The sequence below is a fragment of the Vidua chalybeata genome, chromosome 2 (genome assembly GCF_026979565.1).
Source record: "Vidua chalybeata isolate OUT-0048 chromosome 2, bVidCha1 merged haplotype, whole genome shotgun sequence".
Taxonomy (NCBI): domain Eukaryota; kingdom Metazoa; phylum Chordata; class Aves; order Passeriformes; family Viduidae; genus Vidua; species Vidua chalybeata.
In genome coordinates this window covers 111428725-111568998 of record NC_071531.1, presented here as the reverse complement: position 1 = coordinate 111568998, position 140274 = coordinate 111428725, and the positions used below count along the sequence as shown (strand labels likewise).

At 49.0% G+C, this 140274-nt stretch overlaps 2 protein-coding genes and 1 long non-coding RNA gene across 6 annotated transcripts; 2 read left to right on the top strand and 1 right to left on the bottom strand.

Moving 5' to 3' along the window:
• Positions 1–18382: 18382 nt before the first annotated feature.
• LOC128784817 (uncharacterized) lies at positions 18383–21283 on the top strand. The gene is made up of 3 exons (XR_008429630.1): positions 18383–18451; positions 19253–19644; positions 21199–21283. It is a non-coding gene; the product is annotated as an uncharacterized LOC128784817 (long non-coding RNA).
• A 14845-nt stretch (positions 21284–36128) lies between these two features.
• IGSF3 (immunoglobulin superfamily member 3) lies at positions 36129–128104 on the top strand. Of its 3 annotated transcripts, none has more exons than XM_053934293.1 (10): positions 36129–36215; positions 63145–63522; positions 95781–96191; positions 96945–97334; positions 99033–99434; positions 102951–103355; positions 118291–118701; positions 120313–120720; positions 124423–124857; positions 125219–128104. In XM_053934293.1, exons 1-10 carry the CDS (start codon positions 36173–36175, stop codon positions 125467–125469), a joined length of 3534 nt encoding a protein of 1177 aa, XP_053790268.1. In that variant the 5' UTR covers positions 36129–36172; the 3' UTR covers positions 125470–128104. The 3 variants fall into 3 exon arrangements, with proteins under 3 accessions (XP_053790268.1, XP_053790270.1, XP_053790269.1); XM_053934294.1 differs by lacking the exon at positions 36129–36215 and adding an exon at positions 36907–36979; XM_053934295.1 differs by lacking the exon at positions 99033–99434.
• Positions 128105–128250: 146 nt separating this feature from the next.
• ADPRH (ADP-ribosylarginine hydrolase) lies at positions 128251–137335 on the bottom strand. 2 transcript variants are annotated; one of them, XM_053934296.1, is made up of 4 exons: positions 136791–137335; positions 135760–136106; positions 130290–130650; positions 128251–129600 (listed from the first exon to the last, which is right to left on the bottom strand). In XM_053934296.1, the coding sequence occupies exons 1-4, from the start codon at positions 137147–137149 to the stop codon at positions 129213–129215; spliced, it is 1455 nt and encodes a 484-aa protein (XP_053790271.1). In that variant the 5' UTR covers positions 137150–137335; the 3' UTR covers positions 128251–129212. The 2 variants fall into 2 exon arrangements, with proteins under 2 accessions (XP_053790271.1, XP_053790272.1); XM_053934297.1 differs by lacking the exon at positions 136791–137335 and adding an exon at positions 136264–136777.
• Between the last annotated feature and the right edge of the window lie 2939 nt (positions 137336–140274).

The window sequence follows — 140274 nt, the reverse complement described above, 5'->3', positions numbered from 1 at the left end:
TCTGGGAAGACAACTCAGAGGCTGAGGAGTTCGGGGTTCTCTGCCTGTGACTCAGGGTTTTGGAGTGCCCTGGTTATCCAGCACCTCTAAAAAACCCAACTGTGAGATGCAGAGCAGCAGGTACGTGAGTGAAAGGCTTCAGTAACTGAAGCAACATGAAAGGACCTTGAAAAGGTCCTTCCACCCTGGAAATGTGTCTCTTTTCACAGTTCCTTTGTTGCAAATAAGAGCCTGGACCCTTATGTTCTCTTAGGCAAAGGTACTGGGTAAGAGGACGTGTTTAAATAATTAAAAAGTGCTTTTCTCCACTCATGGCAATTGCGTCACGTCCTCGCTGAGCACAGCTCTGTGTGCAGTGCTAAACGGAGCCCTTTGCCAATTTCTCCCAATTGGTCAAGGCCTTGAAGAGTGAAATCAGCAGCATCCAAAATGAAGCAAAACTCTGCCAGCATTAGGTTTTGTTACAAAGTGAAATTTGCCCATGGTTAATTTTGAGGATTTGTTAAGGGGCGCAACCTGGACCCCAGTCCAAGCGGTGCTGGCAGGATAAAAATCCTCCCCACACCACCAAGGCAGACATTTCAGGGGCACCATTTGCAGTGTGGTGGTCCCTCTTTGCAAAGAAAATAGCTGTCCATTTCAACACAGGCTGACCTACAGCCTGCTCAGGGACTTGCATGGCCTGTCTGTATTTCTCCAGAAGTGCTGAGCATGTACAATTCCCACTGACTTCTTTGTGGGTAAGCCGTGGGTTTGACAGGTTAGATCCACAGTTTGGGGGATTTTTATCACATCTGGTGACATCTAAAAAATTAAAATATATTAAAATACAGTTCAATCTTAACCCTGCCTGCAGATTTTAACCAAGTTCCCACCGTGCTGGATGAAGTGCATCAGGGCGCCTTTCCTTATGAGAAACTACTGCTTGAGTGCAACTGTGATGCAAGAGCAGATCACTCTGCCCCCTTAGATTGCAGCTGCTCTGAAGTTTTGCACTTGTCCTGAATACAGAATTCAAAACAAAGCTTGAGAGCCTGCGTTGACTGAGGATAAAATTTGTGCAAACCCCTGCCAAGTGATAAGGCAGCTCCCCCTGGCTCTGAGAACGGAGCTTTCATCCCCAGCCATGCTCAGGTGTGAGGGGAAGCTGGAGCTCCTGTGAGAACACCCAATCCTGCAGCTCTGGAGTATGTGGAGGCTCTTGAAAAGTGCAGACTGGGCGTCTTTCACCTGTGGTTTACCAGGGAGGCAAATCAACAATTTGCTTAAGAAAATACCTTTACAATCCAGCACATCAATTATCAAATGTGTAACGAATAGGTGCTTGAAAGGTGCCTCGGTTTTGCATATCTCTGTTTGAATTTGTCTCCACAGAGACAGTATGGCTTTCCCAAAGCTGCTTCCTGCTGTGTGTTTGCCTCGGGCTTAGATTGGTCACTGGGGCTCCAGACTGCAAAAATCAGGTGGGATGCGCCTATCTTTGTTTTCAACCAAGGGACAAACTTTGCCCTTTGCAGTGCCTGCAGAGCAGTGAGCAATGAGTGCTTGTGGGTAGCTGGGCTAACAACCTGCCCGACCTTGCTGGGGAGAATCCCTGCTGCCCTTGCAAAACAGAAGTGAGTCTCCCTCTGCAGCTGGGAGTCACCTGCCTTCAGGGAGTTTCACAGCAGAGGGCATGGGGAGATGCTGTGGGAGGGGGAGGCTCTCCCTGCCTGCCTCTGTGCCCTCTGAAGCTGCAGAATTGCAGGCTCTGCTGTGAGTGTAGGCATGAACAGTCCACAGCCATGCAAAACTTTATCTTAAAACAGAGACATTTCCCGATACACCTGGAAAAAAAGCTGTGCTCTGTTCTGCTGCAACACTACCTGCTTTCAAACATCCCCTCTAGCTGGTGTCTGTTTTGGTGCTCCTTTTGCTCCTTTTTTTCTGCTGAATGCTGCCCCTCTCCTGGCTTTGGTGGTGTTGTCCCTTCTGCAGCAAAATGCCTCTTGTCCAAAGAGGACTCTCGAGGCCCTCAGTTTTTGGGGACAGGCTCTGCACTATGGGGTGAGCTTCTACAGCAGCCTTCTGTTTGCAGGGTGGGTACATCAGCGTATCTTCAGAGACTCTTGGGAGGTTTCTGTAGGAGGAGAGGGTTTGCACCTGGAGCCCGGGTTCTCATTTTGGACTGCTCAAGGCCTTCCTGCTGGCAGAGAAGGTAGGAACTGGTTTCAGAGACTAAACCTGGGATTTAACTTTAGGGTTCCCTTCAGGTGCCTGGCTTTGCCTGCCCATCTCCCCAGGAGAGTGTCACACTGCACCAGAGTAAGATCTGTGGCAACAGAGCTGGTGACCTCTCTTGCAGAGTCCCAGATACTGAGCTATCAAAAAGAAGTTAATGAGATAATCAGAGCTGACATGGAAACAAAATATTGCCCTCCAAAACTCTTCCTCTTGTCGTTTTCCTGCACATCTCAGTGCATTTTGTGGTTTTCTGCACTGCTTGTGCACAGCAGCCCTGGCAGCTGAGTACACACCTCCTGGTGTGGCTCGTCCTCTTGCTCAGCCCTCCCTCATCGAATCCGATTGACTCCGAGGCCATTGATTTTAAATAAGGTCTTGGGGGAAGGTCTGAGGGTTTTGCTCTGGTTGTGTGCAGCAGGCTTTGAGCTCTGGTTGGGAGCCACTGAGCACTGCTGCTATATTAAACGACGGTCAGCGATAGGAACGCAGTCATCGCTTAATACCCCAAATTGCCGCTTTTAAGCGGGCAGGGTTTGGCTTCTGGCCAGATCACTGTGCTCCTGGCAGAATGATTCATTACCTTGTTCTGGCAAATGTATTTTCATCTGCTAGTTTAAATCTGATTTCTAGTACTCTGTGTGGTTCTCACAGCTGAGGAATTTCCTGCCCTTTATCCGCCTGTTTTCTTCCAATCTAGGCTAAAATCAATACACTTAAATAAATAAAGCCATCGGGCTTGCGAGTACCTCCTGCTGTGTCAGCGGCAGAAGTAAAGCTGGGTGACCAAAGATTAGTTAAGCCATTTTCCTCTTCTTTAAGTAAATTTGCTGTTGTTGAGGCATGCTAGACCTCAGCAGGGTGTGTTTGCCAGCCAGCAGATCCAACAGCATGTCTTGGCATCCCATCAGTGGCAGCTGCCTCTGTGGGGAAGAGTCCCTGTGCTGGTTTGTGGCCACCCCTGCCCACCAGGGCTTGGGTTCAGCGTGGTTTTCTGGCATTTTTTAAAGATTTGTGATGGGAATGTTCTGCCACTGAGCTCAAGAGGATGGGGGCCACAGGGTGTAGCCCTGTCCTTTTACAGCACATCCCAGGTGTGGCTTTCACTTCTGCTCTTCCCTGGCAGACATGATTTTCAGGTCTGCTTCTTCTGAGAGGGTTATGCACTGCATGGCAGGGATTTGTTCCCTCAGCTCCTCTCTGCCCTGCAGAGGGGGATGCTGGCGGGAGCATCCCACACCAGGATTCACGCATCCATTTCTTCTGGGGCCAGGGAAAAAGGGAAGGGTGGCATGAAATGAGGTCTTCTCTTTCTTCCCTAATGCCAGAAATTACCCCCAAAGCACTGAGTTCAAGGAGCAAAAAAAAAAAAACCCACACTTAGGATTTCTAGACCAAGCATTAGGGTTTCTGCAGCCCTGCCCTTGTGTGTGGGGAGTGGACAAAACGGGGTTTTGTTGGTGAGCTATTAAGTGTGTTCCCTGCCCTGGGTTGAGTTCACTGCTGTATGCTGGGCAGAGAAAACATTAGTGCAGTGGAAAACAGATCCTCTCCTGCATTCCTGGGCAGTGCCCTCAGTTCCCCACAGAGCCCAGTAACTCAGCTTTGCATTCATGTGAAGAACAGAAATTGTGCTCCTGGGCCTCAGTCTGGTGCCAGCTTCCAAATTACAGTGTAAGCCCTGCTCCAAAGGTCTCCCCTTGACTCAGGGCAATCGTTCAGAGATGTCTCTGTGCAGCAGCTGCAAGGATGGAAGGAAACTGCCTTTTTAACATTCTCTGAATGTGCTGGGTTTTGGGTGTTTGTGCTTTTTTTTTTTTTTTTTTTTTTTGAAAGGAAAATTATTTTTTACTAAATTGAAAATAGTGACAAGCATAAAATTTTTTATTAATAGAATCATAGAGTGGTTTGGTTGGAAAGGACCTTTAAAGGTCATCTACTCCAATCTCCCTGCCATCTGCAGGGACAGCTTCAACTTGATCAGGTTGCACAGAGCCCTGTCCAACCTGACCATGAGTATTTCCAGGGATAAGGCATCTTATTCTCTGGGCAACCTGTTCTTATGTTTTACCACACTCATTGTAAAATTTTCTTCCTTCAATCTAATCTGAACTGGCACTCCTCAGTGTAAAACCCCTTGTTCTATCACTACAGGCCCTGCTAAAGTTTGTCCTCATCTTCCTTGGAGGTGCCCTGTAAGTACTGAAAGGCTGCAATAAGGTCTCTCCAGAGCCTTCTCTTCTCCAGGCTGAACCACCCCAGTTCTCTCAGCCTGTGCTCACAGGAGGTGTTTCGACCCTCTGATCATCTTTGTGACCTCCTCTGGACTCTCTCCCACAGGTCCCTGTCCTCCTTATGCTGGGGACCCCAGAGTTGGATGCAGGACTTCAGGTGGGATCTCAGGAGAGCAAAGGGGCAGAATCCCTTCCCTCAACCCCCTGCCACGTTGCTCTGGATGCAGCCCAGGATGTGTTTGGGTTTCTGGGCTGCCAGTGCACCTGGCTGGCTCATGTCCATCCTCTCAGCCACCAGTACCCCCAAGAGATCCTCGGTGGGGATGCTGATCCCCTCATGCCCCAGTGGATTCCAGGAGTCAGCACAACCCAGGTGCAGCACCAGCACCTGGCCTTGTTGAAGATCATGAGATTCCCATGGGACCACTTCTCAAGGTTGTCCAGGTCCCTCTGGGTGGCATATTTGACACACCCCTTCAGGTGTGTCAGCTGCACCACACAGCTTGGTGTCACCTGCAGACTTGCTGAGGGTGCACTCAATGCCTTTGTCTATGTCACTGACGAGACATTAAGCAGTACCTGTCCCAGTATGGCCCCCTTAGGGACACCACGGGTCACTGATGTCCATCAGGACTCTGAGCCACTGACCACCACCTTCTGGACGTGATCTGCCCTTGCTGTTTGTTGCATGATGAAGAACAGTTTCATAAAACGACTTCCCACTTTTTCTTCTGTTACCATCTACCCAGCTCTGGCTGCAGCTCACTCTTGGGAGCAACTAGGATGTGTTACAGCCCAGCACAGGCAGGGAATGAAAGTGCAGTGCCTTCCCTCCTTCCTCGCCCATAATTGCAGGGCCTGGAGATGAAAGCACCCGGGGGTTGCAGCATCAGGCTCGCGGCACAGAGGTAAGTGGGATTCCACATCATCACTGCAACCTTGCAATTCCTTGACAGTGGGTGGGATTTCCAGAGCCTGCCATCCCTTGGTCTCTCTGGGCTGAGCTGGGATGCCCTCAGATGCCCAAGCTGGTGAGGTCACCACGCAGCAAGTTGTGCTGTGTGTGACAGGGCTGCCCCAGGAGTTCCTCTGAAGGTGAGTACAGGTATCACAAGCTGTGCCCCGATCTGGAGAGATGCAATGGAGTGGAAAGGAGACAGGCTCTGTTTACACACAGATACCTGTGCAGCCAGCAGTGTCAGTGAGAGAAAACAGAAGAGGACATGACAGTTACACTGGGTTTTCATTAAATATTAAATGGAGTGAAGTTTCCTAGAGTGTGCCTGGGCTGTTTTCAGTTGTCTGTCTGATGGCATGAGAGAGAAGCCAAGTGAGTGAACCCTGGGCCTGGAGGTGCAGGGTTTCCTGCTCAGGAGCTGTGCTGACAGGAAGCATTTGTGTGCAGGCTGCCCCAGGAGCTCATTTCACCTGCAGCAGCAAACCTCCTCCAGCTGTCCCACGGCTGGCACGGCCCAGAGAGAGGAGTTAACTCTTGCAGGTGTCTCCAGCAGGAGGTCTGGGAAGGGAGGCAACTGGTGCACAGCTGGGCCAGGCTGGAGCAGCAATGGCAAGCAGCAAACATTTGCCTGGTTGCTGACTGGGAATTAACCACCCATGTAGCCCCTTTCCACCAGGTTTAACACAGAGCAAATTCCCCGTATGTAGGGAGTACTGAACAACTGCTATAGCTTCTTTGGGGTTTTTTGGGGGGTGTTTCTGTGCTTTCTTTTCCCCACTTTTCTCCTGCCCCAGGAGCTGTAACACAGCCTGGGCACAGCCCACCCATCCCACTCCATCTCCTCAACAGCCTCGCCTTTCCTTGTGCAGGAGCTTAGCAAGGCAGCAAGAAGGAATCTCCTAACTTGGATTGGGTTAATAAGTTAAAATGCAGAGCCTTAATCCCTGCTGCTAAATCAGAATGTAATTCAGCTTATAACCACAGCCCAATCCATGTGAATTACAATCACTTTAAATACAGCCAGGACTAGCTGGGATTTAACATCCTCCCAAGAGATCCTGAAAATGAAAACTGGGACACTGCACTGCTCTGGGTGAACCTGCCATCAGAGGGAGCCGAGGCAGTGGGGCAGAGGGATTTTGTTACCTCCCAGGCCCCTGAAGAGAGGGAACCTTGGGTGCAACCCTTGATCAGGGCACATGGCTGTAAGATGCATGTGAGCCTCCTGCAAGGGCTTATCCCTGGGGAGGGGGACAGAGGCTGCCAGCAAACCCACAGCACTTTTATCTTTAATTTAGAATGTTTATCTCAAGAGATTTTTCCAGCTTTAAAACAAACATAAGGAGATCTTCATTTGCCTGGCAGCATCTGGCCTCTGAAAGCAGGCACATACAGTACAGTCCCGGCAGCAGGGCTGATAGGGAGGGCTTGTTCTCTGCCTCCTTTCTCCCAACTTTAACCTCTGGCAGGATGAACCTTGCCCTCCCTCTTCCTTTTTCAGGAAACCACTAGAGAAAATGGGTCTTTCCAGAGCTTGAATCAACAGTGAGCACCTGGCAAGTGTTCCCATAAGTGCCTAGGAAGATCTTTCACTGCTTTCACTGTTACTTGATGAAGTCCCGGCTTTCACAGCTTTGGCAGGGAAAGAACAATTGGTCATCATCTTCCTGCACCACCTCAGCCTGGGAAACGGGAGCAGCCGAGTCCTTCTGCCACCACTGACCCACAAGCTTTCCCAGGGAGCCTCAGGCAGTGTCTGGGAGCATGCAAATTCAAGGGTTCCACAGAAATTGAGGTTCTTAATGGATGCTCTTCCAAGTATTGAACTGGAAATTCCCTGTGGGAACAAGGCATGACTCTTGTGGGCTGCCAGGCACAGATAAAGAGTTCAAGGCATCCAAGTTACTACTTAAATTAGTGGGTAGAGGTTAGAAAATAAGATCTTCTGCTCAGACTGGTGCCTATGTTTGAACCTTTTTAGGAAGAAACTGATGGTGTTTTTTTTTTCACATCATTCTTTTTTGTGTTTTCCTTATATTTCTCTTTTTCCATTGGTGAAAGGCTAGCACTGTTGTGCTATCACCTAGCCAAAATGAGAATGCATGGCAATTTCTCAAAGCCTGGCACGTAAAGTGCCTGGTGCACTGGGATGGAGAGCTTGTGAGTTTTCTGTGGGTGTGATGAGGGAATGGAAATTATCTGAGTTCTTGGGTGCTTTCCCAAACCCAAGCTAGCCAGTTTTCTATGTTTAGATATGGTTTACTTAGCAGCACTGCTAGAGTGGAGAGGAGAGCAGAGGATTTTCAGGCACCAACGATGCCTCCTGATGCAGCCTGAGACTGTTCCCTGCCCCAGCCTGTGCAGGGGCCTGGGCTAGAACAGGGGGGGCTTCCCAGCTCCTCACACAAACAGCACACAAAGCTCCCAGCCATACTGCTCTTGGCTCTTTACAGAAATACACAATCAGCTGATCAGTCTCCTCCCAGGCAGCTGGGCCAGCTCGGCCCCACCGTTGTTCTGACATCCTCCCTGTGTCCTCCAAGATGTGCCTCAGGGCCATGGTCCCTCTCAGCAGCTGCCTGGGCGTTTACCAGACTCAAGGGCAAGGGCTTTTTTTCTTTCCCACTGAAGTCATCAGAAGATTTTGAATTTTTGCAGGGCTTCACAATCACATGGTTAGTTTCCCCTGAGCTCTCAGAGAGAGCTGTGAGCAATGCTTCCCCTACTTTTGCTGGTCTAACTGCAAAAAGGAGAGAGATCCTCATCTGAGTGTGACCAGGATGGCTCAGCCTTTATTCCTGAGACAAGGGAACCACACCACTTCCCATCTATGTGCACTGCATGTTGCAAAGGGAGGTCTCATCTTTCTATGGATGACCCACAAAAGGTGCTTTGAAATGAGGGTGGTCCCAAGAACTTGTACTGCAGGAAGAGGCCAGGCTGACCCTGGAGCTGGATTCTTGGCTCTGCCCCACTGGTGCCACCAGCAAGGATCTGCTGTGTCAGGGTGGGAGGTATGACAGAGTCCCAGGTGGCAGGCTGGCTCAGGGCACGGGGATGTCACCTCTCTGCTGGTACCAGAGCTTGGACAGAGCAGGGGCACCTCCTGCAGGGGAGCTGGCAGCTGTGCTGGGTGCCCACCTTGGAGAGGAAAGCTGTCCTCCCCCAGACCCACCCCAGTGGGTGATGTCCCTGCAGCTGAGCTGGGAACTGTGGCTGTTTCCACCTTCCAGGCCTGGATGTGAGAGGTCTGGAGATGCTCGCTTCTCCCAGGGGATGGTGGTAGATTTGATCTCACTCAGCCAAATAATTTGCTTTAAATGGGCATGCTGTCCTGGCTGGAGGTTCACACTTCCTGGGGAACGTCTGTGTACAGGCTCTGGCCCTTCTTTGAGATTGCTGCTTCTATGCATGCCCAAGGGTGCCTGGCTAGAGAACAGCCTGCAGCTGCCAAAGGGCAGTTTGGGGGGAGTTTTGTTTTCTTGGTTTTGTGTGAGGGGTTATAGGCTGTTCTGCAAGGTTGCTTTTGAAGACTTGAAGTCTCTTCCTATTAAGCTTTTTCTCAGGGTGAATGTTAAAGGGCACTTCCATCAGGAGACTCCAGAGCTCTCAGACTGTCCCTGGCAGGCTGTCCCTGGAGGGGGCAAGGTGCTGTATCCCTGTAATGCATCATGAAGTTATCCCTTAGCCCATGTGCTGCCACACACAGGTGGGCATTGACAAAATAATGCTTGCAAGTGACTTGAACAGGGAATTACAACATCTGCTCCCTCCTTCATATGGGTTGCAATACTGGAAGGACTAAGCAATTTCATGTGAGTCTGGCCCCAGCTGCAGTTACTCCTGTGCTGGCAGAGATGTGAAGGCTTCAGGGAGACCATCCTAAAGGGAGAGGAGACTGGAGGTAGCAGGACCACTGTGTGCTGATCCCCGCTCCCTGCAGTGGAGTGAATGTACAGAGGATAATGCCAGGACAGGCTGACCCCTACTCTTGCCTTCTCCAAAGATGACCTCGGGACCAGAGCACTCTCATCAGCAATCAGACTGGTCCCTGCTGATGCTGAGACAGGGCAGGGTCCCAGACAGGCACAGGACTTGATTTCTCTCCTCTGTTCTGGACGTGCCTCTTGGCTCGGCCACTGCTCAGCACCGGGATGCCTCTTGTGAATAACAAATAACCAAAATGCTTTGTCAGCGTGGAAGCCCATCACACCAGCAGAGGCTGTGTCTGAAATACAGAAGGAGTGCAGTTTTTGCTGAGGAACTCCCCCAGAGACAGACAGCTCCTGCATTATTAACAAAGGTGCTGATGAATCCCGTTAATGAGACGTGCTCGCTTAGCCAGCCGGCCAAGAGGCCGTGGCCATGCTGTTCTCAGCTCCACACTGCAGCCTGTGCCTTGGGGAGCAAGAGATGTTTGCTCTGGGGAGCAGTTGGCAAGGCTGTGCTAAAAGATTTGGCTACTCTCCCTAAAACTTGCACATGTCCTGCCAGACTTGAGCTAGGTAGACACAGGAATCCAATGCTGGAGCAAGGTAAAATGCTGCCATCCCCATGGGCTTGTGACTAAAGAGAAAGATCTGTGTCTTGGTGTGTGCTCTCTGCTCTAGAGAGCAATGTAGGCCATATTCTCTGGTGTATTCTTAAATGGCTCAACCAGGGGAGCTTCCTTCTTCTCTCGCTCAACAGATTTCCATGTTAGGAAAAATCTTTATCCTTTTTTTTTTTTTTTTTTTTTTTTTTTTTAGAGTCAATTTCATCTTGCTCCATTTATCAATTCTCCTTTTGGCTTCTGGATGCAATTACTCTCCCACTGTGGTCATTATACCTCCTAGGATACTTGTAGAAGAGGATTTTATACAGCCTTAGCTGATGTTTGGCCAGGAAAGACAACTTAAACTCCTTCAGTTTTTGCTAAGTCAAGCCTCCTCTGAGCTTCCCTAGCTGCATAATACCTTTTTTGACAGTATAGCACTGGGGATGGTATTTAGGAGCCTCTGTGTATACAGAAAGTCTGGTCAACCTCCAGTGCATCACATAATGCCTCTACAGTCCAGCACGCTGTCGCCTGTTCTGATCAGACTGCAATCTGTGCTAATTCCCCAGCAGCACTGCCAAGACACTTCACTCTGCACTGCAGACACTCTGATGCCTTCCAGATGCCACAGATGATGTCACATTCCCGATGTCATTGTTGCCTTATGCAGAACAAATCTGATAACCCAATCTGTGCTACAGCCCTCTGTCTGTTGGTGGGTTTCTGTAATGTGGATGGTGTTGATCTCCAAAGTTTGTCTGTGCAAGTGGAGGGTAAAGCAAACCCTGCAGGAGCAAAGAGGGCTGGTTAAGATTGCCCAGGAATAATTTGAGTAGCACTTTTTCCATTGGTAGGGCTTTTTTATATTTTGAAGCAGAACTTCCTGCAAATCTTGTTAGGAGTCTGTGGAGTAAGGGCAATTTGGAGCCTGCAGAGTTGTGGCAATGAAATGAAAGGAGCAGTGCTGGAAGAGCACCAAATCTCCCAACAAGATTGTGCAACACCAAAATGACTGATAAATTAAAAATACTGAAGTTACCTCTTTTATACTTTCAGATTTTAGGTGTGTGACAAGAAGGGATGCTAAGGTAGCCTTGAGGCCCTGGTTTTGGCAACAGAGTTTTGCAATGTCCCTGTAAGCTCACGTGAAACACCAAGAAACCCTGACAAGATCTTGGAGAAGCCTGCAGCAAGTGACAACCAAACCCAGAGGTGCTTTGGACTGAACCAGAGGGAGGTGAGATGGTTTGTTTTGGCATCAAGGAAGGCAGAGCTGAACCTTTGGAAGGGATCACAAAAGGAGAGATGCTCTGAACGGGCTCTCTGCCACCTGAGAGGCAAAATCTTATCTGTATGCAAAGTGGTGCAGTCCTGGGTAAAACATTACTGGCGTAGGAGTTGAACAGATCAGACGTGTAACAATGCAGAAACAGCACTGCTAAGGCTCAGGCTGCAAGAGCAGCACTGCACAGACCCTCCTGTGCTCACCCCGTGTCTCCCAAGCAGAGGTGAGCTCTTCTGCAGAGCAGCCTTGGGCAGTGCAGGGGAAACAGAGCCTGAAAAGGAGCCAGGAGGGTGGGATGGGGAATGCGATTGAGGCAGTCTCCCCTGAGCAAGAGACCAGCTTTCCTTCTTGCCTGCAGAAGCTGTAACTGCACTGACAGTCTGTGCCACGTGTTGAGTCCTCTGCAGGACTGAAATATCTTGCTTAATTGGTGGCAGCAGGTTATGCTGTCTAAGTTTTGCAAGCCTATTGATCGCGCTCTAATCATCTTCAAAAAGGAAAAGGTTAAAACGAGGCCTGCCACTGATCCCAGAGGTGCCCCACCACCCACCTCCTCAGTGCCCTGCCTCTCCAGTTACCATCCCCTCGTGCTGCAGTCCTTTCTGTCACTGTGGCAGAGCACCTGGAAAAGCCCCACTGAATTCTCCTCGTGAAAGCACTGTTTCACCAGAGGGAACATGACAAGCCTACCCTCTCAGCCCCCGAATCACCAGGCCAGCCCAGATATACGGGGCCTTGAGGGAAGGCATGTCAGGAGATGGGCACAGGTACAAAAGAGGCTCCAATTCCCGATGTGGTTCTCCAAGCTTGTTTAATCCATGAGATGGAGGGGAAAAGAGAGCGAACAGGAAGGGTCATGGCCTCATCTAGGCTCTGGACAGGGAGGGCTTTCTGGCTCTCCGCTAACCCCAGGGGAGCAGGAAGGAAGGGACCCTGTTGATCTGATTCCAGTCACAGGTGTCCCTGAAAAGCAGAATAGCTTAGCACAGAGCCTGGCCTAGGAGAGCTGGGATGTACTCCCAGGGGGTGGTGGTCTGCAATTTGGATATTGCTACTTGTGCTTCCTGTGCAGCGGGGCCGCTGCCTGCCAAGGGTCACTGTCCCTCCATCATCCTCCCCACCTCTTGGCGCTCTTTCCCCGGCTTTGTGCTGGGAGGGCCCTCTCTGCAGGGCCAGGTGATGCTGTGGGCAAGCAAGCCTGGTCCCCAGCACATCAGCTGCGAGGATGCTGCGAGGCCGCCTGGGCTGTGGGGAGGTTTTGGGGCCCAGGAGGCCCAGTGGTGCTGGTCAGGGAGCTCCAGCTGTGCCTTGCCCCATGTGCCGTGAGCCTGCTGGAGCAAACCTGGAGGTGAGAGCGCGGAGCCCCTGTTTGCAATCAGCGCCGCTATTTCGGAAGGGAGTATCTACGTCGCCGATGTAACCCATGGCAACCATCTGTGGAACCGGCGTTGCTGCCGGCTGGGGAGAGGGAGCGGGGGTGAGATGGGGGCCAGGGCAGTGCCGGGGGAACCTCGCAAGATTTGGGAAGGCAGCATCCCCTCGCTCCGGGTGCCTCTCCTGCCCGCACTGGCGCAGGAGCGGCGGTCGGTGTCGGTGAGCCCGTTCGCATCCCACGCAGCTGGATAATTTATGGGCAGCGGCAGCTCACCGTCACTTTGTTTGCAATTTGCCTCTAAATATAGCTGTGCTTTAAGGGGGGGAAGGCGAGCTCCTGCCCGCCGCCTGCCCGCGGGGAGAAGGGGCCGTGCGGACGGGTCGCCCGTGTGGCATCTTTCCACCCCACACACCGCCCTGCCTCGCTGGAGAAGGGCAGCGAGGAGACACAAACCTCTCGGGCTGGTGGTTAAACCCTGGCGACAGTGTCCTGCCCGGCTGAGACTGGCAGCTTGCCTGGGTGCGCTGAGCCCGACCACTTCCCAGAGAACGAGCTCCCGTGGGAGGGTTCCTCGCCGTGCTTTTTTTTTTTTTCCTTTCAGCAAAAAGTGCAGTAATTGCATTAGTCCTGACAGAGGTATAACGCCAGGACTGGAGTAAAAGATTGCCTGTGGATATCACCTCAGCTAATTTCCACGCTAAAACCAAATCTGCTCTTGTTTATCCCCCTGCTGCAGGTGCCAGCCTTGCCAGTGAGCACAGCGTGCTCTTGCAGACATGGGGACAGCACCCCAGTGGTGACACACCCCAGTGGTGACACACCCCAGTGGTGACAGCACCCCAGTGGTGACACCTCCCAGCCTGGGACAGGGGCTCTGCAGCAGCCGTGGGGCCAGGTAAGGAGGCATTCCGTGGCGTTCCGTGGCCTGGCATTCCTCATCCACGCTCGTGCAGGTAAATGCAAGGCTCTCCTTTCCAGGTTGTGAGTTACCCCCAGGCCTGTGCTACAGGTGCTGGTGCTGCAAACCACAGTTCTGACCAGGGTGACACATCAGGAGTTGAACCCAGCTCTGAAGCTGATGGGAAAGGAGAGGCACTGAAGTGCTGACGAGGCATTATAATAAGTACCGAGCAGAAATAAGAACCTACTTATGTTTTAAACATAACATTAATTAATAAAGAAAAGGGTACACTGTAGATACTAAAAGCCCTCAGATACTGAGGAGAAAAAAAATCTGTTTTGCCCATAATTTAGAAACTGCCAGAGCATGGTTCTCTAGACCTGGATGACAGCATGGTTACATCTGGGGGGGGGATCCCTCTGCAGTGGCACACACTTGCTCTGCCCCACAGAAGAAAAGCTCTCAGAAAAGAGTGTGAGGATAAAGGAAAAGGTCATTTTCAGACCGCACCACTCTATCACATCAGCATTAATTCCTGTTGGTCCGTTACTTTGGATGTAACCGAGTGCAGTGAAAAATGACTCTGTCCCAGTCTGGCAGTACACTTCAGCAAACCTATCTAATAGGTTTATTATAGTTTATTGAGCAAGTGTTAGCCCAGAGTAGATCAGAGCAACCGCCGAAATGCTAAATGGTCTCAGGAATGATGGCATTCCAGGAAGAATTATTGTGGCACGATGGGTAACTCAGTGTCTAGGGCCCCATGCTACCTCCATCACTGTCAGAAGAAATAATGGCCAAATTTCCTTCCAAGCCTCATGGCCCATTGGACTAATCTGTAGGGGCCAGCCTGTCCAGCACTTACAGTACCTTCAGCTCCACCAGCCTGGAGGATCCTTTACAGTCCCTTTCTGTGAACAGATTATTCTCAGCATGAGAATCCATGATCCTGCCTCTCCTGCTACACACTGAGTGGAAATTCCCTTCTCATGGTGAAGCAGCGAGTTATTGGGCCACAACCCCTGTGGGGAAAATGTGAAACTTGTGTCCCAGCTCTTGGTAATGACACAATTAACTCTGGCTGGGAAAGACTTGAAAAACATTTTACTCTTTCTGAAAAAAAAAAATCTCTAAGCCTTGTAAAAAAAAATTGTCTTGAAAATCCTCTTTATAGAGAGACCATATTTTATTACCAGACAGAGTTAATGGCAAGGTTAGTTTACTACACCAACATAAAAGTTAAATGTCCAATTACTGTCTCTGGAAACAATGTTAGGGAGAGAGAAAACAGCAGAAGGCTCCATCAGCATCTGCCTGCAACCTTAACACCATCCTGCCCACCAGATCCAGATTTCTTTCATTCAGTGTCCAAACTGAGGGTTTATTCTAGGAACACTCTCCCTGCAGAGGGAAGTTGCAAGAAGCCACCCCTCCTTTCCTTACAGTCCATTATTTATGTCCCTATCTTTTCAGGAGAGTTGCAGAGTGAAAATAGAGTGCTGAATGGCATCCTGGGGATTTTGCAGCAGCTCGTGACGTTTCAGAGCAGGTCTCCAGAATCCCCTTATTTTATGCTAATATAGGGTCTTACAGAGGGCTGTGGCTCCAGCCACCCAGCATTTGTGAGACTCCTAATGATGCAGTGCTTGCAATCTTATCTGAGAACAGAGAGCTCTGCTGAGAAGAGGGACTCTGTAATCCTTATTCTCCAGCCTCTGCTTCCATCTCTTAGTTGATAAACTTTCATTGCACCAGTCTCCCAATTACTGAGTATATGAGTTCTCCAGCATCCCACATCAGTTTCTCTTTTGGATGCTTGTTTCTCAGCAGAATGACTTGCAACATGCTCTCTTAAGTGATTTCATAACAACCTGCAGAAAAATCCTGTACTTTTTTTTCTGATTACAACCCCCACCTCCCCATAACTAATGCACTATTTCTGACACCCACAACCTGAATTACCCTAGTGCACTCCCACAGAGACTGCATCAGATGTATTAATGATGCCTCCGACTGATTCAGCCCCTGGCATAGAATCATCTTCCCCACTGTCAGGTTATAAGGAACAGAGATTTCTCTCACAGTGGACCAGCTGTCAGCATCAGCCTGGTTTGAATTTTAAGCTCACAGCCCCTTTCTGGTGTGCATGTGCTACCCAGGAGTATCTGCCTTGAGAAGTTTCCACTTGAAATACGCCAGGATCAGGCATGGTTGTACAGAAGGAGTGCAGAGGGTGGCAGTACCATGTACATATTCATATGGATATAAAAATCCCAGATAATGAATTGACAGGACAAACTCAACTGAGTTTTGTGCTTAATGATGTTTCCAAGGAGTACTGCTTCTGCTGCCTGCAGAACTGGGGGTGCCAATGGCGCGTGTAATTGAGGTCTCTACTTGGTGTGCCTTGGTGAGTTATTCCAGGGAACTGAAGGAGAAGGAAGAAGGCCCGAAGAAATTAAACGTGACCACACTTTTTCCACATATGACCATAATTGTTAATGCAACTTGAGTGATAGCACAGGGCCTGATGGCTTCTGCTGCTACCCTGTATTAACAACCAAAGAGGAACTCTGAGGCAACTTAAGCCATGTCTTGTTATCCCTCATGTCAGCAGCTAAGGGTATCCTTACCCTCATCCCCCCCCCCTTTTTTTTTTTCCTTTGGGTAAGCAGAGAAATTGTCTTTTTCCACCCTGTTTTAATTACAGGAGCCATGTGACCCTTCCTGGAGCAGCTGCCAGAGACCTTACCTAGTGCAAGATCACCAGGCCAGCAGACTCACAGAAAATATGTAAGTAGGTTACAGGGGGGTGGGGGAGGCTGTTAAACACAGCAGGATCCACTTAACAGAGCACCTGCTAGGGGAGCAGGCAGACACAGCAATACCTGCACAGCTTTCCTCTTTCCAACAAAGCCTGGCTAGGCTCAAGCAGGACTGTGGGAGGCTGGCAGGGAAGGAGTTGAAGGTGTTTGGATGCTCTGGGCTGGGTTCACAGAGCTAACAAACACCTCTCTGCTGCTGGTGGAGAGCTTTTGCTGCAGGTGAGCAGGGAGCAGCTTGCCCTGACCCTGTTCCTTCTGTGGGCACAGGGGTGTTGTGACCTGTCCCCAGGGCAGGGGACAGTAGCAGTGAGGGCAGAGCCAACACCCTGGCTTTAGACCTGGACTCCTTTGTAAAGGCTTTTGGGGAGTTCAGGCAGATTTTCCTCATAAAATGTATTTAAATTCAAAGTTTTTAAGGGTGGTGTTTTGACATTGCCCTAAATAGCTTAAGGACTGCCTTGTCTTTTGGAGAGAGGTTCCTCTGGCCACCTGGAGAGCATCTCTGGCATTTGACTAGCTGGGTGATGTTTTCCTTCTCCTTACCAAGGTAAAACTGCTCTTAGTTACATGCAGCATGAGGAATTTTTTCCCTTCAAATCTTGTATTTATATAATCTGTCTGCTGACAGATAGAGCCAAATCAAACATCTAAATAGGATTAATGCAGGCAGCTTATTACTGGCTCTTGAGGAAGGCCAGAAATTATGGTTATCAACCATAACAGTGAAGTTAGGGTGTCTGACCTCAACAACTTATATGTGAAAAATACTATACAAATATCTTCTGAACTGGTGAAAAGTAATTTCATATTCACTGAATAACAAAGAGTGCAAACTAAAATAGCTAGATCTGAATATCAGAGTATATTTTGGTTTTTTTCTTGGTGACAGGAGGATGAACATAATTGTAAGTGAAATAAGTTTTGAGCCATATTTAACCCTCTCAACACCCCATCAAGACCAAACATAACTGTGTCAATCTTTCCAGACGTAAAAAATTGCCTGGCCACAGAAAACTACACGCTCTGTTTAGTTTTGGGTCCACTCTGCTATTGCAAGGGAAATATTCAGTGATGTCTCCTGCCCTTGGATGGGATTTAGCTGCAAAACCTGTGGAAAAGCTGCCTAGATGCCTCCTGGTTTACAGGGAGCCAGGTGGGGTGAGGTGTCCAGGACACTCCACATCAGGCTTATGGCTGGATGTGATGGTCCTGCAGAGTTTTGTGCTGGGGAATGTAGTGCACAAGGGCATGGTAACAAATGTACATTTTTTCCACTCCAGATGGCTCACTCAAATTAATCCTGCAGTCACTGGGACTGGAAGTACAGTTTTTACCTCCTGATGGTTACCAGCAGCCTGTTTGAACAGAGATGATGACTCCCAGTGGTGTTCTTGATGGGCAATGTCTCCATCTTTTAAAATCATCCTTACATACAGGTGATTAGTTCCCTTATTGGCATTTTCACCTGCAGAAATGAGAACTGAATGGGCTGAATGATCATTTTGCACAGTAATTTATGCATGTAGTCCAATATAGCTCATCCTGAGGATCTATTCCTCTGTTATAATTGGGACAAATTCCATCTCTAGAAGCTCTTCTTCCAAGAGAGGATGAAATATCTAAGCCATCACCTGTCTAACACCATTCAGCTGGTATTTATTTCTGACATGTTCGTGTCAGTAGAAGGCTTTCCAAGCTCACAGAGATATTGGAAGGTTTCATTTATACAATACTGTGAGATTGCCTGATCAAAGGCACACAAGTGGAAATCATTACTGTTATTTTCAGACACGTCTTTAATCACAGCCTCTCCCTATTCATCGCAATCATTGCGATTGTAAATCAGAAGTGAGTTCCCTCACCACCTGGCCACTTGGTGCTCTTTTAATTTCTGGCTGTTGCCTGTACAGTGAAATTTCTCCTGCATCCCCCTCCACCTCTCTGCGACACAAACTTGTGCACTAAAATTTGCTATGATAGCTCCACTTTATGTGGATTTGTTTCTGCAAAGAGAGGTGATATTGAACTTTCTGAATCTCTCCCACTAGGAAATGCGGATAATGCTTGGAGCTGTCAATGCAGGGACCATTCACCAGTGCCTGGAAACCTTGCTGAAGTGAGTGCATCATATTCCTATCAACAGAAAGTAGGAAATGAGTTACGGTGATTTAAACATGGGAATGTGACCTTCTTACTACAAAAATAATTAAGCATGTTAACACCCTGTTTTCTTGATGATGTATATACTTTTTGTCTGATCATGCACTGAGCCCCAGTGCTGTGGTATCTTCTGGCCAGGAGAACTGAACTTTCTCCTTTCTGTTATTTCTATGGGATTTGTGCACCTGATATTGTGCTAGAGCTGGTCTGTAGTCTCTCCCAAAACCAATGGGCCCCTCACTTCAAGAAAGGCACTGAAGTGTTGGCATGAGCCCAGAGAAAATCAGTGGAGCTGGGGGAGGGTCTGGAGCACAAGTCTGAAGAGCACCTGAGAGATCTGGAGGTGTTCAGCCTGGAGAGGAAGAGGCTCAGGAGAGACATTTTCACTCTCTACTACCTGAAAGAGGTTGTAGCCAGGTGGGGGTTGGCCTCTTTTTCCCAGGCTGCAAGTGACAGGACAAGAGGACATGGCCTTAAGCTGTACCAGAGGAGGTTCAGGAAGAATTTATTAATGGCAAGAGTGGTTAACCACTGGAATGGGCTGCCTGGGAAGATGGGAAGGTTACCATCCCTAGAAGTGTACAAGAAATGACTGGATGTGGCACTTGGTGCTATGGTGTAGTTGAGTTTAGGTGCTATAGGTGGTGATTGGTCAAAGATGGACTTTATGATCTTGGAGGTCTTTTCCAATGTTAATGGCTCTATCTTTCAATGCACAGCTACTTCTTTTTTTCTCTTTTTTTTCTGTCATCTGTAGAGACTTTGGGAAGTGTGGCAGGTGACGGTGGAGAACCTGCAGAAAGGCCTATGTGAAAGTGCCCATTAGAATAATCTGACAGCTGTGCTGGAGATCCACTAGGGCCAAAGAAGACCATCTACTGCACTCCTGAGGTTTTTTTCAGAAGCTGGATCTTTTATTTCCAAAAAGTTACAAGCACACAGAGTGGGGTATCTTTGCCCAGCAGCTCAGGCCAATCCAGCTTGACAATGACAGTGGAAATCTGTTTTGGTTTTGAGCCCGGCTTTGATTTGGGGCACTGGAAACCATGAAAGTGCCAAAAAAACATTGGTGTTGCTGTTGACTGCCTCGGATGACAGCAAATCTCATACATCCTGACCAGGGAAGTGCCTCCCTTCCATCAGCTGCAGGTACTGACTGTTTCCATGTGTTTGTCTCATTTGCCTGAAGTCCTCTGTGCCTCTTTTATAAAGGCTAAGGTGTTTCCCAGCTCCCATAAGCAGAGATCAGTGTCTCAGGAGGACGAGAATGGGAGGTGGAACATTCCCATCTGAAATCACAAATTCTAGTCTGGGCCTAGGTCATCTGAAAGTTGTCATCACTTAGAATTTCAGCCTACTTGTATTTGCCCTGCATGATTAAATATTCATGCTGGGATATTGTGCCATGCACGATGAGAATGTTCAATGTAACCTCACTGGAAAAGCTATTCTGCAGATGTAGTCAATGTCCTGCTGCTTTCTGAAATGAATTCTACATTTGTCCATTCTCTAGCTTCTCTCTGATGAATGTCAGACTAGTCCCAAAAGTCCACATGATCATCCCATTCCGAGAGACTGATTTTTTTACAGGCAAACACAAACACCCTCCTTTTCTCGCCTGATAAGACAAAGGGGGTAACATGCTAAATATCCTTCTCATTCCCAGAGGTGGGTGATCCATCTGAGAATGAAGAGACTGCTGGGGAGCAAACCCTTTGGTCAGGATCACAGCAGAACAGCTTCTAGTGCAACTAGCTGATGGCTAATTTGCTTGGGGCTGGCAGCCTGGTGCTTTCAACTGCCTGAACTTCGCTTAAAAAAATTATAGTGATTAAGTAAACACAGCTATAATGGAAATCTTTACTCTGCATATTACAAACCAAAATGGCCATGAAGGGAGCAATTATGAAATCTCAGGACTGTGGTGAGGGGAGGAATCGTTTGAGCTGTGCTGTTGTTTGTTTTTGTTCATCATTTATTTCCCCTGGGAAACTTGGCTCTGAAGCAGTCTCTGCTGCATTGAGAGATTCCTTACATTTTTGTAAACCCAATTTCCCATCCAGTCTTAAGCAAGATGGGAGGAAATATAAGGGTTTTACATGAAATCACAAGACATGATGAGCTACCTTGGGGAAGAATTCCTAGATCCAGCTTCCAATTCCTATCCTAAACTCCCAGCACAAGTTGCACACCAATTGCCCTCTCTCTTTTTCTGTTAGTCATCACAGTGACGTGACTGATTTTACAAAGACTTAAGGGAGTGGTGAAGATAATGCAGGAGTGGCAGTGTTAAAGCTGTACTAGTGGGAATTGCAGTGATGGTTCAGATGTGGTGGTCTCCTGCCCTTTCTGGGGATCTATGATTGGTCCTACTGGGTCTTTGTACTTGCCTGATTCAGGAAAATTATAGTGTAAAGCTGCACCAGGCTTTCAGCTTCAGCTGAGTTTTGCTGATATTTGTTCAAGACCAGAGAGAAATTAGCTGGTGGACTAGTCAGCTGTTAGTAGAAAATTGACTGAGAAATAGAGAACACAGCAGAGAAATAGCTGGCAAATGATGGGATGAGTGGTAATTCCTAGGTAGCAAAAAGATTGATGCAATCCAAAAGCCCAACATACTTCCCAAATGTGTATAATAATAGAAGTTAAAGAGCTGCTTCAAGGGCAGAAACCAACTTGGAGACCTTTTCCTTGACTCAACAGGCTTAAACAAAGAAAGAGGGTCTAGCATTTCCATTTGAGCCCTACTTAAAGCTGCAGATCTATCAGCACAGGCGCTCGGTGTGGTGTACAAATATGACAGCTAAGCAGAGCCACAGGCTACCACTGCTAATGGTCCAAGACCTCCATATGAGGGCAAACATTCCCAGGTAAGGACTGAGTGTGCTTCAGGAATGGAGAGCAACCCGCCCAGGCTTGAGAGAAGAGACCAGAAATGTCTGGCAATTCCCATCACGTGGCTGTGTGTTAGCTAAGGAAGAAAACTGCCCAGGTAACCATCCAGACTTTCCCCAGGCATCCTGGCGAGCACATCCCAGAGAGGTGGTGTGTGAAATAAGAGAACAAACTTTCTCCTTCCCAGGCAAAACACACTCACTTCAGGTACAAGGCTTCAGAGCTGTGCTAGCTGGTTGCCAAGGCAGTGTGGAGCAGCAGCAAAGTGGGTGGTGTCTAGGGAATAAGGGACTGAGTTTGGTGGGAGAGGGACTGAGGGATAAAAGAAAGGACTTGATTTTTAGGGATGGGAGTAAATACAGCAGGATTTTGACAGCAGGCTACGGCTCTTGCCTCAGCAAACCAAGCAAAGAAAGGTAATCACAGCACACACACACACAGTAAAGGACTTGTTGCTATTACTCCTATTCCAGTGCAATAATAAAACACATACCTGCAGGTTGGTCTGAAACATCTTCCCCTGCTCACCCTCACTTCTTATGGAAGCCAATTAAGTCCTTCCTGAAGAGATGCTACATGAAACAGAGGCTTTCTGAGATTGGTAATGTCTGTCACCGCAGCAATAATCATAATGAATCACACTTGGGCTCCTGTTGAGCTCATATTTTCAAAGAGATGCTGGTTCTCGATCCATTCATTAATATTCATTAGCACAAAGTCACGTTTCATTTCCCACTTATGTGCCCAACCTGCAGCATCCTTGTGTGTCCTGTGCTAAAGAACCAGATGCCATTTACGGCTGGCACAAAATAATTAGCTAATAGTTGAAGAATACGTATCTCAAGTTATTTAAATATTTATGCCAGACTTTTTACATTTTGGCTCCCAGCCCTCATCTGGGGGTTGCAATGCAATTTAGGGAGAATATGAGAAAGTTTTCACAGTTGTCTGCAGAAAGCTTTAATTATACATTCTCCATATGGATGCAAATGTTTGATGTTATACAGATGTTGGCACCAAGCTGACCACCAGGTACCAGAGTAGAAATAGCAAACTTCAGCAAGCAGATCAAAATCTAACTCCCTTGTTGGGACCAGATGCTGCATAATGCAACAGTCACTCTTTCACCTTCTGATCCACCCTCTTTTGCTCAGAGACCTCTTCTGCCAAACACTTCCAGCCAAGCCCTGCTCCTGGGGACCTCTGCAGGAGGCTGGGACCACAGAGATGTTATCGGTGAGAGCAAGGACATCCAGAACTCAGAGGAGATGATATTCCTGGTGTTTTGAGAAATTGAGGAGCATATCCCCCCTTCTGACTCACAGTGTCATGCAGGGATGTTTGTGTGTGTGATTCCTGGTGTGCCTCCCATTGAGGGAGCAGAGAAGGAGGCTGGCAGACAGGGATGACACAGGGCTGTTAGCTGGGTTTCTCCTTGAGGATATGCACAGAACATCTACTCTGTTTACTACTTTATATGTGAATGACGTTGATATATGAGGAACCACTGAAGGCTGATTTTTGCTTAACTCGCCTACCTCTCCTGTGTTCTGACCTTCCACTCTTAGCAGTGCAGGGATTATTTGCTTTTGTATAGTCAGAAGCTCAGAAGCCCCAAATTATCTGTAATGTCTTGAGCACATAATTATATTGAGCTTATCGCTGTGATTCCTCGGCACTTTCACCTTACTGTGCCCTCAGTGAGGCACAGCCCCTGAACCAGCTCTGGTGGAGATCCAGTTCTGCTGAAGTTTTCATTTTTTGGAGCAGGTTTGGGCAGGGAAATGGTGGGAGGTGGGAAGGGGAAATGTTGGTTAATGCATATGTTAGATATGATACCAGGAGAAAAAGCGCTTGTGATCGGTTCTCACATGAGTATCATGCCCTCTGATCAGGTAAGATGAGATGGCTGTTGTGTGAGGTGCATCTGGGTCCTGTGAAGGAGCAGTGCCCCACACCTTTCCTGTTTCACCTGCAGCCCTGGTGCTCCTGCCTCTGAGATTGCCCATTTTCACAAGTAAGCAGAAATGGGCTTACTCACTAGGTGGATGAAAGGACTTCTAAGGAATATGTGGGTGCTCCAGTAGGTAGTGTTGCACTTCACTGAACAGAGCCCTTCCCTTTGAATCAGTTTCTGCTTTGGCGAGTCAGCCTTTACAGGCAGCTCTTTTTTTTTTTTTTTTTTTTTTTTCCTTTGGGCTAACTTATGAAAACCGTGAAGGATTTCTCAAGGTTCCAGTTAAACTGCAGTTTTTGCCATTCCAATCCGCTGTTCCATCTCTGCAGGCAAAAACAACTGCATTTTCCCTGCCACTCCTTCTGTGCTGTGAAATAGCTGTCAAGCTCTACCCCAGAGTTAGCTGCATTGTTGCGGGGGAAGAAATGGTTTTTTTCTGTCCATGCACGAAAGTGAATAGATAAATCTCTTTAGATGAAGAGGCAGTTATTTTGTCTTAAAGAGTGGGAAGTGAATAGAGGAAACAGTGAGAAGACTACAGCACGCTACAGCTCAAGAATCAGTTCAAGATATTTATTCCTTGCAGAGGCAAAGGAGAGCAATCCCACAATTTCTCTTCTCCTAGGTCAGGAACACAGGAGTGACACCACAGTAACTCACTTCTTCCCTCTTGAGGGATGGCTGTAAAGACAGTGGTTTTAACTTATTGTATTTAATAAGGAGCTGAGAGACAATAAAGCAACAAAATGAAACTTCTGCCCACCACGTAGCAAGAAAGGGAAAGAGGTTAGACAAAAGTCAAAATGCCAAGTCTGAAAAGTGGAAAGCAGGGATGTACTGGTTACAAATCACTTACTCCACAGAGCTGGCCCTGAACACGATGGATGCACTCTCTTTTTGGTTGCCTACAGCTAACATCACTCCCATCAACGTTTTCTGCCATGCCAGAAGATCTGTGCCCTTTGCATTGCAATGCAGAAGTGTAGGCACTAGGAAGAAGGAAAGCAAAGTAGTCTTGGCTGAGGGGTGAGACAGCCCTGCAGGGTTTAGTTCTGAAGGACTGGTTTGTGTACTTTAATATGTCCATCACTAATTTGTAGTGCCGTGCTGGAAAGGATGCTTGTGCTGCAGCACTCACCAGGGCACCAAAGCAATGCACAGGAGAGGCTCCTCAGGCCAGCCTTGAGAGCTGTTCTCTGGATAAGGAGGTAGTCAGACACACCTGGGAATGCTGTAAGGCAGCTGCTTCTTTTTTCATTGCTCTATAAACTTCTGTAAAGGTGCAATATAGGCATTAGCCGCACTGCCCACGGCATGAGAGACCATGTTCTCAGTTGCAGGGAGGCTGACTGGAGGTTTGTGTGTGTTTCTGCTATCCACAATCTGCACTCGAGGGCAGAATAGCTGATCTGCACCCCCAGGATGTTAAACAAGAGCTAGGAGGAGGATTTCAGTTGGAAATATTCCCCTTGCCCTGGGTTTCCACAGGTATGTGCTTTCTCTCCTCTTCTGGAGAGCGCCTCCTCTGCTCTTGGTTTGAGTTGGAAAGAAGAAAGCATGGGGGGCCAAAACCAGGGAGTTGACCAAACAGTTCTGTAGGAGAAGTTCCTAAGTAAAGGAAAAATCCTCTCTCAGTGTGGTGAGAATAACACTCGGTGCTCTAGTTACTGGGGGCACGGGTGAAGGAGCTAGTGAGGATGCCAGAAAAAGAGTGCAGCAGGCGTCATTGCATGGTGGTGATCTACTTTTAAGTGATACCAGAAAAACCTATTAAATATATAACCTCAGCGCCCAGAAAAATGTGTTAAGAGGTTTATTCGTGTAGGAAAAGCTTCATCTTATAAATATAGATAAGGGCTTCTTTTTTTTTCCCCTTCTTCTTTTGGATTTCCTATACAGAAAACGTATTTGGACTGTAATTTCCCTTCTGGGAAGCTCTACCTAGTTATGCTGCTTTCTGTCTGGCAGGACTGTGAGGTCCATGCTGCAAATGGGAGAGCTCAGTGTGATGAGTTCTTCCTAACATGTATCCCACTACATCCCATTCCAAGCCCCACCCTACAGAGCTGTATGAATGTGCTGCCCTGCAAGAGGGCTGGTAGTTTCACCAAGCAGATTTAGGACTGCTGTGTGCTGAGGGTGATGGATACCTGCTGTTCTTTTCAGGATGTATCTGCTGCAAGGCTGCTCCTGACTCCCCTGAAAGAGAGGGAAAGATCCATAAAATTTGAAGACACAGATCCCACTCTTAGTTTCTCCTTCTCTCTCTCAGCATAGGCCCTGCAGAGCACATATTCAGGTGGAAATACTGTTGTGAAGATTAAGTAAACCTACTGTCCTTCAGGTTCCCACTTCCTTCCTCAACAGTTCTCTTTCCTCTTTGAGAGGAAACAGGACCTCTCTGAGGTGCCCAGCCTCATCTACCAGCAAAAGTCCAACCACTATCTTTACGCTGAACACAAGTCATCCTGTGTCTCACCTTTAAATCCATGTTCTCCAGTCCAAATTATAATTTAATTCTGTTTCTTTATGGAGGGCTCCCAAAAGCTCAAGCTCAGCAATGCTAATGCTCTTGTTCACAATCCCCACTGCTGGTGGGGGATTGTGGTCTCTCACGTGGCTTGCACTCAGGGCTACCAGGCAACAGGTCCTTCCAGGCTGCCCTGCTGTCTTCCCCATCCCCACAATCTTGTGCTGTCTTGCTGATATGCAGTCTTGTCTCATCCAGACACCTGACATCTCATAATACCCCATACCCTTTCCTCTATCTCTATAGGAGAGTTTTGAAGAAACCCCTCAAAATTATGCTGGTCATCACGAGGGTCATCCTCCTCATGCTTGGTTTTTTGGCTTCCTCTCACTTGCCTTGACTTCCCACGCCTACACAGCTCCTCAGATGTTCCTGGGTTTCCCTGTTCCAAGTGACCTGGGAGGCAGGGAGGCCTGTGCCAGCCTTCCCTTTGCAGTTGCTCAGACAAGCATGGTTGGGCTGTACCTGTACGACCGCTCTTGCCAGGGAGGAGCCTTCTGAGGACACCCACAATCATCTGCTGTCATCCCTTTTCACATCGCCTCTAAGTTCCTGAAATGTGTGTCTACAAACAAGTAAACTAAATATCTGCCAGTGTAGACACTCTTGGGGCTTAATCACAGTGACTAACATTGCCTTATGGCTCCTTCATGCTCCTCTATCCACAACCATCTGCTGTTGCTTTGCTTACCAATCCATAACTCTGAATCAGGGCATTTCCTCTTCCCTTTTCCACCCCACCCCAATCTGCCTCTTTCTCCTAGGGGCTATGACAGTTTCCAAAATCACCCCATTATCACAGGCAGGGCAACTCACGTCCTGTTGGTACAAGGAAGCTTCCTTTTATGAACGTTAAGGGCCATCCCTCCATGGGAGTTGTGAAACAACAAGATGACGCCATGCTTGCATTACAGTGCCATTGTATTTGGCATTATATTGGCTGAGGTGAAAGTGGAGCTAGCTTATAACCAGATTGCAAAACTCTTGCCTTGCTCCTTCTCAGGCACTGTCACTGGTCTGTGACACACTTCCAAAAATCCCATTTCTGGTGGAGTGCTTTGGATATTTTTTTCTGGTTAGTTCTTTTGGGGGTTGGAGGGGGTTTGTGTGTGGTCTATTTTTTGTTGTGTTTTTTAAATTTTTGTCTTGGGAGTATGAAGATATCAAATCTGTTCTTTCATGGCTTTGTCCAGACTTCTGAGGTGAGGCCTGTGTCTGCATCCATGCATCCCAGATCAAGTGCTAGTACAGGTGCTGGCAGCTCTTCCCCTTCTGGCAGGGGTGCTTGCCAGAAAATTCATGAGACACTGCAGAGAGCATTACTTTTTCCTACTGGGGTGGAAACCAAGGCAAAGAGGGGTGCAGTATCCAGCTGGTTATCCTAAAGCAAGCCAGGAGGAAAGGTAAGGTTAGAGTACAGGGCTCGGGCTGACCTCTTCCCACATGCTGGGGCTCTTCCCACTGCTGCCATTTCTGCTGTGCCCCCTGGGATGGGGGCTGGTGCTGGGGGACAGGCAGCAGATGACCCTCTTTCCTCAGCTCCAACTGCCCAGTGTGGCATCAGCTCTGCCTGGCACGTGTGTCTGCAGAGGAATTCAAACAGTACTTGAAAGAAAACAAAGCAGAGCAAACGACTCTTCTTGAAAAGCAGCTGGTGAACTCCACTGGCTGGAGCCAGAAGCCCTTTTAGGGCAAGTGGCAGCTCCCCTTCTCCCTTAGGGAAGAAGGATCTGCTACAACAGAGGCTCCTCTGTAATGGGAGGTTAGCAAAGGAGTCTGGTGTACGTTTAACTGGAGTAACGATTCCGATTTTCGGTTTACAGCAGCCCTGCTGTAAATCACATTTCCATGTGGGTGGGATGATCCGGGCAGCTCCAGCACTGCTAAAGAAAACCTGTCCATGCTGGCTGGCCAGGGCGATTTGGCCGATAGCAAGCCAAAGTCGGCATCCCTTGGGTGTTTGTGAAGGGGCCGTGACTGGGTCCTGCCTCAGGGGAACCCATGACCTCAGTTCTCTCCTGCTGTGTCCCCTGATCTGTCTTTCCCATCAAGGTAAAGTGGGAGTAAGATAATATCCCTAGGATTTGGTAACCATCTGTGTCGGGGCCAGCTTTAGTCACAGCAGTTGCTTTCAGGCAGGAAATTGCTGAGGACAGCAAATCATCCTGACAATAACCATCCTGCAAACCTGTTGCCTCTTCCCCAGCTTTGCCCTGCGCCTGCTTCATCTCCATCTCTGCAGCTGATGCAGGAGGCAGAGTGCTGAGAGGGCAGCAGCAGGGGGCTTCCCTGGACTCCCTCCTCCCCCACCAGGGCCTCCGTGAAGAAGTGACAGGGTGCAGAGAGGGGGATCACCCCAAAGAAGCTTCCAGGCTCAGGAAGTTATTTTCTCCTCATTCTTGAGAAGCAAGTATCACATGACCTGTGTGATGGAAGAGCTCTTCCACAGCATGGAGAAGTGAAGAGTCGGCACAAAACCGTGTTGGCAGTTGACATTTCACGAGCACATTGCCATCAGGCTCAGCTGAGAGAGCTGAGGAAACCCTGGAGCAGGATGGCCCCTTCGCCTCCCCCAGCACGGTGCCTCTGAGGGTGCAAGATACTGTCATGTGGGCAAGACACAAAGCTGTGAACCAAGGTCACCCCTGCTCCACACTGAAACTGGTGCCTTGTCCCCAGCGTGGCTTCTTGTCTGCACAGAATTTGAGGAGGTGACACTGACGTGTAGGGGGTGAAAGGTATTCCTGGTCCTCTGGAGAGGACTTTTGACTACATTTTGTTGTGGAAGCGTAAGTGTGCTTTTCCATCCACAGCCTGCCCTCCTCTAACTTTGTAAGGGTGACACAGGGATGCGTGGACAAGCTCCCACCATAGCTGACTGCAAGGAGAAGGGGCAGTGCTTACCCTGCCAGTGCACTAATTTAAACTACCTGGCTGCAGCACTAGTGCACAAAACCTGTTGCCTCCTTTGGGAGACTCTGGGAGCTGAGAAGTTGGAGAAGATGAGCCATTTGCAGTGTAGTAGAGAAGCCATTCATTGCCTGCCTGCACTGCAAGATATCTGGCTGCCTCTGCTGTGTGCTTTCAGTCCAGGTTGGAAGGGAAATAGCAAAGCCTGCTGTGTTGGGGAATGGCAGCTTCTTGGAGTGGGAGATGAAATGCTAAGGGAGGAAAAGAAGAAGGTGGTGGAGGGAAAAGCAGGGGACCAAGTCTCATAATGTAACATTCAGGAACCTCGGTAGAAAGTGAGACTCCTGGGCTTTCATTCCTGCTGTCATGAGTATTTCAAGGTTTCTATAATGATTCTTGAATGTAAAATGCAAAACAGTCGTGGGAGTAAGGGCATGGTGTCCTGGACTTCTCCCTCTTAGATGAATCCCAGACCATTTCTTTATTACATAAAGGTGACCAACACCCACAGCAACATGCAAGCACAATTGCTATCTTCCAGTATCAGCTGCTACCTTGCTGTCAGGCCAATATTGAGAGAGGTATGAATTGGCTGCAGTCACAGAAATGAAGGTGTGGAGTCTGAAACCTAATGATAACATATTTCTTCCAGAGTAACAATGAAATTGCTTATCATAGCTAACTGGATGATAGAAATGTTTTAAGATAAATGACAGCAGCTGAGAGACTGCTTTTTTCTTTTTTTTTTTTTTTTTTTTGTACAGTTGCCCAGAACTGTTTAGAAAGAATTCAGACACACCCAAAGAGTCTCACATTGTTAGATTGGGCCAAGAAATTTAGATTTTCTTTCCTAAAAATGATTCTATGGAAAAATGGAAAGTGTAACCAGAAGCTGAAAGTCTTGTGAGATTAAAGTCTGAAAGTGTACTTGGCAAAGGTGATTTCTTCTTTCAATGTTTACTGCTGAAACACTCGTTTTTTTGCGGATTGCCAGTGAAGAAATTGACAATGGAAACGTCCATTTGCCCCTTTTTCTGCATCCCTTTTCTTCCCAGGGTGGAAAGAAAACAAAGATAAACCCTGCTCCATCAGTGATCGTGAGGTTTGGAGTCAACCTTTTACTCACACGCCTTATTCTGGCACTCACTCTAAGCATGGGGAGTTCTGAATTAACTGGCAAAACAGCACAAAACTGGGACCTGAGCTTGATTTCGGTAGGTAGGATTAGCAAACAGAAAAGCAGTGTGTACTCCAGGCAGACCCTACAGAAGCTTGGAAGGTCCCAGCAGCAGCTGCAGGTCTGGCTGGCCATGGAGCAGAGCTTCCAGCAGCTTGCCAAGGAGTACCTGGGGCCTTGCCTCTGTCATCTGTGCCTAATGAGCCCAGCCTTCTTGGCCCTGAAGGGCTCTGCCCCTGCAATTTGTGCGTGCCCATGTCAGGACCAAGACATTTGAGCACTGCAGCACAGAAGAACAGCCTTATGGGCTGCTTTCTGCCTGTCCTCAGAGATGAAGGATGCAACAGCTGAACGCTGCAGAACACAGCATCTGAGAGTTAAATCAGGAACAAGCGAAGCTTTGCCTTATTGTAGCTTTTTGCTCTCACAGAGGGCTCCCAAGCTGCACTAATGCTCTAGCTGTGTCTGGAGGGGACGTGTGGGAGGACTCCTGCAGCTGTCCAAGCAGGGGTTTGAAACCAGAGCTGACCATCAGCCCAGGTGGGCAGCACCAGCCCCCTCCCCTGCACTGCCTTGGCTCAGCCTGGGAGGGATCCAGCAGCCAGCAGGAGTGTTGGACAACTGCAGGTATGTAGTCAGGTAGCCACCTTGCCTCTGGCCTTCTTCATCTTCAGGAAACATCTTTCACTCTGCACATACTCCAAAGCTTGGAGCCGCTGCGTGTTTCTCGGAGAGATGTTTCCCTGATGTTATTTCCCAAGGTGGTAGTATAATGTTTTTCCTCGCAGATAGATCATAACCTCAGGCTGAGTGCAACATCAGACGTGGGTACATTTATGAAAAAAATTGGCATACTCTTCTGTCAAGCAACAGTTAAAAGAAAATCTGCAAAGGGATTAGCTGCCATACACTCTGGGGCTTGCTGACAGATGTCCTGAAAATCTGGAAATGTGTCGATCTATCTTTACACAGGGTTTTTGGTTTTTTTCTCATTCTCTCTCCTTCTCCCTCTCCTCATCCATCTTCCCAGGGCACACAAATGGGAATTCCTCCCAATCCACGGGGCTTCCTGGGAACTGCCTTGATGCCATCCACGGATTGGCATATGGGTCCTAGGGTGCAATCTGGGCTGAGTTAAACCCAAAACCTCAATCTCGTTAGATGCCAGCTTCCCTGCAATGGCAGCAGTGCTGCTTTGTGCCAGGGCAGTTAGGGTTTTCTTTCTGTTCCAACTGCAACCTCTCAGCTCATTTTAAAGGAGCTTAAATGTTGGCCATTAAATATAAATATCTTTTTTTTTTTTTTCCTCTGGGTGAAACTGATGTTCAAAACTTCATAGTGTAAATAAGGTCTGGAGAAAATGTTTTAGGCAATGATTCTGTCAAAATTATTGGCTCTGGCCGTTCCTCCCCATTTCAGACCAGAGCTCTGGGTGTATCTCTTCTCCCTTTCACCATGTGGCAGAGGAGCTTTGACCTGATTGTGATGTTCCCCCAAGCACATCTTCAGACTTGAGACCCTGAGTTCCATGGATTGTGTTGCGTGATCTTGGGCAAATCACATAGGACAATTTTTTTAAAGTGCTTCCTGTTTCTGGATGGTTTGACTCTGATTGCTCAATCTGAAATGCTCAGGTGGCCTCTGAGAGGAAGGGGATGTGGATACAGCCCCCTGTCTTTGAGCCATACAGTCTTTTCTGTTCTCTAGCTCTGGCCCAAGTCACTGCCCTCAGGGAGAGAGTCAGTCCTGCAACTGCGGTTAAATCTCCCCCTCCTCTTCTCCCCCCACAATTTCTTTGCCTCCCCTACAGGAAGGAAATAATTTCTGCTGATTTATGAGGAGTCAGGAGTCTCCTGCCTTGCTGAAAACAAGACAGGGGCCTGCCTTGCTCTGTTGAGTCCAGTCCCTCTTTTTGCTATAGTTTGTTACCATTAGCACCCAGGTTACTGCCTGCTCTAAGATCTAAGGATTGCAAATCTGTTCTGTGCCTTGTTCCCTCTCCTACCTGCTAATCAGAGGAGTGGGGTAAATCCCAACTGGGTCCTAACTTGAGGGTGTGCAGTGTTTTGTCCTGAAAAAGGACCAGCATTCTTATTTCATAACATATGTAAGTTGCATTTCTGCCAAACCTCTTTTCTCTGAGGGCCAGACAATAGTTTAATTTCACTGTTCATCTGTGGGCCATGGGACGCCTGTGCTCATCAGGCAAGCAGCATGTTCAGAGTCTGGATGTTGATGTCACTCTGCTTCCCTCGGGCGAAGGACGCAGCTCTTGTCACAGCTGTTGTACCACAGCAGCCTGTGGCAATCCCGAGTTTGGGATCCAGAGTTTGATGGCCCTTGGCCACACAGCAGCCACCCAGTGCGTCTCACTCAGGCACTCGCTGGCTGTGCTTCTGCTAGGAAAGGCAGGAGCATGGGTGTTGGAAAATCCCAGCTTTACAGAGACAGGGCAACTGAGAGGCACTTTAAAAGATTTTGTTCCATTATCAGTCTCACCGAAGGGTGAGACATATGAGGTGTAAAACTTAACGCCATTCTATCAGAAGCCAACCTATTTCCTGGTTACAATACCTGATAAATGTTTTTCAGCCTATTAGCTTTTGCCACACAATGCTGCTAATACTTATAACACCAATCACCTATATTTTTATGCCACGTGGTCTTGGTACAATGCATCTTTCACATTTCTAATTCTCTAAAATATCTGGTCTTTTTGCAAGGCCATCGTTTGTAACTTGTTTCTAGTTCAATCTCTCTCTCAACAATGTCATCTCTATTCCATGGCCTTCCTAAGTCAGCACAACTTATCTCAGTGTTTGCATACAAATGTACAAGACTGTATGAGCTTTCAGCCAGGTTTTGAGAATCCTTTACAAATCCATTTCTCACACACGGGAAGTGCCTGTGACTTGGTAGGAGCACTGAGCAGCCCAGCAAATGGCACCACATGGGATCATTTCCCCTTCTCCCGCTGCCCAGTCTCGAGCCCTGCCTGCCAAGGCAAGCCGTGGGGAAGCAAGTCCCAGCACACTGCCGGCAGTGATCGAGCGCTGAGAAAGATGCTGGTGTGGGTTGTGACCTAATGAGTGTATCATCAGCATGGCTTGAGTCACGCCTGTCTGCCTGCAGCTCTTTCAGCTGCCCCGCTGCCAAAGAGCAACCGCGTGGCCCGACCAAAATGATCCGGCTGCTGCTGAGGACGGCGCTCCTGAATGACTCAGTTGTGCTGGGAGAACAAGGCAGCCCAGATCTGTCTTCCTGGAAAGCTGCTTCACGGTAACCTTGTGCTTGAAAGGGTTTTGTCTTTGAGGTGACCGTGATGCTCATTTCCATTCAGCCGCGTGAGCGAACCACACGGACAGACAGACGTCCACAGGGAGCCAGAGCCCCACCGCGTGAGCCTGAAACGCCGGAGCCAAGCCCGAGGGAGGGCTGCCTGCCTCCCTGGGCTAGAAAAAGCTGTCCTGCCCAAGCCTCGGTTTCTCCACTGATGCAGAAGCGAGGCCAATGTTTTCCCCAAAAGACCAGAAGGTGTTTGTGAAGTCCTCTGAAGAGGGGCTCTCTCGTGAACACCAAGCTATTTTTATTATTGGGGTCAGGGAGGAGAGCACGCGCAAAGGTGATGAAGCTCTTGAAACACAGGTTCCCATTAATAGTCCTCAGCGCACGCACTTCTTATTATAATCTAATTTGACTGGAATTGGATTAATCTTATAATGCTATAATGTCATTTTCATGGTCTTTTTATATTTTTATTGTTACTATGCATTAATGCAATACTCTGCAAGAGCTCTGAGAAGAGGGTGTGAGTTTAGTGAATCTCTGATAACATTTTTGCAGGGCATTTTTATACTCCTGTTAGGCTTGTATGCTATAAAGTCACATAGTGCCTGGAAAATAGCAAGAATTCACATAAAATCATCTTGAATTATCTTCCAACAGGCTCCACTGGCAAAAGCAATGTATTCAGAGCCAAGACATCAGGCTTGTCCCTGACCTGTCCCGGGAAATCACCTGAATCATGCCAGAGTTTTCGTCTCTGTCTCTTCATCTGAGGATGGAAATAATGTGTCCACACAGGAATGTCATGAATCTGAGGTCTATATCCCTTGCCATCTATAAAAACTATCTTGTGTATCACAAAGCTCTAATACTTCCTTTTTTATTGAGTTTATCCCACCTGTGCCCTGTATTTCTTAATTTGCCTTTTTTTTTTCTTTTGCTATTATTTATTTCTCTAGTTATACATCTTTTGAAGCAAAAGAGTAAATTATCTTTATCCTGCATGAGTAAATGATCTTTATCCTGCACCAGTTTAAAGATGTTGGATGTTTACTTCAAATAGCTCCACCATTCTTGCTCGGAATACTCACAGACTTGTCCATGATGACTTACAATAGGACAAATGTGACAAATATTGGGTAAGCTGAGCAATATTACAGTGGATGACATTTCAGTCCTCAAATCTGAGGACCTAAGAGAAAAGCCAAATAGACTGGTATTTTCCATGAACTCTTATCAACACCCCTGTTCCTTTTCCAAGTCTCACTTGAAGGCAGTCTCGATGCAATTAAACTTTAGGGCCAAAGCACGAGCTTCATTTTCAGTGCAAGTACAACACTAACCCTTTCTCTCCCAGATCTCTGGTTATTCTGTTCCTTGGTTCCTCTGCTCAGAGAGCGTGGGAAAGCTTCAAATTAAACCTCCCACTCTGAAAACAGCACACTTAACATTATTAGCCTGCAGAAACAGAATTTGCTGGGTCACTAGGAGCTGGCTACCAACGCATCTGCCATGACAGCCACGTTGGGAAGCAAGTCCATATGGTAATCCAGACAGCTTCTGACTTCTGCTGGGTACATCTTCTAAAGACTTGGCATCTTTTATTAGACAGTTTGGGTTTGTGCTGCTTTCTGCCTTTCTGTGGCATAAAAAGGTTGGGTTCCTACATTTGCATCACCAACACTTAACTGGGGACACTCCATATGTAGGCAGAAGGGTCTCCTGTAGAGGATCCTTGCAGGATGGGAGCACCAGGAAGGTACCTCATTCTGCTATTGCTGTCACTTCTGGCCTCTTTCTTATTTTTATAACCGAACAAGCAACTAGGAATTTCATTTGGAAGGAGATGTGAACGTCTGCACCCTTGAGAAGGGCTTTCTTGTTTTATTTACAAACAACCTCAGCCCAGAGCCTAGTGTTGCCATATTTATGCATTTCAGTGTTTCGTGGATATATTTTCAACGCACTTCTGCCATTGACACATTGTGGTGTTGATTAACTGGGCAGCATCCCAAGTGCAGCAGTGCCCGCACATGGGGAGGGCTCACATCTGGCAACCCGGCATTAATGCCAGCCCTGGATTCGGGTCTCGGCAACAGCGCATCGCAGCGGGACGGTCGCGAGTTGATCGAAACTTGGAAAGCCCGGCTGCTATTTCTGGTTTGCATGGAAACAAAAGGGAGCATTTATACCATGTCCCAAGACGCCGGCTTTCCGATGAGCGCCCGAGGGTTTTTTCTTTTTTTTTTTCTTTTTTTTTTTTTTTTTTTTCCCTTAAAACAAAGGAACCCGGTTTATCCCTGCAGCTCCTTCACGACCCCTACCCCACGCCGCAACCTTCCCGAAGCCACGGCGCTCCGCGGCGCCGTCCCAGCAGCGCCGCTCGCCGGGGCAGCGGCGGTCCCGGCGCGCCGGGCCGGGGGAGCGGGCGGGCCGGGGCGGGCCGGGGGCGGGGTCTGGCGGCGCGGAGGAAGCGCCGGGCACCCGGCGGCGGCGGCAGCGCTGAACGGGTGGGTGGGCGGGCAGGTGAGGGCGGCGGGCCGGGGCACCCCGCTTATTTTTGTAACTTTCGGGGGTGCGGTTCTTTTTGTTGTCGCTCGTGCCTGCCTCACGCCTCCTCTCCCCCGTGCTCTTTTTTTTTTATTTTATTTTATTTTTTTTTTTTCCCGCCCCTTGGAGGAGACGTTTTTCTCTCGCTCTCCTCCTTGCCTCTCCCGCGGGAGCCGTCGGCGCGGAGGGGAGGCGCGGCGGCCGCCCCGCTGCGGGGGCGATGCCCCCGCCTGCCTTGGCGCCTCCCCGTGCCGGCCCCGCCGCCTTCCCTTTGTGCCGCCGGGCCCGGCGCGACGCCTGCCCCGGGAGCCGGCGCCCCGCGGCGCCCCGCGGCGGGAGGTAAGGGCGGCCGCCGCCCCGCGCCCCGGCAGCCATGCGGACCCTGCGGCCGCAGCTCGCCTCCCTGCTGCTCCTCGGTAAGTGCCCGTCGCCGGCGGGGAGGGGCGGGACGGGACAGCGCGGGGGTCCCCCCGGTGGGACGGGACCCCCGGTGGGCGCAGTGCCTCGCGAGGCGTGCCGGAGGATCACCCCTTGTCAGCGCCAAGCGCCTGTCCCCAGGAGTTGTCACTGCCCGCGCTGCTCCTGCGGTCGGAGGGGGGAGTGGCGGAAAAAAAAAAAAAGCCCTGTAAATAGGTATATGTGTGCAAAATAAATCAGAGTTTCATCTCCAGCCGCAGCACCCCGGTGACCATTCCTCGCCGTGCCCCGGGGCGCGGCGCGGGGTCCGGCCGGGGCGTGGGAGCTGGGGACGGGCAGCTGCGGCTCCGGGCGGGCTCCGGCTGCAACTTGGCAAGGCGAGCGGCAGTCCAGGGGCTGCTGCTGGGGTCGGGGGGGTGTCTCGGAGGGGAACTGTAAGGCTAGGGAGTTACACGGGTCTGTGCTGAGCTTGCACAATGAAAGCGGATAAAATGCCTGGGGTAAGGTAGGCTGCAGAAACAAAGTGCTCTGCTTGGCTCTGGAAGAGCGCGTTGAAATGTAGAGGGAAGGCAGTCCTTGCTGCCGTGAAATGCAATTTGATTGCTTTGTGCTGCCTCTCAAAGTCCTCCTGTAGTCCGTTCTCTCTGCCGGCGTTTTGTGCCCCGTGAACCGTTAAACGTGTGGTTTCGTCCCGTCCCACAAGTGCCTGCCCCAGGGGTGACTGTATGCAGTTCTGTGAAGTCCTTCGGGATCCCAGTGCTGGGTGAGAGATGCTGTGGGAATGCGAGATTCCTTCCTACAAATTTGGGAAAAGCAGAATACAAGACAGACAGTTAAAACGCCTCTATGCTTCTTGCGGCAGACCGATGTGCGAGGCTTAAGTACTGATGAGTTGATAGGAACGTTTGTGGGAAATACAGCAGGGCACCCTCACGCTGCTCTCTGCCTGTGTATGTGCAGAGCGACCTCGGAGCTGTTTTGATTTGCCTTTTCATTGGTATGATTTTCTGCTGGCACTAATGCTATTGAGGGAAGAAGCGGCAGGGCTGGCAATTTTACTGTCTTGAGGATTGTCACATACATACCTGCTCTGCCAATTTGGAAACAAGATCTCTACTAGGATTGCAGTCATGCTTCATGTCTGTAATTTGGGGTGGAGGGAGGGGGGTTTGGTGTGCTCTGCCTGTCTTTAGCAAAGAGAGAGAGTGAACTCTTTGAAATGGTTTTGGAGATGGTTCAAACTTCCCCTAACCACTAGCTTGCTTCCTTGGGTTCCCTGGAAAAAAATAGCCGAGCTAAGTTTATCCAGGGTGCCTTTGCTCCGTGAGTGCAGGGAGGCTGTCGTAGCCCGCAAGATGGGTGTAGGCGAAGGGCACAGCGCTTGCTGCCTTGGCTTCGCACGCTCCATCTCTGCTGTTGAAGAACAATAGCACCATTCTGGATTAGGGATTCCTAATATGGAGCGCTCGGGTCTGCGGGTCGGAGCGCGCTCCCTCCGGAGCACGCCCAGCTGCTGCGGCGGAGGAGCAGCAGAGGGCATCCCTCCTCCTGCCGAGGGCATCCCTCCTCCTGCCGAGGGCATCCCTCCTCCAGCCGAGGGCTCCCCGCCGCCGGGACCCGCCAGCCCTGCGCTCCACACCCCGTGCTGGTGCTCACCCGGAGCCCTGCCCGCTGCCGAGGCCGCCCCGACCCCCTGCTTGCAGGAATTAGCTCTCTGCGTTGGACCTAAAAGTGGCTCTAACCTGCCTTGGTCCTCCCCGGGGGACGAGCTGCGAGGTGTCATCTGTCGCTTTGGAGGATAGCTTGCTTTTCAGTGGTCTCCAAATCCCATGGACATATCTAGTTCGTAAAAACATCGTGCTGGCCTCCCTGTGCTGAACGTGAGGCTGTTTTTAAGGGTAGGATGTGTGCCACGTGTGTGCCTGGAGTTACTTTTCGTTCTTTTCACCTGGACTTCTTTAAGCTGGTTGTTCCCAGTTTGCCCAGCTGCCAGTTTTAATAAAGCTGGAGATGTGTGACAGTCCCTCAAAGCCACGAGTCACACAGAAGTGCTTTCGGTTGCCCCTTTCTTTTGGTAAAACTGAGACATCATTTGACTTAGTCGAGTAAAAATGCATGTTTTGTGACTGACTAGAAAAGGACTGTTGCTTTCCAAACAAGTGATTTAATGCTAGAATGTAGGGATAAGATATTATGGGTCAAATATGCAGAAAAAGAAGTGCAACTCATTCTTTCCTTCCCCTTCTGCAAACTCATTAAAATAACTGAAGGAGGAACTGTGGTTATGGAAAGAGATGGTGGGTGATTTAATATAATAATCAAGCATTAACTACCTACCAAAATCCAAGTAACTGTGAAACCAGGGTCTGAAAACCCACATCTGGCATGTGGGTGTAACATTTGTAGATCTCTGCTGGTTTTTCCCCCTTCTTGCTGCAGTGTTTGTTACAGGGTTCTTTAAACAAGTGGCACTTCATCACAACAAGTACAAAATGGGAAAATAGAGCAAGTGCTGTAAATAATCCTCATGCAGCAATGAGACCATTAATACTTGTGCCAGCCAGTGCTAATCCTATGTGTAGTTGCAAGATTTACCTCCTTTTTTTTTTTTTTTGCAGGGAGGGATGCAAAGTCTGGTACTCCTCATATTTATAGCGTAATATATAGGAAACACAATAGGCTTCTGGGAACGCTGAACTCATTCATGTCAGTGACTGGTTTATGAATAGTTCTGCTTTTGAGTCTCTTGCAGTCTCCAGAATACCACCTGTGAATGCAATTTACGGCTCTTTGTGTTCAAACATTGCATATGTATATATGTACATAGACTCATTACCCTCTTCCTCTCTCTATTCATGCATAGTAATTGGTGATTTATTTGCGATTCCTAGAGGGGAGCAGAGCATGCGGTAAGGTCTTGAAAACTCACAGCTCGCTTGTAAATGGCATGTTGGAGTGAAATACCCATGCCGAGGTGACTCTTGGAGAATGGAGGGGTGATCTTCCAGGCCTGTCTCCCGGAGGGGAAGGGATGCCGGCTGGGAAGCAGCAGCGTGCACTTGGCTGCCGCTCAAGAGTTCTGCTCCCGCACCCTCCTGCTCCTCTGCTGCCTGCCCAGGCACACAAGTCTAGGTGCAGTCGACCTGGGGACTGCTTGGCTGGAGGGGAGCACATGGAGGAAAGAGCGTAGTGGGTGTTTGCACACAGGGGGTTTGGGGGTGTTTCTGTTTACCACAGCTCGAGGCCCAGGAATGTTGCTGGCGCCTCATCTGCTCCTCGATGCGTTGTCAGCAGCAGTGGCCAAGATCGCGCTTTCTCCATCTGTGTCTGCCCCGAGTCCCGCGCCGCAGGCTTCGTTCCGCGAGCCAATTCCGCTGCCCTCGTGCCTGTGCTCGCTGCCCCGGCATCGCTGTGGTGTGCAGTGCCGGACCTGGACTGATCCCGAGCGTGCTGGGGTGGGCTGTGACTCTGCTTTGTTTGGGGAACATCTCCTGGAACGTGCTCTGCAGCTGGCTCTGGCCGTTGCCTCGTTCATGAGGCTCTCTGGGTGTCCCGAAGGTGGGAGACTGCCGCAGCCATCGGGGCCGGGCTGGCAGGCTCCGCTCCTGCGCGTCCCCAGGTGTAATTCTTCACGGGCAGACTCCCTCCCTGCAGTCTTGGCCAGACTGTCTGACATCCTGAGGCTCCTGCAGATCCTGTTTATTTACACAGGAGGTTTTGGTTTATGCAAGTTGTTGTCTTTTAGTTGACCTTCCGTCAAGTTAGATGTCTTTATTAAAGCAATTTTTATTGCAAATCGAATGTGTACTTAGAACACTTCTACCAGACCCATTATATAAAGTGAAAGGGAAAATAAACAGTGCTGCAGACCACAGAGAAGGGGGTGGGAGAGAGAGGGTCATAGGGAGAGCATCACTTCAGTGTTGGGAGGCTTGTTGAGTTTGGGGTTTTTTTTTTTAAACCAGGAAATTGCCTTTTTTTTAAAAAAAAATCTTTTAAAGTTTTTTCTTTTGGTCTTTCTTGGTTTCTTTCTTATCTGTACAAAACTGGTCATGCATTCTGTCATTGATTTAAAGGTTATACAGTCTAGTTTGAAGCCAGAGGTGTTTTCATTGGTTTACCTTGGGTGAATCAGAGTGCTGTAACCTGAAATAGTGCTCTTTACTGTCCAATAGTTAGCAATCTGTGGGATTGCTGCAGGATTCCTCCTGCCCAGGAACTTGAAGCACCAAGAAAATCACCTGAAAGACAGGGGAAAATTTTCTAGCACAATAGTTTTCTTATTGTTGCCAGGATTCCTCAGCTCATGATTTGACTTGTCCACTGGTGTCAGGGGTGTTTAGGCCCTCCAGCCAGTGTCTGGAAAACTGTATTGTGATTTGCCTCTGGCTTTGAAGTTCCTAAATACTTCTTAATGATAACCTGTTAACTCCATTTTTATATTGGTATTTCTTTCCTAGTCATAGAAAATCTTCTTAAGGAATAGTTCTCTGTGTTAGAATATTAGGAGATGTTTAGCATCTGTTTCTTATCAGCCATGGAGAGGCTAAAATGGAGCCTTTCCTGACAAAGCTGTGTTTGATCACATTGCAAGGCAAAGAAATTGAGTCTGCAGCTGCCTTTGGTGGGTCTGGTCTCTGTGCATCTGTGTCATGTCCAGCTCTAACCTGTTGCTCACCCTGTCTCCATCAGGAGGAACATGTTTCAAATGATGTAAGTCAGTAAGCTTTTTCTTGTTAGGTTTAATTAGCAAGTGACAATGAGACAAGAGGAAATCTTGCCTTTCTGACTGTTGCTAAAGTCACATTTCAGTAAGTACTTGGACACGAGCACAAAACCAGCGAAGTGATGGGAAGCCTTTCTTGGAAAGGGAAAGGTTTTGACACTCAGGACTCGTACCATTGCTGCACAGCACTTAAACAAATACCAAAAAGCAGGGATGCTCCTGAAAGGAGATATTCCAGCCTGGTTCCTGCCCGCTCTGGCAGGCAGGGGAGGGTGCAGGTCAGGGTGCTGACATAAGGACCAGTTGGAGGGACTTGACTGATCTTAAAGCTAACTTGAGATCAGTCAGTAAATATGTAAAGGGACCCTGTGTGTGTGTGTGTGCCATGAAAGTAGATCTGTTTTTCACATGGTCCTGCAGATGTTTGTGGGATCCCAAGGGAGGGGGGTGCTGCAGAGGCAGGTGGCTGGAGGGCATGGCAAGTTCTTAAATCTTACCAGCCCCTGACAGAGGCTGCTTGCTCTGTCCTGCTTAGCATTTAGTCTGTAGTTTCTGGCTGAAACAGCTTCCTGAACCCTCCTATGGCTCCTCTTTCCTCATTTTACTCCTGTGCTGGTAGTTCCTTGGTGTCTTTAGGTCCATTTTCTACTCTTACTGGGGGCAGTGATCCACAGGGAGGGAAAAGGTGGTGCACTGCAAAGTGAATGAGTGGGAAAAGCATCACAGACTTATGAAATTATTTGGGTTGGAAGGGACCTAAAAGATCATCTAGTTCCCCTCCCTGCCATGGGCAGGGATGCCACCCACTACACCAGGTTGCTCAGGGCCCATCCAGCCTCATCTTGAGCACTTCCAGGGATGGGGCATCCATAGCTTCTCTAGGCAGCGTGTTCCAGTGCCTCAGCACCCTCTGAGTAAAGGATTTCCTCCTAACATCTAATCTAAATGTCGCCTTTTTTTCATTTAAAACTGTTCCCCCTTGTCCTATCACAATCTGGCCATCTATAAAGTTGTTCTCCATCTTTTTTATAAGTCCCCTTTGAGTACTGAAGGGCTGCAGTGATGTTTCCCTGGAGCCTTCTCTTCTCCAGGCTTGGAAAAAAAAAAAAAAAAAAAAAAGATGAGCCAAGGGAAAACATTAGGGGGAGAAGGAAGGTGAAGAACCCAGCTGGTAAGGAAGAGGAGAACAGGCTCTGAAGGGTGGATCTTGCCAAATGCCATGCCTTACAGCATACCCACAGCATTTCAAGTGTCAAAGACTCCTGAGTACAAAAGAAACTCACATAGTGAGGATCTGTCCGTATTTGTCCTGTTCCTGAGCAGTGTACTTACCACTCCTCTTAGCTGACTTCTTTCCAAACAAGATATTGATTCCATCTGGGACTTGAAAAATCATCTAGCACTTCTCCTGTCTCTTCTGATTTTGGCAGACTTAAGACTTTGCTGGTCAGGAGGGGATGAGGTTGCTGCTGAAGTGCAGGAATGTGGAGATTCCAGTGCAGTTTCTGGTGACAAAGTTGTCCCAGTTGGGATCCAGAGCAGCATCTGGGGCAGCTGCACAGCCCTTAAAACTGTCAGGCATTTCACTAATGCCAGTTTTTGCTTTACTGTTCTGGGTATTGCTTTTCTGCCCCTTGCAAAACAGCTCATCAGGCTCTGATGTGTTCGGAGGTGATTTTTAATAGCTGTTGGGGCACTGCTAAGTTTTGGTGGGTTTTTAACTAGTGGTATGAGTCTGGAATTGCTGTCATTTGCCTGGTGTTCCCTGCTCCGTTCCCAGGAGCTGATAGTTTTGCTTCCCAGCAAATATGTTCCCTTTTAGAGTCATTGTGATTACAGGGGGAATAACAGGGAATGATGGTGCGTCTGGGGGATTTTTTGGGGTGGTTTTTTTGGTTGTTCCTCCCACATTGCATTCCTGATGTGTCTGCCTGAGGCCTGCTGTCACTTTTATGGCTTTTGGGCTTTGTGTTGAAGTTGATAAGCTTGTCAAAAGGAGATGGGAGCAGGGGGTGAGGTAGATCTGGTTTTCAGCAGACTCTGTAGTGCTTTGAGAGGAGCTCAGCACTGACCCAGGCTGCTGTGAAATGGGTGGTTTCTGAAGCTTTTAGGGAAATGGAGGCTTGAAGGTGAGATACTGAGCCCCAAAATAGAAGAACTTTTGGTTGTTTCTTTGGGAAAGAAGGGCTCTGATCTCTCATGACAGCAAGGTTATTAAGATTTGGCTGCTTAGATAAATTGGGTTTTTTTAATCTTGGATTCATCATTTTGTCTCCATTCAGCATCAGTACCATGAACATAGGAATCTGCCCAGATTCCTTCAAATCCCTCTGAAAGGGGAGCTGGACCTTGAGTATGAGTATGAGAAGGCAGTTGTTTGTTGCCAGAAGTCATCCAGCTCAATACTCTGGAAAATCATATTGCTGGAATCTGGCACTTATTAACTCGAGTTACCCAGTACCTAGGATCCAGCCAAAGGGCTCTGGCTGGCTGCCAAGCTGAAATTACCAACCTGGGTGTCAGGCCTTGTTGGTTCCTTCTTGATAGCTTGAAATAGGAGCTCCCCAACCAGCATTTGTGTGCCAGCCTCTTTTCTAGTCCTGTTTCTTCTTACAGCTTTGTAAAGTGTTCGAGGTAATTATAGTACTTCCTAGTATTTATTCTGCTCTGAGCAATTATCTGAACGTGTTTATCTCCGGTGTGCTTTCAAAGTGCTCTGCCCCCTCTCACAATATCATCTCATCTCATCTCCCTGACTCAGTGCTTTCTGCTCCTGGGCCCCTCAGCTTCTTCCACCCTCCTGAATACGCTGTCAAGCTTTCTTTCCTCTCCTGGAGATTCCCGGATCCTGTTTTCCTGCTCCGCTGTCTAATCCCATTACAGAGGAGGGATGTTTGCTCCGTCTTGCGGGGGATGAGTGCTTAACCGCCCTGCCAGGTGCTAAGGCGCTTTCCAAGGAAGGACATGGATACCAGGGGAAACTGGGCTGGCATTGTGCCATCTCCCAGCTTTCTGCTGGCTGCTCGTGGCCTGCAGACAATATCTTGAGAGCTCCTGCTGAAGGGTTTGACCTTTATGCCTGCAGTGTTACCCGGCGCCTACAGCAGCAGTCACAGCGTGCAAATTCCAGTGCTTTCTTCTGACTTGTGATACAATTGTAAGCAAGTCACTCTATCTCTGTTCTTGGCTGCTTGAAGTAGAGAGAGAGTGGCTTAAAAGGTGTCATGGGATTTTTTGGGGAGGAGATACGAAGCGTTAGGGCTGAGGTCTCGTTTGTTGTCTGTAAGCAAACAGGCTGCTTTTTTCTTATGCATGGAAGAAAACGTGGCGTGGAAGAGATTGTTACGGCCTGATTGATTTCACTCTTGGTGTTAGGAAAAGAAGAAAATTGATTTTTACTTTGAGCTCTGTGGTGTTACTTACCTGCACGAGCTCTCTTGCCTATCCTGCCTGGAGGAGAGCTCTCCTCGCCGCCCCACGAGGCTGGTGGGGCACAGCCCATGCGGCTGTGTAAACGTGGAGCTGCTGTGATTCATCCCAGGCATCAGTGTTACAGCAGCACAGTTAATCTGGGGGTCACTGGCACCTCAGGAGCTGTTACGTCTAATCAGTCCCATGCCATGAGCTGGTTGGCAGTTTAATCTAATCTAGAGTGTGTAGCTGCCAAATGCTTGGAGTTTGCCAAGCACTTACTCCTTTCTGCTGTGAATGAGTTGGACTTGAGCAAGATCAGCTTCAGGTGCTTTTCCTGTGACTAGGACTCAGAGTCCAGCCTCAGATACCTGTGCTGCAGAGGGGCAAAAGTTGTGCAGAGTCCAAAGGGCTACGAGGAGCGTGGAAATCTTCCTGCTCATCTTCATATTTAGGTATCAAAGCATGCTTTTCTCATCTCACGTTGCTTTTTATCCCACCTCTTCCCCTTGCTTCCATGTGAGGAGATGTATGTTTGGAGGTGATCTTTCAGATACTGCCATCATCATTAGAGCATAGAGGGACCTCATCTTGCACCTTTTATATGTATAAACCTTGCCTGAGATGTCTAGTTTTTTGTTCTATTTCATGTTTTCTGCTGCTCTTACAGCTCATCCACTCCTCTGGAATTGTCCACTTGTGCCTGCAGGGTCCCTCTGCAGATGCTGCCCTGTGGCTGCCAAGAGAAGGAAGGGCAGCACTTACTCAGTGGTTGTTCTGATTTGTGCCTGGCTCTGGTGTTTGGGCTAATTATTTTTGTCTTTCAGTCTTTGCAGGGAAGAATGTGGCTGCAAATGTGTGGTGGGAAGGAGGTTTGTTTCCTCCTGGAGCAGTGGGGAAAGCGATCTGAGACTGCCCTGAGCAGCATGGGGTAGTGTAGGAGCTAATCTCAAAGAGGTCTGTCACCTCTTCTCACAAGCCTGCCCCTGTTAAGCTGTTGTCACCCTTCTTGCTCTCATCTGCATCCCCTTGGTTTTTTAGGCTGGCTTGTTTTGGAGGAGGGTGTAGGGAGGAGGGAGGTGAATGTGAGGAAGGATTTTGCTGTGTGTCAAATGCCTAATGGCTGCTCTAGCAGATCCACTGGGATACATTACTGAAAGCATCCTAATGATCTCAGTGTAATGGATTTGAGCCTTGGAAGCCCACTTGCTGGGAAGGGGATCCCAGAGCTTTGTGCTTGGCTCCTGGAGGTTGAGGGCCGGGTTCCTGGCAGCAGACAGGGCAGGCAGCAGGAGCTGCCTCGGAATCACAGAATCACTTAGGCTGGAAAAGCCCTCTGAGGTCATCGAGTCCAACCTATGACTGAACACCACCACATCAACCAGACCATGGCACTGAGTCCAGTGGCACCTTCAGGGGTGGTGACTCCATCACCTCCCTGGGCAGCCCATTTCAGTGTTTCATCACCCTCTGTAGGGTACCCATCCCTCCATGAGGAAGTGTCAGAGAGGAGCCATACGCAGGGCTTTGGCGTGGCAGAAAAATGACTCAGTGGGAGGCTTGGCCAAGCACCAACTCCTGCTGTTAGCTCAGTAATGTAGATTACCAGAGGCTGCAGTTGTGTGGGTGCCAGCTAAGTCCCTGAAGAGATGTAATCTGAGGAAAGGGTGATTTTCCTTACAGAGATATCTGGGTGTTGGTGGAAGAGGGAGATGAGCAGAGGAGCATGACCATAACTGATACCAGCAGCCTCTAAACCTGGCTGCTGGCAGCACATCTGGGAGAGATGTGCTGGGGAATGTGGGTCCCACCCCAGCTGCAGGAGCAGCCCCTGGTTCTGCTGCTCCCATTCCTCTAACCACTGCTGTTCCTGCGGTGACACCAAGTAGCCTTCTCCTCCTGGTACTGGTGGTGGCCTGGGAAAGAGGTGGGCTGTTTCTTACCTCCAAAAATGATAGGATCGAGGGTCACATGAGATAGGAAGGTTGATCAGTCCTGGAAGGTACCGGTGGAGCCGTGAAGACCCCTACAATAGAGGTGGGGATGATGGAGAGGGGGTAGAAATGAGGGTGGGAGACAGCAGGAGTGGAGTTTTCCAGTGGATGGACAGATGTAAAAGAAATGCATATACGTGATCTTAAAAGTGCTGCAGTAGAGATTCTCCATAGTTACTGGGGTGATCAGCATCATTTTCTAAATCATCCTCCGTATGTGGATGTGAATCTTGAGTGTGGGTAGGGTGAAGTGAGGCTTCTGGGGAAGTATGCTAGTGGGAGGCTAAAAATAAATTATCAAAAGAAAGAATTGAGAAATTAACAAAGCTAAACGGATGTATGCAGCTCTAAGAAAAGGGTGTCATATTTGAAAGCATATTTTTGAAAATCCATTTGCTTAGTCATCTTACAGATAACTTAGCTATTTTTGCCTTCTTTGCTCTGATGACACTTCACTGTCTATATAATAGGTTTAGCATCTGCATTCTTTTCTAGTGTAAAGGGAAAATATATCTACTAATTTTGAGTTGGCTTTGTAGAATTACTTTACCTCTTGGCTGTGAAATAAATAAGATATTGGTCCTAAAACTATTTTAAAGAGAATAGTTGGCATTATTTTTCTTCTAACTGATCTTTTTAACCCATCTGCCATGTCTGCAATCGAATTTGAATAGAGAATATATACCCTTGCTATTTCATGTGCAATAACAACTGTGACCTCAACTGCTCCAGACATTAAAGTGATGATGTTTGGGTTCAGCACAGTAATCTACTGGGGAATGAATGCAAGATCAAGGACATTTGCAGTTTTTTTTATTTCTTTGTGTTTGCAGGGGCTGTGGCACTGCTAGTGGGTTGCTCACAAATGGTGTCTTAGATTACCTCTTTTGCAGGCAGCAAGATTTGCATCTTGCCATTCCTATTTGATCTGCAAGTGGTGATGAGAGCTGTATACTTGAATTCAGATTTTTCTGAGTAGCAGTCTGCAGTCATTAGGGCAGCACTTAGACCCCAGAGGCTTTTTCCATGTTTTCATCCTGTTTCAGTAACCGTGTCTCTTGTTATCTTGTTCCTGAATATTTTCTCTAGTAAGAGGATGCTGTTTGTTGCAGCTGTTAAACCTCAAATGTCTTGAATCTCCCTTAGGGAAGAGAGGGGAGAGTTCCTGAGGTTTCTGTGTAAGCAGACTATAGAAACACCTACATGTCTTTCCCAAATATACAGCCAGGAGGTATTATTGGTGCTGTCCTAACCAGCTGATGGAATCTGGCTGGTTCAGCCTGTGATTCCTCCCTCTTGCTGGCTCACTGTGTTGAAGAGGTTTAGTAAGGAAACAGGGATAACAGAGATTCTTTGGGGTTTTTTTCCTTGGTTTGTTGGGGTTTTTGTTGGGGTTTTTTTTGGTTTTTTTTTTTTGTTTTTTTTTTTTTTTTTTTTTTTTTTTTTTTTTTGGCATGCAGTGGTACTGGATGGCTCTGCTTGCTTTTGTCAGAACAGTGTAGCTAGGAGGTGTCAAAGGAAATTATGGATGTTTGTTCGGTTTCCTGGCTGGATGTACCCATGTGGGTTTTGGAGAAATGTGCATTGAATAAACATTGGGTAAATCTCCTAGGACTAGCACTGCCTGGGAGTGGTGTTGGGAGCTGTGCTTATCTTCATGGCAGGATTTAAAAAGAAACGTTTGTGTGAGAAGAGTTTTGCGCCCTGTGTTTGGTTCCCATCGGTTCAGTGATTTGTGATGTTGCTCTGTCTGTTCCCTTTAAAGCCAGCTGGCCAACCTTAGGAGAGGATTATCTGAGTAAAATTCTCCAAAGCCTATACTGCTGTCAGAATTCTTTCTTTCCTCCTCTTTCACAGTGCCAGAGGCCAACCCGAGCCCAGGTGTGACCACTGCCACGTTTCAAATGCTGGGGCCAGCCCTTGGGATTTCTGGAGCCCCTTGGGAGACAGGTTGTGCCCCATTTGTGCCCCTTCACTGGGTGGCCGTGGGTCAGAGGGCAGAGCTGGTGGGGATGGACACTGCCAGGAGGGGTGGGTGCTCTGTCCCAGGTGGTGACAGCTTGGTGCCTTTGCCAGGAGTGGCTTGTCCTGAGATGGGAATCCAAAGCAGTGTGTGCCATGGTCCCCCTTGTGCTGCCCCCACAGGCCACGCTCCCTCCTCACCAGGGGACCCAGGGGATGCTTGGTGGCAGGAAGAAGCCCTGTGGTGGCAGGGAGAAGCTCTGACCATGTGCCAGGTGCCCCAGAGCCTGGCAGGGAGCAGGTGGCTGTGTGGGCATGGGGGCACCTTCGCAGCCAGGGACAGCCTGGCTTGGGCATGGGGCTGGCTCCTGTGTTCTTTGGGACATTGGCCAGGAGCAGCCAAGTGCCTGTGGTGCCCAAGCTTTGCCTCACGAGCTTGTGCAGGACATTTAATTCTGCCTTCATCTCGGGAGGTGACATTTCACAGCTGTGCTAGTGAGTGCAACCCATGCCAACCCTCGCCGCCAGTGTGCTGCTGCTGTGAGGTGAGGAGGGGCCTCAGCAGCTCCTTTGGGATTGCAGTCCCAGCTTCCTGGGGCCCTGCAGCCCTCCCTTCTCCCTGCCTTTTCGCTGGTCTCCTCCAGCTGTGTCAGTCCCCGACGGATCTGGAGCTCGTGGTGTTTCGGTGCAGCTGCTGAATCTGTTCAACTTGCATCAATCGGTCGCTGTTAAGGCTTATAATCAGTGTAAAATCTCTGGGGTGCAGCTATTTGCAGGAGAAAAACAACCCCCTGCACCCTTCCAGACTTGCATCAAACAAGAGTTTTATTCTCATTAATTGAATTCCTCTAGAGTCTGATAACTTGGGCATGTTGAAATCAGATAAATAAAACCCTCCCTCCCTGGCAGCTGTGTAAGCCTTTCCTTAACTCCCTGATCAGAGGGGACTAGCTTTGCTAAGTAAGTAGCTGAAGATGAAAACTTCTGCATACGTCTGCTCACTGGGGACTGTTGGCAGGAGGATGCTCAGAGTGGTGTATTTAGGAAAGGTTTACCTCATCCCCCACCCTTCCTCTTCTCAGTTGATTAGGACAGGTTTTTTTGTTTAGTGACAAATGCTGCTTGGTTAGTCACCCTCAAACACTTCGTCTGTGTCAAGAGGCTGGGACTCTGCTTTCTTTCAGACCTTCAGATAAACCTGCAGCCCTACAAAGTGGCAAGTGTGCTCTTGCTGAAGTCAGGGTGTATGGCCTTCGGAGCATCTCTCGGGCCCTGCTGCCCCGTCTCATCTTGTGGATGCTGAGATGGGTTGCTCTGGGAGGCAGAAGGGCGTTTGGACTGGTGCCCGAGGTGTGGTGTGTCTGAGCTGATTCTGTAATCCTGAAAAAATCCAACTTGCAGCTTTTCCCAGACTCCATACATCAAATGAGACTTGCAGTCGTTAAGGTCATGTCCCTTTCTGTGTTGCATCTCTCGTGTGTAGTTCTTATCTTGGTGCTGAAGGCTGGGGCCCCTCTCGATCAGCAGATGCTGTTGGTTAGTCCAGAGTCATTCCTCCCTGTGCCTGGGTCACCCATGCCATAAGGAGGTACCTGGCTTGCCAGCCAGTCTTGATTTTCAGTCAGCACTGCTCCTCCCCTTCAGGGTCTTTCTGGTTTTTCTCCTCCTCTGCCACTCCTGCTGCTGCTTTTTTTGTGCACCCGGGATTTGGATTTCCCCCACTCCTTTTTTTTTTTTTTAGCATTTCTCCGTCATAGCTGTTTACACCACCAGTGCAGTGGCATCTCTCCTCATCCCCAGGACACTTTTTCTGCCCTCTCTCCCATCTGCAGCCCCACCATCTGCTGCTTCTGCTCCTGCTGTTGTGCAGTGCCATGAGGCTGGCATGAGTCCTCTGACCACTCTGACCTCCCAGTCTCAGAGCTTGGCCTCTTCCCTCTCTGCCTTGTCTCTCATCAACTCTTTCAGTTTTTGCTTTACTGAATGCTGATGGTGGTGTTGCCCCCCAGGCTTGGATAAACCTTTCTCCACCTTCAGATTTGCTTCTCAAACTGTAGCAACTTTATGAAGGGAACTGGCGTACAAATGACGTTCTGTCTTCACCTGTTTTCTCTGTCCTGCTTTCTTCTCCATGCTTTTCACAAAGGTAGAATTTCTAACCTTTCTGCTTAATGGTCCCAACTAATTTTCTCTTGTCTCTGTCACTTGTTTTCCTGCTCACAGCCTCTCTCCTTCAATGCAAAGCTGCTTTATCCCCTCCTCCTCCAGCAGCTGCTGTGTCCTCTGCAAGCCCCATGGGATGCTCTGTCTGGAGTTTTTGCCTCCCAGCTCTCTGCCAGTTTAGTCTGTCTCCGTGATTTACTTCACAAGGGCTTTCTTAATAGCCCCCACTGCTCTACATCTTGGTTGTGATCAAATACTACCTTTCTTGACATTGTAATTGACCTGGCACTAATCAGTTTTGATCTCTTCCTGGAGAGATTTCCTCTAAGTTCTATTGTCTTTGCCTTTTCCTGCCTCTGACAGAGCTTTTCTTAGGACCTCATGAGTTTACTCTGTATACCAGCTTCAGAGTTTGTCTTCGTGTGGCTACAAGGGGTCTATTCTGTGACCCTGTCCAGATCTTCCTACAGTCCCTGCCTCTTTGTAATTTTGTCCACTCCTAAAAACTGGAGTGGCCTCTCTCTCCTGGTGTTCCAGGCTCCTATTTCTGTTCAAATCAAAATTCTAACCTCTGTCTCTGGTGCTTACTTACATGCATGTACACACACCTGGGTCTTTCTGCTTAAGGAATGTAAGCTGCGGCATTTTCTATCCATCTCGGCCTCTGAAATTCGTTCAGGTTTTTTTTTTTTTTGTTGTTGTCTGCTGGTTCCCCTGAACTCTCAAATTAGTTCCTCCTCCTCCTCTGCTGTGCCAAACGCAAGATCCATGTCTTCTATTCTAAAGCCCTTCTCAGCCTTGTTCTACCTTTTCTTTTTAGTGCTTCTTCCCTCTGTGGTTTTTGATTCCCAGCCTCTGCCTCTCATTGTGTTTCCTCAGGCTGGGTTCTCAGAGAAGGAGGGCTTATCTGATTGTGCTGCCTCTGCCACCCCTTTCCAGATAACCTGGAAGCCCTTTGGCCAATTTTACGCAAATTTGACAGGAGTAGAGAGCTCGGAAATAAACAAGTTCCTGCAAGCCTTGTGAAGAGTAGGTGGCTGAGTCAGAGCAGTGACGGGGGACTGAAGGAGACCTTTTTCTTCAGGGGCCTCAGCAGTGCCTCCAAATGGCTGTGCCAGCTGTAGGAGAAGCTCCAGCTGGAGCTTGCAGTCCAGTCATTAGTCTTGGAGACACGGGAAGCTAGGCTTCATTAAGTCTGCTGCTCTTAGGGTTGTTTGCTGAAAGTGATGGCTTGGAACCCTTTTATTTTACTCCGTGTGATGGGGAGTAACCTGCAGCGAGCACCTGCAGCACTTCTTCACTTGCTGCCTTTGCATGATGCCTGCTAGAGACCTGGGAGCTAGGGTCTGCCAGCAGACAGAGACCTTGGCACTTGCTGCCACTCTGCCCTGCTCTCCTTCCCTGCCCTCTCTTGACCCTTCTGCTGGCTGGCTGAAGGCGCTGTCTCGCAGTGTGGCTGAGCTGGTGCAGTGTCCCAGCTGCTAATGAAAAGGGTTGTTTGCCCCTGTTCCCCGAAGAAAAAGGTGTTCCTGCTCTCTTGGTGAAAACTCTTTCCTTGGGTCATTCTTTTTTCAGCTCGTGCAGAGGTCAAGCATGGGGAGAGGAGTGTGTGTGTTTTGCTAGGAGTAAAGTGAGTGGGAAGGCAAGACTGCTTTTTTGCTGTGGCAGCTGGTACCTAGATCAGCTTAACTGCATTGTGAAAGCACATTTTTAAACTGAATCTCCTGGGATGAGGGTGTTTTTACCACCTTTTCGCTGTAGCTGGTGCAGTGAGGTTGCTCTGCGTAGGTGCTTGGTGCTGAGCTAAGGTAACTGAGTCTACAGCAGTGGTGAAAATGCAGTTTTGGAGAGTCCTTCACAGAGTAGTGGAGGTTGGAAGGGACCTCTGGAGATCATCAGGTCTGAGCCTCTTGCAGGTTGCTCAGGATCATGTCCAGATAACTCTGAATACCTCCAGAGTGGAGACTCCACCATCTCTTGAAGCAGCCTGTGCCAGTGTGTAGTTAGCCCTCACTGTTGTGTGTTGGTTTTGTTTGTTTGTTTGTTTAGTATAAAGTGTTTTCCTGTGCTTTCTAGGTGGTCGTTTCCCCCTGGTGCATGGGCTTGTTCCTCCTCAGGCAGGAGAATTGCATGATTGTCCTTCTTACTCACTGATAGTAGTACTGGGCTTGGAAGGAATGATTGTACCTTTCTCCCTCCTAGCCTGGAAGAAACAGTAACATAAACGCTTCTGCATCCCTTTCTTTTGTTTTGTTTTGTTCTGTTTTCCTTTCCAAATGCCAGAAAGATCCTGTGCTCCCATTTGAAATGAGAGCTTTGGTAGTTTGGTGACAACTGCTGATAGTCTGTGTAGCCTGTCAAGCTAATAAATTATAGTGTATGCAGACAAGGAGTTCTAACATCTTAATTAGCAGTAAAAGGGAGCAGGTAGCTGAAGAATCTCCCTGGATCTTTGTCTGTCTTTCAGGGATGCTATCTGACTGAATCACAGAAGTTTTGAGAGGCAGCATCTTGCTGCTGTTTAGTGAACAGGGAAGAATCCAGATGAATTTTTAGGGAGAAAATGGAAACTAACTGCTGCTATATGGCTATGCTTCATATTGCTGTGATCCTTTATGGTGGGATGGGAAAACTGTCTTGGAGAACTATGTGATTTTAGCCAGTACACTTTGACTTTGGGGATAAGTCAATTTGCTGTTTACCTGAAAGCCCTTTCTGCTGAAGGAGTACAAGATGGCAGCTTTGCCTTGCAAATTGAATGTTCTCTCCTGCTGATGGTCATGGCTGAGGGGCACAAATGTTTCTTTAGCATGCCAGAAGGAAGAAAGAGAGATTGGCCCGGCTGCATTCTTTTCTAGATATTACATTTTAGTATTTTTTTTTTTAGTGTTATTTCTCCAGAGCTTTAGAAAAGAGGTGGGGAGCAGGTGCAGACCTGTGCCTGAGGATACAGCTGGAGTGCTGGAGGAATGGTGTGCCCTGGGAGGTAGGAAGGAATGTGCAGCAGGGCACTTTGTCATCAGCTCTTCCAGCCTGTCGATATTTAACCGATTGTTGTTAAGTTTCTCTCTCTGGAAGGTAATCAATTCAGGGTTAAGCAATTAATAAATGGCTGCCTGAGGCTTCCAGTTTAGAGGTTGAAAAGGATGTGCTCCAGCCCTGCCCAGAAGAACAAAGATGCAAGTAAAGGTTATAGAGAAAAATAAGAGTGCTGAACTCCTAAGTGTCATCGTTACCAAAGTAAGGGAAAATCTGCAGTCACTTGGAGAAACAGGAAGGGCAGGAAGCCAAATAAGCAACTTCAAGGAGTATGGAAAGATGGGCCAAAACATTGGTGTGTCTCTTAGGAGATGGAGGGAGGCACTAGTATGACTGTCCTTCCTCCCTGTGTTTTAATAAAAGAGAACAAGAAGCTTTGTTTTTCTTTAGGAAAAATAAATTTGAGGGAAGGTAAGAAGCCAGGCTCTCCATGCATCAGATGTATTTTAAGAGATCTCATGAAAGAGAAGGGAATTCCTTTAATGAAAGCCTGGGTAATAAATGCTGTTTCCTTTTGGCAAGGATAATGTGAAGGTGAGATTTGGGACTCCACACTCTTTTCTCCTGGGAGAGTATTTAAGCATCTGGGATGTTATGAGGTGAATTACAGCAATAATAGGGACATTCTGTTGTTTAATATTGGAAGGGATTGCAGAGCATGCAGGAAAACAAAAAAAAAGAAGTGACATTAAAACGTTATTGACTGTGAAACAAAATGAAGTTTCTTATTGTCTGAGAGTGAGTGATAGCACAGGGAATAATGTTTGACAATTCTTTGAGTGACCCTAGACGTTGAACATGTAGGACTTGAAGACTAAAGAAGGATAATAAAAAGAAATACAGGAGCTGGAGGGCATAATGAACTAAGTCAGAAATTTCCTGCCTAGCTTTTATGCTCAAAACAATTTCATTTCACCCCCTCCTCTTGATAGGCTGGGAGCACATACCAGCCAAGGGTTCAGCAGTCCAAAATGCATCATAGTGTTGGTGCTTCATAGCATTGGTATTAAAATGGCAGTGCTGAATCTTTTAGAGGTCTGGGAGCAGTACTAGAGACACCAGGGTGAATGGTGTGTCCTTACGTGTATTTTAAGAGCTAGCTACAAGAACAGAAGGAAAAGCACACATAGAAATCTTAGGAAACTTCACTTTTTGTGCAGGTCTGCACTAAATCTTACAGGGAGTACATATGGTGACAGCTTCAAAACTCAGGCTGGGGATGTACTAATGAAGCCATCACTGCTTTCCATTGGAAAATATTAAAGTAGGCATTGCCTTGGGCATTCCAGTAGGCTGCTGTAAATGCTGTTTTATACTGTAGTGCTTCACCAGACCTGGAACCAGCAGCAGTGGTACAAGTCACTGGGGCATGGACTCAGTGGGCTGTGAGGAAGAAGAAACTCCTAAGGATAAGGCACGAGGAGCAGTGCAAGTCAGAAGTACTGTGTGGGCAATCCAACACTTCCTGCCTGCAGACTCCCAATATAAGCATAATCTGCCAGGGAGCTTCTGCTCTGTTCCTCCCATAGTGATAAGGGTAACAGTGGTGCATGTGAAGAACATGCTGATCTGGGAGATGGAAAAGGGCTGCAAAGGTCGTGTGCTGACCTTGGAGGAAGAGGAACAGTTGATTAAATGTTTCTCAGGACAAGCTCTACCTTAGGTACAGAAAAGAGCTGGCATTCTGTGGGGTTAGTCAAAACTTCGATGAATACAAGAATTGCAGGTTATAAGGGATTCTTTTTTTCTCAGCATCTTTGCAGGAAAGTAATAAAACTGCAGTAAGCAATTGGTGTGTTGCACAAAGATGTTTGGGTCCCCAGCAGTCATTTACCATTATGACTCCGAAGCAGCAGGGCAGCCAGCTCAGCCTGTCCCTCGTGCACCAGCATGTGTTGTTACCTTTTACATCCAGGTACATCTTGTGACACCAAGTGCTACAAAGCCCTTGTGAAGTGAGGAGGCTGAGCACCACGAGCTCCAGAGCTCAGGGATCTGTGTGCAGAAGGACTGCCCAGCCATCCTCCTTCCTTTGGTTATTATGGGTATTGCTCTTTTTTCTGACCACAGGCGTGTCTGGCTGGCTTCTGGATGCTGAGTACTTTGACTTCTCCAAGTAAAGCTATACTAGATTAAAGAGTAGTCTCAGGCTTCTGTGCAGCAAAGTAACTTTAAATATCTGGTGGGATGATTGAGAATGATAGAACTGTAAAGCAGGGAGATCTTGTGTCATGTATCCCCTGGGGCAGGTTCATCTGTGCCTTACGGTATCCTTGAAGAAAGGGTCTGTTAGAGGAAACTATAGTGTGAGATGCCTCATGCAGGAGTCTCTCACAGAGCAGTCTCTCTGGTGCCTCACTTTTCTAGCTTCTGGGAAATGGAGCATTTAGCTTGCTCTCATGACCAGTCTGAATTTCTACTTTTCAAGTCCAAGCCTATTGTTTCTTGTCTTCGCACTGTCCAATGTAGATAATGAATTATTATTTCATCTTTTCAGCGTTTTTAGAAGTTTAAAGGTTGTAATAATACAGTAACCTTGATCTGTGGCTCAAGAATCTGCTGTTCTAAGGTGGTGTTAAAACTAGCATATTTTAACATGCCTAATTGTAGAACAGGGAAGGAGCAGTTAGAGGAATGTGACATCCTTATAGGATGTAGTTTGCTTAAAAAAGGGAGGGGAAGAAATCACAAGGGCAGATCACATTTCACACTGTGCATCTGCAGAATACCAATGCCATACTGGGGAAAAATAAGGAAATCTTCTGTCAATATAAGGGCCAGATCTGAGAAGAACCAAAGGATGTAAAATGGCTCTGATCTTGGCGAGGGGGTCGGATGTCTGACTGGATGCATATTTATAGCAGAGGTACAAGACCTCTTTTACAGTCAGAACTTGGGAAGCTAGTCACAGGCCACAGCAATCTGTGGTGATTAAAAGAAATGCCATCTCTTTCATATTTATTGAAAACATTTTTCTTAAAAGACAGTAAACATCTGCTGTGGCAGTGAGCGGCTGTGAGACGGAGCAGCGAGCAGAGCCGAGGGAAGGCAGTGGGGTGGGAAGAACAAAGAGCTTCATTGGCAACTCCTGTCTGGTTTGCCCATGCTTTGATATTTCCCCACTGATTCTGATATTTCCATACCAATTATTGTATAAATTGCTCCTGGCTGACCTCGCCACTTAGCCATCCTTAGTTGGCTCAGCAGTGGGAAGAATTCAAATGAGGAATGAATAGCTTTATGAGTTGGTTTAGGGAAGATGGTCCATGTGCTGGGAGTGGTGGGGTGGTGGCAGGAGTGGAGGAAGGGGAGGATGGGGGATCAGGCATCCTTTTGATTGCACCATTTAAACATGAAAGCAAAAGGGTGGAGGATAGGGACAGAGTTGTTCTGCAGGTGGCTCCAGCCAGCCTTTCAGTACACTGTGCTCTCTTAGCATGGGAAAAAATACCCCAAGAAAATACTGTATTTTCCCAGAATGAGGCTTTACCATACTGGGGGAATGGTGGGGGGTTACCACATGTTTTCTTCTGATAGCATTGTTTTTATCCATCTGGCAGCAGGTTGCAGTGTATGGAGATTGTTCCTGCTGTGACTCATTTATGCAAAAATTAAGCTCAAACCTAATTTTTGGTTGTGTGCCTTAACCGGAGACTTCGCAGAATAGCAGGTGTGTGTTGCTAAAAGATTGTCTCTGCTTTGGTGTTGCCTGGTGGGGCAGAGTGTCTCCCTCAGAGATTTTATTAATCTTCAGCCCATGGCAAAAAAATGACGGTTGCTTGGGGAAGTGTTCTCAGTGGCTTGGAAGAGCCTTCTTGAAATGTATTACTGTTCTGTGAGTGTCAGCCCTGCTCTGGAGTCCAGAGAAAAAGCAGGGACTAAGTGATGGGCTGGGTTTGGCAAGAGGCATCTACATGCTCTGTGGGTGACAGGAGGGAGAGAGGAAGGGCCATCCCCTGGGAAGCCTCGTGCACAAGTGAGACTGACAAATTAATCTGATTTAAGAGGGAATATGAGCTCGGAGGATGCTAACTGTCCCTGAGTAACTCGCTGGCAGCAGAGGCCTGTGCAGGGCTCAGTGCTGCTGCTTTGGGGCAGGGCAGTCAGGGCACTGAGGAGGGGTGATGCCACAGCCTGCAGCTCCTGGGCAGGCAGCAGGACATGGGGAGCAGCAGGAGGAAGTCTGCTGGCTCTTGCCTCACCTTAGACAGCACCATGCCATGCATTGGAGCGCAGTGGCCAGCTGGGTGGTCAGCCTGAGCTCCTGCAGGTCCCTGCAGACCTGCAGGAGGGCAGCAGTGGCCACAGCCTGTGGTGCACTTACACCTCCTCTTGGGTTGAACTTGCCCGGAGCATCTCTGCAGCTCAGAATTAGATGCTTTAGCATAACTGCCCTTTAGCACTTATGTCTGAATTGTCTTCATTACTGGGGACTTTCTGCCAGGTCCTGTGGTCTGCTGCAGATGCTAATGCGTCATAGTCAAGTAGGATTTATGCAGGCTCCCCTTCCCTCTCCTTCCCTGCATAGGGGCACAAGCTCCCATGTCAGTTCTAAGGATGTTTTGAGGGAACCAATTTGGGTGTTCAGAGCAGAAATAGTCATGCTCTTAGAGAAAAAGCCAAAATGATGCCTTCTTTAGCTTCTGTTGTAGTATAACCAAGGCAGAGTCTGCAGACCCACACTGTTGAAGAGTACAGGCTGCAGAAACATGGGTTGTGAAGGGGCACGAGGACAGCTGTACCAGTTCAGAGTAAATCCTGCACCTTGCTCAGCATCATGCCTCAGAAAGCTGTAGGCAGGTAGCTGTGCAACTGTAGCTTGTTTTAGGAACCTTACGAACCTGATGTGATTTACCTGTTTAGTTGCCCTCTTTCATGTCCCATTCATATTTTGACCCATGTAAACTTTTTCCATACTCACAGTATCCTTTGGCAAGGGTGTCCACAGGCCTGCTGTGTTCAGCTGCAAAAACTGCCTCACTTGTTATAAATCTGGATCTGACCAGTTTCAGTTGATGGCCCTTGGTATTTAAACTAGAAGAGATGGTAAAGGGTCAAATTCTTGACTGTCCTTAACATGGTATATATATATTTGTGAAAAAAACTTTACCAGATCCCTTTCAAGTCACCTTTTTTTTTCCCCTCCAGACTCCATTATTTCTGACAGAGAAGCTATTCCATAGTGTTCATCATCATTGTTGTTCTTCTCTTGACAGTTTCTCAGGAGCACCTGCAAGTTGGACAAATGATAGTGACAACAACAAAACCCAGATGTGTGCTGTGTATTTGTGAAAGGGAGAGGAATCTCATTGGAAATGTTTTCTGTCTAATAACTGTAGTCAAAGGCACAAAGTAATTTTTAAAGGAAATTTAGGATTAGTAATGTCAGTTATTGACAAATAGTACTTTACAGAAGTTTACTTTCACTGAGAATCTCTAAAGCTGCAGAGGTAGAAATATCCCCTCAAACCATGTAATCCACTTGGTGTTCATCACTGTTAGCCCTGGTGCTTATAGAAGATCTCTATACCAGGAAGATATGTATATCATGACTTTTTCAGTTGCTGTCTAGTGATTAGAGACCCAGGATAATATTCATAAGAACTCAAGTTTCTCCTTCAGATTAAATGACTACTGGCAATGATTATTGATATCGAAGATAACTTGGTACAACTGTTGCAGTGCTTTTGGATGTGGTGCAGACATAACCCATATGGTCTGAGATGGAGAGAATATTTGTGCAAAAGGCTCTTCATCATTTGGTCATGGTTTTTTATTTATTCTTTTGAGCTGTCAATGCTGTGGCAGAGTTTTTGTGTGCTCAGGCATCCTTTTATTACACCCACCTGTCCCTTGCAATCAGCCTTGAGTCAATGTTCTCAGCTAAAATTTTGCGCACATGTTCTTCTGAAAGGGACCTGAAGGTCCACTTCCTTCCCAGAAGGTAAATGTTTGGCACTTTCTGAAATGGGACATCTTCAAAGTACTTCAGATCAGGCACCTGAAATGACCAGTTGTGAGTGGAAAACCTGAGCTCCGAGCTCTGCGTGTGTCTCTGTGGAAAGGTCAGATCTTGCCAAAATCATCTGAGGTTGCTGTGGGGATACAGATTTTGCAAAGACACTGTGTACTCAGAAGCTGAGCTGCAGCACTGCTGGGGGAGATGCCTGGCTGGCAGGGATGCTTGATGCTCCTTTCTTTCTGGGGGAGGCATTGAAATCCTGGCTGTGATGTGACAAGGGAGACTTGAATGACTCTGTGACTCTGACATAGCATTTTTCTCTTGCCTTTCTTGTGCTTTTCAGAGCTGTTTCCCATGACATTTGCAATGGCCCTGCTGGGAGGGATGGCATAGGGCAGGTGCAGGGACTGGGCATTTGGGGTTCCTGGGTCCTGCACTGTCCTTTTCTGCTTCAGTCTCATCACCTGGCTGCACTGACCTCTCTTGCCACTGCTCTTGTCCCCTGTGCACCTCCAGGGCTTGGGAGATGGGTAAGCTGAGAGCTGCCTGGCTGTTGTTTGGCTTGCTCCTGGCTCAAAAGGCTGGCAACAATAGCCCTGATCCATAGGGGATAAGGATCAGGGGATGGCTTCCTCCTTATTGCATGAGATTTGCTGTCTTTTGGAAAAAAAAGCAGATGCACAAACCTGCAATTTCTTACTAATTTTAAAGTAGCACTTGGCTCACTACCTCCTCCCTATCAGCCCTTGTGTTGTCAGTAAATTATATTGGATTTGCAATTAAAAGCCAGCTGTGCCAGTGAGGTACCAGCCAAATGCCACCATCACTGTCTCCTGGGTGTCCTAGGGAAGGTGTGGAGCACACAGCTCCTTCTGTAGTGAGCTCTTCTCTCACTTCAAGAGGGAATGATAAGAGTTTAAATGCGATCTCAGACATGTTATTTTTGTTAATCAGAGCACTTGCTCACTAAGAAATGCAGTTCTCCTCTTAATACTGTGTGTGGTGGATACAGCAATTCTCAGAGCTTGCCAAACATCATGCAAAAGGTAACTGTTCAAGCACAACATGTACTGGTGGATGTCTGCCTCAGGCTGATTGTTTTTCTTTTTTCCTTTCTTGGTTAAAATAGTTTCGGAGAAATACTTCTGCTTCTGCTGTTTGGGATTTTTTTTAAGTGTTGAAAAGCATTTGTGCCCACCTGTGTTGGGGCAGGAGTTTGCAGCCTGGCACAGGGAACAGCACTGAAGATGTGCTGCTCCTTCCTCCTCTGGAGATCCAGCCTGTCCATCCAACTTCTGAGCCTTTGTGTCTCACCTCTGGGACAGCAACCTGCTGCAAGTTGTAGCAGAAGCCTGACTGTTTTGTCTTCTATCCATACTGGACCTGGGCAGGACTTTGCTTCTTCTGACCCTCAGCTTCTTAGGCTCCTGGAGCCAGAACTGGAGACAAGGAGCCCTTTGGCTCCTAACTCTCTCACTTTTGGCTGCTTTAGGAAGGTGCAGCAATCCAGTGCAAGGGGAAATAGAAGAGGAGGAATGTAGAAAGTGAGTCTCTTCAGAACCTGGAGGAGGACTCCAGGTTAGAGTTACAGTGAAGATAAAAACCACTGGCAAGGGAAGAAGGAAGCCCATGTCAGTGCTGGCTGCGAGGGTGGTGAGATTTGTCAAAAATGTGTGGTGTGGGTCCCCAGGGTTGTGGTCTTCCAGTGAGCTTTGGAAAGTTCAATACCCATCTCTGATAAAAAACTATTTTTAAACTAGATAAACTGGAAAACTCCTGTGCAAAAAATCCGGCACTGTGTTAAAAGCCTGATAAACGAAGTTGTGCACTTAGCTGAGAAATACCTGCTGGAGTGTTGTGTGTGAACTTCTAATTGCTACCACTGCATGTTTGCCTCGTGGTGCAATTGTAATTGTCATTGCAGGTGGGATATGTGTATGCTGTAGCAAGGCTACATCTGCATACAGAAATTGGATTATGAGCTGTCTTCAGGTGTGTAATAAAGATCTTGTCCTTCCTGCTGCTTTGAAAACAGTTCACTTCAAAGGCTGTAATATTGGCTTTGTCCTTTGGCCTTTGTGGAGTGAGAGAAGAGGCTGCCTGCACCATTGATGTGTTAGTTGTCTCTAGCAGTATCTTTCTCCAGGATGAAGAGATTGGTACAGCAAACAGTGGGGGAGTGTTTGCCTCTGTTGTTCTTCTCCCTGTTTGTTTCAAATGTGGTAGCTTTCCCCATCCTCCCCTTAAATCACATTATTTCATAAAGAGTAAAAAGAAACATAATTTGGAGCAGCAGCAAGCTGAGCCCAAGTTAATAGTTTGAATTGCACTCCATCTGTTCAGCTGCATGCCCTGATGGATGTGCTGAACCCATTTTTCACAATTTGTTTTAAGCTGCTAAGAACCGTCTCTCCTGGCTCCAGTCCAGGCTGGCTGTGGAGAAAAACTTCGTTTCTGGACATCGATGTTCAGAGGGCAAGATTGAATCAATAAACCCCAGATTCAAGGCTACCTCTTCACCTGCAAGATGCCAGTTTTTGAAAGCTTTAAATTCTTCTCTGGACTTGAGCATTGTTATTGAAAATTAGAGGAGTGGGGGGAACCCCCGATGTACAGACGCACAGAGAGGATGAAATTTGCAAACGTGATTATGCAGGACCTGCTTTAAATCGGCTTATTGCTGTTTTATGATGGCAAGCAAGCCGGCACAGAAGCCAGGGTGATTGGCCTTGCCATGTGCGCATGCTGCTGGTAACTCAATAACCGATGAACACCCACCGTGGTCTCCAGACCTCCAGCCTTTGATGTAGCAACAAACAAGATAGATTGCTGTAATTTATCTGGCCCCTGGAGGGCTGTGCTGGTAACGTGCCACGAGCCCAAGGGCCAGCCATCCATAATCTGTGTAAAAATACGGCGGATCGCGGTCACCGCCGTGCTGGCTTTGTTTTGTGCTGCGCGCGTTTGCGTGCGTACAGCACAGGGCACTGCGCCCTGACTTCAGCAGCCACGGGCACCGAGCTTTAGTGTAACGTGCCCACTCTCTTCGTTAACTTTACTTGGTTTTGCTATGTGCTAAATGCACACCTTCCAAATAGGCTTGGGAAGGCAGTGCCGGAAACCTGATATTTCTCTGTGGGCCTTTACAAGCATAAGGGAGAATGGAGAAGGTGTGCTGGGTTTGGGGAAGAAGGGGGTTTTGTACCAGCTGAAGTCTCTGGCAGGTTTGCTGATGGAGGACGAGTGCCTGGGGCGTTGAAGTTGGGTGGCCCAGCGATTAAAGGAGAGGGAGTGTAGCCCCCTGCCCACTCTCCATGGGGTAGTAGGAGTTGGAAAGTAAAAGTACTGAAAACAAAGACCTGTCACCTTGAGTTTCTGATTTGTTACTGCGCGGTGCATTGCCCTTTCACGCCTGGGTTCTTAAAGCTTCCAAACAAGGTGTTTGGAAGCTGCTTCTTTCGCGGGGTGTTTTTTAAAACACTTCCACTGAGTCAGCAAGAATTCTGCAGTGTGACTCGGGGGTGCTGTGCCAGAGCCTGATGTGCCAGATGTAAAATGGGGTGTCAGGGCTTGCTTTGTCCAGCATGGCCATGGAAGGGCGGGGATATACCTGGGTGTAGGTGTGGGGATTGCCTGCGGGTCAGTAACGCTGGGCTCGTCTCCTCCTACAGGCATGGCACTGGCCCAGCGGCAAGTGACGGTGCAGGAGGGGCCCCTGTACCGCACGGAGGGGTCCCACGTCACCCTGTGGTGCAAGGTGAGCGGCTACCAGGGCCCGGCGGAGCAGAACTTCCAGTGGTCCATCTACCTGCCCTCGGCCCCCGAGCGGGAGGTGCAGATCGTCAGCACCGTGGACCCCTCGTTCCCCTACGCCATCTACACCCAGCGCGTGCGCAGCCGCGGCATCTTCGTGGAGCGGCTGCAGGGGGACGCCGTGCTGCTGCACATCACCGAGCTGCAGGACCGCGACGCCGGCCAGTACGAGTGCCACACGCCCAACACCGACGAGAGGTACTTCGGCAGCTACAGCGCCAAGATGGACCTCGTGGGTAAGCTGTCCTGCTCGCGGCGGGGCTGGCCCGGTTGGGGTGTCAGACCCTTCAGCAAACACCGCGTGTGCGGCGCGGTCTGCGTAGGCTGTCAGATAAAAATCCGGTGAGCAGGTGGCACAGTGGTGTGAACTGCGGGAAATCATGGTGTAGAGGCACAGGAAGTAGCGAGCTTTCTTCACGAGTAAGGCCCTTATAAAAATGAGACACCAGGCAGCACGGCTGGGCAGAGGAGCGTTTGAAGCCACGGCTGAAAGCAAGACGGACGTGGGACTGATTTACGCAGAGGGAAAGGGGCAGGGAGTCCGTGTCAGATGGCACAAGTCACAGACCAAAGAGCCGCTTGCCAAAGGTGGTGAAATAACTGAGCAGGGAAGAGAGGAGTAGTAATGAGCAGCACATAAAAGGGAACAGGGGAGATGGTCATCTTCAGGCTCTTACAGCAGTGCTCAATACATCCTGAAACCACTGAGCAGATTGAGCTGTCTGTAGAGGAGTGTGGAGAAGCTGGTTTGGGATTTTTTTTTTTTTTTTTTTTTTGGTTTGCGTTAGAAAAATCAAAACCAGGTACTTTTAAAATCTGGAGTATTTCCACAGCATCTCTTCAACTAGAAGATTTGACCTTTTCAAGCGTCAGCTTGCTTTCTGTATCTCAAAGCAGTATTTGAAGTGTCTAACTCAGCTAACAGCAGTCAAAATACCTTCCATCCAACTCTTTGGCTGAAAGAGCCCTAAAAGAGCTCCTTTGCAACACAGACCCCCCTCTAAGAAATTCAAGCCCACAGAGAGCAAGCAGGCTTGCTTTCCTTAGGCTTTCCTTAGGAGGTGTTTATGAGGCTGCAGCTTGGAACCACTTTGACATTATCCAGCCCGTGGTGGTGTTGCTGGTTCAGGCTGTGTTGACACAAGAAATCCAGTGTGAAAGGAGCCAGGATCTGATTTCAATCACAATAGCCTTCCTTTGGGTTGAGCTTCTTGCCTCCAGCTTGCGTGGCCTTGGCCTCTTTCCTTCAGAGGTGCAAGCCCAGCTGTTCTCCCAGGTGAAGCTCCACAGCATGGGTGTAGGTGCTTATTTAGGTGCCTTTTTTGCCATCTGGTGTCCATGAGTGGTTGGGGGCATAGATGCCTGAGTATTCTTTTTTTTTATTTGTAGGTCTGTAATTTGCTTTAGGTGTCTGGATTTGCAGTTCCCACTGCAGTTTAAACAAGACTGAGTCAGCGCTGCTTTTGTTAAGTCACCTTGGGGAGTGAAACCCATTGAAACCAACACCCACTGAAAAAACGTGCCTGGGGGCAGGGTGGGGTTGGATGGATTCTGGGTGGCTCTGCCGAAGAGCTGGAGCTGAGCACAGTCAGCAGATCCAGTGGCTGGGCAGTGGGAAGCTCCTCCACTGCTTTCCCAAGAGTCTGGGGAGCCAAAGCTGGGTTGATCTGTTTTTCCTCTGTCCTTCCCTTTCCATAGCTATGAACTAGTAAGATTTGGGAGTCTGTAGACACCCATGATCAGTGCCTGGAGGACATTGGCTTTGGGGCTTACATGTGTCAGAGATACTCAAGAAAATTGATCTAAAGTAACTTCTAGTGGATTAGTTAAATCACGTCCCCTTCATGGATGCTTGCGCTCAGGATTTTGGGCCCTAATTTGGTTTAGCTTAATTCATTTCTGAAAATTCACTTTGGAAATGACTTAGGGTCACCTGCATTTTGAACATATGCATCTGTGTAGGTTCCTTTCTGTGGGTTAGCCAAACTCTTGACAGAAACTGAGTTTTTCAGCGTGCTCCCAGCAATGACGTGTAGACAGCAGGCCCTTACAGAGAGCCTTCCTTCTGCCTCTCATTCATGGGAAGTGGTGCTGACTCCAACTGTGGACCCTGAAGTCCTTCTGGGGTAATGGGCTCCTCTCTGCAGAGCTGGACAGCTGACAGGTCCTTTCTGTTTTCCTGTTATTTTGGCTCTCAACTATAGGTTGGCATTTTTCAGGCTGGTTTTGTTTCTGCAGTCAATATGCAAGAAGAGGTACAGAAAAGAGTTACTGTTCTCATTTTCTCAGAAAAAGAACCAAACTTTTTTTTTTCCATTCATCCAGTTAAGAATTTTTAATTGACTCGTTAGATTGAGTGGCTCTTTTCTGGCAGCAACAAAGCCTGAAGGGAGACAGGTTTGTTAGCATCTCTATTCTCTCCACTTATGTGTGAAGTGGATGGCTTTGAAGCAGTGTTGATTTTAGGCTTGCTGCTCTGGGACCTTGGAATTGTTGTGTCCCGTGGTTTGAGGAAAGAGCTGAAGGAGGAGTTTCTCCTCTTTTCCACCTCGATGATACAGCCCTGTGGCGGGGGAGCTGCATGGGACACTGGTGCAGCAGCACGTGGGGCTGCTGTCTGCACGGGGGCACTTCAGCTTGCAGCAGAGCAGCTGGGATGTGTTCTGCTCCTGCCATCTGAGCATTGTTGAAGGCTGTGTCTCCAGGGCTCTGAGGCTGCTAAAAAATAATCTTGTCAGCTTCAGAGACATGCCAGTTTGGCTTGAAAGTACACTTCTCTCCACCTCATGAACAGCAAGCATGGTCCCTCTCCCATTATTAATGTCACCACTCCAGATTCCTTTTCCCTCACTGAGACTTTGGCCACAGTCTAGTACCGCTGTGAGGACCTGATGTCTGTGATGGCTTGGAGTAAGAAGTGCTCCCCAGGCACTCTGTGGGACTCTTATCTGAATTTTAGGCATGCAACACAAGTGTTAATCTCACTGAAACTAGGAATGAGGCCAGTCATGTGGTTCAAAGGCCTTCTGCCATGCGGGCATGTGTATCAAGGCTTAATCTTCTTCACCAGTCTTCAAAAATTACTTCAGAAACAAGCCTTTATGTATCTCCCTGCTCCTCTTCTCATCCCCCTCTGAGCTGCACCTTTGTGACGATGGAGTTATGCCTGGGCTGTGGAAAGTGTTAGGAGAAGAATTTAGGGCATCTCAGACTGAGTTTCAGGTGCTGAGGGAGGTGGGGTAAAAAAAACAAAAAAAAAGAAGGGGTGCAGCTCTTTAGGATGTTGTAGAAGCATGGCCTTGTGACTGATTTATAAGAAAGGATTAGCCCATGTACAAAGTCTGCAGCTCTGTTGTTTGCCTTCAGATTTCAGTTGCCTGAGGCTGACACAGAATTGCTGAGGCTAGTTCATGCTCTTTTACTCAGGGTGGCAGGAAAATATTTTGGACGATTTCATGAGTTGTCTGCCACCCGTTTAACACCAGACTCGCTGCTTAAGGTAGATATCCAGGCAATATCTGCCATCAAAAGATAGAAAAAGACAAATCTGGAGAGCAGTCCATCTTTGTTTAAATTCAGTGCATCGTTGTAAACTTGGCTGCTTTTGGAGACTTACCCTACCAGGCTTCTAAGCAACTAGTGGGAATTTTGACTTTGTGGTTGAATTGGGAAGACACTTGGGTGTAATGAAGAGGGGAGTTACAAAATTTAAACGGGGCTGATTAAATCATGGATCTGGGGACAATGCACACAGTTGTATTGGGGTCCTGCTTGTTGCTGGCTGTGATAATTATGTGGACTGTCCCTTCACTTTTTTAAGAAGGGACAGCAAAGGATTTGTAGGGGAAGGAAAGCAGCATCCCAGAAGCACAGCATCACCACTGACAAGACAACAGTATTTTCCAGGTTGCCATTGGAATTATCCCTTTCATAACTCTTGAAATATGGGCAGAAGAGGAGATTTCTGTGCAGTAATTCAGTTGGTGAGGCTGCAGGAGTGCTATGCAAATTGAGGTGCTGGTTTGTGCTTCTCCTGTTGATGGGTAAACTTGTGTTTTGCTGCAGGGTAGAACTGAGCACATGGCAGTTCCTTCAAAGAGCGTGAGTCACTGCAAATTTGTACTCCACTGTATCTCTGCGATGAATTGTTTGTGTGCCTGTACCCTTACTTAGATAACAGTGAAGAGGCCCAGGTCTAACCTCTTCAGAAGTTTCAGACTTTTATCTCAGTGTTTTTTCATCTGTGCTCCCAAAAACGCTGGGATCTTTTTCAGAGTAAGTGATTTGAGGGAAGAAATCAAGCTTTGAGGTTTTTCTTAAACAGGTAGTGATAGAGCGGGAGGAAAGGTTTCAAAGCACTTGAGGAGGTGGCAGGTCTTTTATTCTTTATTTTGGGGGAAGCAGCTGTACAGCATCAATCCTAAACAAGTTAAAGCAAAAAAATGAAAGGGGTTTGGATGGGAGGAGACCACAGTCCCCACGGTACCACAGACTGGGAAGAAGCAATGTCAGTGAAGACTTGAGAAACAAGGAGCACTCAAACACAGCTGCCTCTGCAGTGGGCAGGGGCTGCTGTGGAGCTGCTGGTAGTGCCTGCAGGGATGGGTCACCAGGACCTTCTTCCAGCTAGGTTTAGGTCACAGAGGGCAGAGAGGCTTCGTGCTGGCTAGGTGCTATTCAGTGGTTGCCCTGTCAGCCTGGTCACACTTCTGCTCTCTGCTATTTCTCACTGGTCTTATCCTGCCTGGGTAGGCTGGTGCCTTGGCCTCTGTCCTGTTCTCCTGTGTCCTGCATTACCTGTGGTGGCTCCCAGGGAATCTGTGTGTTTTTTTTCTGGCTGGTAGCCCCATTGTGGTGAAGTTTCTACACCGTGCCAAGCTTGGGAGTGGTGGTGGGCAAGGGCATTGATGGGGTGAAGAGCCATCTGCCCCTCTGCCTGAGGTCAGGGCTGGCTGTGGCTCTGCATGGTGGGGTCTTGTCTCCTAATGCTGAGCTGCCCAAGGCACTTGCAGCTCTCTGCAGAGCAGGACTCAGTCCATGGGCACTTAGACCATGCCTTTAGGAGTTTGCCTTAAGGATCATCTGTGCCCTGCAGCTGTGGCCTGTAACTGTGTGGCCACTTGCAAGCCCGTGGCTGGGACAGGGAGGACACGTGTGTGGTGTGTCTGAGAGGCTTTGGTGGCATGGGAGGTGGAAGAAAGATTTATGCAGGCCAGACACTTAGCACTAGAAAGAAGGGAGCTGCATGTGTCTCAGACAAGCCTTCAAGAGAAGAAAGCAGGTCTCTTTTGTTGAACTTGCCACCAAAAACCTCCAGGATCTCTCTGCTGAGCAAAAGAGTGTGTAGCAAGCAGGAAAAAAAAAAAAAAAAAAAATAGAAGTTTTATTATCCCATACCAGCTGCTGCTGCTTGTTGCCAGCAGCTTCCCTTGTTCTTTGTCAAGTGCTGCCATACGTGATCTGTCTGAGCACAGAGCAGAGGGAGAAGGTCACGTCACAGTGTGGATTTGGGAGGGCACAGTTTGGATTTGGGAGAGCACAGTCTGCTCCTGGCAGCCTGGATGAGAGCAGTCACTTCTGTCCATGTGGGGCACGTGGACCTTGGTGGCTGCTGGTTTACTCCAGCTGTCAACAGGGCTGAAGGTGGCTTTGCTTGAGGCAGGTGTCGAGGAGAGAGATGGCAACCTCAGAGACAAGGACCTACCAGTTTTGATAGAAGTCTTTGGGGGCTCTTCTTTCTGTGCTGCATTTTTCTTCTTTGTCTTCACCTGAGAGACAGGGAGAAGTGTTTGTCACTGTATTTGAATGAGCAGCTTGTGTCCTAGGGAGACCAGGCTTTTTTGCAGATGAGCCACAATAGGGCAGAAATCAAAATAAGCAGTTCAGCCTGTCCTGAAAGGTTGCAAAGGCTTCATCTCTGGAGGCTTTCAAGACCTGACAGGATCAAGCTCTGAGTGGCCTTGTCTGACCCTATAGCTGGCCCTGCTTGACCCTGTAGCTGCACTGCAGACCCCCAAGGTCCCTTCCACACTGAATTGTCCTGTGATGAGCTACTTGGCTGCACTGCAGAAAGAGCCACTGTTAGGCAGCATTTTGGAGGGTTAATGCTAAATAAAGGGAGTTTAGAGGGTCAGAGCTAAATAATGCCATAACATTGATGATCTCAACCAGGTGAGAACACCAAGGACCTATTTTACATCCCCAAATTATTTTTTCTGGCATTTTTTTTGTATTTCATATTATTCTTATTTCTCTAGTATTTCTCTAGTGAGGTTGCTGGAGTTTGTCTCTATTGCTCTGCTCTGGTGTATGAAGGTGGAACTTGGAAATCCTAAGCACAGATGTCCTAATCTCTCTTAGTCTGTTTTGGCAGCTTGGCTGCCTCCATGAAACATGTGTGTGCCTTATCTGGCCAAGCTGTGTGAGTTAACCAAAGTGAGCTGCAGGATTGGTGTTGTGCTGTGTGAGTTACATTCATCTCCGCCTGTTTGGGCTGTGCTTGTTGCAGTAATTAGCTCCCCAGAGGGGTAAAATGTCCTTCACTTTCAAATTACCCTTTAGCTGGCATTAAAAAGGGATTTAAAAAAAAAATCAAATGCCTTCTTATAGGTGGTCCTTTGCAGCTAGACATAGGGTATTTTGTTCTTATTGTCCTCCTTTACATGCCTAATTCTCTCTGTAGTAACCTTCACAAAAAATATTGACCTATGCTCCTCTGCTTTTTCGTTCTGTTCCTGCTTTGGATGGAAGGGAAGTATTTGTCTGTTAATGGGGGAGGAGTGGGGAGGGATAAACATATTTACCTCTTGCAGTTCCTGTGGCCAGAGCCCGGGGAATTGCACCTGGTTTGAGATGCTACAGGCATTCAGCCCTGTTATGCTGCCAACTTGCTGCATATCCCTGGATATGGTGCAATCCATCTCTCTCGCCATTTTCCAGCTGGTAAAATCGGGGATAATAGCACACAAGCCTTTCACAAAGTCTATGCTAAATAATTGTGATGGGCTTTGAGCTCCTCAGATAGCGGGAGTTAAAAACAAAGGCTTATATTTCAGCTCCGCCTGGTAATAATGCTGAATAGGATTCATCTCCTGTCCTGCTTAGTCATTTTTGCTATCTTGAAAGTGTAGCTGCCTAAGCTCACCCAGTTTTCCCCTGGCAGAAGCTGTGAGGCTGATAGGCACTGCCAGACTGGGGGGCCGGTGATCCGCAGTGCCGTGGGCAGGTACGTGGGAGCCCGGCACAGGCAACCCTGTGCTTCTGTCATGTACAATCTGGCAGTGAATTCCATGGGCTGGTTATTCCTTGTGCTTCCTAAACCACTCTTTTGTAGATACCAGTCAGGTTAGAGCTGGTGGCTTAAAGCAGGAATCTCTGTGCGTGTCCTTGCATAGTGGGACAGGGCTCACTCATTTTGTGTGTCTTTATCTCATCCCATGTTATTCTGTTTTCCTGCTAAACACTTCCAGTTATTCCTGTTTTGTTGCAGTATGCAATCTCCTATTCTTTCCTGTTGGAATTGCTTGCCTGGCTTTTTCTTTCTTATTGTTGTATTACATTGCATCACTTCTGTACCTCTGAATGTGCAGGAGAAATGGAACAAATGGTGGGCAGACAATGCCTAAAAAATGGGTAATCCATTGTATCCACTCTTTTGTTTCTTTTTTTACTTTCTTCTTCCCCTCCCTCGCCTTTCTGCCCTGTCCCTCAAAACCTCAAGCAACTTGGTGGCATGACATGCTTTGTGGGAAGGGCTCTCAGTTGGGGATCTGATGATTTCATTTTTTTTTTTATGCCATCCACCTACCCATTTCTCAAAAACCTGGCAGTAGACACATTTGGAACACATCACTGTATTCCATATGTTTTTCCTATATTGTCCCCTTTGAGGCAGAGGTACTTTTTTAAATTTAGCTAGCATGTGGAGAACAATTACAGTGAGAATATGTGTCCTTTTTTGGACATACCTATACACTTGCACCGATGCATTGTAAGAAAAAAAATGTATTCTAAAAGCCATTTCTAAAAATTTAAATTAATACAGCCTCAGGCAATTGCACAGCCCTCTGCTCACAGATCTAGGCTTGTCTTTAAAATGAGCCCTCTTACTTCCAGGCTTTCTACATCCCTTCCTTGTCAGGAAGGCAGGTGTGGAACCCTGAATGCTGACTTGCCCTCAGACTGTCAAGAGCTGCCGTGTTTTGCTTGGGTTGGTTTCTGTGCGGCGCCGAGCCCGAATCGTAACACCAGGGCAGTCAGCTAAAATGATCTTTGAAAACTAAGCAGCCTTTCCTGAAAAAGCCTCTTTTCAGAAGGCTCAGAGTCGTGCCCTCCAGTCTGCTCTCCAGCCGTGTCTGGCTCCTCTCAGGCGTCCCTCAGGGTGATGGGAACGTGGCACTTGCTCTTCGCTGAGCCCTGTGCCTCCTGAGTCTCAGTGAGGCTGCAGGGCTTGGGGTCCTCTGCTGCCCTGAAAGGAATTGCTGAAAACACAGCCCTGCTCAGACCGTGTCTTCTTTTTGCTTCTCGTGCTGCCTCTTCCCATGTGCTTTGCCAGTTCCTGGTAAAATGAGATGTTTGGTAATCATAATGGCCATGTTTTGTAGGATGCCTTTCAGTCTGTCCCCTGAATAGAGGGACTGGTGGCATAGGCTAGTTGTGTGTATTGACATGATGCGCTGAGAAGAGGTAAAGGATACAAAGGTGTTTAAGTAGGATGGAAGAATCTTTAGTCAGAGATCCTGGTGCATTTGAAAACCACCTCTACCACCAGTGGGTTACTCAGCATCCTAGGTTCAAGCCCAGGGCAAAAGGTTGTCTGGTGTTGAAACAGTTTAATGCTATCTCCCATCCTGAATTCAACATTTCATCCTAATGTTGTGTGGGCACTTCCAAACCCTTTTTTCTCCCCCGCAGATGATTACTTTTTCACTGTATGCACAACTAAGAGAAGCTCCGAAATATAAGAAAAGAATTACTGCACACAAAAGGAGAGCCAGAAGGAGCTGGGCTGGGTTGGGTGAGCAGGTGGTGGAGCCAGCAGGCTGCAGAGTGGGACGGGCAGAGCCTGGTACCTGCCTCCTACCTCCTGTGCACTCGGCAGCTTTCCAGGGGCTGAAGAGGAGCTCAGGGACACCCATCTCTTCTTCCACCTACTGGGCACTGGGCAGCCAGCACGGCCTGGTGGCTCCCTGGCACGGGGACCCTCTCCCAGTGTCACTGGCAGAGCCTGTTGGCATTTCTGGCAGCCTTTTTGGAGTGCCGGGTGGTGGGGGAAAGGCACAAAGTGTGCAGGTCTGCGTGCTCGTGTGCCTCCAAAGAGTCTCTCAGCGTTAAACGGGGACAGCGAGGACTGTGAGCGCAGCTGGTGACATATGGCACCCGTCCCCTGCCTTAGCAATTGCTCAGTGAACTCTGGAAGTGGAATACGGTCCCCGTGGCTCCAGGCAGCTGCAGCACTGAGAAATCCTGCAAAGGAGCGGCCCCTTACTCGATTAGCACCGAAAACTTCGCGTTCCACGTTGCCTATTTTTCCTGCTGGGCTTCCCTGGGGAGGTTTTTGCTGTTCATACTCTTCCTCCCACTCTTCTTCTTTTTAATTTGTTTTCCCTGGAGGATTGTTTTATTTGTTCTTTAATTCCAGCCCCTCATTCTTGGTTGCTCTGCACTTCCGAGAGGCAGGGGCAGCTGTTTCTGCTGTTGATGTGATGCTTTCCTTGAGTTCTCTTGGGGAACAAGTAGGTCTGGTGATGAACAGTGGAGTTTCCACGTAGCAGGGGTTGAGTGCAGTGCCCATTGCTCAGCTCTGTGCCACAAAATGCTCCCTGTGGTGTGGATGTACATCTTGTTAAAAAATTGCAAAACCAACGAAGTGAAACTGGTGGCCAGTGCTCAAGCAAACTGCAGAGCAGCACAAGTTTCTCCGAGGAGCATTACCAATCTACATCAGCTCTTTTCTGTCATCTCAGATAAGATAGCACTAAACTTGAAATCCTACTGCTTCTGTCCCACCCCTAGCTCCAATGATTTGGAATCCTTATCTCTAATTAGAGATGTTGCTGTTGAGCATCCGGAGGAGGAGATTTGGGGGAAGGGGGAGATGGGGGGATTTTCTTTAGGTTTAAAGCTCCAGAGGGTTTCTGCCCTGCTTATGCTACCCACAGGAGGGATGGGAAAGGGAAGGCAGTTCTTTGGTGCTTTAGAGTCCCACAGCAGCCTATTCTTCCTCCCTCAGCCCAAAGCCCTGGCAGGAGTGGCCTTCCTCCCCTCTCCCTTCAGCTCCAGGTGGTGCAAGGCTTTGCTTTATGTGCTGAGAAGGAAACCTGACCTGCACTGGGACAGAGCTGGCCCTCGGTAAGGAGAAATTGGGGAGAGAAATTTTTCATCTTGATTCTGTGTCTGCCCTGTCGGTTTAGCCCCCTAACAGTTTTACAATCTTTATCTGATATAGGTTTAAGAGGATTTCCCTGGGCGCAGTGGGATTATTATAAGTCAGAGAGCAGTCTCCAGCTGATATTCCTTCAGCAAGTATTTATTTTAAGTGGGTTTACCAGTATTTAATTTTTAAAAAAACACCCAACTTTCTGGGTTGGTTTTTTTCATGGGTTGCAAGTAAATTGTTTGTGCTATCAGAACAGTAGAGCCTGAATAAAATGAAGAAATGTATTATTGCTTTCCAGGCTGGGGGTGGTGGAAGGAAAGCAGCAGCTGGAGGTGGGGAGGATAGAAGATAACATAGTAGTGTGGTGGGAAAAGTAACATTATTCCGTGCAGCACTGATTAGTAATACTGCCAAACAGCTGTTTATAAATGGGAAATGTAATGGAGAGGGGAGCTGCAAGGAACATGAGAGTGCTGCAGGCACTGCTGGGTCATCCTATGAGATGGGGGATGGCTTCTGTTAACCTTTTATCTGCCCCCTGGGGTATCAGGGGCTGTGCTGCTGCAGCCCCCAGGAGCATGGGGGGCTGGGGGTGTCCCATCCACCCTCCCTGGCCTTTGTGGGATGGTGCTCAGTTGTTTTTATACATAACATGCTCCCCCCAATTTAGGAGTTTTGTGTCACCTTCAGAAAAGAGGAGCAGTGACGACCTTTGGCTTTGGGAAAGCTGTGGCGGTAGGAGAAAAAAATCTCCTTTCCAGCCACATGTGGGCTGTTTCTTTATCCTCTTCCCCCCTCTGGCAGGCTTTATTGATGGCAGGCGGCTCTGGGGCTGGATGTGTGTGCACGCATCCAGAAGTCGTGCTGCCTTAGTGAGAGCCGCCTTCTGGCCACCTGCACCCAGGCAGCATCCTAGTCCTTGGAGTATTTCGGAGGATGCTAATGGAATGGGATTAGCCGCCCCACTTGCCCTTGCCATCAACGAGAGATGTTTCTGGAGAGCCTACAAAGAAAAGCCAGAGCTAACAGGGCCAACCCGAACAAAGGCGCTTTAGAATGCGGGAGAGAAGCACGATTTTTACCCTGAGGAGGCAAGAGGTGGGGCTGCTCTGCTCCCCATTTGAAGTCTGAATGAGCCTCTGCCTTAAGGGATCGCGGATGACTGAGTTGGTGCTAATGGGCTGGATGCCCTTCAGTGTCCCGGCTCTGCCCTGCTCCCGTTCCTTCACGGTGTGGTTCAACATATTGCGCCCTTCAGGGCTTTAGTCCTTGCTGCTTGAGAGTAAAAATGGTAACTTAGGGCTCTCCGAAGAAATGTAGAGCTAGGGATGCCTGCCCTGGGGAAGTGTGTCATGGCAGGCAGGGTTTTCTGGACAGGACTGCCTCTGTGTGCGAGGCACGACGTGCTCTGAGCATTTAACTTTCTCAAACCCTGTCATCCTTCATTTTTAGCTGCCTATTCAAGAGAGCAATATTTTTATAAAGCCATTTCTTACCAAAAGCATTGTAACTTGTAATGCCAAACGTACTGAGGGTGAGAAGGTTTAGAGAGATCAGTTTTCCTTATGGCATTGTGCTGCTGCATGGAAGTGAAGAGATCCAAAAGCAGCAGGTTACTTATCAGAGGGTTAATGTTGGGCTCTGTGTCCACTGAAAAATTGCAAAAAAATTGCATCAGCGTACCACAGGTGCTCTAGCAGTCTGTTGTCACCTTTTGAGCTCTCTCAGGTGTACTGATGCCACCTGTCCACTGACAGGAGTCCTTGCAGAACTGCAGGTGATGGTTGTGCCCGACGGGTGACCCACCTGGCACTGCGGCTGGAAGGGGGGAGCGCTGGCACAGTGATGCTTACCTGTGGGGAAGGGAAGGTGGGCGGAGAGGTGGCCTTGTCAGGGGCATGAATCCATAATTTGGAGAGATTCTGTGCTTTGAAGGAGCTCCTTTGTTGTGGGTGCAGGCCAGAAGGGCTGCCCTGAGAGGGGCAGGTGCTCTGGGACAGAGTGAAAGGTGTGCTGTGGTCACGGGGGTGCTTCCAGTGTCTTCCCTTCTGCAGAATTTAGGAGTACTGCCCATCATCCAAACAGCCCCTCTCAAGTGCAACAGCCAGATGAGTGAGTAAGCATATCCAGAGGAGAAAGGCATCCCTTTGCATGAGAGGTTCCTGCCTCCAGGCAGAGTCCTGGGGTGCAGGGTGGGCTGATCCAAAGATGGAGCCCTTTGGCTGCTGTGGGGTAGGAGATTATGGCACCCCTGCCCTTACTGAGGAAAGGGAAGGGAAGGTTGTGGTCATCCCAATGCTGGGCAGCGTGAAGGAGAGCAAATGAAGGCATGCAAAGCAGAGAGTGAGTGGGCTGAGGGAGATGGAGGTGAGGGGCTTAAAAACCAAGCAAAAGGTGAGAGGAGGGAAGAAAGGGATCAGGAAGGAAAGCAGGAACAGCAGCACTGGGAAGGGAAGAGGAGGAGGGAGTGTACAAGTGGCAGGTGGAAGACCTTGGATGGGAGTTTTTGTGCTGCTAAGAGCAGTGGGGTGTGTAGGTTGACATCTTGGAGGTACTGAAGCAGGGAGAGCTGAAATGGGGATGACCAGAGAGGGACTGTGATTGGGGTGAAAGGAGTGTCCCTGCTCCCTCCTGCAATGGGAGGAGGCCCCTGAACTGCCAGAGACATGAGTCCCTCTCCATCTGGCCTCCTTCTGCAGGGCTTTGTGGGGGCTCTTCCCCTACCCTTTCCATGTGTCCTTCGAGTGCCCTAGATGCTGTTTCAGGCTTTTGACTCTGGAGCAGACAATGGGGGTTTCAGTGCTGTCTTCCATCAGGGCTGTCAGGATGCAGTAATTACCTTTGCACTGCTGCCTCCTACCCTTTATTCCTCTCCCTTTGTGACTGGGATGTCAGAGGCAGTGATGGTGCTTTGAGGAGCTCCTTTTGAAGTGACTTTGTGAGTCACAGGACTGGTGAGCAGTGGGGAGTGAGACGCTGGTGCCCGGCACTGTCTGATCCTTTCAGCTCCCTCGTGTCTGTGGCCAGAGCAGTGTGTCCTGTGTGCCCATCCTCGGAGACACCGGGCTCCTTGGCTCTCATCTGCTTAGAGAGCCTCTTGGTGAGGGTTTGATGTGGATGGAGGGAAGGGGAGAGAAGGAACAGGACACCAGAGGCATGCTGGGCTGGGCAGCAGTGCTGTGGTTTTGGGTTGTGCCCATGGAGCTGGGCTTAGCCAGAGCCTGTTGCTGTGAAAAGCGCAGCGCTGGCTCAGGGTGCTGCATGGGTGCTGAGCTGCCCCTGGCAGAACTGGGATGAGTTTCTGCAGGCAGCCCTGTCACAGACCATCAGAGCAGCAAGATGGACTTGCTGTCTCCTGTGGTATGTTCGGGCCACAGGATGCTCTGGTAGGGCTAAGTTCAGCCGGGTAACTGTGGGCAGTTTGCACTAATGAGATGTTTTAGATGACACGTGTGCCCCCCAGGAGCCACTGTAGAACCCTCCCCTCCTCGACTCTCACTTAAAGGCTAGAAGGTGCTTTCCATCACTGCTAAGGTGTCATGAGTTAGAGCCAGGCACCGCAGTCCTAGCCCTGTTACTGGTCCACTGAGCTGATGCCCACAGGGCCACCCATCCTGTCCCCTACTATTTTCTGGTTGAAGTTGACAAGACTGAAATGTGAGTCCTCTCGTTGGCTGCCAGGACTTAGCACTGCTGTTGAGCGTTCAGGGATGCTGGGTGGAGCAGCAGGACAGCCAGCCAGCCTGTCTGTGAAACCCCTGTACACCAGCCAGGGTAGAGCCTGATTAAGCTTATGAAACCTGACAAGATCACAGCCCAAGGTGGTATTGCTGGAGGCTGCTTGACTGGGAACCATGTTCCTGTTGCAGCGGCACGAGCATTAGGGATGTGTCTCTTGAAGCCTGTCATGACACACAGCTGGCCCCTGAGTAAGGAGCACGTCTCTCACAGCTTTTTCCTGCCAGCAGAGTGCAGGAAGAGCCTGCTCCCAAAAGGAGCCCTGGCAGCATCTGCTTGCAAATGAGGAGCAGTTCCTCCTTCTCTGCCATCTTGGCTTGGAATGGATAGTCCCCTGAACAAGTAAATGCTGACCAGGGCACTGCTCTTTTGGCTCTGCAGGTGCAGCAACCCCTCCAGCTTGGCTGGTGTGTGTGTCCCCAAAATAATCGGGTTTTGTGACCTGTGAAGGGCATCCCCATAGCCTGGCTTCTCCATCAGTGACCTGTGTGTCACTTTGACTCCAGATGAGGAGCTGTTGCCCATCTGTCAGGGCACAGCAGTCAGTGCTCAAGGGTGCTGTGTGCTGCCTGCTGTAGGTCTGGGAGCTGGCAGAGCAGGGACTGCTGCAGGAGGCTCTGTGATCTGCTCACCATCAGCTAAAATAAGCTCTGAAACTCGATGTATCCTGTGGTACAACCTGGGTGGGAGACTACCCGACTCACCGCCTCTGCCTAGCAGCTATTGCAGGGATCTTTGTGCCACTTGCTGTGGATCTGCTTGAAATCAGAGGCTTATATTTCCTAGCAGTCGCTATTTCTCATGCAGGCACTGCCCTCAGATTCCTCCTGGTCGGATTTGTGTTCATCTGGGAGAAGCAGCAGCAGCAGCAGCTTCTTAGACAGACCGGCCCTTACGCCTTTGTTTCCTTCAGCCCCACAGGGTTAATCTCCTTCTTGGCACCTGATTATTTGCTGCTGCAGGGTGTGTGTTTGAAATTCTCATTTAGCTGGCTTTAATCCCCATCTGGGAGCTGTGTCCAGGTCCCAGGGGCTGGGGGCAGGTTAATACCTAAGCCCCCCCTGAGCAGCTCAGTCGCCTCTGCCTCTCCCTGCAGCTGGTGGCTCTCGGGTATCCCCGAGGGAGGCATTGAGGTGAATGGACCACTTCCCAAATGGTTACTAAGCGTTTTGTGTTCCTTTGTGAGGCTGGTGAGCATTGGTGTTGCTGGCTTAGCAGCAGGCCCATTGAGAGGCAGGGATGGAGGCTTGCAGGGCTGCATGGTCAGGTGGGAGATGGAGCTCCCCTTCTCCTCTTGCCATGAGCTCCTCTCCTTCACCTCTGAAGCACATCAGACATTGGCACAGCTGGCAAACATCACTGTATTCCCACAAGCCACTAGCTTCTCTGACCCTCCTGCAGCTCCAGCTTTTTGCTTGGCACTTCTGCAGGTAATGGCACCCAACACTTTTCAAACCGTTGCTCCATCTTGCTGCCTTCTCCTTCCACGCCAGAGATGCCCACAATTACCTTTTCAGTGTTCCTCTGCCACTCACATGCCTTGATGCCTGGTCCAGGCTGTCACCCTGCCACCTTCTCCTCTTCCAGTGTCCTTGCTCCTTTGGGGCGAGACCATTCCCAGTGGAGCTCAGGGTGCTCTCTCTCCCTGCCCATGTGCCACCCCTTCTCCCCCAACCCCACGGGGAAGCGGGTCTGGTCTCCCTAACTCCTGCCGTGAGTGGTTTTTTAGGATGCTTGGTTTCCTCTCCCGTTCGCTGCCTCCCCTCCAGGTGCTTCTGTCGGCGTGTAGTGAGCTGGCACAGCAGAGAGGAGTGGCTCCCCAGGGTGCTCTCTGGCTGACACGAGCAGCAGACGGTGACTAGAGCAGAGACAGCTCCGCGCGCGCCTCTCGTACTCCTCTGAAGGGATCGCAGCTGGGGAATGAACGGGAGCGCTTTGAACGAGTGGCACCGTAATCCCTCCCTGCCCCCGCCCCTCTGCCCCCCTTTTTGCAGACATTAGTTTGATTAAAATTGCATGAGCCCACACACGGGTGTGTTTTATTTTACTTATTTATCTCCTCCTAGTGAGAGACTGGTTTGAGGTCTGCTTTGTGGGAAAGCAGCCAGAGGGATGCTGGGGAATTCAGGGTGTTTTAAAAAACTTTCCCTCTGCAGAGCTCACAGCTGGCTGCTGTGGGGCTGGTTGTACTGGTGAGACCTGCTTTTCCTGTGGGATGCTAAACACAAGCTCCTTCTTCCCAGCAGAGCCTGAGGTCCTTGCTGGTGGTGCCTGGGTGTGTGCTGGGCAGGAGGAGCCCCTTCCAGCGCTGCTGTGGGGCAGCAGCATCTGGAAGGGTGCAGTAGAATTGCTCCAGCAAAACTTCACCCAAGGCATGCCACATTACTGAGGGCATCTCCATGGCTGAGGGTGGGTGTAAAGAGCCAGTTAATCCCTAAAACATAGGGATTAACTCACAGTAGGTAAAACAAAAATAGATGCATTCTCTTTCAGCCAGGTTTATGCACCCAGATTGGCCACAAGTAAAATCTGCATTACCATTCGAAGCAGCCTTCTGTCTCCTCTAGAAATGGGGAGAAGGCATGAAGACTTAGATTGCTTTGTTCTGCAGCCCTATTCCACTCTGTAAATGCAGTATTTTTGCCAATGCTGTGGCAGTGCTATGTCAAAACTCCTTGGTGGGCATTAATAGTATAGGCTGTCTTACTGTCTCACCCAGGGGCATGTGTGGTTCAGCTTTTGCATATTTTCTCCTGTTTTGGAAAAGAAAGATACTATTTTCTTCCCTTCAGGAGGGTTTACTTTTAATGAAATGTTGCAAAGTGCAGTATGACTCCTGTGAGGGCTCTGTTAACACTCCAGGCTTGGTTTCCTTGTCTGTATTTTTGTTGTGCCCTCTGCGTTTTTCCCCAGGCAGAGCAGTGAGCGAAAGGGGCCGGCAGCTCCCAAATGTGCTCATCCTAGGGCATTGTGAGCTGCCTGGAGGTTTCATCTTTTCTTCTTGTACACCACTGTGCAGCACAGGGCTCTGGGGAGATGGGCTGGGGTAGCTGGCATCCCAGCTGGCTGCTCAGCCTCTGTCAGGTCCGCAAGTCCGTGCACCTTTTAGAAGGTGGAAATTCAGTGGGAGCTGTGTTTGCCAGTAGGAGATGGCTTCCTTTCCTCCTTGCCCACAGGGATGAAATGATTGTGTAGTGCCTAAAGGATAGCAAGGTTTCATGCAATAGCAGTGCAGGACCCTGATGGGTGCTCTATGCAAGGGGTTCAGAACTCCACAAGGTCCTGCCCCTGTAAGGCACAAGGAGCCCCCCACAGCCATTATCTGGTGCAAGATGTGGCCATCACCTGGTGTCCCCTGGCATGGAGTGCCTTTAGTGACACCCCCATGTGATACCTTAGTGATACCTTCCTTTGGGAGGAGTGGCCCCTCTGTTGGGCAGTGGGACCCTACCAGAGTCCCTGTCAATGCCACAGGTCTCACTGCAGGACGCAGCGACTCTCAGGTTTGATGGGGTTGTCACCTGCAGGACACAATTCCTTGGGTTTCTTGGGAGTGTGGCTGCTTGCCTTCCCCATGGACTGGAAATCTTTGCTGGCTGGTAGGGGTTAGCATAACAAAGTGTCAGGTGAGAGGGAGGCATTGAATTTCAATAAACCAGCAACAGGGTAATGAAATCTCCTTGCTTCTAATTCGAGCCCAGGCGTCCCTCTTGCTTAGCTTGGAGCAAATCTGCTGTAATGCATAGGAAACAGCTCAGCAACTGCAGCTCTGGCTGTCATCGAGGTGCAGGCTGAGGTTTATTAAAGACCTGCAGAGGTCTGTAAAAAAAATTTATGATCTTCTTGGGCTTAGTCATTGCAAGTTAAATATTTGAATAGGTAGGGGCAAGCATTTTGCTGAAATTGGATGATCCCTTTCATATTTATGTTTGGTTACGCTTGCTCCTCGTGTATTTGGATGCTTGGCCAGGGGCGGAGAGGGAGGTGAGGGATGAAAGGGACTTAGTACAGAGAGGGGAAAACAGGAGCAGGGAGTGATTAGAATGGAGAAGAAAGCAAAGGAAACTACTGAAGGTTAAAAATAATAACAATTAGGCTGGGGGGGACCAAGAAGAGGCAGCAAAATAAATCAGGGCCTTTGAAGAAAAAAGGGGATAGACAGTGAAGCCTTTTATTAAATCTAAATGGGTGACTCTGAAGATAAATGAGGTTGCAAAGAAACAATGAAAATAATAAAAGTGGAAGACAGGAATGAGGGAAATATTTAAAAGGAAAATGAGAGGTTTTCACAGGTGTGTGCGATTGAGCATGTCAGCAGAGATGCTCTGTAATCTGCACTAATAATGTGACAGCCACTGGGGGCTTTGGAAAAACAATCATAGCCCAAACCTTGCAATTATTTTCCCAGTGAGGTGAAGTTTCCTGAGTGTGTAAAGCTGATGGCATCCTCCTTTTGTGTCTCTCTGGGGCTGCAGGTTACAATCCAGCCTTTCCTTTCTGGGATGTGTTGGGAGCTGCTGCATGGACAGCAGGCAAAGCCTCTCCCAGGGCACTGCTGGCTTTTGTTCCAGATGCAGGGAGGCTGGAGAGGCAGTGATTCAGTGCTTACCTGGGGTTGCACAGCCATTTGATCACACCTTGGGAAAATCCTGCCATTTTCCACCCAAAAGTGTTGTGCTGCAGGGGGCTGTCTGCCTTGTCTTGGTCTGTTGTGCTGTGTGAGTGGAAGTGGTTAGTGGTTTTGGGAAAGAAGGATCAGGGCATCCCACTTGCTAAGGAGGAGCCAACCTCCTGTTGGGCTGCTGAGAGGATTTGGAAGGTGGTCACCCGGTTTTGTGTAGGTCCTTGGCACTGTGGGAGGTTTCTTGGCTCGGTAGGACGTGGCTCCGATGGATGAAGATGTCAGACTCTGCTCTGGAGAGGTGTGATGATGTTTGCATTTCTGGGAGGTCAGGTCTGACCCATGGTCAGGCAGGTGGAGGAATGTGGCTGCTCCAAACCAGGCTGGGGTCTTCAGTGCTGTAGCTGTGCACTGCAGAATGAGGAAGGACTGAGTTGGTTGACCTTGCTTTTCCTCTTTTCCCAGTGGAACAATTTCTTTAAGGTGTGCCTGACTCCCAGCAGGGACAGTCCTGCTGCCATCCACCAGCCATGCATGCATCAGTCCTTCTGTGGAAATAACATTTCCAGGATGGAGCCAGTGCTTCATAGTCCAGTGGAAAGCCTGTCTCAAAATCTCTCTCAGCAGTGTATTGGTCTGCACCTAGGGCAAAACCACAGCAGTCACCACCAACTGTAGAGGTGGAAAACAGATACATGACTCTTTTCCTTAAAGGAAAAACATTGAATCACAGGGACCTAATTGCTTAAAATAAATGCAGGGAAAAAAAGGTAGGAGGAGACCGGTGGAGGTGAAACTCAGCAAGCCAGTGCTGGTAGCCCCTGTTAAGCTGCACATCCACCCACTCTGTCTCTACTGCTGTGTTCAGGGTGAACATGACACATTTCTCGGGGATGAGGCTGCCTCTTACCCACTCTCAGGCAAACATCTTGTGTCTAGCAAAGAGTTCCCAAGCCAGGCTTACCCAAAGCCAGTGGAAGGCTGTGCTCTCAATGTTCTCAGTGTGGCAGCGTGCACCTCAGCATCTCTGGATAAAGGAGGAGCATTTGTCAGCCTCCTAGGAATTTAATCTTCACATTTTCCTCATACTGTTTCTGGGTGCTCTTGGGGGCTGAATTTGCATTGGTGGCATGAAAGGAATTGGCTTTTCACTTGCAACGTGTGAGGTAGTGACTTTTGCACTTTGCCTGTGTATCTTTTCCACAGTCTTATTACTCTCACCCCTTTGTGGATACCCTTAAATTCCTGAAATTATCAAGGTGAGCTGCATGGATTAAAATCTGCTACAAATACCTGTTTTAACAGCAAGGATAAGAGGCTGCATTAGTTTAACTGAAATCACTTTGTGTGGATTTCTCTGGCATAAACCAGACCTTAATAGATCCGGAATGTCTGAGGATGATGGAGTACTCAAATAAACTTGCAATGAATTTTATGTGAAAATAGCTTTCTGTCTCTTTTGTGTTGTGGTTTTCGGGGTTTTTTTGTTTGGGTTTTTTTTTTTTCTCCAGTGATGGCTAGAAGAATTAACATTTTTCTTAAACAAGGATGTTTGCTTTGTTCGGGTTTTTTTTTAAATCTCTTCCCTGCTTATTTTGGGGCAGCAGTGTACAATGTTGCTATATAGTCTGTTTTGCTGTAGAGAGGTGGCATTTCAAAGAACCTGGCTAAAAGAGCTGTTTGGAGCCTCAGGTGTGGCCATCTCTGCTAACAGGCCACAGGTAAGTGGGTGTTTCCCAAGGAATTTCTTTCCCAAGTGTGCCTGTTAATCGGAACTGTAAGAGTCTGGCTGAAGCTCCCTTCCCTTATGTATTGATTTCCCCACTCTCCCATCTGTGCTGTCATGATTCCACTAGTTCTTCAGTCACCCTTGAGTTTGCCAGGGCACAGGAGACTTGAATACCTAATGTGCTCAAGCAAAGGTTGTAGAACAGAAAAAACCCCACCGGCGTAATTATGTGGAAAAAGGAAAAAAAAAACCTTTGTACCATTTTAATGTAACAGAAGAAAAGGAACAGTCTAAAGCTCTTCCCTTCCTTTTTGAAGGCTGTGTTTATAGGAATTTAGCTGTGATCTGAAATATGATAGCCTTTAAAACTGTCCTGTTTTGTTACAGGGAACAAAACAGTAATAAGCAAGAAGGGAAGACATGTCCTAGCTGTGCCACAAAACAAGGCTCTTGAGTCTCTACCTTCAGTGGATTTTTTTGTTTGAGTGGGTCCCTTGTTTTAGACAGGATAGAATGCTGATACCAGTGCTGACTTCGGAGATTTTTATAAAAGAAAGAAGAATAAATGTGGGCAAAAGAGCTACTGAAGTTTGGTTTCCAGTGGGTTTTGCTTCATGGTTGAATTGCTAATCACCACTTTTCCCTGATTGCCATACCCCCATGATTATTTTCCAAGTGACTTCTTTGGTGTCTGAGGGTTGACCAAACATTTCATTGTTTTCCACAGAGAAATATTAGTATCTGGTGGGTATCTCTTCTGCTTCTCTTGCTATTTAATGAAATCTGCAGAACTTATTCTTGAACTGCTGTCTTCCCTCCCATTTTGAGAACTTCAGCCATTCTCAAAGTAGTGGCCACTTGCTGAAGTTAGGTGGGAGGCAGATGCAAACACTACACTGCCAGGTGGTGCTGTCTCCTCTGGAAGCCTAAGTATCTGTAGAAAGAGGTTAGCCTGAGAGCATTTACCAGCCAGAGGCTGGTACAAAAGGTGAAGATGGAAAAAGGTACTGTCCTAGAGTCTTGCGATGCTGAGGAGCCCCTTCTGAGGATTCTTGACTTTCAGCAGTTTCAAGAGGATTACCTTCTGTCTTGCTCCCTTGCTTTTCTTTCATAGCAGCCCAGCACATTTAGAGATCGCTCTTTCTGTAACTGCTTAGAACTTCCCTCGCCCTCCTTCTGCTCCAGAGTCATCTCAGGCTGATGGGAGTTGGTGGTGTTTCCATTATGCTGTGCTTTCCTCCATCTGCTGAGCTGACAGCAACCAGCAGAGTGTCTGCTGCTGTTCCCAGGCTTTCCTCCCTGGGTGCCTCAGCCAGTTAAACTCCAGAGCCTACCTCTGCCCAGGGCATTCCTGGGGAGCAGCCTGAGTGAGGTGCTTCATGCTGGCCATTTTGCCGTTTACCTGTAGGGTAGGGAGCAGCAGCTGGGAAGCTGGCAGCTTGCAGAGCCTTTTGCACTCGGATGCACTGGTGAAACAAGCACAGAGTGGGAAAACTGTGGGAGCTGTCTGTGGATCTGGGGACAGGAGTGTGTCAACTGTACTTGGCTCTCATTCAGAGGCTTTACCAGTAGAAGGGCTGGAGGCTCTATAAATAAAATGCGGAATTCTGCTGGAGTCAGTGCTATTGATCCTGCACTGGAGACATCATGGAAACTTCCTATTTACTAGTTTATTTTGTGACTTATTTTCTTTACTGTTTTGAGTGGGTTTCTTAATGCACTGCTTTGATGCACTGTGTGCCTTTGGGTTAATGATAGGTGTGCCAGAAGCATCTTCTCCTTATTTTAATGAGAGATTTATTTCCTGAACAGTTATTTTTAAATGCCCACAGTCTCCTGCAAAGGATTTGGGGTGTCCTGGAAAACTTGGAGCACTGTGGTGTAGGAGACCTACCTGTATTTTGGAAGACTCAGCTTTCCCTTCTGACTGTAACCATCAGTGGCCTGTCTGTGCTGCTGAGATCAGTGCATATAAAAATAAACTCATTTATTAAAAGGTACTAATGCAGAGGTGCCAGACACTCTCATGCAGGAAGTCATCCGGTTGTACATACCACATTAGCTCTTCCAGATTAGCTCATTACTAGACAATTACACTTTTTGCAGTCTGGAAAGCCCAAAGGTTTCAAGCAGAGCCATTTCACCTCCCTTTTACTTATCCTCTGTCCCTCAAATTACCACCACCTGAACTAGACAAAGCTTGGAGAGGAGAGATGACCATGTGAGTAAGAGGCCAAACTGCAGAAGTACAGTAGAAAATAAACTCCTCAAGAAAACAGATTTGCAGAAGTGGATGTTACATTGCTTTATCTATGTTACCTTGACCAGATGGCAGAAGGCTGTCAAATGTTTGGCTGAATTTGCTTTATTCATCTTAATTCTGCTTTCCTCAGTTTCTAGTAAAGGAGAAGAGCAGGTGGTCCTTGTGGCTGGGGAACTTGGACTCCATCCTGCAAGAGCCAGACTGTGCCTTTTATTCATTATGAGGGTGCCAGCTTCAGAGTAACAGTTCTGACCTGCCAAAACCTTGTTGGAAGAAAGTAGCTTGGAAATATGCAAAAGAGCCACCACCCTTCTGTCCAGCTTCCAGAAATCCCTCCAGCTCATGCTGACTTTGTGGCTCACTAGATGGTTATTGTCTGGTGAAGATGTATGTTTGTATAATATGTTACAAATAATTTCCATGCTTTAAACAGAACTGATAGATGAAGAAAAGATCTCCACTGTCTTAGTTTGTATGGGTTTGGTTTTTGCCTTAGATTTCAAAACTTCTTCTCATCTACCTATTAACTATCCTATGTTTCTCAGTAATCTGCATGTGAAGGATGCGGATGACTCTCTCCTTCCCTGTCTGTGCATCAAGATGCCAGTGTTCTCTCTTTGTCTTTCCATGGGAACTTGAGACCCAGACCTGGGCTGAACAGGAATTTTAGCTGCAATAATAGAGAGTAAAGCCTAATTCTGTGCTTTCTTTGGTACTTTGCTTGTGAGCGTTGAAATGTTCTATTCTTGTGTGTTAGGCAGAAAAGTGGGCTTTGGAGGGGATAGACGATTCTGCTTGCAAAAACCATCTCCCAAGTGTGCCTTGGTCTGTGTTGTCTTGCCCTGGAGGCAAAAGTAAAGCACTGCTGAGCCTAAGGAGTAGGACAGAAAGGGATACTGGAAGTTGAGCGTGGGCTTTGCACCTCTAGGGACAGGTTAGGTGCCCAAAGGCAGATGGGAGAAAGGTGGTTGCTGGTCTCAAAAGCTTCATTATTGAATAAGTGAAGGAAAAACAGCTCTCATGTGCACACCTTGACCTCCTGTGTGATCTCTGCCGAGCTCTTGAAGTGGGGGCACTAATCTCTGAAAGCAGCTCTTGCACTCTTATCTCCTGGTGTTGCTTGTACAGCCGAGGTAGAGGAGAATGAATCCTCCTTGAAAATTGATTTTGAGAAGGGTGACTTACCTGACTATAAAGCACCACAAACATTATTATAGTCCGGGGGGAATGTGGCCTGGGATGTGTTTTGAAATGATACTACACGACTCTCCTTGTTCAGCTGTTCATGTTGCCTGCCTGCCTAAGTGCGCTACGTGGAATGGAATGAGGCTTTTCAAAAAATTGGGGAAAAGAGGATTTTCTAAGCTTCCTATTTCTGTCATTTCTTAACTTCAGCTTCAGAGGTGTAAAACATTAAGACAGTGTTGCCTGCACAGCTTCACAGCAGCCCAGGCTGCATCAGCTCCGTGTTTGCTCCTTTTCTGCTTTCCCTGCCTGTCCTGCAGGCTCCAGGAGGCTGTGGCTTAGCAGGTTGCCCTGTGCTGGTTTAAGCCACAGCAAATTCCCACATCCCTGCTCTTAGCTCACAAGTGCTGTTAAGTAAAACACATCAGCTTAACCCTCGGTGGAAGAGTTGCGTGCCGATGCGCCCTGCCCTCGTGTTTGCAGTGGCTTAGGCTTGCCTTAAGCTGCAGTAGCTGCTGGTGCACGGGATCAGCAGGAGAGCTAAACCCTCACAGAGGTGAGATTGTGGAAGAGGGAGGGAGGCAGAGGAGGGATTTGTGGTCTGTCTCACCTTGGCTTGCTGCTGGAGGTTACTGCCTCCACAGAGAGGCCGGTGTGGCACATGGTGGTCTGCAGCCCACTGCTGCCCACCCTGGGTGTCTTCCCCAGGCTTTGTTTTGGAGGGGTCTGTGGGGTGCTTGGTGGGGCTGGGCTGGGTTGGCAGCCTGGCCAGGTGTCACTGAGCACAGCAGCTGGGGCAGGGACAAGTCCCAGCGCCAGCATCATCCCGAGCAGAGCCAGGGTGTGAACATTACCTTTGGGAGAGCTGGGAGAGCAGGGCAGTGCCATAGTGTGCTTGGATCATGCCTGGGGCTTCTGTGACCACAGAGCCTAGTCAGGAACCACCTCCTGCCAAGTGCTGGGTAGTTGAGAAGGGAAATCCAGCCTTTTACCAAGCACAAGTTTCCTTGTTGCAGAGAAGCAAACATCCGTGTCCTTTTGGGTGTCATCTCTGCCACCTCCTCAAGGCTATTTTTTACTTGCAGACTGATTTGCACAGTCCCTGCAGAGCACATCTACCTCTCAGAGCAGGATTGCAAAAAAAAAAAGTGTGCATGTGTGGGGGAATAAAGGTTTTCCTCCCTGAGCTGGCTGGGAGATGGAAGCAGGGATGAATTCCTGTGCTCTCTGCCACACACCCAGCTCATGGCACTTCTTGGCTGCCTCTCTGTCCTCAATGTCTTTGCCCTTTGGGCTGCTGTCATCAGGGTTCGCTCTGCTGACGCTCCAGATAATTTTTGCTTGATGAACAAATGATGACTCTCACTGCTGGGTGCCGCCTTGTCCTTTTACCACCCCTTTCTGGTTTCTCCTCTTTTCTTTAATTTTAATGAGATCGCTTGAACTTTTCCACCTAAATTAGCTGTCCTAATAACCAGATCCTCCTTGGGATGCTTTGGGACAGGGGTGGATAGAGGAGAAGGAGCTTGTTAGCAGGAGCCTGGCTTCTGCTGTTCCCAAAAGCAGCATTAGCTGAGGGCAAGGACTGTGAATCTGCTCCCAGCACCTGCCACACTGCACCCAAAGCAGTCGGGGGAAGGGGGCTAGCATTTTGGAGGAGCATCATACTCAAAGGAATGATCTAAACAGTGCTCTGCTGGTGGGGCTGGAGCCCCAGAGTAAAGCCCAAGGGAAAAGGGGTGGGCAGGTGTCATTTTTCCTGGAGCTGAAGCACTTGTGAGAAGTTTAAAAAGCTTCAACTCTCCCAAGTCCATCAAGGACAAGCCAGAACTGGGGCTGAGCACATCTGCTCCCCTTGCACGCCTGTCCTGGATGCATAGGGAGGGGGTTTCTGATAGGGTCCAGGGGTACCTGCTGCCAATCCCTGTGGGTTTGTGTGGGGCTGGGGAAGCTGCAGGAGAGCATTGCTGTCCTGTGTGCCTGGGGTGGGCGTGCTGGCTTCTGTCCATGATGTCTGAGGGGTCTCACAGAGCTCAGATGTGCGGGAAGCACCTCTTGCAAGGGGCATTGTGGAGACATGGAGCAGGTTGTGCAGTGGGACTCTCTGCCACTGCCTGGGAGGGAGTACAGCCACGGCCTTGGATGGGTAGGCTGGATGCATGACTAGCAGAGCCCTCGACAGGCACGGAGAAGTTCAGGCCCTGAGTCAGAAAGCTGACCTAATTTCCACTTTTTGCATCTTGTCGGATTCTCTTCTCCCCTTTCTCCTACATTAGTTACTTCTGTTTGTTTTTTTTTTTTTTTTTCCTATGCCCTTTCTCACTTGCTGCCTGAACTCACCCAGCTGCATTGGGAGATGCATTTCTATTGGCATAATCATTCCAGGCAGTCGTTAATGTACCAACAAGGATACCATTGTAATTGGAGGATTTATTACTGATGTTGTGAAACAACTGCCATGCTGTCTCACTTAACTCTTCAGCTCCCCTCCTGTCTTCTACCAGCAGTTCAATCAGTAGCAAACTGCACTTTTAAAAAAGCTGCAAGCATGCAATGCAACCTGGGGATGTGTTATTTTATTCTGTTTATTTTCCTGCTCTTACCATAGGATGCTGCAGTGATATGAGTGAGAGCAAGTTCAGTGCTTCACTATCCGTTTCTGGATTGAGTTGCAGCTGAAAGTGACTTTGTTGTTAAATTTCTCATTTAGAATAAGATTTAAATATTTCCATGAAAATGAAAAATATATTTTGATTGCTTTTCTTTAGGCCACAGCAGTAGTATGGCCTAAAGAATCTTGCAGGACCTTGAAAGGAATTTGACTTCTATTTTAGTTTAGTTAAACAATTACTAGTATTTATCTTCCTTTAACTTATCCTTATTTTTCAGAAGGGGCTTTGCTGAAGGAAAGTAATCCCCAGACAACCAGGCTATTAATACTTGTTTTTCCCTGTGGTAGCCAGACCCTGTGGCTGTATCTTGGTAGGCAAGGAAGAGAAGAGGGAAAGTTCTGCACAGAGATTCTGCACCCTCAGTCACAGTGAAAATACCTCTTGAGAAGGTGTTACTTCTCAAATTCTGGTCCTCAGGTAGGACCTTGGGTAGTGGAGGGAACTTATAACCAGCAACAGCAGAAACAAAGCTTCCCTCTGCCTGCAGCCACCTGAGTGTTTCTAGCTTAAAATTAAGACAAGCTAAAGAGATGCTACCAGTAGTGTGATCAGCTCAGATTTTTTCCCTCTTGCAGAGGTGACATTGAGGGTCTTCATCAGTTTTGCAGCGTGACAGGGTGTGTGTTTGCTCCCTGCTGAAGGCGCTGCACGCGCTCCTGACTGACAGGGAGGAGTGCCTGGTGCTGCAGCAGGTATGGATCAGCATGTACAGCTAATTGCCAGGCAGGAGGGCTCCAGAGGATCACACTGCTAATCTAGATACCGCTCCTGCCTTACCACCACCCCCTCCCTCCCACTGCACGCCTGCACACGTACTTGGATCCTGTACGGAATAGGAATCAATAGTGCTGTGGGGGAGGGATGTGAGGAACGTGGATCCCTGAGAGCTTCCAGTGACTGGGAGACAACAGGTCCCTTCCAGCTGCTCCTGTAGCAGCAGGGTCTGTCTGGTGGCAGACCCTCCCTCCTTCCCTGGGATGGTGTGGGTGGCCACAGAAGGGTTAGCAGATTTTGCAGAGTCTGATAACAAAGTGCTCTGTTCCTGTTCTTCATATTCCCACCCTCTTTGCCAATCAGGTGCCTCCCAGTGCTCACCTCTGGGTTGACCAGGGTAGCTCTGACATTGCTGTTCCTCTTGAGCATCGTGTTGTGGGAGGTTTGTTGGTGCTGAGCTGTGATCCCCATGGGGCAACAAGATGTTGTGGGGCCGATGGAAACGTATCTTTTTCACTAATTCTCTGCAAAATCCAGGTTGTATGTCTTAGCTTCTTAGGGGTAGGGAATACCTGTATTTGCTCTTCCTAAATAGTTCACACCTGATACTTGGTAAGCTTAGCTCTGTCCAGGTGGCGTGAAACAGGCAGCTGGGGGCACAGGGTAGCACCATAGAGGGTCCCTAAAGTGTATCAGTGGGTAAAAGCTGTAAGGAAATCAAAGGGAAGAAGAGATTGCTGGGTTTTGCTTGTTCTGCAGTGGCCCTGAGATGGTCCAGCTGTATTGGGTAGCCTGTCTAAGTTGTTTTACTCTTGAAGAGCCTGAAATGTAAGGCTGCTGTGGTGCTAAGTGATTTTCACAGCATTGTTTTACCAGCCTCTGGCTCCCAGCCTGATGCTCCTCCTGCATCGCTTAGGAAAGGGAGTCTCAGGCAGGTTTGCTGCCTTGCCTGGGAGTAGAGAAAACATTGGTAGATCTCTGCTTTGTGTTGGCTCATAAAAGCTTTCATAACCTACCCCTTGGAGATGTTTGGGGTTTGGGAGACCCAAGGATGAACCAGAGCCAGCCTGGGGAAAGTGAGAAACCTGGATCATCCTTGTGTGCATGGGCAGAGTTCAGCATGGCACTGGGAGCTGCTGGAAGCCTGGAGCCTGTCCTGGGGCTTGGAGAAAAGCGTGTTGAGGTGTTCACCAAGTGCACACCTGGGAACTCCAGTCTCTGCTCCCTTCCTGTTTTCTGGGAGACTGTAAGCCAGTTCCTTGTCCTGAAATTAGCTCACTGCATTCTCATTGATCATGTGTTACTGAGGTGTGTGCATTTGAGGTGGGTTTGACTGGAGCTGGGTGTGCAGGCTTGCTAAGGAGGGCTGCCCTGGCCAGTGGGGAGCAGCTCTGAGCTCCTCCTCCTGGGACTCTCCCTGGCTGAGTCCCTGACACCCTCTAGTGGAAATATTTATATTTAATATTTCAGGAGCTTTCAAAACTTGGTGGTGGTTGTGAGCACCCTGTGCTCAGCAGCCCATCCAGCGCCCTCTGCAGTGACCTGTGGCCTGGGGACTCAGAGGAGATGCTGTATGCCTTGCTCTTAAATGTTGCAAATACAAGCTCAAAGCTGTCAGCTGTGACTGGCTCAGGGATGATAGCACAGTAGATTTGCTGCCAGGAATTGCTTCTCAGTCACTCCTCTCCTTGTCCAGCTGCTTGCTGCCAAACCTAACCTTGATGCTGGAGAGAAGAGAGTTCTGCTGACACTTGCAGAGGGTCATGGCAGCTGCGGGAATGGGCTTGTGTTTGGGGACAAGGAGGAAGCAAGGCTGGATGCTGGGGGAAGTGCAGAGAACGCTGCCTGGATGGCACATGAAGGGAAGGGAAGGGAAGGGAAGGGAAGGGAAGGGAAGGGAAGGGAAGGGAAGGGAAGGGAAGGGAAGGGAAGGGAAGGGAAGGGAAGGAAGGGAAGGGAAGGGAAGGGAAGAGAAGAGAAGAGAAGAGAAGAGAGAGAAGAGAAGAGAAGAGAGAGAAGAGAAGAGAAGAGAAGAGAAGAGAAGAGAGAGAAGAGAAGAGAGAGAAGAGAGAGAAGAGAAGAGAAGAGAGAGAAGAGAGAGAAGAGAAGAGAAGAGAAGAGAAGAGAAGAGAAGAGAAGAGAAGAGAAGAGAATCAGGCAGGAGCTGGGTGAGAAAGAAAGAGCAAAAGGATGTGTCCTGCAGCACCCCACTTGGCTCTGATTCAGGTGTGGCTCTGCTCCCTTTCATGCAGGGAGGTGACTCTCATCTAAGCTTGTCCTTGCTTTCAAGTGGAGCTCAGCTTGCAGAGTGTCCCCAGAAGCCCTGGTGCTTCCTGTGGCAGGTGGCTGCAGGGTGAGTGTGGGCGGCTGGCAGCAGAGCCAGGGCTCCCAGGTGAGCGCTGTGCTAAGACTCGTTCATGTCCTCATATGCAAGCTGGCGTCTGTGACACCTGAGCAGGGTGACTGGCTTGGGAGGAACTGCTCTTCCGAGAATGCACATCCTGCATGCTCTGTCCTGCCCTGGTGAGCACCTTCCTGTGTTCCCTTTTTTCTCTGTGACTTGCAGCCCCAGTCTGCTGCAGCCTGATGGGCTAAGCCAAGCCTGTAGCTCTCTTGTCACACAGAGTCACAGAATGGGTGGGATTGGTAGGGATCACTGAAGGTTATCTAATCCAGTCTCCCTGCTTGAGCAGGGTCCCCCAAAGCACATTACTCAGGACTGTGTTCAGAAGGCTCTTGAGTATCTCCAGAGAAGGAGCCTCCATGGCCTCTCTGGGCAGTCTGTTTCAGTGCTCTTGTCATCCTCACAGAAAAGGTTTTCCTCATGTTTGTCTCCTCCTACTGCTCAGCACCACCTGGATGCACCCTCTTGATGCCTGCCCTTCTGACACTTGCATACATTGATGAGGTCCCCTCTCAGTCACCCTTTGCTGGTGCAAGCCAGTGGGGTCTGTGCCTTGGGAATGGCATTTTCTCTTCTCCTACCACCTTCCCCCCTGACTGAACACAGCACCGAGGCACATCTTACAGTGTGAATAAAGCAGCTGTTTGTGCATCACTGGCCAAGAATGAGAGTGATGGTGTGAAGCACAGAACCTCCCCACTGTCCCAGCCACCTCAGGACTCTGGCTTGTTCCTCCCTGATCATCTGATCCTTGGAAAACTGGGCTTTCATTTGTCAACAAGTGTCAAGTTCTCCTGAATAGGAAGGTGACTGAAAATATGTCCCTGCCATGCTGACGTAAGACAACAGCCTAAAGGCTGTGTGCAACCCAAAAGGTCTTACCAGTTCCTCTAACCAGGAGGATCTTGGTTGGCTTTTTTAAGTAAAGTAGCAGGAGGATTGCAGCACAGTGTGTCAGGTGTTACCACAGTTAAATTACAGAGTTAACCACGCGCTGACACCTCCTGATTTTTCTCCAGGAGTGCACTTTGCAAAAACTTGCCTATCTGGGATAAAGGATGCTAATCTTCCAGCCAGGTTATGACCTGGAAATACAAAGTCATGGTTCCAGCTGGCAAAATTATGTGTGTGCTAACCTCCAGCATGCTCAGGGAATGGTGCGCCAAGTGCTTGCCTGAGACCCAGCCTTCAGACAGGCTGAAAATTTAAATAACACAAGAGAAGTTGTAAGAGCCCATGGCTGGAGGGTGAAGAGAAAGGAGCCGTGCGTCTGTGAAAATTACTCAGTAAGGCTTGAAATGAGAAGTTTAAAGCTTGTTGTGCAGGCATCGTGAACTGGCAAGCTTAGTTGTTGCTGTCACCACTGTTTGGGAGTCAGGGATAAGGGGAAAAGTGAAGTGAGAAGGATCCTGGACAGAAACTGTTGCCAGTGAGCAGGGGATGGGGGTTCCAGCGAGAGGGATGAGGGGAAGGGAGGGAGTAGATGATGTGTGGTGGTCACAGGGACAAAGACAATGACCTGCAATATAAGCAGCCTTACAAGGTACTTTTCCTGTCAGGCAGTAACTTGGGTGGTGAATGTGTAGTAAAAGAAAATGCTCCCATCTGGATTGGATGTGGGAAGATTTCTCTCTCATTTACTCCAAACTTGTTCCTTTTTTTGTTTGCCCTCTTCTGATTTTGACTTTTCTGCCATAAATAATCCCAGTGGTTGTCTTCACTGCAGCTCGTTGCTCTCTGTAGCAGTGCCTGAATGAAACAGATGCAGCTTCTGGCAGCTCAGCTAATTTTGTCAAACCATCTAGTGCTGTCAATGAAACCAAACTGAGATATGTTAATTATATTCCACTGGCATGTGGCAAAACCGTGGGCATTAACAGGCTCACTAACACTGCCTTGCCTGCAGAGCTGGGGAGAAGGTTTACATTCTTCTTTCCACGTCATGTTTCTTGAGACAGCAAAGTCTAGAAAGGCTTCTTTATTAAAAAGTCTTATCTGCTGGTGGTAAAACCTCTCTCTAAATCCAAGCAAGGTTGGAGGGGTGCAGTTTTTGGTTTTCATCCTGATTTTAGCAGCTATACTTCCTTTCCTCTGGTTAATCAAGTAGAAAAGTAGCCAGCAGTTTTACTACCAAGTGCCTTGATGTGCTGGTCAGGATGCAATTGTATTTCTGCCCTTAGAGGAGCCAGTTCCCTCTGAATGCAGAAACCCCTTCCTTTGGCCTGAGGGGGTCATTAAAAGAGGAAACAATATAAACTATGGAGAAGGGAATTGGATCTCCTGACTTTTTTATAAGGGAAGATTAAAGGAACTGAATATGTTTGGTTTGGCCCCACCAGTGACCGAGGAGGGTTGCAGACGACGCCTGAGGAGTGGCTGAAGGATGTGGGCGGGGGGGGGGGGGGTCACAGAATGTGCTGGGGGGCACACATGATGGAGGAGAGGCTCCTTGTGACAAAATGCCTTGATGGGAAATTGATGCAATAAACTGTGCTGCTCTGCAGCATGGCAGAAAACCTTGTTCAGTTACTGGGGCCCACTGAGCAGGAATTTAAACACCATGCCTGCAGTTTGTGCTGCAGGTCACAGTCTTTCCCAGCTAAGGGCTTTGGGGACAATTCTCCTCTTCTTAGGGGCTAAATGTGAGTTAACACAGCCTTGCTAATACTTCATGTTTAATTGCAACTGTAAAAAGAAACTTCTCCCCCAGCTCTCTTAAGGTGTTTGGCCTTTACCCTCAGCATTTTGGCATTGCTAACTCTGGGCTGTTTCTGTCCTGCTCTGCTGCAGTGATCCCGGACTCGCTGCGGGTCACAGCCATCCCGCAGACACTGAACAAGGTGGAGCACGACTCCCTGGAGCTCAAGTGCGAGGTGTCCAAGAGCACAGCCCAGCACAGCCACGTCTCCATCGCGTGGTACCGGCAGCGAGGCAGCGAGGCGCCCGTCGAGATCATCTCCCTCAGCCGCGACTTCGTCCTGCGGGCGGGCAGCGCCTACGCCCAGCGACAGGCCACAGGGGACGTGCGCTTGGACAAAGTTGGGGAGACCACCTCCAAGCTCACCATCTACAACCTCCACCCGTCAGACCAGGGCGAGTTTTACTGCGAGGCAGCAGAGTGGATCCAGGACCCGGACGATTCTTGGTATGCCATGACCCGCAAGCGCTCCCAGGGCGCCATCGTCAACGTGCAAGCCACTGGTCAGTGTCTCCTCTGCCTCTTCTCCCTTGGCTGGGCAGTGGGAGGAGATGGAAAATGGGGCTGTGCCGTGTTAGGTGGGTGGGGTTCAGCTCCCTGCTTTGCCATGTGCCCCACTTGGGGGGCTGCTGGCAGGGTGAAACAGGGCAAAGGAGGCCCCAGGCACTGCCTGCAGCCAAGGGAAGTGTCAGCAAAGGGCAGCAAGGGGGCTTGGATGGCAGGCCCTGTCTCCTGACGTGGTCAGGGATCTGGGGCTAGCACAGAAGCTAAAACATACATCTTAAGCGCTTGGTGCTAGCTCAGACAGTGAGGATTTTGGTAAGTTAGGAGGTAAGAGTGATACAGCAGGGAATAAAACTAAAAATGTCAGCAAGCACTTTTGTATTGCACAAGGTCCATTTACAAGTCAAAATTCTTCTCCTAGCACAGGTTCCTGCTAAGGATCTAAAGACCCAGCTGAGCTCTTTGTTCCTCTCAGATGTCCCCAAAGGTTCTGCCTCTTGACTTTGGCTGAGCAGGGTGGGAGTAGGACTGAGGAAGCTTTTCTTTGCTCTGTGCTTGATGGGCAAGAAGGTGCCTCTCTGGCAGCACAGCCCATCTGGTCTCCCACAGCAAAAACAAGTCCCTAACCTTTTTATCTCTGGATATACTTGTCTGAGGGATATTGGCTGTGCAGGGAGCAGTGAACACCTGACATGAGGTGTATGGATTCTCCTGATGGGCTTTGCCATCCTGACACGAGTCTCTCTCCCCAGACAAGGAGTTCAGCGTCCGGCTGGAGACGGAGAAGCGGATGTACATCGTGGGCGAGCCGGTGGAGTTCCGCTGCATCCTGGAGGCGCAGAACGTCCCCGACCGCTACTTCTCCATCTCCTGGGCCTTCAACAGCTCCCTCATCGCCAGCCTGGGACCCAACGCCGTGCCGGTGCTCAACAACGAGTTTGCCCAGCGTGAGGCCCTGGGCCAGCTCAAGGTGGCCAAAGAAAGCGACAACGTTTTCGTGCTGAAGATCTACCGCCTGCGCCTGGAGGACAGCGGCAAGTACAACTGCCGTGTGACCGAGCGGGAGAAGACCGTGACGGGAGACTTCATCGACAAGGAGAGCAAGCGGCCAAAGAACATCCCCATCACTGTCATGCCACTCAGTAAGTAGAGGCATGCCCATCCCCTCCTGAGGGCGTTGCTGTACTGAGCAGGTAGCTGGGAAAGACGTGATGTGCCCAGACCACAGCAGTACAGGAGAGGGAGGATAGGTGTTCACATGCTGTTCGGGCTTGGAATCCCAACTGGTGAGACGTATTTCTGTGTTGGGAAGGAGATGAAGAGGAGGGATGTGTGTCAGGTTCATAGGTGGGGAGTCATGCCCCCACCTTGGTAATGACACCAAGGTGGCAGTTCGTTCTTGAGCTGAAGGTAGATGTGACAGCCTCTGACTTGCTCCTCACGCCTCGCTCCTGGCCTTGCTCTGCAGGGAGCTGGGTGCTCTGTAAGGTACCCAGCAGGCATAGCAGGAAAACCAGCTTGGCCTTGGGGTATCCTAGGAGTTGCTAGGTTCCTGCAGGCTGTTATGTGATGGTGATTCAGCTGTCTTGCAAGACAGCTGTACTGGAAGAATCCAGGTGTGCTCCTTGAGCCCCAGTGCTCTTCAGCATGGAGCTCCGTCCTGGTCACTATGTGTCAGCTAGCTCTGGTGAAAACAGCTGGAGGCTTGCATTAAATGTCTTTTATATTTGTGAAATAAACATGGTAAATACAGAAATAACAGATTGAGAGGAGAGATTCCACTGACTCATTCCTTGTTTTGCTCTCTGAAACTCTGGTAGCAGTGACATGGTGAACCTTGCACAGGTTGCCCAGGCTGCCATGGCAGTGGGCTTGGACCAAGCAGAGGGTAGCTGTAAGAGGATTTTGTGCTATATTGGCCTCTTATCTCCTAGATTTGTAGGGAAATGCAGCCCTTTCCTCTAGCTTTTTTTCCCCTCCTCATTTCTCCAAAAGAAATTCTATTTCTTTTTTCTCCTACTGATTTTTGGTCTCATTTGTTTGGCTTTGAAAATCACTCTAGCTAGAAATCTTGCACTGGACAAATTTCTAAAATATATTGTTTCTAGACCCAGCCACCTTTCAGACAGATTTGATTCTTGCCTTTGATAAATCAGCAGCTGTAGGAACAAATGTGATGATTTTTTTTAAGGGTGCTAAGTGTCCATAACTGTGATGGAAGGCAGCAGGAGTAACCTCAGTACCCCAGCACTCCATATCTCTGAACAACCAGCCACAAAGCCTTACACCTCTGGGAAGCTCAAGATACCAGATTTTTTTTGAACATTACCAAAGAGTGATAGCTACCTATAGTGTCACGAACAGTGGGAGTCTGGGAGAGTTTCTCCCAAAAGGTGTTGGTAGGAATGGATGTGGCAAGATGGTGATCAGGATGACGTGAATTGAAAAAGCCACAAGGCGCTGGAAGCCTTTTTTTTTTTGGCAGAGCCAGTCGCACGCAGTGCATATTGTAGCAACAGAAATTCCCTCAAGTTTTGCTGAGATCCCATCCCGGACCTGTGACCAGAAGACACGGCAATGTCTCCTGAGCCGTAGGCAGAGATTGCTCCCAGCTTTGGCCTACACCTGCCTTGAGTGTGCAAGTCACCAGGAGCAGCTCGCTGCCCACCAGCTGTTTTTGGATGTGGTCACGCATGAGGTTAAGACGTGCCTGGACCCAAATGTGTGGGCAGTTTCCTGCACCTGGTGGAAAGCGTCTCTGGCCAGCAGCGTCCTTCTTGCAGCCCGAGCAGTGGCGAGTGTGTATCATCTCCCCTGTGTGTATGCGTTTCTCTCCTTAGAGACCAGCATCTCCTTGGAGATAATCAACAACGCCACCAATGTCTTGGAGGGAGAGAGCCTGCGCTTTGGCTGCAACGTGCGCTCGGGCTTCGGGCCCCAGAGCCGCCTCTCGGTCGCGTGGCTGCTGGTGGACAAGCTGAACCGGCGCAGCGAAATCGTGCGTCTGGACCGGGAGGGCACCCTGCACCCCGGCCCCGCCTACGCGGAGCGCAGCAGCTACGGGGGCATCCAGGTGGAGCAGGTGCGGCCCGGCTCCTTCACCCTGGAGGTCTTCAACAGCGTCAAGGCGGACGAGGGCCACTATGAGTGCCGGGTGGCCGAGTGGACACGGACACTGGATGGGGAGTGGCAGATGGTTGGGGAGCGGCATGCGAGCACCCCGGTGTCCATCACTGCTCTGGGTGAGTACTTGAGGCGTGGGGGGCCCCGGGGCCACAGTCCCCCCGTGTGCCTGGCCGTCCCCCAGGAGGTCACCTGCAGATCACTGAGGCTGTTCTCAGCGCTCCTGCCTTTGCTTGCCAGCAAAATGGAGGCACCCAGCAGCCTGCCCACAGCTCCTCGTAGGTTGGTGCAAAATGCCTGCATGCACCCTTATGTGTGGGGGCAAAGTCTGAGGGGTGGCTGTGGCAGGAGCAGAGCCAGGGAATGGCTGAGGAGAGGAATAGGGCTTCCAGTGTCCTTCAGAGAAGAGAGGCTGCCAGTCCTGTGATGTGTCCTGCCAGTACTGGAGCTGGGTTTTGGTCAGTGCAGTGGTGCTGCTCCACTGGCAGCTCATGGACATCGAAGCCTCCTTGTCTGCCCTACGTAAACCTTACTTCTGCCCACACCAGATCAGGAGTGCAGAATGCTGGGCATCTGTTGGCCCAGAAAGCAGAAATGGTGGGCATCTCTGACAGAAAGTGTGAGTCAGGAATGGTCCTCGCTGCCTCTGCAGTGAGGCACTGAGCTGCTGGCCCAGAACCACAGTGTTGTCCACGACCAAAGTAAAGCAGTACCTTGGATCATTTGAAGCTGGTACTCTGCTCTGCCAAGGGGCTCCTCTGTTCCAACACAGTGAAACCACATCAGTTTAGGAGAGGGCAGGTAGGGCGTTTGACGTTGTGCATGGATTGTGAGTTACTTTGGTCCTCTTGAGCTGGTTCCAAAAGTGATCTGCAGAAGGCTGAAGAAGGGATGACTGCTTTTGTAAGGCTACTGATTTTCAGAATGCCAAGGCTAAGATAATCAGGGAGTTCTATTGAAAGGTTGAGATAAGAATTTTGGCGGGAGGGTGGGGATTGTGTGGCTCTTACTGGTACTCTGAAGTATTAATCTTAAGCTTTGACAAGATGTGTGTGAGACCAGACTTCAAAGTTGTATTCTGATGAAAATCTTGCCTTTTTCCTTCTTTCCTCTCCTTTACTTTTGACCTCCTTTCAGAGGCTGTTTTGTCTGGAGTTAGAAATCTTTTCTGTGTAGCTTCCAAAAGCAGGTGAGGATGTTCTTTTGTAAAGAACTAAAGGAAGATTCTCATCTAGTTTCAATAGTGTCTTCCTCATGAGGTCAGCAGCATTTGGCCTGCTGCAAGTCCCAGGTGTCAGCCCTTCCCTTTACTCTGCCACTTCTAAAAGTCTTGAGATTAAGCACTGAGATTTTAAAATGTGTCACTTCTATCTTGTTAAAATTTAAGATGCTCAGAAGTGCACAGCATTACCAGAAGATGTGATAGAAAGGTTGTCCCACCTCCTCCGCTCCTCAGTCACCGGCTGTTGAGCATGTTCTGTCTAGTCTTAAGAGATTCCTAGGTCTCTTTAACTAGCAAAGCTGAAGTACCTCATAAAAATATAGTAGAGAATCTATTGAGTATTATTTTGCTTCTGAATCTGGTTCAGATTCAGATTTTTTTGTTCAGCTTCATGTTTTTGAAATGTCCTGAGAAACTCAAATTCAGGGTACTAAGAAAAAGCAGGAGAGGTTTATGGCTTCAGAAACTGCTGTTCTAAAAAAAATGCAGTAAATTTAGTGACACTCACATTTCAAGTTAAGGTATCATTGTTTGCCAGACTGCCGGGGTAAGAAACTCTTTAACTGATGATGTTCAAACCCATAAATCTAACCACAGGGTGGTTCAGAAGCAACAGCCAGAAGAGAGAGATGTGCTGGCAGAAGAGACCAGATGTTCCTGAATTTCTGAAGCTCTTGAGTGCATGGCACAGACTTAAGTCCCAGTCTGGCCAAGGAAGGAGGGGGGGGGGAGGGAGTGGTGTATTTTTGTAGGGAGGTTTTACAGAAAATCAATCCACTTTTATGCTTTTTGTACCAAGTCCCAAAAGAAGAAGGGCTTTGGTTTGTTCACTTAAGTGCCATGACCATGTTGACGGAGTCGAAGACCTGAGAAACACACCTGGCTTCTGCATGACTTCATGAAGCTTCCTTGCCTGGGCCAACTGGAGAGTAAACTTGATTAAATCAGCTGGTCTTGGTGAAATTAAGTTGGCTTTCTAGGGTCTTCTCTGGCTCACGGTTTCTCTGAGCTGGGCCCGGTAACACACTTACTGGGGCAGGAGGGCTGCTGCAGGGTCTGAAGGTCAGGGCTTATATGGGGCTGAGATGCAGCAGCTCTGCAGGGGAGGCAGCCTGGGTCTCACACTGCCCTCCTGGGTAATCACTGAACATGCTGTGAGAGGCTTTAATCCCGAAGATTGACCTGTTTTCTCAGTAATTACACGTCCCGGCGCTCTGGCACGGTGACGCCATGGGCTTGCGGAGGCACTTGCTGGAAGTGTGCACATTTGGTGAGCTCCGTGCTGTGCCCGGTCTGCCTGCAGCAGCAGGGAGCTCCTGGCTCGTCTTTTCGAGCCAGTGGCAGGCTGAAGCTCCATGCTGATCCAGAAGATGTTCCTTTTTTGACCAGGCACTGTCTGGGGTCTCCTCAAGCAGTGGCAGCTCTGCTGAGAGCTGGGGTGGTCAGCACTGCAGGGAGAGGGGGAAGTGTCAGCCCATGTGGGACACCCCATGGAGCCTCTGAGGAGAGGAGCGCTTCCTGGGGACGTTGGCAGAAGAAAACAAGGTCCCTGCTAAGTCTGCTGGCCACACTGAAGTGATTGGAAGAGAAGAAAATGTTTCTCTCTGCAGCTTGGAGCAAATGAGCAGTGGAAATACTCTGCCTGAATATGTAAGCCTGACTGGCTATCTGTAATATGTTACCTTTTAATTACTAATAGACTGCTGATTTCAACTCCTCTAAACAAACAGAGTGCTGGGGGGAGACAAGTCAAAACGTATTGACCAGCTTGCAGAGTGGCAGACACATGAGAATAACTGCATAAAGCTGTCCTGGAGCTGTGATCTGGAAGAGAACAAAAGCTGTGTGAAGAACAGGAGCAGCCAGCTTCTCTTTCAGTTTGCCTCCATCCTGGGGTTTTGTAACCATTGCCACCTCTACGATGCATGTTTTGAAGGCTGCTACTTCTTGCTTTCCTCCTTCTTCCTCCAGCTGCAGCAGCCAGATGCAGACCTGGGTTGGGGGACAGGGTGGGACACCCTGCCCAAGAGGTGGATGTTAATCCCAGGGCGCTGGTGCTGAGTAGCTGCTCTGCCAGGTGCTGCTCCCTTGCCATTGTGCTGCTGCATTTCCATACAGGGTTTTGGCAGCCTGCAGAGGCTGTGTCTCAGGGGATCTCACTCGTCTGGGCAGAAATCAAGGGCAATCCTGCTATGGCTGCAGCCCGTGCTCACTCAGGCAGTCACTGCTGCTCAGGCAGTCACCACTTGTGTGTTTTTGCCTCTGCTTTTCGCCTCACTTAGCCATACCAAATGAGAAGCTGACACGACTCGAGTGGCTGATCACACCACTGGATGAGCACTCTGGCTTTTGCATGCTGACAGCAGGGCCTCCATAGGCAGGTGCCTCAAAGCCCTCTCCTCTCTTCCCACAGAGGCCGGATTTGCTGTCACCGCCATCTCCCGCACCCCGGGGGTGACCTACAACGAGTCCTTCGACCTCCAGTGCATCATCAAGCCCCACTACCCGTCGTGGGTGCCGGTGTCGGTGACGTGGCGCTTCCAGCCGGCGGGCAGCACCGAGTTCCACGACCTGGTCACCTTCACGCGCGACGGCGGGGTCCAGTGGGGCGACAGGGCCGCGGCCTTCCGCACCCGCACCGCCATCGAGAAGGCCGAGTCCAGCAACAACGTGCGCCTGAGCATCAGCAGGGCCAGCGACACCGAGGCCGGCAAGTACCAGTGCGTGGCCGAGCTCTGGAGGAAGAACTACAACAGCAGCTGGACGAGGCTGGCGGACAGGACCTCCAACCTGCTGGAAATCAGGGTCCTGCGGCCAGGTGAGTGCCAAGGGCGTGTGGAGGGGGTTGAGGGGCGTGCTGGGGGGATGGGGTATGTGCTGGTGCTGCAGAGGTCTCCCCTGAGTTAGGACTGCTCTTCTGGCAGTGGCTGATGTTTCTCACTTGTAGCTGGCTCAGCTCTTTGACTGTGATTATGTTGGAGCTCCTGTATCCACCTCTGGGGAAGTGGGTCCTCTCTTTGTCGTTTGTCTGCTGTTCCCAGGGTTTTCTTCTGGGAAGTGAGGTGGCTGAACTCAGTCCAGTCTCTGGAGTGTTCCTGTGAGACAGAGGTGGTATTCAGATTGCCACCTCCATTTGTCAGGACAGACTCTGAAAAGAGAGGAGAAGAATGGGGCAAACAGGATCAAAGAGAGAGATGTGTTCCCACCAAAGCTGCATGTGCACCATAGATGGGGTGCTGCATCTCATTCTGCTGGAGGCACCTTCAAAAACAGATGGTGATCAAAGAACCTGATTTTCATCCTCACCAGAAATTGACCCCTTTTGTCTGAAAGCCTCCACGGCCACAGGTGCCCACACAGGGTGTGCAGCAGATAACCACAGGCACCTGGCATGGCAGGGGCAGTCAGAAAACCTACAAGGTGCTGTCCCTGTACAGCCACTGAAGTGAGTGAGGGGCCTTCTGAAGGCCTTGTCACTGATATTTTGGTGGTATCCCTATTGTGCATAAACAGTGCAAAGATACGTGGCCACAGTAGCTGTGGGCTGTTGCTGAGCTTAGGGGTGGAATTGGTGTTTGCAGTGAGGCTTTTAACACCTTCAAGACTGTTGGCTCAGGTCCTTGCTGCATGTGAGTTCTCCTTTTGTGTTCCTGTGCAGAAGGACTCCTTCCTAGGATCTCTACTGGTTGGGCTTTATGTTTTTCCCATCAGTATCCCTCTTCATACTCCCTCCACCTTCCCCAACCATGTCTTTAGACAACTCAGGGCATGCTGTGAGCTCGAGCCACCTTATGAGCTCTCCATCATTTTTCTTCCCTCTCTATCCCTTGCCCTCATCTCCAGGTTAATCTTCTCCATTTATCTTGATTATGCTGCCTTGTAATACATGTTTTACTGCTTGCAGGGTCGAGTTGGTGATGTTCATCATTTTAGCTTAGCTTCCTTAGGAAGCAGTGTTGAATGGATGTAGTCCCTGGAGTAGCATGCTTCTTCACAGCCCTGTGCATGCATATCTGTGTGTGAGAGAGAGAGGGAAGGAGAAATCCTTGATAACAGCTTCAGGAAGAGAGCCTGTGTGTCACAGCTCAGGGTGGCAGGCAGCTCAGATAAACTATGCTCTGGCAGCCTGTTGTTCTTTACTGGAGCAGTAACACTCAAGTGATGCCTTAACAGAACAAGTTGTCCAGGCCTCCATGGTTTTTACCTCTCCTTGTCTCCCAGCTGCTCAGCAAACGACTGCAAAATAAGTCTTAGCTGTCAGTTCAGTGAGCCCTGCACAATGTTTGAAGCTTTATGGCTCACAAGTGGGGATGGAAGAGAAGAGGGACTCCTCAGAGCTCTCCCAGCACCATGGCTGTACCCTCTCTGTGTTTTGTTACTGTGTCCCAGGCAGCCTCTGGGAGCGGCTGCTTGATGTTCTGCATTAATGAAATGGTGGCAGTCAGACCAGGGACTGCTCTGGTTCTCTCTGGTTTTGCAGGTGGCAGAGGGTTGTATTGTGTCAAAGACATTCCTGGGTCTTTGGCTGGATGATCTCCAGAGAGAATCCAGGATGATATGGGAGACACCTTCCCCAGACACTTCTGAATGAACGTCCTAGAGCCCTCCCAGTCAAACCTGCGCTGATGAAGTGGGTGCTGGTTTTCAGATAAATATCCAAGGCTTCTCCAAAAAGGGTCATTCAGGACCTGGAAGGATTAAACAGCTGAGAGCTGTCTGTCTACTTCTGTTCACCAGTCACTAGTTATCTGAGATGAGTTCAGGTTGCTGTTGGGTGTCTCAGTCCTAGCCTTTCTTTTGCCATTAGCCATGGCTGTCTGCCTTGACCCATATGCTTGGGGTGACCTATCTCCACTACCAGTCCACTAAGGGACATCATAAAGAAGGCTTTTCTGGAGGTGTTTTGGCAAATGGAGTCAGCATGTGTTTCTAGACTGTAAGTTAATGTGGGGTTTCTAGTTCCCTCTCCAACCCCTGCTCCCTGTTTGAGTGACCTTTCTATTTGACAGGTTCCTGGTGCAGACATGGAAGTCAGTATATGTCAGCCTTTGAAGTGTGTTGAGGAGAGAAAGGTAAATTAGTGGCAGCCTCCTTGCTTTGTGAAATCCGAGAAGAAATGAGCAGTATTTTGAGAAATGAAACATGTAGGGGCTGAAGGAGTGAGCAAGGAAGGCAGGCAATGGCAGCATTAACCCAGTACAAGGGTTAATGTACCTCTGAGTACAAGCTCTGCAGACATGATGGCAGAAGTCTCCTGCGTGGCAGCTGAGCCAGATTTGGCCTTTGAGAGTGACATTCCTGATCCCTTGGGATCTTTTTTGTTCTAAAGACTGGCAGTGTGAGGAAATTCCCTATAAAGGGTGCTGGCTGTGTGTGTGAGAGGTTATAAAGAATTTAGGTATCATGTAAGTTCACCAGCAGTAGCACTGGGATCCACAGCTCCCTTTCCTGGCCTGCTGCTCACTGTCATGCAAGCCTGCACACCTTGGGTTGAGAGCTCATGTGTGCTTTACAGGGACAGGGACCTGCACTGCTTTAGGGCCACTGCTGAGTTTTAACTTCTGTAGGCTGGGGCAGAAATCCAGGCTGGTGTGGAGGGCTGTTAGACAGGACTGGAGACCAGACTGGCTAGATAGCCTGTGGCTGTTTCATTTCCCTACAATGCAGTGCTCTCCTTTCTACTTCCATCTCTCAAGATACCTGTTGTTTCTTTCTTGGTGAGCTCTTGTTGCAACAGAAGGGGAAGAATAATAAAAGTACATCTCAGTTCCCACCAGCTGCTTCCCTGGAACCAAAGCTGGCAGGAGACCATGCACAGTAGTGCAGCCTGAACTAGAAGTGAGCCCCGAGTGCAGGAGTGGAGATTTCTTTTGTGTTTGGGGCTCCCCTTCTACTGCACTATCTGGCCTGCCTCTGAAAACCTGGGTCTTTCATCCCCAAGGCCATCATCCCTTTCCCCTGAGGGTTCACCACCATTTTCCCATCTAGAGACACTGCTTTGCCCTTTGCTTTGCCCCTTTCCAGGTTGAGAAGAGCAGCCAGCATGCAAGGCTTAGTGGGCTGATATTTGAGAGATCCATCAGGATTAGCTGTGTCCAGTCCTTGGAGAGGACATGTGTGGTGGCTCCCTGGCAGTTAGAGTTTCCTTGGGTTTTAGGGGAGGCAGAGGTACCTTTTAGGGGAAGCAGGTGGTTCCTTTTGAATCCAAGTGACCCTGGAAGCCTTTGGATTCAGGCTGAGCTCTCAGTGCTCACACTGAGATGCCAGCTGACCTCACTGTTCCCTGCCTCGCACAGCATGGAGGGAAAACAGCACTTGGGCTCTGGGCCCTGCCTGAGGGAGGAAGGTGGTAGATAGGTTCAGACAGGTTAAGGGGAAGACACAAGGGCTGTCAGGCAGGCTTTATTCCCATCTCCTCCTTGGATCTTGCTTCTCCCTGCCAGGTGTCCAGGGATGAGACAGCAGGCGCTGTCTGGGAGCAGTGCATGTCCGTGTGGTCTGCAGGACTCAGACAAGGGCAGCAGACAGTGCACCACGGGGGCTGTGCTGCAATCTGGGCAGGCTTGGGTGTCTGCAGAGTGCTCTCTCTTTTGGCAAGGAGGCTTGGGGCAGATTTGTGCTGGTGTATTAAATTGCCATTGTCATTGTGTGTGTTGCTGCACTTACCATTCCCCTGCAGCACAGATCAGGGGGTGATTCTGCAAAGTCCTGGGGTATGAGTGCTTGGAGAATGTATCTGGCAACACCAGAATAAGAAAGCGGGGCTTTCACACAACACCCCCACCCTCAGAGCGCCTTCTCACCCCTTTCATACTCATGCACTTCCCCATTCAGCTCCCCACCCCTCCATCCTTGTGTTGTTCCTTGTCCTGTTCCTTCGTGACTAAATCTGGACCGGGTGCTCAGGGAGAAGCTGCAATCGCCTCTATAAATCTGTGCTCTTGCTGCTGGGATTTTGACAGTAATGAACATGGGAGGAGGGATGGCAGGGGATGATAACTGAGCAGACGCCGGGGGTGCTGGGCTCCTCACTGCTTTTTTGCAAGCCAGTCTACAGCAGATTGATTGACCTGGGAGCTGTCGAACAAACAAGGCAGTCATGCTCTTCATTAGAGCATTAATTAGCTTCCAGAGGCTCTCCAGGGGCTGCTTCTTAAAGTTTGGTTTATTAGAAGCTGTCAGGTTGAAACCATCATGGAGGGGGAGGATGGAGGCTTGTCACTGGCCTTGGAGGAGCTGGAGGTGGCTTCTTCCTGAACCTTACTTTAGGAGTGGGGTGAGCCAGAGCTGTGCTGTCCCTGAAGCCCTGCATTCAGGTGGGTGCAGAGCCCTCTGCTACTTTTCTGCTCTCTACAGGAAACCAGAGAGTGGCTGTGCTGGGCTAGCAATGGCCAGAGAAACCTAATGAGTGGGGAATGAAGGACTCTTACCTCTTTGTCCAAGCCCATCCATGGCAGCCACAGAGAGACTATTCAGTCTCATGCTCCTCCTTCTCTCTGAAGGCTCATTGAGCAGCCAAGCAGTGGATGGTTGTGACTGTGCAGACTTAGGATGCTGGGAAGATAAGGAGGGCACGAGGCAGAGGAGAACTGGAAAAGGAGGCTGCTTTATAGCACACTTAATGCTGGGAGAGGAGGACTGATTTTCAAATAAATAACTACCAAGACATTTGTGGAGTATAGTGAGAAGCTTTCCTTAACTCAGATATTTCTGTTAATGCCTTTATTCCATCTCATTTTAGTAATTCTTAGTAATTTCAGTGTTTAAGGAATCCTCTCATGGATGGATGTGAAAGATGCCTTTTCTACTACAAGTGGCCAGTGGGATACTGACCACACTCTTGAGTGGAGGCTCAAACAAGTGTTTTCAAAGGCCACAAAGTCTCTGCTTTAACCTGACACTTCTTGCTTCTGCCAGCATCCAGCAATAAAATTAAGCAAGGAAAGTTAATGAGCTGGAAACTTCCTTACAGAAGTGAAGTCTGGAAACTGAAGTTTGCTGCTTGCTTGATCCCAGAGTGGTTTTGCTCTGTAGAACAGCACTGCTTCCCTGCTTTACAGCTGTCTGCTCCATCTGGCAAATGGTTGTACTCCTGCTTGAGTGCTGAAGAGTTCAGGAAGAGCTCAGAAGAGAGGAGCCTGTTCCTCAGCAGCAGTGGCTGTGGTGCAGAGCAGCCTTCTCTTCCCTGTGTGCTTGGGGACTTGCTCCTTTCCCTTCATGGCCAGTGGGTAAGACCTGCTGTTCTTCCTCAGAGCTGCTGCTCCTTCCTTCCAGCACACTGAACACATGAAATGAAGGGGCTCAGTGTTGCATGACCCAGAGCTGTCCCCTTTGCCCTGGGGAGCTCTGTTGCCACACTTGCCAGGTCCTCTGGGACAGATTCTCCACTTAGACTTGCTGTAACCTCCTTGGCACAGTTATTTATCCCAGGCCAGCACCCCAGGGTGCTTTTTCTCCACGTTTAGCCATCACTCCCTCCTCCAAACATGCCTATCCTCCTGGGTGTAAGCAGCAGGGGAGGGAGCTCATGCTGGAGCTGCTGCTGCATTCCTGATGCTGTATTGGGGATGATGACACTGGCCGTGTGGGGTCACAGCTGTGATTCACCTCTCCCTGCATTTGGTTTTCCTCCTGGGAGCGGTGCTGCTTGGCTCCTCTGCAGGTTTGCCTGTGAGAGCCTTCTGTAAGAGCCAGGTGTGTTGAGCTGATTGCAGCCAGTTATGTTCAAGTTTTGTCTTGGGACTCCAGCCTGGAAAATACACCCAGGAGTGTGACCTGAGAAGTTGAACTTTAATTGGATGAAGCATCTTGGATGCATTTCACAAGGGTGAAGAGTGTGGGAATGCATCCTTGTACCTAGTGGGACCTTAACCTGACTCAGCTTGCCCTGTGTGTGCCCACTGATCTTAGTGCAGGCAGTCTTTCTTTTCAGCCCTCCAACAAGACTGACAGTGCCAGGAGACCTGGGCCATATCCAGGATATGCTACACTCTTCAGATTAGCTCTCTCCATGGTTACCTTTTAGGTCCAAATTTTTCACTTCCATTTCAGAGAACTCTCTGCTTTCTCTCTTTGATATCTCCTGAGCAGTTTTCCACTGCTGTTTGCAGCATGGATATACAAAACCATGGTGTCAGCCTGTTTGCAGTCTGTGCACATGCACCTTCTTTGATGTTTTCATGAACAGCTTCTCTCTCTCCACACAGTTTAGCTTCTCATCGATTCCCTGTTTTCTTTCCTTGGACTAAAATACTCTGCTGTGAGCAGTACTTAGATGGTGTTCAGCTCTAAAGCTTTGTACCTCCTCCTGTCCTTGAAGATCTCAAAAGCAGAGTCAGCAGGGGCAGCCCTTGAGGGAGAAGGAGATTGGTGATGAGCAGCTTTGCAGCCAGGTTGCCCACTCTTCTCCTGTCCCAGTCTCTGCATGGAGCCCCAGCTCTCTGTGAGATGAGTGGCCTTGGGGCCAGCAGGCTCAGTGCTGCAGCAGCACAATATTTCTCTTGCTGCATTCTCAGCCCCCAGTCAGAGCACTGCCCAGCCCAGGGGTCCCTCCCTGTATGTCCAAGCAGCACCTTTGGCAGTCCAACCCTGTGCATGGCACGTGCACCATTTTTCTGTGTTCTGTATCCTGAGGAATGCTTCTCCTGGCATGAGAAACTGCAAGTTCTGACATAGGTCAAAGACTGATTCCTGGGTTCTCTGAACCTGAGATCTGCTTCCTTACAGCAAAATGGCTACAAACATGCTGAACCTGTGGCTCAAGTTCTTTTATTTTAACATATGTATGTATACATAAAAGTTTTCTCTCAAGACCATCTTACTTTCTTAAACAGTCATTTGGGATGCTGCTAAAGAAAATTACTGTAGCTTTCCTTGTCCCAATTAACAGAGAAGCAGGGAGTTCAGATGATGGATCTGTAGCCCATTATGCTGAAATATGTTCTCACTCCTTAAGAAGTTCAAGAATACAATTCCTTAAGAAATGACAGATGGCTCATTTCACTTGGTTGTTCTTCCAGCAGTAGTTGTACTCACTAGTTACAGAAGCAGAGTCATCCATGAGCGTTCAGTTTTGGGGAAATGGTATCTTCAGCTGCAATTAAATGTTGCCATTCCGAGGACTTGGTAAAGTGGCTCCCAGGTGGGAAGTAAACCCCTGCAGGTGGAGCTGATCTGGCACTTTGCTGCACAGGAGGAGGTGATCCTCATCCCCTGTGTGGACTGCTGGCTGCATGGTCCTGTCCCATTCCTTGTGCTGGCACAGGTGCTGCTGTGCACCAGCTCAGTTTAGTACACCTGCAGAAAGCTAGCCCAGTGAAAATGAACAGTTAAAGGTGAGTGGAGTGAGCTAATGCTTGGATGAATTCAGCTGTGTCCTTCTCAGGGGACTTCCCTTTGCTTGGAGAGCGGCACCTGACACTGGCAGGGCTGGTGCAGGCAGTATCTAAAAGATCTCCTGATCCTGCCTGAGGTCTGTCTGGAGAGCTTGCTCTCTGGATGGCAAGAAAATGACATTTCACACCACTCTAAGCAGCTCATCTCTGTCTGCCCAGCACTCAGATTTTCAGCAGGAGCTGCCAAAAATGCCCAAGTCAAGCGCAGCGTGTGTGGAAGTCAGCCCAGCACTACAGGGTGCAGTTGTGCACTGAGTGTGCAACTGCACAAAGCTGCCAAGTTGTTTTGTGAGGGAAGAAATATCTCAGGAAATCCAGCCTCCAGCACGGCATGGGAGTTGGTGTGTGGTACTGCTGTGTGTGTGTTACAACTTGCTCTTCAGGTGCATTTAATTACTTTTTTTTCCTAATTGACGGAGCACTCCTTTGTTTGAAATCTTCCTGACGAGGAGTTGATTAAATATCTCTGTATGTTATTTTTTTTATTTCTTTATCCTCAGTGACTGTAGCTTGGTACTGAATTTATCTTCCAGTGATCCTATCTCCATATTTTAATTTACAAGTGATCAGTGAGCCGTATATTGTTTTCTGACAGCAGGCACAACTCATGCTGGGAATCTTTTATTCCTCCCTCCCCTTCTCTCTCTCGTGCAGAACTTTTATGTGCATTTCAGGAAAGTTTCTGGTTTTAGGTTTGTGAGGCATTTTGCTTTGGGGTACATTTGTTTCTTGCTGTTCTTTACACTGACATGGTTTCTGTTTCTTAGGGAAAGTCCTGTTTTCTCCAGGCCAGTGGTACATCCCAGCTGGTGGTCTCTGCCTTAGCCTTGGCTGGACCTGGGAGACTGTGAGCTTCCCAGCTTTTTCCATCCTTGCCTTTTCTGTATGTGCTGGCAGATGTATGGCTTCTGGGCTTTAAGGAGCCTTTCTGGGTCACACATGCATTCCTCCCCGAGGCCCCACTTGGTTACCTGCTGGTTTGTTAGCTGCTCCACGGGCTCTGGCACAGCTGCTAATGCCAGGCTGTTCCCTGGCCAAGCACATGTCCTTGTCACTGCCTGCAGTCTTCACATGCAGAGATGGACTTGACCCGCTCCCCAGAGTTTGGTGGGTCTGCAGTCTGACTGTGCTGCTTGTGGGGAGGGGCACGCCATGGGGCCACTCGCAGGTACTTTGGGATGATCAGACTTCTTGGGGCTGGAACTGGTGGGGGTGCGGATGAGCAAGTGGATCCACCATAGGGTTTGAGGAGAGGTGCCTGTTCTGCTTTGCCACAGCACCCTCTGGCACCATTTTGAGAGCATCAAACTCCACTCCCCAGGCTGCAGTAGCACAGTGTCCTTCAGTCCTGTGCCTGTGCTTGGGGCTGAGCGCTGGGCAGGGCTGTTGGACAGGTGATGGTCAACATGGACGTGCACAGCTACTTAAGTACCCGGCTGGTCTTGCTGCAGCAGCAGCAGCTGTGTGGCTGGAGAGTGTCTGGGCTGCCTGCTGGGCCATGGACTTTGCAGCAGCTTGCTGAACATGGTGAAATGCAGGTCATTTGGTGGTGTTCAGAGTCACAGGCTCAGCTCTTTTGTCTGACCACGTGGGAGGGGGCTGAAGCTGAGCCTTTTTCAGGAAAGGGTTAACGCTGTCTTTCCTTCCCACAGAGCTGCTCTCCCAGTAATTCAATCATGTCAGCCTGTTTGCAGGCAATAATTCATTGTTATAGGAACACTACAGTAAAGTGACAAGTTAATAATGGCAGTAATAATGGCAGGCAAAGTCTAATGCTATTTCCCTTTCTGCTGCTCCTGTTGCACCAGCAGCCTCCCATGTTGGCTAATGCAATTTGCAACCTCACTAATCCAGTTTCAGGAGGAATTGTGTTCAGTTAAAAGAGAACAGCCGGAGTCGGGAGCTGTGCTGCCGTGTTCCTGCCTTCTCTGGGGAGGTTGCCCCGGTGCTGGAAGCCTTTGTCTTTACTTTGCTGTGATTTCTGTGCTGTGGTTAAGCTTAAGGAGCACAGTCCTCCTAGGAGCATCTCGTTTTCTTCCCTTCTGCAAATGCCTTTCTTCTGATGCCTCCTCTCCAAAAGGGCTTGCACATCTTTCCCTTTTGAATGTTGGTTTGATTTCAACTAAGCTAATAAACGTGAGTCACCCAGCTCTCACCATGCTGAATCAGTAGGCTGGCGTGTACTTGCTTGACTCCGTTCAGTCATTAAAGCAGGAGACCTTGTAGTGTCTGGGGAGGTGGAGGAGGATACTCAGCCCTGCTTTGTGGAAGAGAGAAGAGCTGGCAGAGGTCTGAATGTTAATACATGTCTAAGCCTGTGGCAGTAACCTGCACACTGGTCTCTTGAATCCCAGGCAAACACCCTCCTGGAGGAATTCAGGTACTTTGTGCTTTTCAGGCCCTAGTGAGGGAAATGATGAAGCACTTCTGGGATGTGATCACAGGCTGAGGGAATGGCTGAGTTTGTGCCAATGGCCTGGCCAATACCCTTCAGGGCTGTACACTGAGCCTGTTGGGGACAGAGGGGTTCCTTGTACAAGTCACCGTGGGGTGTGCTCCTGGAAAAGAATCTCTCCTGACTGGCCTTGCTAAACTCACTGTATGGTGTTAAACCAGGGCTGGGCTCAGGTTGGGCTGGCCTCATTTCTGCTCCCCCTGCACACACACCTCAGCGCAGTGAAATCTCAGTGGAGGCTTTTAAAATTAGGACATTTCCTTGGAAAACTTTTTGCAACATTTCATCAGTTCTTTCCAAGCAAAAGTGTTCTCTGGAGGAGCTCTCCCCAGCGAGCAGCAGCCTCCAAAGTGGGACACTGCCTCCCTGCTGTGGTGACAGGGCTTTCTGGGGACTCTGGGATGGTGGTGGCCATCCTCCTGCCCACCCTTCTGTGCCACAGCTGGTGGTTCATGCAGAGCTGGCTCCTTCCCCAGCAGATAGCCCCCTTCTCCTTTGCTGCAGGGGCAACATTCTGGGGTTTTGCATGGGGCTGTTTTGGGGAAGGGGTATCTTCAGCTGCAATTAAACACTGCCATTCCTAGGACTTGGTAATAGTGGCTCCCAGGTGGGAAGTAAACTCCTGCTGTTGTGTTTTCTTGCTGCCTACAAGGCAAAATGATGTGAGGTGTTTGAGACGGAGTATCTTCTTATCACAGCATTTTTAGGTACAGGTTGCAAAGTGCTTTGCTAAAGGTAAGTGTTGTAACCCCAGCTTGATGATGAGGAAACAGAGGGGAGGGAGCCAAAAGGCAGCAAGTCAGCAGAAAAACCGTGAATCACATCACTGTCTCTGTCCTGCTCCTCTGATGACTGCTCTCCCTTCCCCCAAATATTTGTATAAGCATGCTTACCCCATGCACAGCTTGAGGAGACAGATTGCCTGCTTTGATGGTGTGGAGAAAACATCTACTACTTATCAGTTTGTAGAGGATCAGGCTGTGTCATAGCCTGCTGTGGTTTTAAGGGCTGTGTCTGACCTGAGCTCCCAGCCAGAGGTGCAAGCTTTGAGGACCAAAAGCTGCCACAGGCATCTTGAGATAATGATAAAAAAAACTAAGAGGTTTCTAACCATGACTTGTTGCCAGTGTAAATTGAAAGCCTTAATAGCATATGTAGGGCCAATTACAGTACATTAAGGTACAATATCCTCTTTACTGGCACTCTCCAGGGAGCCAGGAGACATTGTGGCAACAGGATTATGGTTTGCAGATGATATGCACGATAACTTTACCTAGACAGAGGCACCTGTTCCTCTCACAGAGCAGATGTTCAGGAGGCTGTTAAGAGAACGTCAGCCTCTTGACAGCCAGCAGAAAATGCTGGGTAACCGTGTCTGTTCACACCGCTGTGCCCACCACCTCTGCTGCCTGACACGGGGCTGGAGCAGCCCTGCCCTGCCTCACCAAAACCCCAGCCCCTGGGGCACACCAGATCAACTCAGCCTTTGAAGGCCAAGCCCTTTCCTGGCTCTCTGCCCAGGCAAATCCTCAAGCCGGGAAAGGGAGTTTCCCCCTTGTCAGTAGGGCGAGGTTTCACTGGCTGGGTGCCTGGGGTGTCAGACTTCTTGCAACCTCACTGGTGCACCAGCAGCTACAACCATTTCCATGTCATGGCAGCATCTTTAAACATGACCTGGCAAGCTGCACGTGGCATGGAGATACTCAGTTTGCACTGGAATAGGCTTACCACCAGAATGGGAAGAGATGGATGGACTCCCTGGCATTGTATTGTACCATTCCCATTAACCTGGACCACCAACTTCAATATTGCCTGTTTTCCCCTTTTTAAATATTTTTTCCCAAATGCAAAAAGAGCTTTGTGGATTTGTTTGCATATCTGTGAACAGTGGCTGATGGTCAGCCCCATGGGAGAGCAGAAGTGTGAGTTACCCCACAAGGCTTCCCATGTCTTAACCAGGATCCCTGCATGGACAAGCAAACCAGCCTGAGGGTGAAGCTGCCCCAAGGTGTAACCTGTGTGCCACAGCATTTCCAACTTAGCTGTTATCAGCCTGCGGTCCATAAAAGCCTTGAATCACTACTATAGGATCTGCAAAAGGTAATGAAGAAGAGATGGGTGCCTGTGTACTATGCAGGAACTACTACCAGGACATGGAAGCATTTGGCATTCACAGAATTGGAAAAGACTGAGAACGTCCTCTCTAATTCTGTGGGAGGGAAACAGAACCTGCACTTGCATCTTCTGCGGTGTCCTCCCTTAGGAAAATAATTCATGTTTGATGAAAAGTACATTGGCAGGGATGTCATTACATATCACTGATACCTCTAATCTAGAGGAAACGTTGTGCACAGCTATGAACCTCTGCAAGAGTGCAGTCTGGCAAAGAGAAGACCTGTGATTCCCTGCCAGGGCTTGCTGCTCCAGCTGGTAGCAGCTGTAGAAGCGCTACCTCATCAATATCTTGGGGACTCAGCGCAAATGTGGGCAAATTCCTGACTGCTGGCTGCAGTGGCTGCCAAGGATGGCTTGGAAGGATGGGGGGGGGGGGTGAAAATTAAGATCTCATTTTTGCCAGAGTTAATAAGATTGCTTCCCCGTTGCTCTCAAACAGATTTCTTCCCAAAGGTTGCATGGGAGCAGGGGAAGCTGCTGAGGGACCATCTAAGAGTCCTTGGATGACCTCAGGGGCCCGTGCTGTTTGTACACAGTGACAATTACTGTGATTATGGTCTGGGAACAAGCCCTCACTGCTTCAGTGTAATACATGTCATGTGCAGGGTGGGTCTGTTGCCCCAAACACTAAGATTAGAATTACTCAGTGTCAGCCATCCTCATTTCATCTCCTGGAGGTGTCACAATTTGGGAAGAGCACTGAGAGAGGTAGTTGCCTCTCAGCAGCTCTGGTCTGTGTGTACTCCGGCTTTGTGTGTGTGTGTTGATATTGAGCACCCCACCAGACACAGCGTGTGTGTATATACTGCATTTTAATAGATATAGGGCTACTGACTTAACATACACAGTTGCTATAGTAACAAAGGTTTCCGTAGTAACGGTTGCAGAAAATAATCCAGTACCAATTAAAAATAAACTGTTTGGAAAGGGGGCTGGGGGAGAAAGGAAACTGCTGAGAACCACCTTCTCCTTTATTGGTTCATCTCCTAGGGACTAGGAAGATTGATTAATGCTCGAAATAACTGTTCTTAACCAATGGTGAGCTAAAAAGGTGGGATGAGGGTGGGTGTGGTGGCTAAGGCTGTTGTCCTGAAGTGAAACAAAGGGGAGGGAATGTGTCTGGGCTATGGCAGAAATACAAGAGGTTGGTGCTGACTCTTTCCATTAGGTTGAAATCCCTAGGGAGGCAAAACAAGGACAGTTTCCCTCCTTTGCTTCCTCCAGTGTCTGCATGCCATACCACAGGCTCAGAGTCTTTATTAGCATACTGATTAAAGCCACAGGCAGTGCAGGCTCCAGGGGAACTTTAGATGCGATACCAGGATGCCTATCTCAGATGAGATAACACAGAAAACGTTGTGCTGGGAGTTCCTCCCATTTGAAGTTGTCTGTGCCCATCCTCTCCCTGGGCACTGTCACTCATCGCTTGTGCTGACAGGCATCCGAGGCCCTGGTGCCCAAGAGAAGCTGGAAGCAAAGCATGATGCAAAGCAAGGAGCCCGTGCCTTGGTGAGAGAGAGAAGACAGCGTTGTTTCCTCACAAACACAGGATGTGTGGGATGTGTTTCCAGTGTGTGGATGGGCACAGGTCCCTTGGCAGCCTTCAGTTGTTTGTTCCTGTGGTGCCACACTTCCGTCGTGCCACTTGTACCCGTGCACTCTTCAAGTTTTATTTCAGAGATTTGCAGCTTGTCTGCAGCAAGGCACCATTCCCCCTTTCAGAGGGGAACAGGGATGTGAGGAGAGGTGAAGGAGGGGAGGCCCATGATGGAGAGCTGCTGGGAGGAGTGGTGTGTCTGGCTGGGTGGGAGCTGCCTCTCTCCCCATCTGTAGCTGGCGGGGACTCCAGGGCACACCGAGCACAAGTGTCACAGGAGGGCGCCTTGTGTCCTCCCCTGCCGACAGAACGCCCTGGCTCAGGGCTCAGTGCTGGGGTGACAAGCACAGCGTGAGCACACACTGCAGTGTAGGCTCTGTCTTGTGGTTGTACAGGGAGAGAGGAATTGGGAATCGGTGTGTCTCTCATGACAGGATGCTAATGATTCTGCTTTATCATCTTCAGCACCATGGGACTGCTTGGCTACAGCGTGGGAACTGCACTTGTGCTTGGGAAGCCAAGAGAGGTGATGGGCCTGTGGCTTGTCCTAGGCTGTGCAGTTTGTGGTGGACTTGGAGCCAGACCTCCTGGCAGTGGGAGCAGAGCTTGCTCCCTGCTGGTCCCTTCCAGTCTGGTGCTCTTTCTCCTTTCCCAGTTGTGCCTGCACTTCCTCCCCTAGCTATTGCGTGTCTGTAGGATACACCTCACTGAGATGGCTGGCATGTGACAGCAGTGGGGTCTCCTTTAATTCACTTTCTCAGAAGTGGTTTTCTATGGAACTGGTCAACAGCTCATTACTCTGAGGTGCAAGTGGTATGATTTCACCATGAGAAAAACCACTGAGTTTGGGTGTAGTCATCTTACTAAGTCTGGTGCCTTAGACCACTATGAATTAAGAAGAGTCTTTTAAAGGTCAGACTGTGAAAAAGCAGCCTCTCTTGCTGAGGGACACAGTGGGAGGATCCAGGAGTAGGTAGGGGTTGAAAGGAGAGATTTTGTAGAATATCTAAATGCCTTAAAGGCATATGGGACCCCAAGCAAGACGGGACTCTCTGGTTCACCCCAAATGCGGTGAGTTTCTTTCCTGTGTTAATGACCCACCTCTCTTCATCCTTCTCATTCCCCCTGGCAGTGACCAAGCTGCAGGTGAGCAAGTCGAAGCGCAGCATCACTCTGGTGGAGAACCGGCCCATCCCCCTGAACTGCTCGGTGAAATCCCAGACCAGCCCCGACTCCCACTTCGCCGTGCTGTGGTACGTGCACAAGCCCTCGGATGCTGATGGAAAGCTCATCCTGAAGACCACGCACAGCTCGGCCTTCGAGTACGGCACCTACGCGGAGGAGGAGGGGCTGCGGGGCCGGCTGCAGTTCGAGCGCTCCGCCTCGGGCGGGCTCTTCAGCCTGACGGTGCAGCGGGCAGAGGTGCGCGACAGCGGCAGCTACTACTGCCACGTGGAGGAGTGGCTGCTCAGCCCCAACCACGCCTGGTACAAGCTGGCAGAGGAGGTGTCGGGCCGGACCGAGGTCACCGTCAAGCAGCCAGGTGGGGTCCTCTTGGCAGAGATTGACACCCTGTCCTTGCATGCTCATGCCTGCACATCCCTGCGTGGAAGGAGGGTTTTCCCTCCTTTGATGTGACTCTTGTCACTTCAGGCTGAGCTTTTGTGCCTTTCAGTGTCCCCACATGAAGGTTGTCCATCGTCCATAGTCTGTAGGGCCACTGCATCCAGCCAGGTTTCATTGTCCTTGAGAGCATCATGTAGCAAGAGTGTCAACTAGTGACTTACTGAGAGAGAAACTCTGTATGTGTGCCTGCCTGGGAAAGCATGTTTATGTCTGGCACACAGTTTAATTTTACTCTGTGCCTGTATCCTGGCAGGCACAGGGAGCCTTGTGTCTTTTCCCTTTGCACATGAGATGGGAGTAACGTTTAATGAGGTGGGGAGCTGTCTGCCAGGAAAGGAGAAATCTGCTCTGTGGGTGGTTTCCGTGGCAGTGGATGACACTGATAAAGGTGAGCTGGTGGAGGAGCTAAATATAGCCCCCACAAGCTGGGGCAAGGGGGAGAGGCAGGGAGGCAGGTACTGTCCAGAGCGTTGGTACTTCATGAGGAAGCCTGCCTTATCCTTGCTTGCTCCAGCTGCCTGTGTCTGGAAGATAAAATCCCTCAGGCAGGATGGATGCAGCTGGATATCAGGGCTGGAGTAGGGCGCTTAGTGCATTTTCTCTGTCTGGATTTGGCTGGCTAGACACAAGCTCTGTGGACAAGGGTGCAAGAGGGACGTTGGATATGGTCCCCAGTGCAGCTTTGCCTGGTCACACACGCAGGAAGCACAGCAGGGCATGGCTTGCTGCCAGTGCCAGCTCCTCATTTCTGTCTGCAGAGTTCCAAGGTGGCTGAGGGGTGGTCAGGGACGGGGGAGCTGTGACTGTCCCCTCCTTTGCATTGCCCAACTCTCTCTGGGAAGTACGGTGCTTGTTGCTTGCTGCAGCAGTGGTACCAGGAAAGTCCAGGCTGGCCCTGGAAAGAATTGTGAGGGATTTAGAAGAGTTCCACACGTCATTTCACATAAAAGAGCTGATTCCAGTCACCCTCCCGTGTATCAATGAAGTTGTGGAGCAAAAACCAGGGACATTCCCGAGGCAGCAAAACACTGCGTGTGACTTTGCCGTCATTCCACTTCTTGTTTTGCAGCGGGGGTTCCCTGTAATCAGCTGTCTGTTCTCTACCTTGCTGTTTTTTTCTTTTTTCCACAACAGGGGGGCTTACTGGTTGCGGTGTGATGAGGCTACTGCCTTGTCCTAGGAGGAGAACAAGAAAAGAGTGAGGTGTGATCTCCCTTCATTAAGTCTCTGTGCACTTAGGACCTCCCAGGTCCTGCTGGGAGATTGTGGGTTCCCAATTCCCTCCACTGAATGGGTTATTGTTGGTGACTAGCCTGAGATTTTGAGAAGACCCTAAAAAACACAAGCCTTATTTTCTTTTCATCCCTTAGTTTTTTTGTCCTTTCCTTTCTCTGTTAGTTTTTCCTCTACTTCCTTATTTATTTCATCACACCCCAGGATTGTGGCCATGCAGGGAAAGGCTCGTGGGGAGACAAAGGACCCTTGCAGCCCTTGGTCACGTTGCATTTCTAACGGGCTTTTCCTATAGATAACCGCCTGCAGGTCAACCAGACCCACAGAAACATCACGGTGCTGGAGAATGAGTGGGTGACCCTGCAGTGCCTGGTGAAGAACCGGACCAGCCCCTCATCCCAGCTCGTGGTGGAGTGGTCCGTGTGGCGGCCGGGCCGCGCCGAGAAGGAGGTGGTGGCCTGGCTGAGCCGGCAGGGCACGCTGCACTACGGGGAGCCGGCGGCGCTGGGCGACCTGCGGAGCCGGCTGCACCTGGAGAGCCCGGCCCCGGGCCTCTTCCTGCTCTCCATCCAGAACTCCACCGTGCGGGACAGCGGGAACTACGGCTGCCGCGTGGAGGAGTGGCTGCTGGACCCCAGCGACCGCTGGTACAAGCGGGCAGAGGACCTCTCCGGGCTCATCACCCTCACAGTCAAGCAGCCAGGTGAGTGGGATCTGCTGCCATCTGCCTTGGGCAGCCTTGTGCCCTCTTGGGCAAACACAAATCGCCAGCTCTCTGTCCAGGCACAGGGCAGGACCACAGGACAGACCATGCTGATTCCCTTTTCCATGTCTTCTTCATTGCACTCTTGCTTTTCTGGAAAGAGTGTAGAGCAGGTTCTGCAAATACAACTAGATGGGCTTGGCATTTTGTTATTGCATCTACAGTTTGGTTTTTTTTCAGCCCTTTTGGCAGATTAAATAGGGTAGGCTCCTGATTTTACTCACATTTTGATTGAGAATAGGATGGAAGAAGCTACCTGTGCTTCTCAGGTGTGTGCCTCAGAGGCAAGGTCCTTTCATGAGAAGAGGGCAATGGAGGCACACTGCTGAGTCTTACTGAGCTTGCTGTCAACCAGCACCCCCAGATCCCTTTCTGCAGGGCTGCTCTCTAGCTACTCCTCTCCCAGTTCTACTTGTGCATGGTGTTACTTGGACCTAGGTGTAAAATCCAGGCAGTTCAGCTTGTTAAATTCCATTCCATTCATTAAAGTCCAGAGCTCCAGTCTATCTAGATCACTTTGTAAGGCCTCTTGTCCCACAGGGGAATCAGCAGCACCTCCCAGTTTGGTATTGTCAACAAATTTGCTAATGGTGCATTCAACTCCTGTATCCAGATCTTTGATAAATATATTAAACACCACTGGTGACCAGTTACCAGCCAGAAGTAGCCCCATTCACTTTATCCCTTTGAATTCTGCCCTTCAGCCAGTTCTTCACCCAGTGCACCGTGAGCCCCACCTCAACCCACAGCTGGAAGGGTGCTGTGAGGGACAATATGAAAAACCTTACTGAAATTGGAGAACTGCATCCACTGCCTTCCCTTCATCCACTGACAGAGCAGGTGACACAAGGATATTGAATTATTTAACCAGACTTACCCTTTTTGAAGCCATGTTGGCTGTGTCTGATGGCTGTGTTGTTCTTTGAATGCCTTTCAGTAGTACCCAGGATAATCTTCTCCATAGTTTTTCCAGGAACTGAGATCTGACTAACAGGTCTGTGGTTTCCTGGGTCTTCTCTCATGTCCTTCTTGTAAACTGGAATATATACTGGCCAGCTTCCAGCCAAAGAGCACTTCCCCAGACTCCCAGGGCTCTTGGAAAATGTTCAGGAGGAGTCCTGCCATAACACCTGATGAATGCCATCAGGCCCTATGGATTTGTGGACACTCGGCTGACACAGCTGATCCCTCACATTTTCAGAGTCTGCAGATGGAAAAGTTACTGTTCCTGCACTCATGGTTCTCTGACTCATGGGATTGGGCAGCCCAAGGTCTATCAGTATTATTAAAGACCGAGGCAAAAAAACATTGAGTGCATCTGCTTTTTCTTCATGCCTATTAAATAGGTAACTATCTTCAACAGGTACCAGTTCAACATTTTCTTCAGACATCTTGCCTTAAAAAAGTGCTGACACAACACTGACCAATTTCAGGTCTAATTGAGCTTTGACATTTGTCTCCCTGCATATGTGAACTACAGCTCTGTAATCCTCCTGCAGAGCCTCGTTTCCAGAGGTCGTACAATCTCTTTCTCCTCTTGAGCTCCACAAGGAGTTGCTGTTCAGCCAACGTTGCTTGACTTAGGACACAGTGGAGTTGTCTGCTCCTGTGTTCCCAAAAGGTGGTTCTTAAGACTGACCAACACTGATGAACTCCTGAACCTTCAGAAGCAGATTCCCAGAGTACTCTGCTAAGTTTTGCCTGTTTTAACAGATAAGATGCAAAGGCAGTTTACCTTGGAAAATACACATTCCCTAGTTTTTGAGGCATATGACTCAAGATTAAATGTCTTAAAGGCTATAGGACAAATAACAGTATAGTATTCCTCTGAGTACTTTCCAGTACTTTATAAAGCAACCACTCTGCATATTTTGCAGTGCTTCATGCCTGCCCATTCCAGCAAGATATCAGCCTTGTAACTCTGCAGCAGAGCTGGCAAAAGTATGAGGTTCTGGAAAGATTTCAGTGGTCATTCCTGGCAGAGATTTGTACTGTGGAGGAGGAGCAGGGGACAGCAGAGCTCTTATCTGCCACGTCTTTGCTTGGGAAGTTTTGCTGGCCAGAGTGGCTTGAGCAGAGAGACCTCCCCAGACAACCCCTGTGCCGTGCTGGGTTGTCAGTACAGCTCTCCATCCAGTGTGATAATTGCCAGCCCTGATGGAGGGGATAATGAACAGCAGGAAAAATCTCTGAGGCTCCTCTTGAATTGCAGAAGACTGTGGAGTGGGAAGAAGAGAGGGAGTTGGGAGTTCACTAATTGAAGATTTTTTTTTTCTAAATGTGCTTTGTTGTTGTTTGTTTTTGTTTCATAGCAGTCAGTACTTAACAAAATGACTAATCGTGCTTGTGACTCATGTCTCATTAGTGAGGATCTCCAGCCTCATCTGTCAGGGCTATAATCATCAGCAAGGGGAGGAAAAACCTCTCAGCACCTTCAGACATCAGTTCTCCTCTTTCTGCTTAACCTGCTAGAGGTGAGGGAGGCTTTGTGTTAGTTTTGACAAGCCATTTCCTTCCCTTCCTCCTTTTTTTACCTTACTAGTCCCCAAAATTTCATGACTTAACTCATTCCTGTTTCTGCTCAGCAGTCTTCTTTAGGAAGATGTGAACTGCAAATACTCATATTGCTTAGGGCCTGCAGAGCTCTGGCCTTAATAAAGGTTTTCCTCACAGGACCATTTAAAAAATGTTGGGCAGGTGCTGTAATGAGAAGCCCACTGGGCACAGCAGCCCTGTGGCTGATGAGAGCTGAGGGACAGCAGCCCCCTCCTGAGAGACACCCAGTGTCTGCACAAGGGAGGGCTTGCCCAGCTCTCCTCACTGGAGAAGAAAGTGTCTTCGGTGAGCTATCGACTTGCCCTTCCTGCTCAGCTCCCGCTTTGGAAAGGGCTTTTTAATCTTTAAATGAAAGCTTAGATCCAGACTGATTGTGATCCCTGGAGTATGTGCTCCCTGGCAAGATGACTAAACCAAATGTTAATTGCTCTTGAAGTCAGCCTTTAATCAACTCATTGTGGATTCTGGCCACTGTGTCTCAGTTAGGTAAAAACATCTCTTTAGCCTTGCAGCAAGCACTAGAGGAAAAAAAATGAGGAAGACTTTTGGAGCATCCTTGCTGCATCAGTGTTGAGACCATCTCTATGGAGGAACCTCTTACCTAAATGACTTTTCAAGCTGCTGGAAAAGATCTTCTTCTCTTCTGTCATAATGATTTTCAAGTCCTTTGAGCACTCTCAAAGAAATAAAAAGCAGGGAGTGCAATGTTCTGTGCAGCAGTAGCTGGGAAGGAATAGCACATGGCTCCTCAGCACATGCACCAAACCTTGGTATCCTGATATGTAGCATGTTTGGATGAGCTGCACCAGCTTTCTCCTCTTGTCCCTTCATTGGGGTGAGGATGGGCAGGGGTAGGATGGTGCTTGCAGCCAGCGCCTGTTTGCCCCTGTGCGAGATGGTGCGTGGTGAGGTGAGGATGCTGTGCCTGCAGGGTTGGCCTCAGAAGGTCCCTGTGAGTCTTGGCAGGCTGCATCAAGATTTGGGTTTTGCTTGGAATCTGCCCAGCACCAGCCATGACAGTTTGTGTTGAAACAGGGTGGTTTTGATGATAGCTCAGCACTCACCTCTTGATTTTTGTCATCTCAGATCCCACCCTGCAGGTGGACACAGCCACCGCCAACCTCACGGTGCAGGAGAAGGAGTCCTTCCCACTGGACTGCAGCATCCTGTCCCGCTCCAGCCCGGAGTCCCACTTCGCAGTGACGTGGTACAACCTGCGGGCCAAGGAGGCGGGCGACCACGCGGAGGGAGAGGAGGAGGAGGAGGAGGAAGAGAGGGAAGCAGTGCTGAGTGTGGGCCCTGATGCCATCTTCAGCCCCGAGGCTGGTCGCTGGGAGGGCCGCCTGCGCTTCCAGAGGCTCTCGGCAGTGCTTTTCCGGCTGACGGTGCTGCAGGCTGGCGGTGCCGACACGGGCAACTACTCATGCCGAGTGGAGGAGTGGCTGGCAGATCCCAACGGCATCTGGTACCGGCTGGCCGAGGAGGAGTCGGGGACGGTTGCTGTGCACGTGCAGGATGCAGGTGAGAAGAGGTGATGACTGTCTGGGGCATCCTCTGCATCTTTGGTTCAACCAAGATGAAAAGACCAAGGAGTGAGTGGGACTGGGGCAAGTTTATGGTGCTGGTACTTTTCCAATCAGCTCAAGGGTTTCTAAGATACTATAATATCTCCTCCAGGGAGGACTCTATCACTCATGAAACTCCTGAGGGGATAAAGCTGAAACATGCCCTATTACAACTTTATTCTGTTATTTTTCCCAGAGCTCCACCTCCTGCTTTGACATAGAATAACGAGCATCTGGTTTTCTACGTTTCTGAGGAAGTTTGCATGCCTTGATTACAGAGAAACCATGAAATGTGACCACCCTGTGTCTCTTTCCAGGCTCCACGCTGCAGTCTGTCATCTGCTCCAATGATGCCCTCTTCTACTTTGTGTTCTTCTACCCCTTCCCCATCTTTGGCATCTTGATCATCACCATCCTCCTGGTGCGGTTCAAGAGCCGAAACTCCAGCAAGAACTCGGAGGGCAAGAATGGGGTTCCCTTGCTGTGGATCAAAGAGCCTCACCTCAACTACTCTCCCACTTGCCTAGAGCCACCAGTCCTCAGCATCCACCCGGGAACCATGGACTAAAGAGGCAGAAACACCTGTAGGGACGCACAGAGGGAGAGAAGTAGAGATACCCTGGGGACCACAGTGGGATTTGTTGTTCTTGTTTCATTTGTTTCAATGTCCGTGCTCCGACACAGCAGGAGCAGGAGGGTCCAAGGCTTCTTCCAGCACCTGTGGGAACATATCCCCTCACCCCAATGGACAGAGGTACTTGCTGTACATAGCAGATGTTCCTCTCAGACTAATTTGATTCACAGTAGTTGCTGTCTTTTGGGCTGTTGCTTTTTTATCATTTATTTTTTGGTCACTCAAAGAACTGTAGACTTTCCCTGCCCTCCACACAGTGTGGAGTTCCCAGGGGGTGTTTGGTCCTACAATGATCTCTTTGGAAGTAAACATATATGTTTTCCAAAACAGACTGTTTTTCCTTCTCAGACTCAGTGCCACAGTGAAGAAGATCTTTTCCCAAGGTGCACTGAGCTAGCTCCTCCCTCTTCCAAAACAGACAAAGCCAAGTCTGCCCCCAGAGGGGTTAACTGGGCTGTCTGTCAAGAGGTCCATTTCAAAGACTGGCTGTAGCCTCAGCATCTTCTTGCCTCCACCTTACTCATTTTCTCAGGAGGGAGCAATTCACCTTTTGGGAGTGTTCCCAGGTCTTGGAGAGACTGAATATTGAGCGTGCTTGCGGTCAGGACAAAAGCAGTTTAGTTTGTCTCATGGAACTGAAAGGGGGGAAGGAAGGACACCTGAAAGCCCTGACTGTGTTGTAGCAAAGAGGGTCCTTGTACAGTCTCAGCAGAGTCATGCTCCTCCCTGGTGTCCCTGCTGCCACCTCTGATGAGGCAGATCTCCTCTGTGCCCCAGTCATTTGGGAATGGGAGGCTTAATCCAGTCTCTGAAGGCTTCAACATGACCAAAGTAAAGAGTCTAGGAAGGAGGAAAGGAGAAGCTCCACGGGTCAGGTTCACAGTCCCTGGATGGTTCAGCCAAGGAGCCCAGTAGCAAACATGCCACGTAGCGGGGACATGCAGTTAACCACCATGTGTCACAAGTTTTCCTGTTGCTGCACTACTCCTCAGTGTGAGCCTGGACAGAGCAACAGGCCTGCAGCACATCAGCACCCTGGGGACTTCCCTATCCCCTTGGCCAAGAGAAATCTTCCCCCTGCGTGTACATGCATCTGCCGTTTGTTTCTGAGACTTCAGGAAGAGAATCCATTTCTCCATAAGCTCCCCCTCCTGGCAACGTCACCTGCTCTTGTAAGAGTCACTGTGGCAGGAAATGCTGTTCTTTCTGTGAAAGATATGGCTCTTGTGAACCAAACCAGGGCTCTCTCCACATGGGGCACCTGACCTCCTGCACCCCCTAATGCCAAGAACCCCTGCCCTGTCCTGTGGAGGAAACCGCCGCCTCCTTCGTAAGCGTTACGTCTGGCGGAAGAAAATGTTTGCCAAAAATGGCCTTTTGTTGTCTTCCTTGATGTCTTCCTGGCAAATCCGGCCATTTGTTTTTTTGCAGCATGGCTGAAGCCAACCGGGGGCAGATGGGTGCAGCCACAAGACCCCCCTGCCTCACGTGTGAGAGGTGCCATACCCACTGCCGTTGTCCTCTCCGGAGGGTCGGACTGCTCTTTGGGAGCAGAGGGGACCTCAGCAGATGCTCTGTAGCACTAAGTCAGTTAGACCCTGATGCCTTGACGTTTCAGAGGTGGTGAAGCTTCAGGTAGGAGATTCGCACCATGAAGCCTCGCTCCTGTCTGGGAGAGGACCCACATGGCTGCAGATCGTCCCATGCAAAGGCGTTTGAAGTTAGCCACCTCTGCACCTCCACCAGAACAGCACTGGTTTCTTCTTCTGCTGGGAAGCCCCAGTTTCACTCGTCCCTCTGTGAAGTCTGCCTCCTCGAAAAATAACTGCTTACTGGCCCCAGCATATGCATAAAATCACATTCCTATATCTGTATGTATCGCACACCCGCACACTTGTCTTCCCTTTCTGGCTAAGACGTCAGCAAAGAGAGGAGTGGGATGAGAAGTGAATGGAAATGAAGAATCGAGGTGCAAACAGCTGCAGCTGCAAGCCAGTGGTTATTGTTTCCTAACTGTACTATCTCCTGTACGTACTGCTCCTAGGCAGGAACCACGACTCACTTCAGCTTTAAAGAAGAATGGAGAATGAAGTCAGCAGGAGCTGCTTTCCTGGGAGGGCTCTGCTCTGCACCTGAGCCACGCTCTTCCTTGCCAACCTGTCTGCCCCAGAGCAGGGCTCTCCTGGAGGCCTGCCACGGAGCCCAGGCTTTCCTGGGAAGTGGCTTCCACAGTGGTCCCTGAATGTACCTTGCTGGTGACATTTCTCCACTGCTCTGGCAGTGTGTTGCCCAGTCTCAAACTTCTCTCAGTTTTTATAAGGCAGCCTCTGCCTGTAATGAGTTTTAACACAAAGCTTTTCAAACCACTCTCTCTGCAGTAACTTTCTGTAATGAACCCAAGAAGAAAGAGAGGGGCCCTGTCCATGCATGATGTGGAAAAATGTTTGGGATTTTTAAAAAAAAGAAAAAAGTGAAAAAATACCCAACAAAAACTTTGTACTATGTTGCACTAAAACATGTTTTATACAACACACCCGAGAGCTGTAGTAAACTGTGTTGAAATTGTGAATCCTATTGCTGCTGGTTTTTGTCAGATCTGGGCTTTTATTATGCCTTTATGTGCACTCACAGCATAAAGGTGTGCTGAGTCCCTCCTCTTGGGAACCCTCTCCCTCTGCCCATACTCCTTGATGCAATAACTTCTCTCCCTACCACTGGTAGCACATCTCCTCTTGCAGCTGGAGCTTGTAGACACCTGGCACCTCTGATTTCATAACCCATCCAACCCTCAACCCATGCCATAATAGAACACAACATTTAACAGAGGCTTGTCAAGTCTTTTTATTGAATGGGATAAACTGGTTTTGAAATTGTTCTGAAAACAGTTTAAGTGCTTTGCTGTGTCATAGTCTGGATTTGAAGAAAAACCTTATTTTAATAGAATTATGCATAGCAAATGTTAAGCAAATTACCTTTAGTAACCTTGACGAAAGCAGGACATAGTTCACTACAGAAGCTGATGTACAATGCAACCTGTTTAATTCTCCTTACCCACTTTTGCCTTCAGTAAGGATTTCATCAGGAGTCTTGAATTCTCCTACATTCATTGAAATAGGGAAGTAGCATGATGCATTCCTACCTGTATTGCAGAAGTGGTGTGGAATTGGGTAAAATGCACTGCTCATACAGCTTTAAGGTCAGGTTTGGGGTTTTCTTCCACATTCATTTGAAACAAAAACCATCCCCTGCTAAAATAATTTTATAAGAAAGCTCTGCTGTCCCCAGACACAATGGGCTGCTTGTGCTCCCTGCTCCCCTTGTAGGGGGAGGATGCTGGTTTTGGGCAGCCTGAGTGGGGTTTGCTGCCTGTCCTGCTGCTGCAGCAGGACCAGCAGGGCTGCTCTGGGTGCTCCTGCTCCTCTTGAGGACCAGGTGATGTGCAGCCACCCTGCAGCGCAGGAGCGATGTCTCGGGGGACCATTGTGTGTTCCCGTCAAAACACCAGCCCCAAGCTAGCACCTATGTGGCCTCCCCACTGAAGCCAGCACACAGAGAAAAGGCAGGTCTGGCTCTGGCTTACATTCTTGAGATTTAACTGGCAGGTTTGCAAACCAAGCAAGAGAGCATGGGACGGCCGCTGGGTAAGTGTGCCTGTGGGGTGCCCTGCCACCTCCTGCCTAGATGATGTTGTACAAACCCTTGGCTACCTTCTCCAGGCGGTCCTTGTACTCCAGGTGGGCGTAGAGGGAGGGGGGAACCCCCTTGAAGGCATGAATGACGCCCCACCAGCTGGCGGCGATGGCAGCCGTGGAGTCACTGTCACCTCCGTGGAAGAAGGCGCGGTGAGCCAGCTCCGTCCAGGAGTCCCCCGCGCCCAGCAGGGCGTCGTAGGCGATCATGGGCGCGTCGTGCCCGCTGCTGCCTCCCCAGCCACTGTAGCTGAGGGAGGTGTAGAACGAGTCTCTCTCTTCCACGCCGTACTTGGCTGGGAATTTGGGTGAAGAGACCCCGTCCGAGATGCCTCTCTCCGCCAGGTATTTTTTCCACTGCTCTTGGAAGTAATACCTGCCAAACAGGACGGGATGGAGCGGCTGTAAGTTGTCCCAGGGCAGCAGCACATAGCTGAGCACCGCGCAGGCGCCAGCGGAAAACGCACCGTGTCAAGAGCCCGCAGCGAGGGCTCAGCAAAATGGCAGGTGGCCCCCATTTGTCAAAACTAGGGACGTGATTTACGGTAAGAGGCACAAGGACAAGTTTCAGTGAGTTAGATTTCCCCTCCCTCCAGTCACATGGGAGAAGGCAGCCCAGCACCTGCAGGATTCAAAGGCTCAGAGTGAGAACTGAGTCATCCTCCCAAATTCAGAGCAGCTCTACCTCCGTGTGTGCCCCTGCACACAGAGGTGTAGTGAATATGCAGCCAGATTTGGTTATAACTTTCAAACTGAGCTCAGCCCTAAGCTTGATGCTGTTCCCCAGCCCTGCTTGCCATCTTTGATAAGATCACAGTTGCTTGAGATGACAAGTCTACGTACTTCATACTGGATCCAAAAAATGGTCACAAGTACATGACCCAAACACAACTCGCCTTTTTTTTTTTCCTCAAGTTAAGGTATTCTGAATTGATGTGATCCTATGGCAGGTGTGTGCTGCCTTAGAAGTTTGCCATAATGTGATAACTGAAACTTAAGTATGAGTAAAGCTCGCTTTGTCGTACAAGGGCTTTACGAAATGGCGGCACAGGAAGTGCAGCTCACCATTGCTCCATGTTCTCCTTCACGAAGAAGCCGGACTCCTGCACGTAGGCTTTTGCCTGTGGCAGCACCTCCATCAGCCCCTTCCCCCAGGCCACGGGGGGGACGCTGTTCACTGCGTAAGCCGTGAAGAGGGCTGAGGCCAGGGCCCCCAGGTAGCCGGTGGGGTGGTGGTGGGTCATGCGGCCGCTCTCGATGCTGACTTTGACCAGGGTGTCCAGCTGGGCGGGCTGGTAGAAGCGCAGCCCGATGCTCATGGCGCGCATGGCGGCCCCGCAGCCTCCTGCCCGCGGGCTGAACGGGATCCGCCAGCCGTTCGGCTGCCCCGGATCCAGCTTCATGGTGCTTTCCAGAGACATGGCACCTGGAGACAGGAGCCACAGAGCCCAAGAGAAGGAAGAAACAGAAACATCAGTAGGAGGTATCTTGGGAGCAAGGGGAAGACAGGCAGGGCAGTGGGGAAGAAAGCATCACTTTGTATAAGGAATTTGAGCTTCCTTTTAAAAACATAAGTTGTCTGCTCACATACATATCCTGCCTTAAACTGCTGGAACAACCTGCGTCCTTCCCAGCAGACCTGACAATTTTTGTTTGTGAAAACAATTAAAAGGTCTAGGGAAACACTTTACTGCTCATTTACTGACATTGTTTATATTTACATTTTGTGTTAGCCAAAAAAAAATATATACTAATAGATAGATACACATATACCTATCTCTGTAAACAGAAAGGTTTGTAGGATCTCTGACACAAGGCCAGTCTAGGTAACTGCTTTTTCACAGGACTTCTAAAGGCAGAGACCTCACAAGCTCCTCATTTGCCTCACTAATAGAAAATGTACTGACAGAAAATGTTTTCCAGCTCTCCCTTGCTGCAGTTTAAGTTTGTCAGAAAGCCTTGAGTGTAGCACCTCTCTCAAGGTGGTGCCTAATTGGCTTTATTGTACTCCTCTTTCATAAGTTGAAGCTGCTCTTCAGCTATGAAAGAGGAGTACCAAAGGTTTGTCCAGCTCACTAGTTCATATCCAAACACTGCCACTAAAGGGTAACTGTAGAAAGACTGTAAGAAATGAGGCAGGTCCACCTCCAACTATTTCATATTTCTATTTACTTTTTAAAGAATTTACTCTGCTTCTTCCAGTGCTGCTTCTTCAGATGAACACTTGTTAGTCCAACACATTCATAGGACAAATAAAACACATTCTAATTTCAGAGCCCAGCCAGTTCCCCCAGCCAAGACAGTGAAATGTTTTGAGAGCTAAGCCCAAATGCTTGTGTGTAAAGAAGAAACAGGTTTGGAACATTGAATTATCTTTGATTCTCTTCTACCTTGCTTTTTTTCTCCTAGTCTTCTCTTCTGGCCCAGTTGTAAATAACTTCTTTTCCAGCAGGAAGGTAAATCAAGGCAGGTTTCAAGCAGCTTCATTTAAGTTTTAATGTGCTGGACAATGGCAAAGGTGGACTCAACAGACTAACGCCAGTGTGCTGAGTCCTCTCTCAGACACACAGCGTAACAGCAGCAGCTGGCTGTTGCCACACACCCAAAACTAGACTGTTGCTCGTACACTTTGTTCCCTCACTGGGACGGGTAGCTGATGAACTTGCAGGAGCTCTGTTACTTTGGAAGTCAAACTACATAGAATAGAGTAGCAAGGAAGAAGCCTGGGCAAGCAAATTCACCTCACTTTGGTGTAACTCAGTCACCGTGATCTGTGACCTTGCTGATCACATCCAGGTACTGCACTAAGTCCCCTGCAGAGCTCTTGGCTTCTGCAATTCCATGTGCATGTTTGGCAGTAGGGTTTGGTTTATGGCAGCCTGTTTTACCTGCATGTACAGCACCCTTGTAACTGAAATATCTCCAAAACCATGCACAGCTTTAAGACTGGCTTCTGGACATAGGCTAAAAATAACTAACAGCTGTCCTCTGTCAGGAATAATGTCAAATGCTGGGCGAAGTGTCTTTAGCTCTACTGGGACTGGTCACAACGAGCCTCTAACTGAAGTGTCTGTGAGTTTGCTTTTAGGATGTCTCAGTGCGGGAACATGTTCAGGCCTCTAAATTTCATGTAGTTTACTAATTCAGTGCTGGCTGCCGTGTATCAAAATTGTTAAGAGGGATATCAGCATAATTTCCAACTTCATGATGACTAACAGAAAATTGAGGCATTTTTCTAAAAATCTCACCATACCAAGCATTGTATCCAATGACCTGTAACAGGACATTAAAATGAACCTGTCAAACAAAGTCCCGTTTTCTAAAAAGCTGTGCCAACTATTCTGGTAAAAGAGAACTCTTCCAGGAAAGCAAGGGGGAAGGGAGGGAGCACAGGGACTAGGGTAGCTTAAAATCAAAATCTGCATAACAAAAGCAAAGATTACTGTTGCTGAAACTTCGAGAAAAAAACATTTCTTCAGGACCTGTCTGGGCAGGCTGAGACCACACACCTCAGTCCTGGATAAAAAGTGAGATTGTTCTTGCACTAACTGTAGCTAAAAAATAAAAAGGAAGATGACAAGGTTTTAAATGGAAAGAAAGACTGGTTATTTTGCAATACAATTTGCTTGCAGCTTTAAGCCTGTGCATCTTATTTTAGGAAATGACTATTGATAACTTGCAAGTGGAAAAAATTGTGTAAAACAGTGTATGACAGCTAAGACTTAAAATTTATGAAGTATTACAAGTAGTATCCCTCACACTTTTAAACAGTTAAAATATTAAAACATTGGAAAAGCTGATTTAGGAAGACTAAGATGGAATCACATCAGGTCTTTTTTTCTTTTTTTTTAATAGGTTTTAAAAAACTGCTGTAGGGAGTTTTTGATTAGCAAATTGTTTTGGAAATCCTTTACATCCAGGTTAGGAATCCTTTGTACTAACAGGAAATTAAAAGTAACCTAAGCATGACACTGGTCTAAGGAAAGAAGAAATACAAGGAAAAAGTAGTGTGTGAATTACGGCATCCTGAAAAAGTTTCAAGAACAGCTGGACTCAATTTTTGGGATAGGCCTTCATTCCACTTACCTAGACTCTTTGGGTAACAGTTGTCTGGGGTTGATCAGTACACATAAAAAAAGGTGAGTTACACAAACCACACAGTAGTAAATAATTCTAAAGGGAGAGGATTAGGATCAAAAGGCAGTTTAGAAGCAGAAGGTTTCCTGAAGAAATGCTTTAGTTGTACAATGAAAAAAGAAGTACATCTATGCTTGTGTTGCTTAATTAATTGACTTTGTAAACTGCAAGGAACAATGAGTTTGGGGCTGTGGCACATCACAAACAGCAATAGTGGATGTAGGGATTACCTTGTCATTGAATTACTACCCCCAGAGTTCTCTCCTGGGGCTGCGTCCCTGAGGGACCCTGCTGTGGCTGTCCTGTGACTCAGAACGTTGTGGGAATCCCTTTGTTACTGCAGCTTTGGGTTTTCAGGTCTGGACTGCCTCATGTGAGCCATCAATGTGACTTTCCCCCACTGTTCTAAGGAAATCTCTTCAGTGTTGGGCAAAAGTTCCAACAGCAACTTTCCATTCTCAGCCTTCAGGGCTGCAATTCCCTGGTGAGTACTTAATCCAGAAGGGCACCAACTCAGGTTATGTTCTCAGTTAAAATCCATTTATTCTGAACTGCCAAAAGAGGTTATTGGCATGCAGCTTTTATCATTAGGACTTACCAATATGGCATGGAGAATCCAGACAGCTTTTCAGGGTATGGATTAGGTATTCCCTTTAGTGAGAATTAAACTGCTGAGGGTCAGAATTTAAACTCTCAGAGCTGAATGCCTTTCCTGTACCTGCAGCAGGAGCAATTCTGACTGCAAATTTTTTTATTTTTTTGTCTTTGGACACACTAAACAATATGTATTTCTTTTTTTACCTTGATAATCTGACCTTTCCTTGTCACTCCTCTTAATGTCCATAGCAAGTTTGCTTTCAAATTCATCACTTCAGGAAGAGGAATTTCTTTTAGGGATATTGCAGCTCAGTTTAATCACAGAAGGAATGCAGTAGGTGTCCTTTTGTTCTTAGATATTATTTAAATTTTAACATTTAGATTTTAGGTTCTTCTCCTTTTCATCTTAGGTTTTAGTCACCAAGGTTAGAGAGTGAAAATCCTTCCGGGTGCTGCCTCACTGGCAGATGTGGTTAGTCCATCTTGGCTGGGGGAACTCAACTATGCTGCTTCACCAAAACTGCCATGAATCTCTTGGGAGTTTGATCTGCCAACTTCAGCTGTCCTGACAAGCATCATTACCCCCTCCTAAATGTTTTATTAATTAGGGCACTCCAGCAACTGGGAATATGGGTGTTAAAAGAAGACTGATAATTTAGTTCTTTACACAAGGATAGGAGCCCACTGTGGAAAGGTAAGCAGAATAAATTCCTGTTCAGGTTTCCAACCTGGTTTATTTTGGATATGCACAGCTCCGAAACACTATGCTCAGTGGCAAGATTTGGCCTTTCCCATGTTTAATGTCAAGACAGAACACTCTTGACATACTCTGGCCACTCCAAATAAGCACATCTAAGCATACATACAATTTCAATGTATAAACTTTGCACAAGACTGCTGAATATGAGTGTTTCCTGGATACTTCACGCCTCCTGCACTGGTCAAATTAGAGGCCCAGCCTAAGAAGCTCCAATTTAAATGTATTCCAAGCATTCAGAAGAGCCTGAGCCATGAGCACAGAGATGGATGGAATCCTTGGGGAAGAGCTGGGTCAGGAGGGTTGGGTTAATTAGGAACCACAGGGATATGTTGTACATGTCTTGGCTACTGCAGCCTGTCACGGTGCCCTTCCTGAATACTGCCAGGCCCACTGCTTGTGACACAAACTCAGCACCACTGTGTCTATGCAGAGAAAAGAGAGCTGCTGGAAGCACAAGGTTCAGAAAAGAAGACTGGCCTAACTGTCCTGGTGCAGAAATCAGGCATGCAGAGCTTGCCACAGGCAGGCTTTGGGTTTAGTAAGTATAATTATTCCAAGCAAGGATCTTTGTGCCTTTAAATATATTTTACATGTAATTTGTTGCATTTGTGATGAGAAGTTCTGTATTATCTGTTTAAATGTGTTGCTTTAACACAGCCTCTCAGGGTGTGCATTACAGTACTTCAATGTGAATTCTTTATCCACTGAATAATGTAGGAATCCAAAGTGCAAAAGCCGTCACCCTTCCCGAGCTGAGGCTGGGCCTTAAACACAGCAGTAAGAATATTTTGTAAATGTGAACGAAACAGTATCTTTTTCATCTAGTTCAGAGAAGCCCAAACCACTTCAGCTTGCCTTACTCTGTTCTCTTTAGTTCATCCTGAAACAGGTACTGAGCGTGGAACACGTTTGCCTTTACGTGAAATACGGTTAACACACTAAACGGCCAAAAGCAGAGCTGGGGCCAGCCCCAGCTCCAAGCTGCAGGAGCGACATGAGCAACAGCACAGCTCTACCCAGACTGCAGGATGGAGGGCTTACCTGGAGCTCTGCCCTCCATGTCATTCATGCACTCCTTGTAGTTCCTTGCAAGCAGAGTGTAGAGATGTGGTAATCTTGGGTTTTTCCCAGCTTCTACCAGGGCTTCGGCCGTGGCCAAGTGCATCACGGTATCATCGCTGACTATCCAACCCTGGAGGCTGATGTTGCCCAGTCCCCCCATGTCTGCCAGCTCCTTGTGGATGACTGGGCCACTCTTCTGGAACTCCCATCTCCCATTGTAATATCCCAGCGTGTCACCGACTGCACTCAGCACTATGGATGCCACATAGTTTTCCACCCCCTTAGGACACATTTTTCGTCCCACGACTACTTCAATGTAGAAGACACTGTGAGAAAGAAAAAAAAGAGGAGAATAAGAATTAAATCTTTCTCACTTCAGTATGGGTTTATCCTGCTGAGCTCCAGCAGGCTGGATACCCTGCCTGGCACCAGTCTCACCCAGATGATGAATTTCTTCACAGCACATGGACCCTGTGCACCTACCGTGGGTAAGCGTGTGGCAGCCCAGCCCTGGGCCAGGGACACCTGGAGATGTCCTGCTGGGACGCTGGCAGGATAACGCTGGATAACCCAGGATAACCCAGCTTAAAGATCAAAAACCAAGGGCAGGACTGCTGAACCATGTGCAGGGTATGTGACCACAACCGTGTTCTCCACCTTTCTGAGTGCATGAGCAAGCTCACATCAGCACCCAGCGGCTTTTGTACCCTGGGGTAAGGCGAGGCTGACCCTCAGGGGTGCATAAATAAGGGGTAAGGTTTGGCTGGCCTGCTCAGCTTTGGCAGGGCCAGGCAATGGCAGTGACACCTGCTCCTCGGGCAGGCTACAACAGCGGGTGCTCACGCGGGCAGCACCCCCAGTACCCGCGGGTACTTCAGACATGAAATACCAACCACGCCTTCCCCCAGAAACCCTCCGCAACTCAGGCACTGCTTCTCCTTTTCGCTTTTGAGAAGCAGAAGCGGCGAAAGCCGGCGGCCCCGCCTGAGCCGGGCCCCGCGGGTACTCACACAGCGAGCCCCCCGATCGCCGCCAGGACGGCCACCGCTTCCAGCCGACTTCCAGGAGCCCGGGGGAACCCGCCCCGGCCCATGGGGCGCCCCTCGGCCTCCGCAGCCCCAGGCGCGGCCTGTCCCGGGCCGCCCCCCTCGGCCCGTCCCTCCGCGGCCGCCCGGGGCGGTGTCACCGGGCCCGGCTCCTCCTCGGCAGCCCCGCCGGGCCGTGCCTGGCAGCCCCCCGGGCCCGGCTCCTCCTCGGCAGCCCCGCCGGGCCGTGCCTGGCAGCCCCCCGGGCCCGGCTCCTCCTCGGCAGCCCCGCCGGCCGCGGCGGGCTCGGTTCGGCGCAGGCGGAGGGACTTGCCGGCTTTCATTTTCGGGGCTGCCCTCAGGAGAGCTGGGCTGAACCCTCGGAATCGAAACCGGCACAGGGGCAATGAAACGAACTGTTTAGCTTTTTTTTTTAAAAAAAAAAAAAAAAGCGCTGACAGCGTTTCCCGCGGACGAACAGCCCCTCCCTGATCCTGGCTGGATCCCACTCTGTGTCTGCGCTGGGGAAAGATTTTGGGAGGGCTTTCCTCACCTTTGGGTTCTGTTTCCCCTCCTTGCTGCAGCCTGAGCAGAGCCTGGAGCCTTTGCCAGGAATCTTTGCCCCTGTGCCTGCCCCCTTATAGAACCACAGAATTGCTGCTGAAACTGTGGAAAAAACAGGAACTCTCTTAAAGCATCTTTTCAGTGTTAGAAAATCACAGCATTACGTTATTCTGGCCAGATGTGCAGCAGAAATTATCATCCATGCATGTCCGGGTTGCGCAGTGAAAATCATTCCACCATATATGGTTCTTTACTAGACTTTTCACCTATTTATACATAAAAAACTTCAAAGGCATTCATGTTCATTGGTCCTAAATTACACAATTCTTAGTATTCAATCTCCTGTTGGTTATTGATCCCTTTGCCTTTGATGCTGATTCTTGAAGACCTGTCTTTGAGGTCTTCATTCTTTGGTTCTCTTATCGATCTTTTCGCAGACCATGTGTTTCTGACCCCACCCTGTTGTAATATTCATTAATGTTCATTTACCTCCTGTGTATTTTCTGGCTTTCCCTATCTAGACATTAAACTCATCAGACCCCACCCAACTCTTTGAACAGAATCTTTGAACAGAAACTTCAATTCCTCTCCCCTGGGCAAAGGCGAACAAACCTAAAGTTACATTAAAAGTTTTTAAAGTTGCATCATTTCCAACAGAATCATCAGGGTTGGAAGAGACCTTCAAGATCACCAAGTCCAACCATCCACCCAGCACAACACTTTTACCCCTTAACCACAAAGCCGTCATCCAGCCACCTCTTGAACACCGCCAGCATGGTGACTCCACCACCTCCCTGGGCAACCTCTTCCAATGCCTGGCCATCCTAACAGTGAAAAACCCTTTCTAATACGTAGTCTGCATCTCCCCTGTCCCAGATTAAGGCCATTTTCTGTAGGCATGGTAGAAGAGACTGTAGAAGCTGTAGAGACCAGTGAGGTCACCCCTGAGCCTCTTCTCTAGACAACTTCCTTTAGCTTGAGTATTTGGGGGCAATGCTCTCCCCACAACCCCGGCGTGGCCCAGATCAGCTCCCTGGTGACCCCAACCCCTCCCAAACCAGGGCTGATCTCTGCTATGTCTAGCAGTGCTGTTTTACCTAGTGTCCTGAGGCACCTTGTGATCCCATTGCCTTGCTTTATCCTTTGTTTTTATTTTTGGTAGTGGTTAGGCAGCTGAAGGAATCTGGTCAGTGGGTGAGGAAGGGATAGGAGCACAACACAGGAGCAAGAAACAGGACTGAGCATGTCTGGAATTGCACTTTGTAGAAGCTGAACATTTTTAGCAGCTGGCAATCACCTCCACACCAGGTCTCCAGAGTCCTTGTTCACCCCAGAAGGTACCAGCACCTCTCACATGGAGGGAAAACAAAAATTTCCCCCTTGGTGCCTATGGGAAAAAGTGGTGGTAGTTTTTGAGCTGCAGCCCTGGGGGATTTCAGGGCAATCACAAATGTAGTGCTGGGTCAGAGCAGAGTCCCTGGGGAATTTGGGGGCAAGTCACAGTGGGGGGCTTGGAGGGAGCCCTAGGGGACTTCAGGTAGCTGAGAGCACAGGTCTGCATGGGAGCATCAGCCCTGGTGGCCTCAATGCTTCATCATGCCATGTTCATCCCTAGATCTACTCCTCCTCTGCATCCTGCTGCAAATGCAGAGTTTGAGAAGCATCTAGCCGAAGAAATAGTAACAGAAAAGGAAGTGGGGAAAAAAAGCTGCCAATGTTCCAGCACTGCCAGCAGTGCCTGATGACCTTTTCTGCTTCTTTGGTTCATTTTGTTTTCTCTAGAACAGCTCTGAATTTACCCAGGTTGGTGCAGTGCTTAAAAGCAAAGCAGGGTTTTTCACTCCTGAGTTTTGGGCCTGTGAGAGGGAAAACCCCTTGTGTTTTTGTCTTGTGGAATGGCTGTCTGTGAGAAATGGCTTCTGCTCCAGCCTCAAGGACAGAGGAGTGGAGAGGAAAGTCACAGGGCTCCACAAACAGAGAAGGAAGATGGGGCAACACCTCTACATTGGCAAAAAATTGTCTGCGGCACTGAGGTGTTTGGTTTTCATAATTGCCTCCAGCTTCCTGAATTCTCAGCTTCCTAAAAAATGAAAACATGATGTGCAGTGCAGTTAAGTGACATCCAAGAGATGTCAGAGAAAAGTGTTGAGGACTCCTCATAGACAGACGGTGGATAATGATCCAGCAGCAGGAACCATCAGCAGGAGCCTGCAAACCTAGGGTGAGGAGAGCAGCAGTCTGCAAGCTCAAAGGGATGCACTGATCCCAAAGGGATCTCCGTGTGTGAGTCCCATGGGATGTCCACAAGTGGGTGAGGAGAGCATTCTCCATAAGGGAGCACCTCCATCTCCAAGATGTTGCAGGGAAGCATTGCCCTGGCTCAGACTGCGGTGTGGGGAGGTGGGCACGATTCTCCCCCTTTGCAAAGATGGCCTTCTGATGCTGAGCACTGCAAAGAGTTAGACTCACCATGTTGCACCATTCTGGGGAGTTTGTTGTATGTTTTATTAATGAAAATGTAGGCTTCTGTGCACCAGTGTCCAGAATATGCCTTCTGGAAAATACCATGTTGGAGCAGCTTGCCGACCTGCCCCTGCCATGTGTTGGACACTGTGGTTAGTGCTCACTTAGATTTTCCCACATTCATCTGGGAAAAAAAAGGGTAATTCTTTCTGACTAAAAAAATATACCTTTCTAGACAAGCTAATGGTTGAGGACTCCAGTTTGAGGGGGCTGTGAAGGGCAGCACTGCAGCACTGGAGCTGCAAACTGGTTGAGAACCTGTAGGACATTTCCTCAGAACTACAGGAGGCCTTCAGGCCAGGAGTTATAAAGAAGCTGAGCATTAAAAATGTATGGTGCACTTGAACATATCAGCATCCCTGTTCTAGATCCTACAGCTGTC

What these genes read in the sequence shown, in the direction of transcription:
- IGSF3 (XM_053934293.1), top strand. Translation starts at nt 36,173, where the DNA reads ATGCGGACCCTGCGGCCGCAGCTCGCCTCCCTGCTGCTCCTCG. An exon ending in GGTGTCCATCACTGCTCTGG is followed by an intron (nt 99,435 to 102,950) that starts GTGAGTACTTGA and finishes CTCTTCCCACAG; the next exon opens with AGGCCGGATTTGCTGTCACC. An exon ending in CCTCACAGTCAAGCAGCCAG is followed by an intron (nt 120,721 to 124,422) that starts GTGAGTGGGATC and finishes TTGTCATCTCAG; the next exon opens with ATCCCACCCTGCAGGTGGAC.
- ADPRH (XM_053934296.1), bottom strand. Translation starts at nt 137,149, where the DNA reads ATGAAAGCCGGCAAGTCCCTCCGCCTGCGCCGAACCGAGCCCGCCGCG. An exon ending in CATGGAGGGCAGAGCTCCAG is followed by an intron (nt 130,651 to 135,759) that starts GTAAGCCCTCCA and finishes TCCTGTCTCCAG; the next exon opens with GTGCCATGTCTCTGGAAAGC. An exon ending in AAGGAGAACATGGAGCAATG is followed by an intron (nt 129,601 to 130,289) that starts GTGAGCTGCACT and finishes CCTGTTTGGCAG; the next exon opens with GTATTACTTCCAAGAGCAGT.